This window comes from Moschus berezovskii, chromosome 15 (genome assembly GCF_049115385.1).
Source record: "Moschus berezovskii isolate FMDL1 chromosome 15, NW_MosBer_1.0, whole genome shotgun sequence".
In the NCBI taxonomy this organism is placed as follows: domain Eukaryota; kingdom Metazoa; phylum Chordata; class Mammalia; order Artiodactyla; family Moschidae; genus Moschus; species Moschus berezovskii.
This window is the reverse complement of record NC_142474.1, coordinates 22808558-22913005: the sequence shown is the minus strand read 5'-3', so window position 1 is coordinate 22913005 and position 104448 is coordinate 22808558. Positions and strand designations below refer to the sequence as shown.

Below are 104448 nucleotides of genomic sequence, written 5' to 3'. Positions count from 1 at the left end.
AGCGGCTAAACCAGCTCTGCTCCTCCAGCAGTCTCCTGCCCCTCTCCCTCTACAGTAGTAAGGTGACTGCAGGAGGAAGGTGGGAACAGAGTCCACGGAACCTGTTTGAAATACAGTGACTGGAGGGAAATAGAAGTGTTTCTTTGGTATTTCTTTTTCTTCTTCAAATTCGCAGTGTACATAGAACTGCCTGTCTCAGCTGTGTGTCCAGGGTTCTCATAAAAACTAAAGTATCCAACAGATACTTAGTACCCTCTATATGGTAGTGACACAGAGGTAGGTAAGGTGGTGGTGGGTCCTACCTTTTTGGCTAATGGCCTAGACCGGCATTGCCCAGTATGAATACAATGCAAGCCACATGGGTTATCATAAATTCTCTAGCAGCCACATTAAAAATGTAGAAAGAAGCAGGTTGTTACTAATGGTTTTATTTGTCCCAGGATAGCAAAAATATAATCATTTCAATGTGCAGTCAATAGTTAAACATAATTAATGACATGTTTTACATTCTTTTAATTGTATTCAGTCTTCAAAATCCAGTGTGTATTTTACACTTGGAGCACATCTCAGTTCAGATTAGCCACATGTCAAGTGCTTAATGCCATATGTGGCTGGTAGCTCCATATTGGACATCAGGGCTAAGAAGGAAGGCAAACAACACAAGCAAATAGACAAAACATTTGCAAACAATGGAAATTTGCTATGGAAGAAACAAAATGGGGGACAGGAAGAACTCTAAACAGGTGACATTTGAGATAAGACCTGACGTGTAAGAAGGACATGGGTGTTTAAAGAGTGGTTTCCAGCAGGAGGAACAGCACAAGCAAAGGCTCTTTGGTGGGAAAGCTTGGCCTTTGGGAAGAGTCAGTAGGACCGGAGGGGAGGAGGCCTGAGGGAAGTATGAGGCTAAGGAGGAGAGAGGGAAAGAACATGTGTGGCCATGATTGGGTGTTTATAGTTTCCTTCTCAGCATGATGGAAAGCCTGACAGTAAAATTTTAACCCGAGAGGCCATGTCATCTGATTTACACGGATCATCCTGGCCCCTAACTGGAGTGTAGATTAGAGAGTTTGGGCAAAGAAGGGAGGTTTTCAGGAGAGATAGTGAGAGATACAGTACCCTGGGAGAAGTGGGAGCTGAGAAGCTGGCAAGTGTTGAGGCAGTCAAAGCACGATTTGGAAAAGAATTTTCAGACACAGGGCATTTCAGAATGGAGTGAGTTTGTTAAGAACAAACAGCAGAGATAACGTGGGCACTGCGAGCTCAGTGGCGTGACCTGCTGACAGACCAGGGAAAGTCGACAGTTTTCATGGGTTAATAGCCAATTTTTATAATCTCAAGACAGAAAATTCCTACTGGACGGTTGGTGTTAGGTGATTGGTTGAGGTGCAATAGGGTATTTACTGGAGTGGGCATCTTTGCTTAATTGGGAGTCAGGAAGCTTTTTAGTGACTATCGGGGGCTTTTGGCAAGGTCACAAAGGGGCTCAGTCAGCTTCGGAGGTGATCTTGATTCTGGGCTCTGTTTCTGTAGCCTTGGGGAAGGACTCAACAGAAAGAAGGGGACAGATGCAGCACATATTGGTATTTTGGCAGCATAGCTGACTTGCACATAGACTAGATATGGGGAAGAGGAAGGAATTCTAGGATGACCCCCAGTTTTCCTGCCTTGAAAATCACTATCTGTGCCTCAGAAGTAAAAGCATGGCTGTTTATCCATTCAACAAATATTATTTATTGGGCCCTAGGTTACACATGAAATATTGCGCCAAAGATGTATGATTTGAGTTTCCCAGAATGTCCCACCCCACAGATAGTTAAAGAAATGCCTAAAAGGGGGCCTGCAGGGCAGTTTCTCTTCATGACCTGGCCTTAACAGCTGTGTGAGCCTGGGCAGGTGACCAAATGCCCCAGGGTCTGTTTTCTCATTCATATGGGATCAATTACCACATAGCCCTCTGTTCCTCTACTTGACTTTTTCAAACCACATGTAGGAAAGAACTCTATCACGTTAAAAACACTGGGAAAATGTAGTTATTAGAGTTAACACATTTAATATCTATGTACTGTTCAGCCTTTGAAAGTGTTAGTTGTTACAAAGCCTAATTTGCCTTAAATGAGTCACGAAGTGACAGTTTTTGAAAACCAATAATAATGTGAAAATGCTAAAATGCAGTTCTCACCTTGTCTTTCTTTGCTTAGAACCATTCGGTGGTTCACCATGGTAGGCAAATTAATGGACAAAAATGTCCATTCTCTAATTCCTGAAAATTGGGAACGTGTTATGAGGGAATTAAGGCCACAGATGGAACTGAATTTGCTATCAGCTGACTTTGAGATGGGGAGATTAGCCTGGATTGTTTGGGTGGGTCCAATGGAGCCACCTTGGATTCACATAAGTGAACCTTGTAAGTGAAAGAGGGGGGCAGGAGTATAAGAGTCAGAGGGGATGTGACGACAGTAGCAGAGGTCACAGTGGTGTGATTTCTGGCTTCAAATATGGAAGGGGGCCATGAGCCAAGGAAGACAAAACAAAGAAATAGACTCTCTCCTAGAGCTTCCAGAAGGAATTCAAGCCTGCCAACGCCTTCATTTTAGCTTCCGTTCCGTTCCGTCGCTCAGTCGTGTCCGACTCTATGCGACCCCGTGGACTGTAGCCTACCAGGCTTCTCCGTCCATGGGATTTTCCAGGCAAGAATACTGGAGTGGGTTACCGTTTCCTTCTCCAGGGGATCTTCCCAGCCCAGGGATTGAACCCGGGTCTCCCGCATTGGAGGCAGACGCTTTAACCTCTGAGCCACCAGGTGAGACCCATTTCAGACTTCTGACCTCAAGAACTATATGCTAATACATTTGTATTGTTTTAAGTCACTCAATTTACGGTAATTACAGCAGCAATAGGAACCTAATACATTCAATGTCCTTGGGAAAAAGTCCAACCTGCTTAGCATGGCACACAAAGCCTTGTGGGATCAGGCTTCTGCCACTGTGACTTGGAGCAAATTTCTGAACTTCTACAGGCCTCTGATTTACTATCTATAAAACGAGGAGGGAAAAAGCCCCTCTAGGTCTGTAGCAAGATTAAAAGCGAGGACGTATTTAAAGTACCTACTAGAGAGACTGCACACAGCACACCATCACCATTATTATCATCATTGTTGTTGTTATTATTATCACAGAACAACTGACAGGGTGTTAGGAGGCCTGGGTTCTACTGCCCTCACTAGGGCTCTGTTTCCACATCTGTGAAAAAGGAAACAAAAACATACAGGTTTCGCCGGCTCATCATTCCTCTCGTCGCTCTTTTCTGGTCACTGATCTGCGTTCACTTCCTCACACGTGTTTCTCTCTGTCTTCTGGTTTTGTACATGCTGTTCCCTCTTCCTGGAATGCCCTTCCCGTTTCCTTTACCAGAGGAACTCCCATTTCCTCCTGAAAGTCTCTACTGACTCCAGTTAGAGTTGGTTAGACCCCACCATTGTGCATTCCCAAAGTATCCTAAATGTCATCTCTCATAGTACTGATTTTCTGTTATTGCTATGGCTTGTTTTTCATTTAGAAAAAAACCTGAAAAACAAATTCAGATAAGAATATTGTGACATATTTGCTTCAACTGGGTTATTAAAAAATTCCAAATAAACTTGACATAGTTGAAATTTCTTCTTCTCTTTCCTCATCTTTAATTCTTTCCCCACAGGCAATTCTGTCATGAATTGGGTGTACAGCTTTCCAGTCTGTGTTTTTAAACTTGTAATACCTATATACCTGAAGTATATAGAATATACTTTTGTATGTGTTTGTATTTAACACAAATCATAGCCTTTAAAAATATTTATCCTTCTACAGCTTTATTTTATTGACCCCCAAATAGGTTTGGAGGATATTTTTATGTTGATATAGAGCTGGGTCATTAATTTTTATCACTTTATAGTATCTTATTATTAAACTCTATCACATTTGATTCATCCATCACCATACTAGTGGACATTTAAATCATTTCTAATATTTTCCACTAATACAAAGAATGTTTTATATTATACGCAAAGAACATCTTTATACATACAACCCTTGCACAAATGTAAGAACTTCTTTAAGGAAAGTTGTCACCTTGCACATTAGCTGCAAAATGAAAGGTAGTTCATAGGTCTTGTGGCTGTATTCAAAGAGCGTGTGTTCAGTAGTTGAATTGATGGGTTGTGAGGTGTGTGCCTTTTCAATTTATAAGATATTGCCAAGTTGCCTTCCAAAGTGTGAATGTACCAGCAGCATATAAAGATTCCTGTTTCCCAACATGCTCACAAACACTTGGCGTTGATAAATGTTTTAAAATTTTTCTGGTTGATGTAGTTAAAACCATATCTTATAATTATTTTTTATGTATATATCTCAATTGCTTATTAGTGATTTCAGTTTCTTCTACTGAAAGTCCCCAGTTGTGTATTTTATTCACTTTTCTTTTGCAGGTTGTGGGAGAGAGTCTTTTTCTTAATAGTTTGCAAGAGTTCTTTGAATACTATCCCTTTGTTATACAGGTTGAAGAATTTAACTTCTAATCTGTAGCTTGTCTTTTAGTTTGGTTTATAATGTCTTGTGTTCTATGGCGGAGAAGACAATGGCAACCCCCTCCATGGATTGCCTGGAAAAACCCCCCATGGATTGAGGAGCCTGGTAGGCTGCAGTCCATGGGGTCACTAAGAGTCGGACACGACTGAGCGACTTCACTTTCACTTTTCACTTCCCTGCACTGGAAAAGAAAATGGCAACCCACTCCAGTGTTCTTGCCTGGAGAGTCCCAGGGATGGGGGAGCCTGGTGGGCTGCCGTCTATGGGGTCGCACAGAGTCGGACACAACTGAAGCGACTTAGCAGCAACAGCAGTGCTATATGGCAGTTTAAATTTTGAGAAAGTCACAGATCAGTTTTTCCCTTATGAGTTGTGATTGATTAAAAAAAATCATACTCCACAGTTGATCTTTGAATAACGTGAATTTGAACTGGGCATGTCCACTTATTTGCAGATATTTTTCAATAAAAGCATAATACAGTACTATACAATCAGAGATTGGTTGAATCCAAGGTTGTAGAACCGTCTACAAGAAGGGCCAAGTGTCATGTTATAGGTGGCTTTTCAACTGCTTAGGGGTTGGTGCCCCTAACTTCTGCATCATTCAAGGGTCAGTTGTAGTCTGAAATATTTGCTTGCCATATTTATTCTTTAATCTACTTGAATCAGGCATCAATTTTTTACTCCTATGGAAAGCCAGTTTCTCAGTGCCATTTATTGAGTTCTCCACCTTTTTCCTACGGATTTATGATTCTACCTCTATTGTACATCAGTGCAGAAAAACCTGTGTCTGTTTCTAGGATCCCTATTGTATTCCATTAATATTTGCCTCTTTGTACCATATGTGACTTGATAAGCAGAGAAATATCTCCCTTCCCCAACATAAACTTTGTTGTTTGGGTCTGACAATGGCTCTCAAAAATTCTGATTAGATTTGGGAAAATACATGTCTTTATGATATTGAGTCTTCCCATCCACGTACATGGTATATCCCTCCACGTATTCAGGCCTTCTTTAATGTCCTTCAATAACGTTTTGTAATTTTCTCTATGAGAATATTAACTCCACAGTCTTTGTTAGTTTTGTTCACTGTTGTATCCTCAGATTCAAGGATGAGCCAGGACACACAGTAGATGTTTAATAAAAATTTGTTGTTTGATGAGATGTCTTTCATATACTTTGCTAGATATATTCCTACATATTTTTATTGCTATAAAATAACAACAACAAAAATTTTTAAATAGTTTCTAATCAGCTATACAGATATAGAGATCCCAGGGCAGTGGGAAGTAAGGCAGGGAAGGACATGGAGCCAGTACAGGGTGCAGTGAGGAATAAATGGCCCGGTTATAGGCAGCAGAGAGACAAGATCAGGTTTATGTTTTAAAGAGCTCTTTGCCAGCAGTGCGAAGAATGAACTGGAATGGATAGGGCAAATTGGGCACTCCTAGAGGGTCAGGAGGCTAACTGCAGACGTTGAGGTGAGTCCTGGAATTGAGTTGGTCCTAAGAATTAGAGTGACTGAGAGAGATCAAGAGTGACTGATTGGCCACGTGAGCACCTGACCAGGTGCCTTTGTGAGGGACCGAAGTTTCCTTTGTAAGGAAACTTAGAACCATCGCATTGACCAAAAGCTGACAACTTCTCAGATGCAGGGCTATAAGGTCAACCGAAGTGAAGCTGGAGGAGACACGAGGCGTGAGTGCCCTCGGCTGGCAGCCAGTCTCCGGCTAGGTCGCAGAGGCATAGGGCTGGGGGAGAAAGTTTTAAGGATTAAAGGGGTCTGGGCCGCCTTGGCACGCAAAGGCTTCTGAGCTGGGGTCTGTGAGTAGCGCGGAAAGGAGTTTCCTAACCTCATCCAATCAGAACGGCAGAGCCCTCCTTCCGTCGCCTTGGCAACGGGACGCTAAGGCGCTAGGCAGACAAAGTGGCGGTTTGGATCGCGCCCTGGGGAATCTTATCATGTCACGACCGAAGGTAGGCTAGCCCCTCGATCCAGATGGTTCATCGTCCCTAGAGAGGGAGAGAAATAGCAGAGGGGTTCAGAAGTTGAGGAGTCCTCGTGGAGGGATTCCCGTTAGCAAGGAAGAAAATTACGCGTTCAGAGAAAAAACTACAAGTCCCGGCATTCTGGGCAACGCCGGAGTTTCAGCGCGAGTTTGAGAAACCTGGTTTGCAAGCCAGAAATTTATGAAACTCTAGGATTCTAAACTGGAGAAGGAAATGGCAACCCACTCCAGTATTCTCGCCTGGAGAATCCCAGCGATGGGGGAGCCTGGTGGGCTGCCGTCTATGGGATCGCAGAGAGTCGGACACGACTGAAGCGACTTAGCAGCAGCAGGATTCTAAACTATAGTCAGCGAATTCTGTGACTCCGTGGAAAGCTCAGAATTACGGATTTCCTGGCTTGGAAAAGCTCTTTAGAGATCTATTTACCTCGTCGGCTGCTTGCAACTCTCTCGTCTATCCATCCCCCAAATGCTCATTAGTGTTTTTTTCCGAGGCCAGGAGAAGGAAATGGCAACCCACTCCAGTGTTCTTGCCTGGAGAATCCTAGGGACGGGGGAAGCCTGGTGGGCTTCAGTCTATGGTTTCGCACAGATTCGGACACGACTGAAGCGGCTTAGCAGCAGCAGCAGCCCAGAACTAGCCAATGGAGAGGTGAAACGGACAAGCCCCTGCCCTCTAGTAGTGCACAGACCAACGCCCCCATTTCAAAAGTGGTTCAGTTCAGTTCAGTTCAGTCGCTCAGTCGTGTCCGACTCTCTGCGACCCCATGAATCACAACACGCCAGGCCTCCCTGTCCATCACCAACTCCTGGAGTTCACTCAAACTCATGTCCATCGAGTCGGTGATGCCATCCAGACATCTCATTCTCTGTCGTCCCCGTCTCCTCCCACCCCCAGTCCCTCCCAGCATCAGACTCTTTTCCAGTGAGTCAACTCGTCGCATGAGGTGGCCAAAGTATTGGAGTTTCAGCTTTAGCATCAGTCCTTCCAATGAACACCCAGGATTGATCTCCTTTGCAATGGACTGGTTGGATCTCCTGGCAGTCCAAGGGACTCTCAAGAGTCTTCTCCAGCACCACAGTTCAGAAGCATCAATTCTTCACTGCTCAGTTTTCTTCACAGTCCAACTCTCATATCCATACATGACCACGGGAAAAACCATAGCCTTGACTAGAGGGACCTTGGTTGGCAAAGTAATGTCTCTGCTTTTTAATATGCTGTCTAGGTTGGTCATAACTTTCCTTCCAAGGAGTAAGCATCTTTTAATTTCCTGGCTGCAATCAGCATCTGCAATGATTTTGGAGCCCCCAAAAATAAAGTCTGACACTGTTTCCACTGTTTTTCCATGTATTTCCTATGAAGTGATGGGACTAGATGCCATGATCTTCGTTTTCTGAATGTTGAGCTTCAAGCCAACTTTTTCACTCTCCTCTTTCACTTTCATCAAGAGGCTTTTGAGTTCCTCTTCATTTTCTGCCATAAGGGTGGTGTCATCTGCATATCTGAGGTTATTGATATTTCTCCCAGCAATCTTGATTCCAGCTTGTGCTTCTTCCAGCCCAGCATTCCTCATGATGTACTCTGCATTTAAGTTAAATAAGCAGAGTGACAATATACAGCCTTGACGTACTCCTTTTCCTATTTGGAACCAGTCTGTTTTTCCATGTACAGTTCTGACTGTTGCTTCATGCTTCCTGCATACATGTTTCTCAAGAGGCAGGTCAGGTGGTCTGGTATTCCCATCTCTTTCAGAATGTTCCAGTTTATTGTGATCCACACAGTCAAAGGCTTTGGCATAGTCAATGAAGCAGAAATAGTTGTTTTTCTGGAACTCTCTTGCTTTCTCCATGGTCCAGCGGATGTTGGCGATTTGATCTCTGGTGCCTCTGCCTTTTCTAAAACCTGCTTGAACATCAAAAGTGGTAGCGATTTCTAATCTGGGCAAGATTAGACCCAGAGAAAAGAATGAATTACTCTAGAATTCAGCTGTCCCACCCCGGCCTGCTCCTTACCCTGTGTTCCACCTCCGAAGAATGGCACTTTCATTTCCTTATTTCGATCCCTGGGTTGGGAAGATGCCCTGGAGAAGGGAATGGCTACCCACGGACTGGAGAATTCCAAGGACTGTAAGAGTCGGACACGACTGAGTCACTTTCACTTTCAGAGCAAAAAAATAAGTGATTATCTTGGGCCCACCCAAATAATCCAGGATAGTCTCTATTTTCAAGTCAGTTGATTCCAAACCGTAATTCCACCTGAAACCTTAATTTCCCTTTGCATGCAATCCCAAGTGGCACAGTGGTAAAGAATCCCACCTGCCAATGCAGGAGACGTTGGAGAAATGGGTTCCATCCCTGGGTCAGGAAGATTCCCTGGAGTAGGAAATGGTTACCCACTCCAGTATTCTTGCCTGGAAAGCTCCGTAGACAGAGGAGCCTGGCTGGCTACAGTCCCTGGGGTCCCAAAGAATTGGTCATCACTGAACATACACACACCTAACATATTTACAGGTTCTGGGGATTAGGACATGGACACATTTTGAGGGAGCTTTATTCTGTTTACCATCAAATAATTGGAAAGTGAAAATTTACAATGCATCACAAAATCAAATGTCTAAAAATAAATGTAATTAAACATGTTCAAGACTTCTATACTGAAAACTAGAAAACAGTGGAAAGAAAGTGAAAACTTAGATCAATAGAGATAGACCATATTCTTGGAATAATGCACTCAATCATTTATGATGTCACTTCTTCCAAAAATGATCTGTACATTCATTATAATCCCAATAAAAATACCAATATACTCTTTTGATAGAAGTTAGCAAGCGGATCCTAAAATTAATACTGAAGTCCAGAGGACCTCAATTTGTAAAGACAATCTTGAAAAAATTGGACTTGCTCGACTTGATTTCAAGATTTACTAGAAAACTATGGTAGTTAAGGCAGTGTGGTAGGGACATAAGAATAGACAAATAAGTCAATAAAACAAAGTAGAATCCAGAGATAGACCCACATATACATAGCCAATTGAATTTTGACAGAAGAGGCAAGACAATTCAGTGAGAAATGGGAAATTTTTTTCAAGCAGACTCTGGAGCAACTGTGTAAACATACATAAACATGTGAAAATATAAAAGATATTATGAAAAAAAGATTAGAACACTTGACTAGAGGAATTAGAGGGGCTTGATTGAAACAGGATAAAATTACCCTTGCTTTTGTGGGGGGCTTACTTCTGCAGGTTTTGTAAAACAGTAACCTCTAGCCCTTTCTACTGGCTTTTTGAGGGGTAGCATTGTGTAGTAGGGGCTTCCCTGATAGCTTAGCTGGTAAAGAATTCACCTGCAGTGGAGGAGACCCAGTTTGATTCCTGGGTCAGGAAGATGCTCTGGAGAAGGGATAAGCTACCCACTCCAGTATTCTTGGGTTTCCCTGGTGGCTCATATGGTAAACAATCTGCCTGCAATGCAGGAGAACTGGGTTCGATCCCTGAGTTGGAAAGATCCCCTGGAGGAGGGCATGGCAACTCACTCCAGTATTCTTTCCTGAAGAATCTCCATGGAGAGAGGAGCCTGGTGGGCTACAGGCCATGGGGTCACAAAGAGTCGGACATGACTGAGCAACTAAGCACAGCACAGCACACCATTGTGTGGTAGGCAGAATTCTAAAATGGCCCCCAAGATTCCCACCTTGGGTGTACACACCTTGTATAATGCCCTCCCCTTGAGTATCGATGGAGCCTGTGGCTTTGATGGGATAGTTATTACCATGTTATATGAGCCTCCATCATAGCCAACGTGGAGTGGGAGAAGGGTTGGAATCAAAGGGATATGCTTTTGTTGGCTGGAAGAAAGCAAACATCCATGTCTTGAACTGCCTAAGGGGGCCTCTAGGAGCTGAAAGCAGTCCCAACCAAGGACTAGCAAATAAACAGGGACCTCAGTTTTACAACCCCAAATAACAGTTCTGCCAACAATCTGGATGATCTTGGAAGAGCACCCGAAGCCCTAGAGGAGAAACATAACCACAGTCATCACCTTGATGGTAGCCTTTGCAAGACCCGAGCAGAAGATCCAGCTAAGATGTGCCCAGACTGACTCCAGGTCCAAGGAAGCTGTGGGACATAGATCTGCACTGCTTTAAGCTACCATGTTTGTGGTAATTTCTTATGCGGCAATAGAAAACTAACACAGATGGCGCATCTATCCAAGGTACATAGGTCATCTTGCATAAGACCAACTTCTGATTCTCCTTTAGGGATCAGTCATACCAGGACTGAGGATCAAACTGTTTTGGACACAGCTGTAGGGGAATAACACCTCAAATACCCTTTGAGGATTTTGAAGGTCCATTTTGAGTCAAAGCAATTAACATTGCTCTGAGTCATTAACCCAGCTCCTCCTGAATCATGGGTCTAATCAAACATTCAATGTTACAGAAGGTCCAGATCCTACAGAGTTCAGCCCTCATACTGGGGTTCATAGTTGGACATTTGAAACACTGAAAACTGGGTATTCACTATATGGTCATATCTGTTGTAAGCCTAGAGTGACGTAGACCCTTGGATCCTTGGGGATTCATTCCAAGGACCAAGTTTCTGGGTACATGCTAACATGAGAACTTTGCCAGGCCAAACATTCCTGTCATAGCATCTGTGCAGTGCTGAGTCTGATAGTTTGAACATTTTAATATCTGCAGTAAGTTGAGCTGGAAAAACAGGATGGAAATGCATAAAATTATATCACTTTCATTTTCTCATTGCAGAATCAAAATTACAAGGGCCATGGATTGCCAAAAGGAAAAGAACGGTGAGTGGTCCCACCCAGTCCAATAAACCCAGAACTAATTGCTGCCTTCCTTCCTTCCTTCCCTTTGTCCATCTCTCCTTTCCCCCTTCTTTACTTTGATAATGATAAGGATAATGATAATAAACAATTAGCAAGCACTTGCTAGGCCCTGGGCTTCTTGCTTCACTTGCTTATCTCAATGAATCCTGACCACAACTCTATGAAGTAGATACTACTGTTCTGTCCATTTTACAGAGGGGGAGACTGAAACTTGGAGAAGCTGTTACTTGCTCAAGATTGTAGGATCTGTTAGTGGCAGAGCTTGTTGGACTCCACAGACCATGTTGTATCTGTGTTCCCTTGCCTCATTCAACAACCATGTGAAGTGGACTTGATAACTCAAATGACAAATCCATTCTAAACTTCTGCACCACTCTGCAATAGTAACGTGGGTGCAGAACTCAGCACCTTTTTGGATTTCTTAAACAGAATCCACATGCACAAACAGGAGTGAGCAATGCAGACTTTACTGAAGGTTTTTGTGGGGAGTTAAGGAGGTAGTTACATTGCACACACCATGGCAATTCTTTTAGAATTTTCTCATTTCATTTAGATATTTCTATTTTTTGTAAAGTCCTTCCTGACTACACCATTACTGGGGAGGGCACGCATGGTCTCTGAACTTTCTCTCATGCAGCGCCCATCTTCTTTGCTTTCTGTCTATATGTACTGACTCCTTTCCACCAATTTTAAACCTTTCACTCTTGCACACAGAGTGATTCCACTGTGTTTCAGATCCTGGCCCCAAACTTACACGTCTGCTCCCATCTCAACAAAACAAAGAGCACTTCTGATAACAGAACCCATCCATCTGTTTTATTCAGCTCAGTTCAGTTCAGTCACTCAGTTGTGTCTGACTCTTTCTGACCCCATGGACAGCAGCATGCCAGGCTTCCCTGTCTATCAACAACAACTGTTGGTGATATATGTTGCTATGGATTTCATATATGTTATATTGTTTGATATTATCCTGTAAGGTGCTGAGATCTGTTCTTCTAAATTTTTTCTTTCTCTAATTCAGATTGAATAATTTCTATTGTCCTGTCTTCAAATTTACTATCTTAATTGTTTTCTAGCTTTACTGAGATGTAATTGACATATAGTATTGTATGAATTTAAAGTGTATAATGTGATGATTTGGTACACATATATATTGTAAAATGTGTACCACAAAAAGGTTAATCAACACACCCTTCACCTCACATAGTTACCATTTTGTTGTTGTTGTTATGGTGAGAACACTTAAGATCTACTGTTAACAGTATAGTTACCATGCTATTCATTAGATCCTCAGAATTCATTTCTCTTATAACTGGAAATTTGTACCCTTTGACTAACATTACTGTCCTTTCTTCGATAATGTTCAATCCCCTGTTAAAGTTATCCTATGAATTTTTAATTTCAGATACTGTAATTTTCAGTTTTAGATTTTTCCATCTTGGTTCCTTTTTAGATTTTCAATATCTTTTCTGCAATAACTCATATATTTACTTATTATATCCATCTTTTCATATAAATTCTTTAACATATTTATAGTATCTGTATAAAGTCTTAATCTAATAACTCCAGTAATTGGGTCATTTATGAGTTTATCTCAATTGACTGTTTTTCCTCTTGATTATGCATAACATTTTTCTGCTTTATTATTGCATGTCTTGTATTTTTTGTAGTCCATTCTGCACATTATGTGTAAAAAATAGTGAAGACAAAAAAATTACACACACCCACTTATATTTGTGTACATGTGTTTGTGTACAAGCACACATCCTTTTATTATACTTTGCTTTGTTGCACTTTACAGATACTATGCTTTTTTTTTTACAAATTGAAGGCTTGTGGCAACCCTACAGGGACCAAGTCTATTTGTGCTGTTTTCCAGCAGAATTTTCTGCCTTTGTGTCTGTGTAATGCTTTGGTAATTTATGAGAATCTATGATCATTGATCTTTGATGTTACTATTACACCCCACTGAAGACTCAAATGACAGCATTTTTTAAAACAAATTAAGTATTTTTAAAATTTTTTATTTACATATTTATTTCTTCATTTCATTTTTTGTTGTGCTAGGTCTTCGTTGCTGCACATGGGCTTTCTCTAGTTGTGGCCAGTGGGGACGACTCTTCGTTGTGATGCTCGGGCTTCTCTTGCTGCTGAGCACAGGCTCTAGGCATGTGGGCTTCAGTGTTGTGGATCAAGGGCTTAGTTGCTCCAAAGCATGTGGGATCTTCTGAGACCAGGGGTCGAAATCGTGTACCCTGCATTGGTAGGCAGATTCTTAACCACTGGACCACCAGGGAAGTCCCAGCAATAAAATGTTTTTAAATTAAGATATGTCCATTTTTAAAGAGACACAGTGCTATTGCACACTTAACAGACTACAGTATAAACATAACTTGTTAAATGCACTGGGAGCATGGGTTGGATCAAAGCTTTAATACACTGACTTCATCCCGAGCCTAGCCTCCTGTACTGCCATTTTGAGCTTGTTAGTATCTGACCTGGGAGAAGATTGGACTGCAGTTTTTTGTTTGTTTGTTTGATTGTTTTTGTTTACTTTGGGATTCAACTCTGGCAGGGCTGCTGGAATGCAAGCACCATGTACAGAAGTCTGGGTTTTCTCTCGGCTTTACTGTTTTCTATAGTTAGTGCTCCTTTCTTAAGCAAATTTGCCAGAATCTGGCATTATTTCATTTGGTTTTGGAAAGGACTCTTCCAGATTTTTATCCACCCTACATGTTGTCTGGGCTGTGCCGTGCTTAGTCACTCAGTCTGACTCTACGCGACCTCCATGGACTGTAGCCTGCCAGTCTCCTCTGTCCATGGGGATTCTCTAGGTAAGAATACTGGAGTGGGTTGCCATACCCTCCTCCAGGGGATCTTCCTGACCCAGGGATAGAACCCAGGTCTCCTGCATTGCAGGTGGATTCTTTATACTGTCTGAGCCACCAGGGAAACCCAAGAATACTGGAGTGGGTAGCCTGTCCCTTCTCCAGGGGATTTTCTCGACCCAGGAATTGAACTGGGGTCTCCTGCATTGCAGACAGATTCTTTACCAGCTGAGCTACCAGGGAAGCCCACATGTTGTCTGCTGCTGCTGGTAAGTCGCTTCAGTCGTGTCTGACTCTGTGCGACCTCATAGACTGCAGCCCACCAGGCTCCGCCATCCCAGGGATTCTCCAGGCAAGAACACTGGAGTGGGTTGCCATTTCCTTCTCCAATGTGTGAAAGTGAAAGTGAAGTCGCTCAGTCGTGTCCGACCCTTAGCAACCCCATGGACTGCAGCCTACCAGGCTCTTCTGTCCATGGGATTCTCCAGGCAAGAGTACTGGAGTGGGTTGCCATTGCCTTCTCCGCACATGTTGTCTAAGCTCAGCTAATTTCTCCTGGCACCGCAAAGTTTATCTTCCACCGCTGGCATTGTTCCCTCACTTGTCCAACCCAGACCCAGATCTGGAAACTGCTGCATCTTTTCTGTTCCTCCACGAAGGCCTTGTTTCTCTCTGGAATTAGTTTGTCAAGTTTTCTTTTGTCTATTGCTCTCCACCATGAACGAGGACACTTATTCTATGCATTGTTTTCTCATTGTTACTATAGTATTGAAACTCTTTCACATCATTTTATATCATAACTAAAAGCAGAAGTCCTTTTTATCATAATTTGCATTTCTTGGTTATTGATAAGGTTGAGTATATTTTAACATGTTTGTTAGTCATTTAAGTTTCCTGTGCTATTAATTTGGGCTTCCCTGGTGGCTCAGCAGTAGAGAATCCGTCTGCAATGCAGGAGATGCAGGTGCTATCCCTGGGTCAGGAAAATCCTTTGGAGAAGGAAATGGCAACCCACTTCTGTATTTTTGCCTGGGAAATCCCATGGACAGAGGAGCCTAGGGGGGCTATAGTTAAGTTTTAAATAAACTATGAGGTCTAAGGGACTTCTCTGGTGATCCAGTGGTTAAGAATTTGCCTGCCAATGCAGGGGACACAGGTTCAATCCCTGGTCTAGAAAGAGCCTGTATGCCAAGGAGCAACTAAGTCAAAGCTCTACAACAAGAGAAACCTCTGCAAGGAGAAACCTGTGCTCCACAATGAAGAGTAGCCTGCACACAGCATCAAAGACCTAGCACAGCCAAAAATAAATAAATTATTTAATTAAATAAAATTAATTTTTAAAACTAGTTCACACAATAAAGTATGAGGTATAAGTCTACATTCATATTTTGCATATGCATATCAAATTGCTCCAGCACCATTTATTGAAAAGGCTATTCTTCCTCCATTTAATTGATTTTGTTCATTTGTCAAAATGTAGTTGGGCATATTTGTGTGGGTCTATTTCCTTGTTCTTTTTTCTCTTCTCTAGGTCTCTGTATCTCTTTTTCTGTGAATACCACACAGTCTTGATTATTGTAGCTACATAATGTTTTAAAATTGATTAGACTGATTTACCCCACAGATTGATTATATTCTTTGCAGCCGAAGATGGAGAAGCTCTATACAGTCAGCAAAAACAAGACCAGGAGCTGACTGTGGCTCAGATCATGAACTCCTTATTGCAAAATTCAGACTTAAATTGAAGAAAGTAGGGAAACCACTAGATCATTCAGGTATGACCTAAATCAAATCCCTTATGATTATACAGTGGAAGTGACAAATAGATTCAAGGGATTAGATTTGATAGAGTGCCTGAAGAACTATGAACGGAGTTCAGGAGGCAGTGATCAAGACCATGCCCAAGGAAAAGAATTGCAAAAAGGCAAAATGGTTGCCTTTCATCACTACAAACAAAGCTAGTGGAGGTGATGGAATTACAGCTGAGCTATTTCAAATCCTAAAAATATGATGTTGTTAAAGTGCTGCACTCAATATGCCAGCAAATTTGGAAATCTCAGCAGTGGCCACAGGACTGGAAAAGATCAGTTTTCATTCCCGTCCCAAAGAAAGGCAATGCCAAAGAAAGTTCAAATTACTGCACAATTGTACTCATCTCACACGCTAGCAAAACAATGCTCAAAATTCTCCAAGCGGGGCTTCAACAGTATGTGAACCGAGAACTTCCAGAAGTTCAAGCTGGATTTAGAAAAGGCAGAGGAACCAACGATCAAATTGCCAACATCCATTGGATCATAGAAAAAGCAAGAGAGTTCCAGAAAAACATCTACTTCTGCTTTATTGACTATGCCAGAGCCTTTGACTGTGTGGATCACAACAAACTATGAAAAATTCTTAAAGTGATGGGAGTACCAGACCATCTTACCTGCCTCCTGAGAAATCTGTACTCAGGTCAAGAAGCAACAGTTAGAACCGGACATGGAACAACAGACTGGTTCCAAATCAGGAAAGGAGTTCATCAAGGCTGTATATTATCACCCTGCTTATTTAATTTCTATGCAGAATACATCATGCGAAATGCTGGGCTGGATGAAGCACAAGCTGGAATCAAGATTGCCAGGAGAAATATCAATAACCTCAGATACACAGATGACACCACTCTTATGGGGGAAAGTGAATTAGAGCTAAAAAAACCTCTTGATGAAAGTGAAAGAGCAGAGTGAAAAAGCTGGCTTAAAACTCAACATTCAAAAAACTAAGATCATGGCATCGGGTCCCATCACTTCATGGGAAGTAGATGGGAAAACAATGGAAAAAGTGACAGACTTTATTTTCCTGGGTTCCAAAATCACTGTAGATGATGACTGCAGCCATGGAATTAAAAGACACTTGTTCCTTGGAAGAAAAGCTATGACCAACCTAGACAGCATATTTAAAAGCACAGACATTACTTTGCCAACCAAGGTCTGTCTAGTCAAGGCTATGGTTTTTCCAGTAATCATGTGTGGATGAGAGAGTTGGACTATAAAGAAAGCTGAGTGCCAAAGAATTGATGCTTTTGAACTGTGGTGTTGGTGAAGACTCTTGAGAGTCCCTTGGACTGCAAGGAGATCCAACCAGTCCATCCTAAAGGAAATCAGTCCTGATATTCATTGGAAGGACTGATGCTGGAGCTGAAGTTCCAATACTTTGGCTTCCTGATGAGAAGAATGGACTCACTGGAAAAGACCCTGATTCTGGAAAGGTTGAAGCCATGAGGAGAAGGGGACGATAGAGGATGAGATGGTTGGAAGGCATCACCAACTCGATGGACGTGAGTTTGAGCAAGCTCCGGGACTTGGTGATGAACAGGAAGCCTGGTGTGCTGCAGTCCATGGGGTCGCAAAGAGTTGGACATGACTGAGCAACTGAACTGAACTGTACTGAAGTGACCCCACTTTATTCTTCTTTTCAAATTTGTTTTAGATATTCTAGTTCTAATATCTTTGTGTGTTTGTGTGTGCTCAGTTGCTTAGTCATGTCTGACTCTCTGCAACCCCATGGACTGTAGCCCGCCAGGCCCCTCTGTCCATGGAATTTTTCAGACAGGAATACTGGAGTGGTTTGCTATTTCTTTCTCCAAGGGTCTTCCCAAACTACAGATCAAACCTGAATCTCTTGTGTCTCCTGCATTGGCAGGCAAATTCCTTACCATTGAACCACCAGGGAAGCCATTCTAATATTTTTGCCTTTCCACATATATTTTAGAATTATCCTGCAAAAAAATCTCATTAGGATTTTGATCCCAGGAATCACATTAAATCTGCACACCAATTTGGGAAGAATTGACACCTTTACTGAGTCTTCCAATCTATGTACATGGTACAGTTCTCTATTTATTTAGATCTTTGAATTTTTGCTTTTGTAGTTTTCAGTACATAAGTTCTGCACATGTTTTGTTAGATTTGCAAATATGCCTTTTTAAAAAGAAATTGTAAATTGTATTTTCAATTTCAGTGTTCATGTGCTGATTGATAATATATAGAAGCATAACTGATTTTTGAATATACATTTTATATCCTGTGATCTCACTAATCTCACCTATTAGTTCATGAATTGTTTCTTAGATTCCTTGGGAAGTTTTACATAGTCATCTACAAAAAGGGACAATTTCTTTCTTCCTTCCTGATGTACATCACTTTTCTTGCCTTCTTGAACTGTCTAGAACTTCTGGTGCTATGTTGAATAAGAGTAGTGAAAGTATACATCTTTGATTTTTTTCCTGGGTTCCTCATATGCTCTTCAAATGTGTCCTTAGCCACTCATTGAAACATTTTTCTGATAGTTGCTTTAGAAAATTTGTCACATAACTCTAACGCATCTGCCATTTTGGCATGGGTATTAGCCACATTGAGATTTTCTTGATTCTTGGTGTGACAATTGATTTCCAATTGAATCTTGAACATTTGGGGTATTATGCTGTAGAACTCTGGATCTTGTTTAAACCTTTTTTAGGTGACATTTTCTGACCCTGCTCTGGCCAGGGAAGGGGGTATGGTTCAGTTCAGTTCAGTTCAGTCGCTCAGTCGTGTTCGACTCTGCGACCCCATGAATCACAGCACACCAGGCCTCCCTGTCCCTCACCAACTCCTAGAGTTCACTCAAACTCATGTCCATCAAGTCGGTGATGCCATCCAGCCATCTCATTCTCTGTTGTCCCCGTCTCCTCCCACCCCCAATTCTTCCTAGCATCAGACTCTTTTCCAGTGAGTCAACTCGACGCACGAGGTGGCCAAAGTATTGGAGTTTCAGCTTTAGCAGGGGGTATGGTACCACCTCATTATTGTCATATAGGGTAGTCTAGTTTCCCCACTTGGCCTCCACTAACCCTTGAGGGTAGACGGGGCTCCTTCTTACTGCGGGGTGGAGTGGGAGTTCTGGCTCCACTCGGCCTCTTGCTGATTTCACCCTGGCTGGAAGTGCCTTGTTCCTGCTCCCCACCTGACCTACTCGAACATTACAGGAGGTGTAGCCTCATTACCACTGGGTGGTAGTGAAAGTCCTGACTCTTCACCAGGCCTCTGTTGACAGTCAACCCAAGGGAGAGGGGTGCCTCCTTACTGCCAGGTGGGGATGGAAGTCCAGGCACATGGTCTGGAAGGTGTGGGCATCTTACTACCACCTGCTAGTGATGAAAGTCTCGGCTCCATCTTTGACCTTCTCTGACACCAACCTATCCAGGTGTCTTGGGGGATGTTGGATGCCTTGTTCCAACCTGGTGGGAAGTCTAAGTTCCCCATTCAGCCTTTGCTAAGCCACAGAGTTGGCCAGAGTACAGAAGTTATTGTCTATGTCTTTCTTTCGTGGTTGGAGAGGGGGCTTTTATTGGAGCTTTTTTGTCTGTGCCCATTGGTGTTTCAGACTTGCCTGCTTCTTTCTCTCCACCTCTGGGACCTATGAGGCAAAAAGGAATTTACCACATGCAATTCTTTGGGTCCTGAGATCCTTAGCCAGTCAGTCTGCCTTCTTCTGTCCGCCTTTCAGTGTCTTCTTATGTTTGTTTTATATCTAATGCCCTAGGGTTGTAGTTTTCCTGGTAGGAGGAAGAGGGAAAATTATACCCATTGCATATTCTCAGATGAGTAACAGGGGGATTTGCAAATACTTATCACTTAATATGCTTCCCAAGTGGCACAGTGGCAAAGAATCCGCCTGCCAATGCAAAAGACATAGGAGGCACTGGTTCAGTCCCTGCATTGGGAAGATCCTTTGGAGAAGGAAATGGCCACCCACTCCAGTATTCTTGCCTGGAGGATTCCATGGACAGAGGAGCCTGGCGGACTGTAGTCAGTGGGTCTCGAAGAGTCGGACATGACTGAGCGACTGAGCACACACATAGCACACACCATTCAATATAAGAATTAGCAGTGGCATATGTAAAGCCACCAAACCATAGAAAGCACTGAAGAAAGTGGCTGCTATTGTTTTTCAATGATTCAAAGATTATGTAATTCTCAATTTGATTTTTTTTAAGTTTCATGCTATGATGCTAAATTCTGAAATTTGGTAATTCTGTTTTGGCATTACCAGGTATGGAATTAACATTTCTTCCTTTTCCTTTTTTCCTATCCCTGGCCCACCCTAGGGAAAGAGTTGATTCTGAGCAAATGTTCTGTTGCCTTTTCTTGCAGAGAGCAGAGAGCCTCAATCCGGTTCAAGACCACTCTTATGAATACTCTCATGGACGTCCTTCGCCACAGGCCAGGATGGGTGGAAGTCAAGGAGTAAGATCCCCCCTCCACCAGCCTCATCTCTCCTTCCCTTTGTCTCTCAGGTCCTTGTCTCCCTTTGTTTTTCTCCCAGTTCCCCTGGGTGGCCTCTGGGATTTGTTCCAATTTGGTTATGACAGGGGCCAATATTTATTTAGCATCCACAGTGTGTCAAGTGCATTACTGATGCCACCTCTGTCTTATTTAAGTCTCATAACCATCCAGAAAGAAGTGATTATGTTCAGAGATATTAAGCTAGTTGATTAAGATCACACAGAAAGTAAGTGTCAGTGTGGGGTTCAAAGCCAGTGCAATTTGACTATTCCACAGCCAGTGTCCTATTGATCTCTATGCATCCGTCGCAGACCCACAGGGTGAATTCTCCTGTGATAGCAGATCCTGGCATCTTACTAATTCTGTGACCCTGAACAAGTGTTTTGACCCCTAAACCTACATTTCTTCTTCTATATGGAGCCCTCTGGATACTGAGATGAATAAGCATAGAACCCCTGTCACCTAGTAGGTGCTAAAGTTAGTGAGGGTTAAGGTTTGGATGCATATAGCAGAGACACAAAGTAAAAGAGGCTTTGACTGACTAGAATTTATTTATCCCTCCCACTGAAGTCCAGACGTAGGAGGTTCAGAGATGGTATGGAAATGTGGGACCCATCTGCTTCCGTCTTTCCACTCTGCTATTTTTTGAATGAGGCCTTCAGTCTCATGGTCTGAGGTGAGGCTCCTGCACTTTCCAAGCAGCAGGAAGTAAGAAGGAGACAAGAAAAGGCTTGTCCTACTCTTGAAGGATGCAACTCAGAAGCCTCTCCCATTTCACTGGCCAGAACTTAGTCATGTGGCCACAACTAGCACAAGGGAATCTGGAAGATGTAAGCTTGCATTTTCCCAAGTAAATGTTGAGAATCCTATGACTGTAGGAAAAGGAGAGAATACCAATGAGGGCTGAGGGCAACCAGCTGCCTTGCCAAGGTCCTCAATAAATATTTGTTGTATAACAGTAGCTAACTGAGCGACTGAACTGAACTGAACTGAACTGAAGCCTGCTGGACACTCTTCAGCACTTAACATGCACGACCTCTTTGAATAATCCCAGCAAATCTTCCAGTAGATGCTATTATTATCCCTGTTTTCTTGAGGAGAAAAATTAGACAAAAAGAATTAAAAAAAAACAAACCATGAGGTCATTCATCTTGTAAGGGCTTGAGCTAAGGTTTGCATCTAGTCTAACTGTCTGTAGAATCCCAGGCTCATCCTCCCTGTTCTAGAAGCCTCTCGGTAAATGAAGAAACAAATGAGTGAATAGGTGAATCTATGGTTCCTATTTCCTGGTGCTGGAGTTTAGTAGGGGAGACAGATTTTGACTAAATCACCCCACAAAAAATTTAGAAATTGGCTATTGGTGGTAAGCTGTGGTGTGGATAATCCAAGATGGCAGAGTCCTCTCTTTGGTGCTTTGGGTGAATATTACAGTGGTGATGGTGGTGGTGATGGTGTCTTGATAGTGATGGTGGTGATGGTGGTGAAGATGGTGATGGTGGTGATGATGGTGTCATGATAGTGATGGTGGTAATGATGGTGATGATGGTGGTGATAGTGATGATGGTGATGGTGGTGATGATGGTGATGGTGGTGGTGATGGTGATGATGGTGATGGTGGTGATGATGGTGTCATGATAGTGATGGTGGTAATGATGGTGATGCTGGTGATAATAGTGATGCTGATGATGGTGTCATGATGGTGATGGTGGTGATGATGGTGATGGTGGTGATGGTGGTGATGGTGGTGATAGTGATGGTGGTGATGATGGTGATGGTGGTGATGATAGTGATGGTGGTGGGGACGGTGATGGTGGTGATGGTGGTGATGGTGATGACAGTGATGGTGGTGATGATAATGATGGTGATGATGGTGATGACAGTGATGGTGGTGATGCTGGTGATAATAGTGATGGTGATGATGGTGTCATGATAGTGATGGTGGTGGGGATGGTGATGGTGGTGATGGTGATGATAGTGATGGTGGTGATGATGATGATAATAGTGATGTGGTAATGGTGATAATAGTGATAGTGGTGATGATGGTGATGATGCTGGAGATGATAATGATGGTGGTGGGGACGATAATGGTGGTGATGGTGATGATGGTGATGACAGTGATGGTGGTGATGCTGGTGATAATAGTGATGGTGATGATGGTGTCATGATGGTGATGGTGGTGATGGTGGTGATGGTGGTGATGGTGGTGATGGTGGTGGGGATGGTGATGGTGATGATGGTGATGACAGTGATGGTGGTGATGCTGGTGATAATAGTGATGGTGATGATGGTGTCATGATAGTGATGGTGGTGATGATGGTGATGGTGGTGATGGTGGTGATGGTGGTGGGGATGGTGATGGTGGTGATGGTGATGGTGGTGATGGTGATGACAGTGATGGTGGTGATGATAGTGATGGTGGTGATGATAGTGATGGTGGTGATGATGGAGATGATGGTGATAATAGTGATGGTGGTGATGATGGTGGTTATGATGGCAACTACAGGGATTTTCCAGCTGTGGATTTTCTTTCTTGGTTCTCTCATGTAGCACACTTATCTTGGAATGAACTTTCCTTACCTGGATCCTGAAGGACTGGAGGTAGTGGAGAATGAGGCAAGGGGAGTGTATAGGAAAAGGCACTGTCCTGACCTTCCATGTAACCTCAGGCTGCTCCCCGTCCCTCCTCAGCCTTGTTGCATGGTCAAGTGGGAAAAGGTCTGAGGGTTTGTCTGATGCTGATGCTGTGTGAGTCCATGAAATGGGTTGTTTCCTGGCTGATCCCAAGTAGCCTCAAGAGTCCTCAAATCAAGGGCCAGAGGCCAGGGTGTTTACACCAGACATGGTTCAGTGAATGTGAAGCCTTGCCCTTAGGACCTAAGCTGGAGTCTGGTATTTCTGGACAGAATGAGGCCCAAGTTCAGACCACAAGCCTGTTAGGTCAGAGTTTGGAACAAATGTGGCCAGAGCTGTCCCTTCCCGTGCTTCCCACAAAAAAAGTGGCCATGATTCCTGGAATAGCAGCAACCATCTTGTGACCCTAAGATGATGAACATGAAGACATGTTGAGGATGGTAGAATGGGAAGGCAGAAGGAACCTCAATCCCTCTTGGCCTTGTTGAGCAGTTTAATGACTTCCTGGGGAATTGAAGAACAACTTGATTATGATAAACATGAAGATGGTATACAAATGAACAAACTTTTAGGATTAGAAACAAATCTAAAATCCACACCACGGTATACAAGGCCCTGCTTGTTAGGCCCTATTCCACTTACAGTGTCATTCCTGACCTTTGTCCCTCCACTCTGGCTTTTCTTCATATCCTTGAATGAGCCCTTTCCAATGTCAGGACCTCAGTCCTGCTCTTCTATATCCTGGAACCCTCTCCCCACTGCCCTTGATCTGGCTGTCCCTCCTTACTCTTCAGATATAAGTTGACATATCAGCTCCACAGGGTGGCCTCCACCTAACATAGGTTCCTCAACTGCCCTGCCTCATGGCCTCCAACTGGATTACTCGTGGCATGTTTCATAATTCCTCATTAGAGAGTTGTTCATTTATCTTCCCCATAGGACTGTATGCACCACCTGGCCAGGTGTTTTTGTTCCCCCTATATCCTTGCACCCAACATTGTCTCTGACACCAAGACAACCTCAACATTTGTCTGTTAGATGAATGAATGATGAATTATTTATTCATTCATCCATTATTCATTCACCCAAAACAAAAGATTGGTAAGAAAAAAAGGGAAGCAAGTTGTCAAAGGAAATAAACAAGAGTGGTTCTATCCACAGAGTTTGGACTCTGGAGCATGATGGCCTGAGTTCCAATCCTGCTCTGCCACTTAATAGCTTAGTTTCTTAACCTCTCTGTGCCTCAGCTTCTTCATCTTTAAAATGGACATAATAACAGAACCTAATGTGTATATATACATTTACTGTGTATATATTTGTGTATTCATACATGGCATGTGCCAACAATGCCATGTGCCATATATGAATACACACATATATCCATAGTAAAACTATAAAGACACTCATAGATATGATTCCAAGTTCAGGCTAATGGCTTTCTTTGAGACAAGAGAATAAGAGGTACAATCAAGCAGGGATATACATGGGGCATTGGTTATATCTAATTTTTTACTAAAAGAATTGAAAGTAATCATGGTGTTTTATTTCTTGTCACTCATGCCTTTTTCAGGCATCTCCTCTGTGTACCCCACTCTGCTATGTGAATTCGGTAGCTCCGTCTAGTTTCCTATCCCCCTCTCTGGCACGGTGGTGAGGAATGGATCAGAATTTGGAGGCAGGCAGGCTTGAGTGTGAATCCTGAGGCTGCCGTGTCCTCAGTGAGCAAGTCCTCAGCCTGTCCCCATCTTAGGGCTCCAGGCACGATCACAGCACTTTGGGGGCTGCTTTGAGAAGTCAGTGAGAGGAAAGCTTTTTGAACAGGGAAGGGCTTACAGATATGATCTAATTCCACTGCTGGGTAATGTGGATTCAGAGGTGGCTATGTGGATGCTTCTAGGACCCCGGCAGTTAACACGAGCAGGTGAGGTTTGCAGGTTGTCGTGGGCCATGTAACATAGTGGGGACTGTGATCTGGAGAGGGTGTGCCCTGTCTGTGGTGATGAGTGCTGGGGGAGAGAGGCATCTGGGCTCAGTATGGCCAGATCTGAGATCTGCTGATTGTCCAAAGGAAGCCAGCAGCCTGGATTTTTGTAGGAACATTTCTGTAGTTTTCTCTCTCACAGGCCTGTAGTTTTCACAGGCCTCACCAGGTACATTGTGGGCAGTGGCGGCCCAAAGCCACCTCCTTGAGACTCCTGAAGGGCACACAGCTGCTCACTCCTCAGCTGCGCCTCCCCGGGCCCCAGATCCCACCCCAGACCCCCTGCAGTGCTGAGGTCCTCAGTCCTAACTTCCGTCCCACCCCTGCCTCCAGCGAAGGGGAGTGGGATTTCTACTGGTGTGATGTCAGCTGGCTTCGGGAGAACTTTGACCATACCTACATGGGCGAGCACGTGCGGATCAGTCACTTCCGAAACCACTATGAGGTGAGCTGGGTGGGCTCAGAGACTGGGCATGGCAGTGAGCAACAGCTGGCTGGGGACACAGGGATGAGAATGGAGAAGTATAAGGGAATTTGGAGCTACATGCCAGGTGTGGGGTATGTGTACTATTTCCATGATGAGCTAGTGTGAGGCAGCAGGGATCTCAGACCTGAGGAACAGACCGCCTGGGGGAGGGGCTTGAGGTCATGGGCTAGCTGGCCTCCGGTGCAAAGGAGGAGCAAGCAGGATGCTTGAGGGATTGTGTGATTTCAGGATGAGCAAGTTGAGCTGCTTGGAGTTTAGAGATGGGAAGGAAGAATTGGGAGGAACAGGACCATAAAGATGGGACGGGAGGGAGCAGGGGAACAAAGGTGGGAGATTTGAAAAGGTTAGTGCAGCTTAGCAGTTAGAACAAGAACTTTGGAGTCAGACAGGCCCAGGTCAAACCCTGCCTGTGCTGCCTGTTATCTGGATAGCTCTGGGCAACTGACAACCTTTCTGAGCCTCAGTTTCCCTGACTGCCCAGTCAGGATCATTATAGACTGGCAGACTCTCAGTCAAAGTAGCTCTTATTGTTATTCTTACCTTGCAGAGAATGGGCCTGCTGAGGGCCGCATTTGGTGGGATGTTGGGGTTGGGAGGTGGCCAGGGCAGTGAGCATGAGCACCAGTGACCTGCTTGCCTATCTTGCTGCCCAGCTCACCCGCAAGAACTACATGGTGAAGAACCTAAAGCGATTCCGGAAACAACTGGAGCGTGAGGCAGGAAAACTGGAGGCAGCCAAGTGCGACTTCTTCCCCAAAACCTTTGAGATGCCCTGCGAGTATCACCTGTTTGTGGAGGAGTTTCGCAAGAACCCAGGCATCACCTGGATCATGAAGCCTGTGAGTGCCCAGTGCCGAGGCCTGGGGGTCGGGGCATCCTAGGCACTAGAGCAGGGCTCCTTCCCTGGAGCATGTCTGGACAGGACTATGCCTGGGAACTCAGCCTTGGATGCACCATCTGATTTTCCCTAAAGGGCTGACTACATCTCCTCTCTGCAGTGTGTGGACTCGGCACCTGTGACTGCTGGTATGCAGTATGTGCTCAGTAAATGTATAGTAGATGCTCAGCAAATGTTCACTAGATAAACAAGTGAGCCTTAGGACCCCAAGGCAGGGAACCCAGAGAAATCGCTTTCTTCTTTGAATGAAAACAATGGCCAGGCCATGAGAAGGGCTTTGCTTGCGTTGTTAGAATTCTCATAATGGCCCTTGGGAGGAGGTATTATCTGCCCTGTTTTAAGATGAGGAGCCTGAGACCTATTTATTCAGGCATCCCACACATGCTCCTTGAGCACCTGCCATGTGCCAGGCACAGAACTGGATGGTGGGGAGATAGCTCTCAGCCCGAGGATACATGTGAGGTTACAGCCGTGGCAAGCGTTGATCGGGAGAATGGCGCCAGCAGAGAAAACAGCAGGAGGACTTCCTCCAGTCCTTCAGCAGGCTTCTCTGAAGAAGTGAGAGATTGGGCTCCGGGGCCAAACCCTTTGGTTCAAATATTAGCTGTGCCACCTACTAGCTGTGTGACCTCAGGCAGATTACTTAACCTCTCCGTGTCCCGGTTTCCCCATCTGGAAAGTGAGAATCACTATAGCACCTATCGATTGCATAATGTTGTTGTGGGACTAAATGGGTTAACAAAAGTACAGCATATCTTAGGTCCTCACTGAATGATAGTTGTTGTTGTTGTAAGAATTAGTATTCAAAAACAAAAGAAAACAAATTTAAAAGAAAAAGAATTGAGCTTTGATTTGAAGGATACAGAGGAGTCAGCCTGGAGAAGGGCAGAGGTAGGAGCAGTCCAAGAGGAGGGAACTGCAAGCACAAAGGCCTTGCATCTGGAGGGAGTTCTTGGGGGGATCAGGAAACTGAGAGGAGGGCAAGGGTGCCAGAGCTCCTGTCAGCCCCTCAGCCTTTCCTCATGCCAAGGCTGGACTCTCAAAACAATTCCACCATAGCCTTGAATGGTATTATCAGAGCCCCCCAATATTTTCTGAATTTGGGAACATGCTGGGCCCTAGGAAGGGAGCTGGGAGTAGGGTAGGGAGGGGGCAGTCCTTCTTGTGGCTGAGGACAGGCTAGTGTTGGCTGATAGAGATTTAGCTAATATCACAGTTATGTGGCACTAGTGGTAAAGAACCCGCCCGCCAGTGCAGGAGACACAGATTCAATCCCTGGGTTGGGAAGATCCCCTGGAGGAGGGCATGGCAACTCACTCCAGTACTCTTGCCTGGAGCATCCCCATGGACAGAGGAGCCTGGAGGGCTACAGTCCATGGGGTCACAAAGAGCCGGACACGACTGAAGCGACACAGGTACACACACGGGAATGGAGGGGGAAACTGACAAAAAACAATGGATGTCAGTCCCAAAGGGGACTGAGCCAGGTTTTACTCAGGCCTCTTGATATGTGGCTGGAAGGCTCAGCCCCCTCCCTGGGAGAAGGGAAGGCCAGCGAGAAGGGCTTGGAAGGATGTTAAGCAGAGGAACACTGCAACCCACTGGGGCGGATCCCAGTTCCCAATATTATCTTCTCAGACACATGGTAATTTGTGCTAATTGGGAACAAGCAACTGCACATTAAGTTGATTCCTTTCCCAGCCCCCGGCCTTTGTTAGCAGCAGACACAACGACAGCTGTAATTAAGAGGAGGAATCTTGGCTTCATGTTTGTGTGTGCGTGTATGTGTTTGTTTGTGTGTGTGTGTGTGTCTCCTCTCTCCTGAATCACTGAGGCTCCCCATCTAGGGTGTGGGGCGTGAAGAGTGGGTGCGTCTAGTCAGAAGCCTGGGTTCTAATTCTGAGCCACCACTTATGAGCTGTGTGACTGTGAGCAGGTTACTCAACCTCTCTCAGTCCATTTCCTCATCTGTAAAATGTCCTTAATGGACACACCTGTCTTACAGGGTTATGAGATAATTCATTGAAGTTACATGGGTTGTATACATGAATCGTATAAGCTGTATAAAGTGCTTGGCACTTAGATGCTCAATAATTGACCATTTTTATTGTTATTTCACAGAGTCCAGGCAACACCAATTCTTCCCCCTGCCCCTGGGGAGCACTGGGTCCATGCTTCCCAAATTTGGACGTGCTCACAAATCCTTGCGGATCTGATTAAAGTGCAGAGTCCCTCTCAGCCGGTCTGGATGAGACTTCAGAATCTGCATCATTAACCATTCATGGTGATGCCACTGGGGCTGGTTCACAGACACTTTGCATAATGAGACTGTAGAGAAGTAATTCTCACAAGTGCGGATCCTCTGGCGAGCTGATTGAAGCACCCACTCTACTGGATTCAGTTAGGCCTGGTGTGGGGCCTGAGAATCCGCATTCCTAACAAATTCCAAAATGGGGCAGTTAGGACTCTCCAAGGAGATAGAACCATTAGGGGGTGTGTGTGTGTATATGTGTGTGTGTGTGTAAGGAATTAGTTCGTGCAATATTGTGGGGGCTGGTAAGTCTAAACTGTGGCAACAGAAAGCTCAGGCAGGATTTCTCTGTTACAGTTTTGCAGCAAAATTGTTCTTTTTCCAGAACCCTTGGGTTTTGCTCTTAAGTTTTCATCTGAATGAGTGAAGCTCACCCACATCATCCAGAATGATATTCTTTACTTAAAGTCTACTGATTGTAGATATTCAGTTCAGTTCAGTTCAGTTCAGTCGCTCAGTCGTGTCCGACTGTTTGCGACCTCATGAATCACAGCACGCCAGGCCTCCCTGTCCATCACCAACTCCCGGAGTTCACTCAAACTCATGTCCATCGAGTCAGTGATGCCATCCAGACATCTCATTCTCTGTCGTCCCCGTCTCCTCCCACCCCCAATCCCTCCTAGCATCAGACTCTTTTCCAGTGAGTCAACTCATCACATGAGGTGGCCAAAGTATTGGAGTTTCAGCTTTAGCATCAGTCCTTCCAATGAACACCCAGGATTGATCTCCTTTAGAATGGACTGGCTGGATCTCCTTGCAGTCCAAGGGACTCCCAAGAGTCTTCTCCAGCACCACAGTTCAAAAGCATCAATTCTTCTGTGATCAGCTTTCTTCACAGTCCAACTCTCACATGACCACGGTAAAAACCATAGCCTTGACTAGAGGGACCTTGGTTGGCAAAGTAATGTCTCTGCTTTTTAATATGCTATCTAGGCTGGTCATAACTTTCCTTCCAAGGAGTAAGCGTCTTTTAATTTCCTGGCTGCAATCAGGATCTGCAGTGATTTTGGAGCCCCCAAAAATAAAAGTCTGACACTGTTTCCACTGTTTCCCCATCTATTTCCCATGAAGTGATGGGACCAGATGCCATGATCTTCATTTTCTGAATGTTGAGCTTCAAGCCAACCTTTTCACTCTCCTCTTTCACGTTCATCAAGAGGCCTTTGAGTTCCTCTTCACTTTCTGCCATAAGGGTGGTGTCATCTGCATATCTGAGGTTCTTGATATTTCTCCCAGCAATCTTGATTCCAGCTTGTGCTTCTTCCAGCCCAGCATTCCACATGATGTACTCTGCATATAAGTTAAATAAGCAGGGTGACAATATACAGCCTTGACGTACTCCTTTTCCTATCTGGAACCAGTCTGTTCTTCCATGTCCAGTTCTAACTGTTGCTTCCTGACCTGCATACAGGTTTCTCAAGAGGCAGGTCAGGTGGTCTGGTATTCCCATCTCTTTCAGAATGTTCCACAGTTTATTGTGATCCACACATCAAGGGAACATTTCATGCAAAGATAGGCTCAATAAAGGACAGAAATGGTATGGACCTAACAGAAGCAGAAGATATTAAGAAGGGGTGGCAAGAATACACAGAAGAACTGTCCAAAAAAAAAAGATTGTAGATATTAATCACATCTAAAAAATGTCTTCTTAGCAGCATCTAGACAAACATTTGACCAAACAACTGGGCAGCATTGCCCAGCCAAGTTGACACATGAAATTAACCATCACACTGGGTTATAAGGGTGCTACTGGTCTGGGTGCCACACTCTGAGAACCAGTGGGCCAGATCATTAATTCTGGGATCCTGTTGTTTGGATCCCTTTGGTGTGGAGAAATGTTAAAAAATAGGACATTGCCCTAAATTTGGAAATTAGATGGAGAAAGCCCCTGGAATCCCTCTATTCTCACAAGGCCTGCCACAGGATTTTTCACATTGTTGCTGTGGCCAGGCCAGTTGGGGCAGCAGCGACCAGCCTGCCTTTCCCTCCAGTGTCTCCTGTGCACAGTTCCCTGGGGCCTGTGAGCCTTCATCTTCCTCTTCAGTGGGGGCAGGGCAGTCTTGGAAGGAGAGGGCTGAACTGAGTCAAAAGGGAGCAGACAGTGTCACCCGCTTCATGTCACCCTACTACATCCGGCTGCCAATGCAGGAGACACAGAGAAGTGGGTTTGATCCCTGGGTTGGGAAGATCACCTGGAGGAGGGCATGGCAACCCACTCCAGTGTTCTTACCTGGAGAATCCCATGGACAAAGGAGGCTGGTGGGCTACAGTCCATGGAGTTGCAAAGAATTAGACCCGACTTAGTGCACACATACAGGGATCTGTTTTCCCATCCCATCAGTCTAGTGTATAAATCAACTCAATCCAAACTTTTTTCCACCTAGACGCACTCTCTCTCCCACCAGCCCAGGCCCACTGGATTGACAAGGAAATGAACTGGACCCAGCTCATGGGGACCATGCTTGCTCCTTCAGCCTCCCTTGTGTAGCTGGAAGAGCAGGTGCTAGGCACTCAGGGCCCTGACTGTCAGTCTCTCAGTGTATCCACAGAGCTGGTCTGACACTTCACTAAGGGCTGTGAGCATCTGGGGTGACCACTGGGCTGTTCTGGGCTTTGGGGGCCTCTGTCCAAACTACAGGATAGTAAAAATCAAGTTTTAGCATTTTCTTATGGGGGTTTACCCCAACCAGCGCTTCTCACACTTTTTCACTGAACTCTCTCAAGAGTTGGGATGTTTGGGATGGCAGGTAACAGAAAACCCCAACTCACAGCAGCTCAAACAAGAAGGCAAGGGTTCTGAACTGTTTTCATGCCTGTGTCTCTTTGGCATCTGGTGAAATGTGTGGACCCCATCACAGAACAGGGTTTTTAGAAGAGTATGTCTGACTGTAAAACAGTTGTAAAACTGTTGTAAAACAGTTTTGTAAAACAGTTACCAACTGTGTTAGTCTGGGTCCTCTGAGAAATAGATGCCAAGACAAGATTCAACAGGCCAGAGTGTGGCCTGTGGGACAAGGGGGAGGGAGCCGGGAGAGGCTAGGGGTGCTGATACACCACTACGCCTGACCCCAATGAGGGAGAGAGTGAAGGAAGGTGACCTGAGGGGAGCTCAGCAAGGCCCAATGAGGCCTCAAGCCCAATTTATTGTCAGAAGTCCCCTGTGTCCCAGGAGTGGGCCAGCCTTCGTGTCCCTGCATCCTTATCGCTGGCCTGGCCAGCAGGGCTGGGCTTTACCACAGCACTGCAGTCAGAATCCTGTGGGCACTTCTCACCAGGCAGCCACAAACTATTAGCACATTCCTTATGCTGCAGGAGTACATGTGCTGTCCATTAATAATTAAAGAGAGTCTAGCAGCTGGCCCAATCATTACCATAATTTTGAGGTTGTAACGAGTATAAACAGTATTTGGAGACAGATATATCAGTAACAGTTGTAATGCGATATGAAAATAGCTGTGATTTCTTTTGAGACCCAAGTCACAGGCCTGGCTAACACTGTTAGGATTTCATGCCTGCATTTATAAGGAAAGGAAACATGAAAATCAGGTCATGGGTTAATGAAAATAAAGATGAAAATTTTTCCTCATTCAAATTTACAGACCCCAGGGAATTTTCTTTGATGATGGAAGGTCGAATCCAGGGGTGGTTCGTTAGGCTGTTCTGCATTATCATCTACTCCCAGTTCAGTGGGCTGACTGCTCCTCTCAGTCACAACAAGGCTGCTGCAGCCCTAATTCACCCCCTCACATCTCCACCTGCCATGGGAATAAGGGAATACCCTGGTTTTGTGGCCTTTAGAGGAAGACACAAATTCCCAGAAGTCGCCACGGCAGCCTTCCCCTGGCATCCTGCCAGCTCATACCTGAACCAATCACATGGCAGGGGTGTGGAACCACTCTGAGAGCTCAGACCTCCCCAGAGGGTGAGGCCATAGGGAAGAGGAGACCCAAATGGGGTTCCATTGGCAAGGAAAGAGAATGGTTGCTGGGGAGACCACCAACCCATCTGCAGCACCCACTGAATATGACCCATGATGAATGGCCCTGAGGGGCATGGCAAGGGGAGGGAGGGGGTGAAGGGCTGTGAGTGGCTACAGGTGATACAAAATCAAACTGGGTTCATTTTAATAATCCACTTGTATTGTTTTCCAATCAATAACATGAAAGTGAAAGTCATTCAGTCGTGTCCAACTCTTTGTGACCCCCATGGATTCTAGAGTTCATGGAATTCTCCAGGCCAGAATACTGGAGTGGGTAGCCTTTCCCTTCTCCAGGGGATCTTCCCAACCCAGGGATTGGACCCAGGTCTCCCACATTGCAGGTGGATTTTTTACCAACTGAGCCACAAGGGAAGCCCAATCAATAACATATCTTTAAATAAAAATACTATAAAAGTATTTTCTTCCCGATTCATCAAGTAACACTGATGCTCCCAGAAGTGACACCATGTTTATCACCTAATTCTGCACACTCCCTCACATTTTGCAGGATCTGAGTGAGCCCTAGGCTTGTGAAACACAGATTTAACCAGCATGAATTTGTCACCTACAAGCTAGGTAACTTTAAGCAGAGGGCTTGGCCTCTCTGTTCCTTGGTTTCTTTGGCTGCAAAATGGGGATATTAATGCCTACATACAAGTTTTTTGAAACGCTTTAATGAGGACATGAGTGTGAAATCTGTATGCCTGTTTCATCGCTGAGAAATAGGATTAGCTGCTAACATTATCATTGTTAGGAACTGTTCCCCAAAATTTCGGTTTCCGTTGCTTCATTCCAAAACTCAGAGGCTTGAAACAACAGTCATCTCTGATGTAGCTCACAAGTCTCCAAACTGGGCTTATGGCTGCTCCAGCATTTATCAAGGCAGCTTTACTGAGGGCTGGAGAATTTACTGCCAAGCTGGCTTGCTAGCTCAGCTGGCAAGTTGGTACTGGCTGCTGGCCGGGAGCTCAGCCAGGGTTGAGGGCTGGAAGACTCAGTTGCCCTTCACATGGGCCTCTCCATGTGCCCTGAGCTTCCTCACAGCATGGTGGCTGGGTTCCCAGGGTGACCATCCTCCAAGAGAAAGCGTGTGGAAGCTGTGCTGCGTTTTATGACCCAGTATTGGAACTCATAGGATTGCTTCTGCTGTACACAAACATAGCTGAGGCAGTCCTATAGGCTCACACAGATTCAAGGAGAAGGGACAGCTATTTCTGCCCTTGATGGAAGGTGGAGGGGAATAAGGTTGTGGAAGACATATGGGACTGGGAATATCATGATTGCTTTTGGAAATGACAGTCCGGCAGGCTAGATACTAGGTGATTTCCAGTCTCAACCACCCTGACAAATCACCATTCAGGAAGTTTATTCTCCACTCTTTAGGATTCTTCCCTTAGGAGGACATGTCAGTGACAGCTCTGTCCATCTCACATTGTATAAAGAGCTTCTCTTTAACCAGCTGGGCCATGCACCAAGAAGATGAGAGCGAAATGATAATTTGCACAGGCTGGGTGCATTTATGCTGGAGAAAAACGACTCTGGGTCACCTGCTCAATGGCTGCAAATAATTAAAAAGGGCTATTCTGGAGTCTAGGAGTCAGATTTGTTCTAGAAGGCCCTTGAGGCCAGTACCTGGCAGGCAGATTTTAGCCCAACACAGATTAAGCTGTGAAAGTCCATGAGGTCTAGGTTATTGCTCTAGAATAAAGCCAAGGACACCTAGTATGTGCCTTTCGGGTGACTGCTTAATAGAGCTAGCCTGCATGGAATAGGCTATCTAGGGGTGGGGGAGATGGTGAGCTCCCTGACTTTGTGAATGTGCAAGGTCAGGCAGGTGACCTGTAGAGGGATGTCACAGAGGGAGCAATGTCTTTGGTGCCTCCTGCTCTGCATGATGTTAAAGATGCTCCCAACCCTGGGACTCTGAAGCTTTGAATTATCTATGCTGGGATTCAGTAAAGGCAGACTGACTTCAGTATTAGCTGAAGCAAAATCTAATTAGGAAGGCAAATTGATTTCCAAAAAAAGAATTGGATGATATGTTCCCAGGACTGTTAGAAATGGCTTTTTAATTGTCTGCTCCTTTGTATTATTCATGCAATTTTGTGCCTTTGTGAACCAAGTCTCTCACTTTCCTCCCTACTTCCCTCCCTCCCTCCCGCCGGGCTTAACACCGTCTCTGTCCCAACCCCTTCAAGGCTGCGCTGGGCCAATCCTTGAGGACAGCTGGGAGGCCCACAAGGGAGTTGGAGACAGAGAAATGCTGGGGAAGGGCCCCAGGTGCAGGGGCCCACAGGGAAGGAGCTGAGAGCCAATCTTTCTGCCCTCACCCCCACCTCAGGTAGCCCGCTCACAGGGGAAGGGCATCTTCCTCTTCCGGAGGCTGAAGGACATCATGGACTGGAAGAAGGTGAGCTTGCCTCTCCCCCTTCCTCCCCACAGCCTCCTTTGCCCCCTTGCAGGGATCAGGGGCCCCTCCTCCTCACCCTCAATGCTCGGAGGGCTGGCAAAGGAGCTCTGCCCACAGGTGCAGGGTCTCTGGAGCCAAATTGCCTGGGTTCAAATCCTGACCTTACCACTTCCTAGCTGTGTGAGCTTGGGCAAGTTATTTCACTTCTTGGTGCCCCCAATAAATCAAGATAGTAATAGTACCTGCTGAAGATACGATGAGTTAGTGTGTCTAAGAGAACAGTACACTCTTTTCCTGGGCCTCTGACTCATCTGGCTGGGGGAGTTTGGCTAATTCTTCCTCCAGCTCCTGGACTAAGCCTGAAGCAGCCCTCTCCCTGCCCCCCAACCCAAGCCTGTCTTGGTGCAGGAATCTGTGTAATAGAAATGCTGATCCCAACCCTGTCTCCACTGTTCAGCAGCTCTGTGGTCTTGGGGAAAGTGCTGAACCCTTCTGAACTTGAAAGATGGTAATGGTGCAGGCTGGGTGACAGGAGCAGGCTGTCAGAACCCGCACCTACTGCGCCAGCAGGCTCGCAGCAGGGGCACAATAAATGAATTGCCCCTCCTCACTGTGTATCCTTGGTCCTCCCATGAAACTGTCAGGGCACCGCTGGGAAGAAGCTTACCAGCCTGGAGGCCCAACTGGCCCGAAACACTGTCAACCCCTCTGGCAGCCATGTGAGTATAGGTGGGGGTGGCCCAGGACCCCAGAAAGAGAAGAACTGGCTGCTTTGATGGAGAAGCAAATCATCAGGGTGGGGGTGATGGTAGGTGTAGACAATTCTGCCCTTGAGCCCAGATGACCTCACCAAGCATGTGACATTTGCCCTGGGGCCTCGGTTTTCTCACAAGGCGACCATGAAGGAGACAATGGATGGGAAAGGGCTTTGCAGATGGTGAGGTGAAAAGGCCTGAACTGGGCTGACTGCAAAGAAGCCACAGGAAGAGAAGGGAGAGGACTGTCCTTGGAGGCCCGGGTGGTGCTACAGCCATGCCACCAGTGGGACTTTCTCCAGTGGGGGGATGGCGCACACTTGTGCTTGCTGATGTCCTGACCACTAGAGACATGTTAATATCTGGACACTGGAAATGAGGCTAGGGCAACTTGAAAGGCTGGACTTTTTATTTCCTCTTTGACTATGGTAAAATATACATTAAATTTTTCAGTTTAACCTTGTTTAAGTGTGCAATTCAATGGCATTAAGTACATTCATAGTTTTGTGCAAACTATGTTCCATTTCTGGAACTTTTTCATCATCCCTAGCTAAAGCTTGTACCCATTAAACACTAACTCCCTTCTGCCCCGCCGCCCCCAACCCCTGACAGCCACCTTCCTACTTTCTGTCTCTAAGAATTTCACTACTCTCACCTCGTGTAAGTGGAATCAGACAAGATTTGTCCTTTTAGGTCTGGCTTATTCCACTTAGCAGGATGTCTCCAAGTTTCATCCGTACTGTCACATGTAATATCATTTCCTTTTAATCAGTTTAGATATAAAAGTACATAGCCACATGTGACTGGTAGCTGCTCTATTGGACAATACAGATTTGGATGTTAAGTACCCAGGCTCCGGGCCCAGCCTGTGAGAGACCACTTCTCCCTGCACCACCCAGCAGCTGTGTGACCTTGGGCAAGCCACTCCCCACTCTCTGCTTCAGTTTCTCGTCTGTAAAATGATGATAATGTTAGCACTTTCCTGACAGGGCTGATTTAAGGGTCAGATCATATACCCAAAAGTAGAGTGCCTAACACAATGCCTCTTATACAGGAAATGCTGCCCCCCAAAAATGTTGATAACAATTATTATTACAACTAGGACACCAGAAGTTCTGATGACCAGAAAGATGAAATTCCTGTGGAGAACTATGTAGCTCAGCGTTACATCGAAAATCCCTACTTGATAGGAGGTGAGATGGCTGTCTCTGCTTCCTGCCCTTCTACAGGATTGTCGGTTGGTTAGTCAGTCAACAAGCCTGGATTAGCAGCCAGTCATGGGCTCAGCCTGCGGCCAGGCATGATAGGATGCAAAGATGGAGCCTTGTCCTGCAGGGTCTCGACCAAGAGAGGCCAGTGCTCTGAAGGGGCCCCATGGAGTAGCATTAATATCACTTGCCTCCTCTCACTTCCTCAGGCATTGTCCTTCTTTGGGGATATCTGTGGGTCCCTCCTCCGCCCCCTCCCTCTCCCAGTGACCCCATCCTCTCTTATGACTTTAATCACCACCCAGATCCCGTGACCACCAGATTTCTGTCTCTGGCTAAGACCTTGCCCCACACCACAGAGCCCTGATGTCCCACAGTTTGTGACATCCCCTTGCGAGCATCTCTCAGCAGTTCGAAGCCAACAAGACTAAAATCCAGCCTTGTCCTCCCCTTACCATCTGGCTCACCCCTCAGTCTCCCTACCTGGGGACAGAACTGTCCTCCCCCCGCAAGCCAGAAGGTGGAGACTATTCTGGAACGTCCCGCTCTTCTCCTCCCACATCCGGTTCTTCATCAAGCCTCCACAGCAGCTCTTGAGCCTGGCTGGCCACCTCCATACCCAGTTCTGGCCACTGCCCTCTCCCTCCTCACTGATGCCCATGGCTCTGGTCCCCTTTGCTCTACTCCACACACAGTCACCAGACGGGTCAGACACCGCTCAGTGGCTTCCCATTGTTGCTGGAACAAGACCCAAAAACTGCACATGACCTGGCCCCTGCTGACCTCACTGACCTCGTCTCCTTGCACTCTGCCCTTGGACCAAGCCCCTTTGTCCCCTCTGGGCCTCTGTTCAGGCAGTGCCTCCCCCAGGAAAGCCCACCCACTCTGGGCTAGGCAGCCACCTGGCACCTCCTGTGGTTTTATTGGGATTCACATCAGCCTGTCCACTGCCATCTCCCCCAAACCTAGCTCGGTGCTGGACACACCATCGGTATTCGTTACGCCAATTCATTCTCCCCTTGCTTGACAGGCCGCAAGTTTGACCTGCGTGTCTACGTGCTGGTGATGTCGGTGAGTGACCGAGACAAGTGCTGTCCTCCAGGGGCGGGGGAGGGGCAGCTGCCCCAGGGGACAGGGCAGCCATTCTGGGGACACCTGTGTGAGCTGTCTGGTTTTACCTGCTTGGGAGAGCCCAGGGGGTGGTCAACGGATCCAAGCTTTGCCATCTCAGAGGCCCCAGTAGCTGGATCGTCTCTGCCTTCCTTCTCTGTTTGTTCAGTCATCCGTGGTAACCACAGCCAACATTTATCGAGTACTTACTAAGTACTAGGCCCAGTATTTAGCAGATTTTCTTTCTTTCGGTCCTTCTAATTAACCAGAGAGGTAGGTTCTTTCGTTTGTTTCATTATACAGATAAGGAGATAGATCAGACAGGTTGAGCGATTTACTTGAGGTCACACAGCTGTGAGCGGCAGAGCAGGGATTCAGATCCTGACATCCGACTCTCTTAACCAAACAGCTGCTGTACGCCCTCCACCCATGCATTCAACAAACACTTAAACCTTCATGGTACAATATGCTGGGCACAGGATATCGGAGTGTCTAAGACAGGCTCGGCCCCTGCCCTCCTGGAGCTGTCCGTCTGGTGGGTGTCACGTGTGGTGGTGGAGCAGAGGAAAGGTCCATGAATTTTGTCCCCTTCTGCATCTCTCCATCCCCACTCCTACCCCCAGGAAGGAGGGGATTGAATGAGAGAAGGCTGATGTTTGAGCAGATTCTTGCAGGATAATGTGGGAAAGGAGGCAGAGCATTTCAGGTGGAGGAAACAGCAGGTGCAAAGCCAGGAGGCGTGAAAGTGCTGGAATTGATCCTCCTTCCCTTTTCTCTCTCTCCATTCCCACCTCCCCCGTAGTACATCCCGCTGCGGGCCTGGCTGTACCGGGATGGCTTTGCCCGATTCTCCAACACCCGCTTCACACTGAACAGCATTGATGACCAGTGTATCCTAGGATTCCCCCACCCGCCCCCAGCATCCTCCAGGCACCCTGCCCTTCCCGTCCTCTGGCTGGCCCTGAGATAAATCATTCATTCCACAGATGTCAAACTCCGATCAGGGCATAGGAGATACAGCAGTGAACAAAACAGCCCTGGTCCCTTCCCTCAGGGAACTTACAGTCTTGAGGGGGTGGGGGATCCCCCAGTGACCTGAGGGAAACAGTCCTGCTATGCTCATGGCAACTCACCCCAAGCTTCCCTGCTTGATCGTCATTTCACATTGATTTGATTCGTAGGATTGGACCTGTTGAGCCCCTTTGGAAAATGTTCACATCCCTTTATGTGCCTAGTCACTGACTGACTCATTCACTCGAATACAGTGCCTTTTTCACCAAATTGGCAGATATGAAAATTTTGATAACACGCTGTATTGGCAAGACTAGGGGAGTATATACATTGCTGGTGAAGTGTCAACTGTACAACTGCTTAGGCGGCAATCTGGCAAATCTCTACCAAAAAACATGCACAGACCCAGCAATTCCCTTCTGGGAATTTATCCTACACATACACTCACAATATAGGATAGGAAAAGAGTGGTTTAAACGTTATCCACTGCATAGCCTTGTTGTGAGAGCAAAAAATAATAATAGTAAATAACTGCATGAATGGCTCATTTATACAACAGAATACTATCCGGCTGGTAAAAAGGAACCAGGGGAGGTGCTTTACGTACCGATAAAATAATCTCCAAGATGTACTGTTAATTGGAAAAAAACTAAGTGTAGAACTCTGTGGAAAGGATGCTCCCATTCATGTTAAAATGTATATCTCTGTATATATATTTATCTGTGCATAGACATCTCTGAAAGGATAGACAAGAAACTAGAAACAGAATTTGACTTGGAAGAGAAGTGAATGGGAGGGGACAGGGTTGGGGTTAGGAGAAGGAGATATTCCTTATATACATTTTTATACTTTTGATGTTTGAACTATGTGAGTGTATTATCTGGTCAAAAAAACAGAGCAAACATTGTTTTTAAGACTTTTAGACACGAGCATCAGAGGAAAAGGGGTAAATGATCTAGAAATAAATATTTAGGAGATAAACCAGCAGGACTATATTACCTTCATATGGGAGAGGTGGAAGTAGCAAGTGATGCTGCCAAGCTTCTGGCTTGGGCAATCCAGCTAATGCTTTTAGCCAGTTCACATGCTCTGCCTTAATCTCATCATTCAATTAAGTGTCTGTCCAAGGTAGTACATTTGCTTTCCCTGAATGTCAGAATGGCTTTGGCCTTCCTGAGTATTTTCTTCAATTTGTTTCTTTCTGTTTAGCCAACTTCAGCATTTCCAGTATATCTTATTTTGTGATTCTAACAAGAATTTATCATATGCAACTCATCGGATTTATTTTAGTTTCATTTTTTGCCACCTCATTTCTTATTAAGGTTAGATGAAGGACTTCCCTGGGTAGTCCAATGGTTAAGACTCCATGCTTCCACTGTGGAGGGCGCGGGTTTGATTCCAGGGAACTAAGATCACACATGCCATGTGGCCAAGGAGAAAAACCGAAAAATAAAGTTAAACATGTAAAGCACTTAGACAGTGCCTAACCCAGAGTGACTACTCAGTATGTGTTATTGGTCCTCCTGCCCTCATTTTAAAATGTTTGTTTATCTCTAGGCACCATAGAGCCTTATTAAATTGAGGACTCTCCCATGGCTAGTTTCTGTTTAACGAGGCTTTGCTGTTTTCACAGTGAGTGAATACACACAATTTTCATCCCTTGGTTTAACTGTTTTTAATTTTTAAATATTGAAATATTTAAATTATATAGAAAACTGCAGGAAAGGCTGTAACAGAAATCTATGCATCTACCATCCAGATTTAGCAGTTATTAATATTTTGCCTTATTTGCTTCAGATATTACACACCAACTTTTAAAATAATAAAGCAACTTTAGATTGCAAAATAATAATATTAATATATAAAATTATTTAGCTGACTTTAAATAAATATACACATTATATATATAACTTACACACAATTATTCAAATACATAAATCAGATACATATACTCAAAATGAAAAAATACTCACCTCAACACTCTAATAGTAAACAAGCAGAAACAGCTTAATTCACCATAGAAGGATGGTGAAATGAATGATAAAGCATTTCCATGATCCCGTGTAGCTGTTGAATACAGTGAGGTGATTGAAATGTTATGGAAAAGTAACCACAGGAATCCCCTAGTGGTCCAGTGTTTAAGACTCAGTGCTTTCACTGCTGATGACCAGAGTTCGATCCCTGGTTGGGGAACTAATATCCCACAAGCATCCCACAAGTCATGCAGTGCGGCCAGGTGAAAAAAAAGGTGTCTATGATAGAATGTGAGGTGGAAACAACATGTGCATGTAGAACTGGGATGTGTTTACAATCCCATTTTTCGCTTTTACGTTTCTGTTTAGAAGAAAATATGAATGGAGGTTCACGAATCTATTAACTTAAAATCAGGCCAAGAAACATTTATTTTTAACTTTAACATTTCGTTATATTGTGAACTATTCTTGCAACCGATATGCATTACTTTAATAATAAAGATAATAAAATTAAAGGATATAGCCTTCATAATAAAAGAATAGCTCTTTGAAGACAAATCGGAAAATCTAGGAGAAATGTACAAAAAGGAGGAGGGAGGAAGAGAAACCTTCTCTAGTCACACTAGAAATAACCTTTTTGATGTATTTCCTCTGAAATGTTTGTCGTTGCTTACCCTTTGATATATGAGTGATCCTGTTAGGGGAAGCACACTGACTGAAACTGCCCATCCTGGCTAGGCACCATAGTAACCATTTGCATTTTACGACAGGAGGTCCTGGGAAGGAACACAGAACTTATAAGCCACCCCCAACCGGAAGAGTTCAGGAAAGGTCAAAAGGAAACACCACATGTCCAACCACCTCCCCGCATCCATCTTAGCTGAACAAGGTGTTCACCACCAGGAAGGACTCTGAGTCAGAATGATTGGATAAAGACAACCCATCACCATAAAACCCGAGATTGGGATCCACGTGGCAGAGCAGTTCTCCTGGGTTCCCTTACCCTACTGCTCTCCGCCCCGGTGCCCTTTCCCAATAAAATCTCTTGCCTTATTAGCACATGTGTCTCCTCGGACAATTCATTTCCGAGTGTTAGACAAGACCTCAGTTTTGGGCCCTGGAAGGGGTCCCCCTTCCTGCAACAATCCCCCTAGATAAGTATAACCTTTTTTTAATTGAACATTATTTAAGTATTTTTCTAGACATTTTTTATTAGTTACAAAATATTCCACTGAGTAGACTCACTGGTTTACTAATCCTGTTGTACTTGCTGCAGACATTTGGGAAGTAGTCAGTTTCTTCTCCGAGAAGGCAATGGCACCCCACACCAGTACTCTTGCCTGGAAAATCCCATGGACAGAGGAGCCTGGTAGGCTGCAGTCCATGGGGTCGCTAAGGTGGACACGACTGACTTCACTTTCACTTTTCACTTTCATGCATTGGAGAAGGAAATGGCAACCCACTCCAGTGTTCTTGCCTGGAGAATCCCAGGGACGGGGGAGCCTAGTGGGCTGCCGTCTATGGGGTCACACAGAGTCGGACATGACTGAAGCGACTTAGCAGCAGCAGCAGTTTTTTCCTATTATGACAGACAATGCTGTAAAGAAACATTTTTTTTCATAAATCTTTTACTATATTAAAATTTTTTTCCTTTATATGGCCTCACAGAGGTGTAACTACCGGGTCAAGGGAATCAGCCAGATTGTTTTCCAGATTTCCTCATATTTTTACCCTCCCATTGTCAGGGCCCATTTAGCGCCAGCTCCCCAGCACTGGGGACAATTAAACCGATTCCAAAACACATTTCCTAAACAATTGTCACATCTAAGTGAAGCATATATGGGCATTCATTATACCATTCTTGCGAGTACCCTGTGGGTTTTGAGTTTTTCCGAATAAAAAGGTTTTAAAAAAAATGTAACTGATTTGCTGGGGAAGCAGATTTCTGCCTTAGAATTTGCATCTCATCCAATTTGCATTTTCCCCCATTTACATTCCTTTAAAATTGTGCATCGTTTACTACTAGAAACTTTGGGCACTTTCCCAGATGGCCTTTTACCAGTTTTATTTATTTATTTTGTTTTAATATCCTTTATCTAGTTATCTATGAGGGTCATAAAATTTTTGTTAACAATTTATGTGTGATTTTCACGCAGAAAAACATTAGCCTGTCATCTTTGTTACAAATCTTTTCTCTAGTCGTGTTTGCTTGTCATTTTTGCCTTTTCAGTCTGATTGATTTCCTTTTCACATAGTTGATTGTGTTCACTGATTTCCTCTGTGATTTCTATTGTTGTTTCTAAGCTAAGAAAAGATTTTCCCCTTGAAAGGTTTCACAGCTACTCACTCAGCTCTGCTTCTTTATGAATTGGTTCAGTTGTTTGCTTGTTCTTCACCATTTAGCTCATTGTTCATTAGAACCCCGTTTCAGGTCCATCGTGGAGAGAGGAGGCTGGGAAATCAGCTGACCCACACTCCTCCTGTAGCCTCTGCTCCAAGAAACTAGGAAAGTCCCTGATTTTTCCTTCCTGAGGGTAGGAGCAGTGTCCCAAGAAATGTGAGTGCTTCTTCCAACAAAAGGGAGCAATTTTCCCCCTCTTAAACCCAGTAACTCACTTTGCCCGAACATCCTCTTTTTCTGTTTTTTAAGTAATAACTTTATTTCGGTATGTTCACATACCACACAGTTCACCCAGTTAAATCATACAACTCAGTACTTCTTACCTTTTTCACACAAGCATCACCACTGTCAATTTTAGAACAGTTTCACCATCCCGCAAATGAACTTTTCTAGGGCTTCCCTGATATAGCTCAGCTGATAGAGAATCTGCCTGCAATGCGGGAGGCCTGGGTTCAATCCCTGGGTTGGGACAATCCCCTGGAGAAGGGATAGGCTACCCACTCCAGTATTCTTGGGCTTCCCTTGTGGCTCAGCTGGTAAAGAATCAATGAGGGAGGCCTGGTTTGATCCCTGGGTTGGGACGATCCCCTGGAGAAGGGAAAGGCTACCCACTCCATTATTCTGGCCTGGAGAATTCCATGGACTATATAGTCCATGGATCGCAAAGAGTCAGACAATACTGAGTGACTTACACTCATTCCAAAAGGAACCCAGTACTCATCATCTGTCATTTCCCACTTCCCTACAATCCCCTTCCCAGCCCTATGCAACCACTTTCTCTCTACGTATTTGTCTTTTCCAGACATTTCATGTAAACAGATTCATAAAATATGTAGCCTTTTGTATCTTACTTTTTTTTGGCTGTGTTGCATGAATTGTGGGATCTTACTTCCCTGACCAGGGATTGAACCAAGCACCAGGCAGTGGAAGCACGGAGTCCTAACTGCTGGACCTCGACGGAAGTCCTCTTAACTTCTTGTATTAAGCTTAATGTTTTCAAGGTTCATCATGTTGTACTATGTATCAGTAGTTTTTTTTTTTGTCTTTTTTGTCTCCACATTTTGGCTATTGTTAATAATACTTCTGGGAACATTTCTGCACAAGTTTTTGTTTGGACATATGTTTTTATTTCTCTTGGGTATATACTAGGTGTTGAGTTGCTAGTCACATGGTAATTCTGTATTTAACCTTTTGAACAACTATTAGACTATTTTCCAAAACATTGCACAATTTTACATTCCCACCAGCATGGTAGGAGGGTACCAATTGCTCCATATCCTCGCCAACACTTGTTATTATCTGTCCTTTTTAATTATAACCACCCTAGTGGATGTGAAGTGGTTTTGATGTGCATTTCTTTGACGACTAACACTGTTATTCATGAGCTTCTGGGCCATTTGCAAATCTTTGCAGAAATTTCTACTCAGTCTTTGAGCAGTTTCTCATTGGATTGTCTCTGTTATTGTTGAGCTGTAAGTTTCTAGATGTATTTTCAATACGGCTCCCTTATCAGATACATGATTTACAAATATTTTCCCCCATTCTGTGGGTTGTCATTTTTCTTTTAAGGACTATTTTTTAGAGCAGTTTTAGGCTCACAGCAAAATTGAGAGGAAGATAGAGATTCCCCATATACTGCCTGCCCCGACACGTGCACAGCCTCCCCATTATCAACACAACTCATCAGAGTGCTCCGTTTGCTACAAATGATGACCCTGTGTCGACACACCACAATGACCCCAAGTCCAAAGTTTATATTAAGGTTGTACATCCTGCGGGTTTGGACAGATGTATAATGGCGTGTGTCCATCATTATTGCATCATACAGAGTATCTTCACTGCCCTGAAAATCCTCTGTGCACTTCCTTTTCATTTTCTTTATAGTGTCCTTTGAAACATAAAATTTTCTAATTTTGATAAAGTCCAATTTATCTGCTTTTTGTCATCTGTGTTTTTGCTGTCCCATCTAAGACGCTCTGCCTAACCCAAAGTCACAGTGACTTATTCTTAAATTTTACTCTGAGAGTTTTATAATTTTGGTTCTTATATTTAGGTCTGTGGTCTGTTTGGAGTTAATTTTTGCCTGTGGTAAGGTAACTTCATTCTTTCACACACTGATATCCAGGCATCCTCACCCCATTTGTTGGAAAGATGATGGCTGAAGTGAAGTGAAGTGAAAGTTGCTCAGTCATGTCTGACTCTTTGCAACCCCATGGACTATACAGTCCATGGAATCTTCTAGGCCAGAATACTGAAGTGGGTAGCCTTTCCCTTCTCCAGGGGATCGTCCCAACCCAGGGATCGAACCCAGGTCTCCCACATTGCAGGCAGATTCTTTACCAGCTGAGCCACAAGAGAAGCCCAAGAATACTGGAGTGGGTAGCCTATCTCTTCTCCAGGGAATCTTCCCAACCCAGGAATCGAACTGGGGTCTCCTGCATTGCAGGAGGATTCTTTACCGATTGAGCTACTAGGGAAGCCCAAGATGATGCTTGCCCTCACTTAATTGCCTTGGTGCCCTTTTCGAAAGTCAATTGACCAAAAATGTAAGGGTTCTCTTCTTATTTAGTGGTTTGTTATGTGCTTATTCTTTTGAAATTAAGGCAGAAAAACTCTCAGAGTAGTATGACCAAAAAGTCTTTGAAGAGCTATAAAGAAGACATTGTAGGAAAATGGTGCTAGAGAGGATACCCACCTCCTCTGGAGAGGCTGCAATCCTGCCGGATGTGCCACAAACGTGGAGAAACATACGTGTTAGGGGAGTCAGACTTGGATCAGTGACCTGAGGCTCTACCTCCCTATCTGTAAACAGTCCAATGTTACTGACCAGGGTTCTCAGCCACCTCAATCAATAGAAATTGATCAGAGGCCAGAAATACAGGAAGGTTTTATTGGGGTCCCTGCTGCAGCAGAGGGGAACAAGAACAAACAACAGGTTCTCTTGCTAGCTGGGCTCACCGAGTTGTGAGGAGTTGGTTATTTATATGGAGTGAGGGTAGGGGTGTGTCCAGGGGTCGAGCTGGAAGCTTGGCTTAGGTGGTTTGCCCACCCCTTTGGTGGTGCTGTGTGCAGTACTCTGCTTTTGCGCCGGACTTCCTGCTTTTGCTCCCCACCCTTCAGAAGTGGAAGTCGGGCTCTTTGGTCTCTTTGTCTCTTGTTGTCCATGGTTTTCCCCAGTTGCACATGCACGCAGTTCTTTTTAGTCCCTTGTAGTTTCTTTGTATTTTTGCTTGAGGAGGAGATGTTTGTCCAGGTGCAAGCACTGCAGCAAAGGGTCCTCGTCCTAGGACTCCGCCTGTTTTACCAAGTCCAGGAGAAAGTTGTGTCTTGCCTCTTCATGAGGTTTTGGGTTCCATCCTACTTAGCTATTTCGGGGAGGATGGGGTATGCTGAGTGGCTGTCTCTCTGAGCCTTTCTGTGAGATGGGGGTGATTTGGGGAAAAGAGACGATGTGTGTGAACATGCTCTATAAGCTTTGAAATGTTGCTGATGTTACCGGTGGTGACGATACCGGTGATGGTGACGATACCAAAAGGCAGACTCTCAGGGTTGGGACTTCAAAGGCGGCCGTCTTGACCCCACCCCAATGCTGGGTCATTTCTCCAATATTCCTACAAAGTAGCCAGCCAGTCTGAACCTCTCTAGTGACAGAGAGCTCAGAACGTCCTGAGAAGGTTGTTCTGTATTTGGTGTGTCTACTTGTTAGAAAGGGTTCTCTCCTCTAGAGTGAGACAATCCTAATCTAATAATATCAGCCATGCCAGCACTGTAAGAGGTGCTTCTACACAGCATTTTATCTGATCTTTCAGATAACCCTGGGAGGTCAACATACTATACTAGGCACTGGCATTTAATAAGGGGGGAAACAGGCTCAGAGAGGTTAAGTGACTTGCTCAGGAGCCCACAGCCAGTAAAGGTAGATGCAGGCATGATTTGGACCCAAGTCCATCTGACTCCAAAACCCACACACCTGAGCTCTGGGCTGTTTGGTAGCCTTCCCTCAGAGATTCCCAAGCAAGGGTCTCAGTTTGGTCCCTGGAGGCTCCCCTTCTTATCCGCACTGGCCCTTGACCACTAACCTCTGCCAGACGTTCACCTCACCAATGTCGCTGTGCAAAAGACGTCTCCCGACTACCACCCAAAGAAGGTGAGGAAGCTGGGCTTCTGCCCTCGGATATGGCCTCTGGGACTGGGCTGGGGTGGTGAGGAGGGATAGCCCAGGAGAGTTCTCCAGAGAGGTCAGGTCACTGCCTGTTTTCAGGGCCCAGGGTAAGCGTGTACATGGAGGCCCACAGATCACATGTTTAAATATTTAAGAGTTACAGATCAAACCAGTACACCCTTTAACGACATGTGCTGTGTCATCCTACCTTGACAGATACATTATCTATCTATCTACTACCTACCTACCTAATAACCTGCCAGAAGACCAGGCTCATATTTAGCACACTCAGACTTCTCAGAGTTAAGAGCCAGAACAGAAGACTACAGGAAGAGCTGGTCCCCAGCTCTCCACCGCCCTGTGGGGGCCTCCTGCAAACACATACACACCCAGAACAGCAAGCTGTGGGTGACTCCCTGGGTCTTGGGATACCCACATAGTGCAGTCTGTCCTCAAAGGGCAGGCCCAGGAAGAGGCCAGTGCAGGGCATTTGGGCAGAGACTTCTGGGGTGGTGGATAGCAGGCGATGCTCTAGAAAGACAGGCTCAGGCTCAGGGTGGGCCACACCTCCTTGGGAGTGCAGATTCTCCACCCTATAAGGGTTCTGCTCATCACAGGACTCAGGGCTGGGCTCCCCTTGTCCAAGACTAGGGTCTGTGCTGATGACGAATGGCCATCCCGGCTGGCCAGGTCTGGGCTGATTGAGGTTTCCTCTCCCAACCTGGTGGCGCGGCCCAGGGCTGCAAGTGGATGCTTCAGCGTTTCCGGCAGTACCTGGCGTCCAAGCACGGGCCCGAGGCAGTAGAGACGCTTTTCAGCGACATGGACAACATCTTCATCAGAAGCTTGCAGAGCGTGCAGAAGGTGATCATCAGCGACAAGCACTGCTTTGAGCTGTACGGCTATGACATCCTCATAGACCAGGACCTCAAGCCGTAAGTGGATAGGCTGGTGGCCCAGTGGGTGTGGGGGTTGCGGGGGAGGAGGGATGTTTAACACACTCTGCACCAAGACTGCCTGGGTTTGAGCTCAGCTCTGCCACTTCCTAGCTGGGCATTCTTCCCTTCTCTGAGCCTTGGCTTGCCTGTCTGTAAAATGGTCACTGTGCATAGAGGAATGTTGAGGAAGAAATGAGCCCCATGCCCGACACTGTGGCCTTTCCCAAGCATCTGCTGAGTCAGTGATCCTCCCCTCCCATCAGGCAAGAAACTCCCCCTCTGTGAATCCTGGTGCTTTGGGGATGCAAAGGGCCAGGCAAGGGACTACTGTTACCATGTCAATTCCCATGGTGTGCCTTCCTGCAGTGCCCGTGAGGAGGTTGGACATACCCGAGCTGTCAGGGAACACACTGACGGCACTTGGGTGATACAAACAGGGCACAGAAGCCCAGTGGGGTTGTCCAGGCAGCTTGAGGTCATGCAGTAAGTCCAGGGCTGAGCTGGGCCCGGAGTCCATGTTCCTGGGCTGAGCAGATTCCACCAGCTCTATGGCTCCTGGACTCAGTCCCCTCCCAAGGGTCGCTGTATTGCTCTTGGGGGCCTTTCTGAGCCAGGAGTAGAAGCCCTAGAGCAAGACCTAAGTCAGGCTCAAGTTCAAGAGAAACCAGGGCCAGGCACCAGCAGGTCTCTCTCCTTTGCCCTCTGGGATGCAAGCTTGCTACAGGCATTAACGTGGACACCAATGGGGGAAATGAGCTTGGGAGGAGGCAGTAGATAGGAAAAGGGGGCCCCAGTCTCTCACTGACCTGCTGGGTGAGCCCTCTTCTCTCTGTGCCCCAGGTAGGATCCTGTCTGTCAACTAACAGGGTTGCAGAAAACCAGAGGTCACAGGCTGGAAGCCCTTGGGTTGCTTTTGGCCTGTAGACACTTTGAGTTTGACCTTCAGAATGTTTTTTTTCATTGGGTTGATTTTCATTGACATCTTCCATAACTGGAAGACGTTTGCATAAACATCAGGATGTTTTGGAAGAGTCAGAGGGTCTTAGAATTCTGAGTTCATATGCTCACAGGGCAACACTCTGTTTGAGCTGCCACAGCCACCCCTTCAGAGGTGGAATGCTCTTCCCAGCCCACCACAGGCCTACCCCTCCCTGCCACTCCCCACCCCCTGACCTGGCAAGCTGGTTACCATCTTTTAAAAACCATCTTTTATTTAATACCTTTATTGATTTATTTGGCTGCATCTGCGCTTCACTGCCGGAGAAGGCAATGGCAAGCCACTCCAGTACTCTTGCCTGGAAAATCCCATGGATGGAGGAGCCTGGTAGGCTGCAGTCCATGGGGTCGCTAAGGGTCGGACACGACTGAGCGACTTCACTTTCACTTTTCACTTTCACACATTGGAGAAGGAAATGGCAACCCACTCCAGTGTTCTTGCCTGGAGAATCCCAGGGATGGGGGAGCCTGGTGGGCTTCCATCTATGGGGTCGCACAGAGTCGGACACGACTGAAGTGACTTAGCAGCAGCAGCGCTTCACTGCAGCGTATGGCCTAGTTGCCTCCATGCATGTAGGATCTTGTTTTTTTTAACTGGCCAGTAACGTTTTAACATACTTTTCAACATCAAGTTTTTACAGATAATACACATTTTAAAACTTTTAGTACTAGACAAAAATACCTAGTTCCAAAATTTGAAAAGTCCAAATATCAGTGTTTGAAAAAGGTATTAAGAATGCATGTGGGATCTTAATTCCCCGACTAGGGATTGAGCCCATGTCCCTTGCATTAGAAGGTGGATTCTTAACCACTGGACCACGAGGGAAGTCCCCTGGTTACCATTTATAGACAAATGTTCACTAGGAAAGTTTCTCTCATACTCCAGCTCTTTTGAAAGAAGCCAAAGGAGTAATAAGCACGAGGGCACAAAATTGTTCTTACCCCCACCAGCTTGCTTCATTTAAGTCACCACCTGGACCCTGTGGGGGTTTTAGTGTGTGACAGTTGTTTTCAAAAGTTTTAGTCCCTGAAACCTTTCTTCAGATGGAACTGTAGAGACAGCAACAGCAGCCCTGGTTGAATTGAGGGTGGGGCCCAGGCACCACATCTAGTCTCTTGTGAAATTCCAGGGACCAGGCAACTTTAAGATTTTCTATACCCTTCCCTCCCCAGGTGGCTCCTGGAGGTCAATGCATCCCCATCACTGACAGCCAGCAGCCAGGAGGACTATGAGCTCAAGACCTGCCTCCTGGAAGACACCCTGCACATTGTGGACATGGAGGCCAGGTGAGAGGGCGGCCTCGCTCACTCACCCCTGCACCTCACCATCAGGGCTCCCACCGAGGACAGAGAACTTGGAACCCTGGAACTTGAGAGGACCTCAGAGATGTCTGTGGCCCCTCCACCCTCCCCCGCCCCACCACTCCACAGATGGGGAAACTGTGATGTTCACACAGGATCAGGTCCTGGCCCAAGGACTTGGCCCTGACCCAGCAGAGCAGGGCCAACTACAGCTTTCTGAGATTCAGTCCCGCAGGATTTCCTCAACCTTTCCTGACTGTGGGACCCTGACCCAGTCACTTCTCCTCGCTGAACCTCAGTGTCCTCATCTGTAAAGTGGGAGATTTCATGTCTAACTCTCAGGGTTGTTAGATTAATTTACAAAGGTAATTTATTTTAACATGTCTAACTCACAGTAAGTACTCAGTAACAGGCTATTTATTGATATGATGATGTATATGTAATGGAAAGATCCAGGGTTTGACCTCAGGAATGGCTCAGACAGTGTTGGCTGGTTTGTCTGTTCTCACTTTCCTCTGTGTTAGTTTCTCCCCAGTTATTCCAGCAAAAGTTTGAGGGCTGACTCTCATTGCTCCCTGGTGGGACTGAATCACATGCCCATCCCTGAATCAGTCACTGGGACTCTGATTGACCAAGCCTAGGTCTTGTGCCCACTCCCAGGGGTTGGGGTCAACCCCACTTGAACCATGAGAGTGAGGCCTGGTTTTCAAAAAGGAAAACCCAGGTACCCAAAGGCTAAAAGAAGTTAAATAGATGCTGAGCAGGGAGAACCTCAGGTGTCCACCACCCTTATCCACCATCACTTATTCCTTCAACAAACATTTGAGGCCCTCCTATGTGCCAGGCCTTGTGCTAAACACTGGGGACTCAGTAAATAAAGGACGTGACAGGCCTAGTCCCTGCCTTCACAGCGTCTGATCTGGGAAGGACAGCAGACTTTAAACCAGAAGTCACGTTACGGGGGCCAAGCGTGGAAGCCTGGGGACAAATGGGGGATGACCCCAAGGTCATCCCCGACTTTGGATGGACAAAAGAAGGTACTCTGACAGGGTTGGCACCAGTAGGGTGCTGGGAGGGTTCAGGGCCCTGGCTTGAGGGCCCCACCAGGTGCACCTTCATTAACCCTTTGTATCTCCTGCTTGTCCAGGCTCACAGGAAGGGAGAAGCGAGTAGGAGGCTTTGACCTCATGTGGAACGATGGCCCTGTCAGCAGAGAAGAGGGGGCTCCTGACCTATCTGGGATGGGGAACTTTGTGACCAACACACATCTCGGTATGTGTGGCCAGGTGGGGAGTGGGTACATTGGAGGTGGCAAGTAGTCTAAGAGGCAACTTGCCATGGTGGTTAGAATGTTTTAATTTGGCCTCAAATTTACCAGCTGTGTGACCTTGAGCAAGGGACTTAACCTCTCTGTTCCTCATCTGTAAAACAGAGATTCTTCTACCTCAATATATGCCTAGAATACTGCGCAGCATGTGGTGAAAGGTATTATTAATCTGTTATGAGGCAGATTTCAAAAAGCTTAGGTGGCACATAAAGAAAAAACACGATATGTTGTAAGAGAAATTAAGGACTTCAGGGCCTGACCTTAAACTTGGCTTTTAAAAAGTGAAAAATTTCCCTGACTATAAAAATTATTCACACTCATTGTAGAATATTTGAAAACTAAAGAAAGAAACGAAAAAAGTCATCCAAACATAACCATCTTTAACAATCTGGTGTATTTCCTTCCAATTTTACAAAAATGCATATATTCATATTTTTTCCTTACAAAATTGGCATTGGGCTGAAGCTTTGAGTCTAACTTTTCCACATAGCGTTTTCCAGCTCATTCAATAACATTAGTAAGAGCCTCTCTTTTGGGCTTCCCTGGTGGCTCAGCTGGTAAAGAATCCACCTGCAACATGGGAGACCTGGGTTTGATCCCTGGGTTGGGAAGATCTCCTGGAGAAGGGAAAGGCTACCCACTCTAGTATTCTGGCCTGAAGATTCCATGGACTAAAGTCAGACACGACTGAGCAACCTTCGCTCACTCTCTTTTGGAAACACACTATGGCCAGGTCCAGACTATTTTACATACATTATCTCATTTCACTTTTAGGCAGCCTTGATTAATTTACAGATGTGGAAAGGGTCTCCAGATGTTAGATCACTCGCCAACGGTCTTGGTCATAAGTGGTGAGAGAGGCCTTGAACCCAATCTATCCAACTTCAAAACCCGAAAGCTAGGCTGCTAGCACTTGTCCCTTGGCAAAATTAGAAACAAAATTACCATACAGCTTCAAAACATCCCCAAATTTATGAAACCAATTTCACATAATTGAGCATTTGGCATGACTCCAGTTTTTCACTTTTATAAATAATGCTGTGAGGACATCCTCTCAAATAAAGTTCAACTGAAACTGGCTATTTTTTTAGGACAGATTCCTAGGAATAGAACTACTGGGTTAAAAAGATGGACTTATTACAGTCAAATTGCTTTCTTAGAAAGATTACACAAATTTGCGAGCTCTGAATTTAAAAGGACAGCAACAGCAGCAACAAAAAAACCTTTGCCAACTTCATAGGTAAAAATATTTACTTGTTTTCTGTGCATTCCATTGATTATGTGTGAGGCTTCAGCTTTAAAATTTGCAGTTGTTCTTTTGTAAGCTGTCCATACTAATTTTTTTCCCCCAGTGGGCTTCCATTTTTCTCAATTTGTAAAGGCCTTGGATATTAAAATATTGAAGATATTTTCCCTCTGTCAAACTTCCTGTAAATATTTTCCTTTTGTTTGAATATTTATTTCCATTCAAACAAAATGAGTTTGTCATTTACCTTTTTGTTTGTGGCATTTTTCTTCCTTTTTTGATGAAAAGTTTTGAATATCTTTTAGGGTTTGGTATGATTTAGGATTGGGTTTGGCTGCAAACAACTAACAAACTAATAGTTATCCAGAGAGGAACTGCTTTGTCTTGAGTCACCAGAAGTCATGGGGCAGGCCATAAGTGACAGCTGCACAGTGCCACCAAGGACCCAGATCTTTCCTTTCTTACAGCCTGTGAGCCTTGCTGCTCATGCTTGTTGCCTCCTGGCTGCTCCAACTCCAGACACTGTGTCCTTATCCCAGGCAGGCCCAAGGGCCAAAGCCTTTCCTTCAAGGTTTGACTATTCCAAAAGGAAAGCAGGTAACTCTAATGACATCTCACCCACTAGAGCTGGGTCACATGGCACCTCGGCTGCAAGGAAGCCCAGGAAGTCAAGTACTAAGTAGTTTGCTTTGAGGAAGGCAAAGGAGAGGCAGTTTGTGAATGGTTCTCCCATGGCAGACCCCTAGTGCCTGCCACATGGCATTGTGGGAGGATGACTATACAATGCTTTCAAGCTGTACAATCACCTGGGAATCTTGTTAAAATGCTGTTCTGATTCAATAGGTCTGGAAGAAGAGGGCTAAGAGTCTGCATACCTAAAAGCCCCCTAATAGTTAACTATTGTTGTGTAACAAATTCTCTTGAAGCTTTGCAGCTTGAAACAACTATCTTATTTGCTTATGATTCTTTAGGTGTGGCTTGGGGTCTCTCACAGGGGTGCAGGCACCTAGCAGATTTGCTGAAACATGGTGGCCTAGGATAGCTTCATTCACATGTGTGGTGTTTGAGACGGGCTGTCAGCTCCCTCTTTTTCCAGGCAGCCACTCGTTCACATGGTAGTCTCAGGGTTCCAAGAAGGCGAGAGAAGACAGTGAAGCCTCTTGAGGCCTAGGCTCAGAAATCCCATGTGTCATTCTGCCACAGTCCGTTAGCCAAAGCCTGTCCAGCCCAGATTCAGGGGGCAAGGAAATAGACTCCATCTCTTGATGGGAGGAGCGGCAGAGTTACTTTGCAGAGAAGCCCACAGAGGACTAAGAGGATTGTCGCAGCCAGCTTTGCTGACAATCCACCTTAGACATCAGTGCCAATGGTCCCTGCCCCATGTTTAAGCAGCAAAGTCTCAGAATAGTGGTTCTCCAGTTGAGTATCTGGCTGGGTGGTTTTGAATATAAGAGGAAGAGTATTGATGAAATGAATTAGGGATGTGTTGGAGATCTTGTGAAAAGATCAACAGATAACTCAGAGATGAGCCTAGAACTCCAAGAGATTTGCATTGGACACGAAGGTTTGTGAATTATGAATGAATTATGAACCTCAGTTAAGGCTAAGTTTCCACAGAACTCACTTTGGAAAACCCCGGGAATTGGCATTTAGTGGACTTTCAGCTCAGAGAAGCTTTGATTGCTGGTGAGTGCCTAGGAGGCGGAGGTGGGGCTCTGGGGAGCTGAGAAACATGGCAGACGCCTCCAGGTCAGTAGTTGTGCCCATGGGCCTTCAGTCATTCAACCACCGTTGGTGAGGTGCCATCAGTGTGCCTGGCACAAGATCATATGACCGTGGAGTTGCCTCAAGGATTATCTCTGAGCACAAAAGAAAGGAAACACTGTGAATGCACTCAGAGAGGATGTGAAGTCAGCCTGAACTGCCTGGGACACTCTCCCACGAGAGTAGGAGCCACTTGTTGGGGAGATCCACCTCTTAGCTGAATGTGCCTGACACACGAGATTTAGGTACCAGGCACTGTGCCAGCTTTAAGTGCATTCTCACGGAGCAAAGCCAGAAGGCAGGGCAATATGGGGGAGTGGTTAAGAGCTTGGCCTCTGGAGCTAGGCAGCCTGGGTTCAAGCCTCAGTCCTGCTACTAATTGTGCGATTTGGAGCAAACTACTTAACCTCTCCGAGCCTCTTCTTCTCTTGCACATATTATTCCTGTGAAAGCTCAAGTCAAATCTACATCCTTACTTGAAGTAGCCCCTGATTTGGGGTAGGCCCCCAGTGAATATTACCTGATCCTTGCATTTACCTCATAAAGCAGGTATCCTGATGTTCAGATGAGAAAACTGATGCTCAAAGAGGTAAGTGACCTGTCTAAGGGTCACGACAGTTGGGAGGGGAGGCGTGCTAGGTTGCGTCAGTCGTGCCCAACTCTGCAACCCTTACGGACTATAACCCACCAGGCTCCTCTGTCCATGGGATTCTGCAGGCACGAGTACTGGAGTGGGTTGCCTTGCCCGCCTCCTGGGGATCTTCCTGACCCAGGGATTGAACCCATGTCTCTTACATCTCCTGCATTGGCAGGTGGGTTCTTTACCACTAGCGCCACCTGGGAAACTCACCAGGATGCAAACCACAGGCCATCCGTGGTTGCATGGCTTCTGCTGGCCCCTCCTTCTGCAGGTAGTAGGAGCACTGGCCCCTTCTACTCCCCTAAGACCCCTCTACCAAGGACAGCCCATCCGTCAACTCTACACTTCCCTTCCAGGCTGTGTCAATGATCGGAAGAAACAGCTGAGGCAGCTGTTCCTCTCTCTTCAAGGCCAGAAGAAAACTCCCAACTAATCCCCAGCATGGAGAACCACTGGGACCACACTGGTCCTCTCTGCTCCGTTTTTCAGCACAGCAGCACTCAGTCACCCTCCCTCCCTCTTTCCAGCCTGGCAGCTGCTCTGCTGTCCCAGCACCCCACCCTAACCTGGACATCTTTGCACCATGAGCTAGCCAATCTCTGGGACTGGATGGATTTCAACTTTGATGAATTGGTTAGCCTGGTGAAGAGGAGAAATGTAGCAAGTTATAGCCAGGAGAGATCACATCTAATAAAGGATTACAGCCCTTATTTGGAGAGTCTTTGGGCTCCAGGCTTGGCTCAGGGAATGCTGTTGCCGCAAGCATATCTTCCTGCTTTTGACCCTTTGATGTCTCTCAGGGGATGGGTTGATAGGTTTAGTTCTTAAGTTGTGTTTGCAAAGCAAGCAGTTTGTTAGATTGTGTGTTTACTGGACGTCTGAGTAAGGGCTGAGCCTTAAATACATCTTGCCCTCCTTACAATACCCTGACTGCATGTCAGGGGACCCATGGAGCTTCCTGACCATCTGAAAACCAGTGGGCCAGAGCATCCCCATTTCTCAAGTAGAGAAGGCAAGCATCAGGAAGGCAGAGCTGCTTAGTGACTGAGTCTCCACGAAGGTGCACTTATTAAGTTAGCTAGGTGACCGAGGTCCCTCTCTGGGCTTTCCTATTTGAGGTTGAGAGCTGAGCTTTTTAGATTAGAAAGCCCTGGACTATCAGGCAGAGATGGCTTGGGGTGTTGGACACAAGTAAGAATGTCTGCATTTTCCACATTCCAACGCCTCTTGGTTGAAGAGGAGTTGAACCAAGAGTGGGCTGGTGGCTAACTGCTTCAGGACAAACTTTCAAGGGACCCCAGGCAGCTCCTCTATCACTCCACCTGCTCCAGGACAGTTCTTTTAACTGCGAACAGCAGAATCTGACTGTGGGGGAAGGGAAGGGCTTTTCAAAGAAAAATACTGGCAAATCTAAGTGAATCAGCCAGCCTTGGGAAGGCCAGAAGCCAGGCCATTCTGGGACTCCTGCTCCAGAATGTGGGGGCTTCCTTCATCCCTGTGACTGGGTAAACCACAGACAACCCTAGGAATGGGGTCCATGTCTCCAGGAGAAAGAATCTGATTGGCTCTTCTTTGGCCTAGCATCCACCTGGCCAGACAGGCAGGGTCAACATTCAGAGAAAACAACTTTGAGTCAAGCAGTCATTCAGACAGTATCTACCAGTGAATGCCAGAACTCCCCATTTTCTTACATTTTTATTTTAAAATATACAATACAACAGCAACGTGTCCTTCCCTTGCACCCTAACCATATAGTTTCTATTCTGAGGGAACCACATAACTGTTTGCACACAAATTATGAGCCTATTAGACACCTGTCTTTGCTTCTCACTTTAATGTATCTTGAAGCTTGTTCCAAATCAGTGTTCAGCTTTATTCTTGATTACAGCTGTATAATATTCCACTATTTGGAGTTATCAAATCCTTTCATCAACTCTGGACATTTAGTTTCCGATTCCACCTCCCTACTTCCTAGGGCCATCTTGCAGAAACCCCAGCAATTTCTACTGAAATAAAAAAACTCAAAAAGATGCAAAATCAGAGGTTTGGGACAAATGTGGCTTATATAAAGTGTTTTGTTTGGCCAACATTCAAGCTTTTTTAAATTTTCTGAATTAGTCAGCAGTATTTAAAAAGCAGAGGATTCAACTTAAAAAAATCTAAATTTCTAGGTTCTCAAAGAAAACACAAGATCTGGCCATGGCAGCCTGTGTCCCCGTATTTAACTATCGGCTGGAACCAAACAGAGTGCCCTCTCCACCCTGCCCTGACGTCATTTCAAGGAGGAACCACTGACCCTTCATAGACGGTACTCCAAAGGGAGTGGCATACCTTCCATTAAGGACCAAATGAGGTAAAGACTAGAAGCTACTATTCATTCATTTAGGTAACATGTATTGAGCCCTTGAGGGACAGGGAAGACATCCCTCATGGCACATTCACATTAGGACTGCAGACCCTGAAGGCAGCCTCCTGTAAGCCAGGAGTTTATTGCTTTATTCCAATTCCGTTACACACACTGCTTGAGAATACGTCTCTCTCTTTCTGAGAGGAATGCTGGAATGAAGCTCCCACTCTTCTCCCTCCAGGGCCCATTTCAACAGCAGGCCATTGTTGAGAAGTGCCTGCTGCAGTCCTTCTCACACCCCCATTGGCGCTGCCCCCACCCACCTCCTGGTGGCTGACAGGGCCTGTCAATGGGCCTTGTGTCCATAGAGCCCCAGTGGTCAGGCCAGCAGATGCTGGTGAAGGCTGAGGGTTCCCTCCTGCTGTCACAAAGTAGCCAAGTGCTACAGACAAAGAAGCTTCGTACATGGCTAAGGCTGCATTTCTCACACCTGTCCCCTTGCAGGGTAGATCCTGTCCTTTCAGGTTTCAAGGCTGGAGAGTTCTGGGTCCTCCATGACCCCAGGGGAGGATGCTGGTCTTGGTCCCCCATCTGGGTTCTTAGGTTTCATCCTTTCAAGATGACCTTGAGAGCTTTAAGCTCATCCTGGTTGAGGGGGGTCAGGTTAAAACCCTTCAGCTCCGGTTTCCCTAGGGGAAGAATTCATCAGTGAGTCAGAGCTCCTGCTGTCCAATCTACTGGCCCTGGAGTCTAGCCTGGGAAAGGGGCTTACATTGCATTCATGCTGCCAAAAACTTGGCCTTGGGGTCTGCCAGAGAGGGGCCTCAAATTCTGCAAAGCACAGAACGAGGAACATCAACACCTGCTCCTGAGTCACCAAGAACCTGCAGAGTCATGACTGCTGTGCAGAAGCTTCCTGATTTGTGCCAGACTGACCAATCTGGAGTGGTTAGGTTTACCTAGAAATTCAGCTCTAACCTGGACCACCTGACTGAGGCCTTCAGACCCTTAGTCAGAGCTATCTTGGCCCCCACAGTCACACCCTGGCATAAAATGTGAGACACTCCATGCCATTCCTGTGCCAGAGAAGAATTTGTAACAGAAGTAAGATCCCACAAACTTCCTGTCCACTTCATCTCTGATCGGCTCAAGACAACCCTGTCCACTTCCCACAGCTTCAATGCCGCTCACCAGCTGCCCACCCCAGCCTGCAAAGTCTGTGCTGACACTGTCTCCCCTCCTGGTTTCCAACCCCACACTTAGCCCCCAGGCCAATACCTTGGGCCTCAAAGAGCTGATTGACCTTCATTTTAAGTTGTTTCCGGAGTCTTTCTATTTCTTTATCCAGATGTTCCTGATCTGAAAAAATGAGACAAGTAAACAAGATGAGGTTACACTACAGACAGACCCAAGGATACCAGCCTCTGCCCAGCCCCACTGAAGGCAGGGGTCTGAGCATGTGGGGATGAAAATGGGACTTGGGAGACTGGTTGAGAAAGAAACTAAAGTCTAAAGAAGGGACATGGCCTACCCCGACCAAAGAGTGAGCCCAGAACAGGGTTGAGCACACTAGTTTCCCAACTCATAGTTTATCAACCTGTTTTCATTATGCAAAGTACCCTGGGCAGTAGATGGGGAAGGCAATACCAGGATTTTAGGTCACCCTCTCACAATGAAATTATGGAAAATTCAAATTTAAGAATAAAAAGACCCAGCCTATCTTAAGATGGATGGAAAATAGGTGGTTGACGAAGTTTACAAACCCACATCCATCCAGGTGAGGAGTTTTCACAACAGCAGGATTGTGGTAACTGTGACCTGAACAGTCAATCTGTCTCATGCTCACACTTAACCAAATTCATGACAGGGAAGAGAAGGCTGTCTTACAGAATGGACTGTGCCCAAAGGCAGATGCATCGTGAGAAGTGCAACCAACTGATGACACCCAACCAACTCCATCCACTGTTTTCACCCACTCATGAGTGACATTTTTGTCTTTCCTACAGACCTTCATTCTTTCTGATGGTGATAAGCCCTGACCAGCTAAGCATTCTGGCTTGGGCAGTCGCTCTAGTTCTCATTGTAAATGAGTAACCACCATCTCGCATGACCTTGTTTAGCCTTTGTCCATCCCTGAGAACCAGAGATGCTGTCCTGGAACCCCTCTAGGTCAGTGACAAGACCACACTCATGGGCCAAGAGAGCCGGGGTCCTGATCCTCAACCCAGGCAGGCGAGGCCCTCCAGAAGCTTACTCTCAGCAGCCTCCAGTCCCTCTGCAAGTGCAGTGACAATTCAATTTTATAACCATGATATTAGTGTACGTTTTACTTTCTTTTTTTAAAAAAATGTTTATTTATTTAACTGTGTTAGGTCTTAGCTGCAATGCATAAGCTTAGCTGTCCTTTGGTATGTGGGATCTTAGGTCCCCACGAGGGACTAAACCTGAGTCCCCTGCACTGGAATGTGGACTCTCAACCACTGGACCACCAAGGAAGTCTCTAGTTTTTTAATGGAAGTTTCTCCTCAAAGCTGACCTACTTTCCTTTGATAGAATTTCAGCTTCAACAGGGATAGAGTTACCCTGTTTTCAGCGACAGAGGCAACCGTGCTGCTGGCTCTCTTGGCCCACCTGTTTTCAGGGGTGAGGAAGAGAAAACATGTGTAACCTGCCCGTATCCCAGCCGAGGACCCATCTGCAGCCTGACCTTTTGCTTTCATGACATTTCTCCAAACAGCCCCTAGGATCATGGTTGTGAGATCCGTTCTGTACCCCAGTGTGGCAAACCTGAGAGCTTCACCCTCCTCAAGCCTCCACCTCCAACCTGATGCTTCTACAGGGGATGTGAAAATATGAGCATGTGCCTTAGATCTGACCAATGAGCTATCAGCAGAAGTCCCTGAGGCGGATAGCCTTACTTCCAAAACAGAAGGCAAGGCCATATATGGAGAAAGCCCTCCTACTTTCCTCTAGCCTGGCTCTCAGACACGAGGCCTGCAATCATCACGCAACAACCAAGAGAATGCAGTGACTCTGTTGAGCAGCTGTGCCAGTGCTGGACTGCCCATCTCTGGACAACTTCTTACATGAGATGAACAGAACTACATTTCCTTAAGTCCTACTAACTACCAGATTTCTGTTATTTGCAGTCCAGCTCATTCTTCAGTGACAGACAAGCACTGTGCTAGGTACATATATTATTTTATCTCTACTTTTACAACAGCGTGCTATGTAGATGTATCCGCCTTTAGAGATGAAGCAAAGGTTCAGCGGCACAGCAAAGGTTAAAATGCACGGCCACCTCTCATCAGAAGCTAGAGTGGGGGTGGGGAGGGTGTGCCATGGTGGGGAGGGGGGATGCTGTTCCTGACCCCTGCCCAGGAGGCTTACCTTTCTCAATCATTTCCTTTGTCTCAGGGTGAGGCATCCTGATAAACATGTTCCCAAAGCAAACCATCACGTCTTCTGAAATGGCAAACAGTCATTCCTTCAACAAATATTTTGATGCCAGGCATTGCTTTAGATGCCGAAAACACAGCAAAACAGGACGAAATTCCTGCCTTCCTAGCTTATGTTAGAGTGGAGGAGAGAGAATATACAAAAACGTCAAGATAATAAAGATATGATTCATATCTTTATGAAAGGTATCTGAAAGGTATCTTAGAGAAAACTAAAGCAGGGAAAGAGAGATGGGGAATGCCAAAGGGAGAAGCTTGTCATTTATACCAGGCAGTCTGGGAAGGTCTTACAAATTATGTGCCATTCCGGCAGAGACCTGAAGAAAGTGAAGAGTTTGTAAGCCCTGCAGACACACATCTAGGGAATGAGTGAGCCAGGCAGAGGAACCAGGAACAGCGATGATCAATAATGTGCTGGTGTGCTAGGAACAGCAAGGAGGGCAGTGAGGGTACAGTTGATGACTGAGCACAAGAGCAGAGACAAGGTGGGAGAGTTCAAGGAAATCAGTTTACACGGAGTCCTGCAGGACTCCGGATTTTACTCTGCTGAGACACGAAACTGGAAGGTTTCAGGCTTTCTAGTGCACTTTAAGTGCTTGGTTCCCGAGGCCCTTCATCATGGCCTGGCCTCTGCCCATCTCTCCAGCATGATCACATGCCCCTCCCTTATTGCTTCCTCTATCGCTACCACTTAGCTTCATCTAAAGAGCCACCATCCCATTCTCCAAGACCAACCCTGTGTTCACTTCCTTCTTCAGCTTTCTCACAATTTTCAATTCTGTATTTATGCTGTTGACTCACCTGGAGAGCACAAGGGCAGGAATTGTATTGTTTTTATACCCCCAGCACTTTCCCAGTGTCATCAATTGATAAGCTAGCAGCTAACAACCTGTCACTGAGGTAAGAAACTGAAACCCTGAGCCACAGTCTATGTCAGACCTGCAATACCGTCTCTCCCATCTCCACAGGCTCTGCCACACACCTGTGGCCTCCTGCCTGGTCTCTAACAGGAATAAGTCAAAGGCATTAGAAGGTAAACTGAATAGGCCTCCTGGGCTGCAGCAACAAAGCTAGGCTTACCAGTGAGGCTGAGATCCTTCTGCAGAGCCCTCAGGCCCTCCCGGTTCCGATTCCGTTTCGTATCCAGGTCCACAATCTGAAAACACAGGGGCAGGAGGGAACTCAGTTACCTCCTACCCCGGTCTGTACTCCCAAAAGACCGGGGCTGTTAAAACCTAACAAAGACGGTTAATTCTAATGTCCTGCCTAAAGTGGAGAGATGTGTGAAGGTACTTCCTCCCCCACTCAGCTTCTAGCTCCTTAAGCACGATGCTTCATCCAGGTGTCTTTCCCGGCCAGAGGAGGTGCTGGGGAAATGTCTAATGATTAAATGGGTAATTTTTTATTATCATCCACGGGAGCACTAGTTCTCAAGCTTCAAGGCATTTCAGAATCAACAGAGGAGTGGAAACCACTTCCTGAACAAGCTCCTCCAGCTGATTCTGACCGAGTATCCTGAGAAACCCAACAATATTATATCAGAAAGGCATGGGTTGGCACTGAGACGGTGGTCACAGCACGGCTACTAAGGAAGTGAGGGGGCAGTGGAGTACTACTGCCTGGCAGTGGCAGCTCTGAGCGGAACACCCAGGTGTGAATCCTGCAGCTTGCTAGGAGCTGTGTGACTTCACCTCTCTGAAAAACAGGGACAGGAAGAGGACCCACCACCTAGGTTATTAACCTAGGAACTAAGTTGGCACAGTACTTGATACACAGTAAGTGCTCAGTCAACTTTAACCGCTATTTGTCAGCCAGCACACCTTGATGCAGTGTTTACTAGGCTCTCCCTTAATACCCAACTGACCAAGCATCCAATCATTCTAACTGGAGACGAGGAGTCTGAATCATTCTTGATCCCTCCTTCTCCCTCACCCCTATACTTCAGCATCATGGAGGCCATCTCCAAATGGAGATGACCCATCACCACCACCTAGGCCCAAACCCATCCCTTACCTGGCCCCTCATTTACCCTTGCCCCTTTATACTCTGTGCTCGACAGAGCAGCTAGAGGGATCTTTCAAAGCCTCAATCCATTATATCACACTCTCTTCCTACCACAAGCTCCCTTAAACTCCCTATGCAGGTCTCCACGGCCCTCCAGTGGCCTGGGCCCCACACTTCTCCCACGTCCCGACTCCTGCGCGATTACTAGACCACTCAGACTTCTTTCCTGCTCCTATTCTGGTCTGGATTGGAGCGGTGCAGCCGCTGCAGGTCGGTGTGGGGGCCCAGAAACTGCATTTTGAAAAAGCGGTTCAGGTAAACTAAAGGCCTAAAGAGGTCGGGATCCGGAAAGCTGGGTAAAGGGCAGAGGAAGGATGGCGAGAGAGGAAAGGCCTGGCACAGACGGGCTTAATATATGCCAAATACAGGAGTCAAGCGCGGCGCTGTGCCACGCATTCGACATTTGGCCCACATGATCTCACAACCCCCCAGTCTGTCGTCACAGCCCTTGGCCCACAAGACTAGGTCAATTCACAGCGAGCCCAAGCTGGAGCCAAATTCCGGACCCTGCGCGCTGCCCTAGGAGCTCGCAGGCCCAACCGCAAAACCCGGGCCCCAGCACCGCAGACAGGCCTCCTACCTGCCGTTTGTCCGCCAGCACCTCCTCGGCGAGCTCCTCCACCTCCACCAGGTACCGCAGCACCCGCTCCGCCTCGGGCGACAGCATGATGCCTGCCAGTCACGACTCCGCTACACCGCGATCCTCCGTCCGCGCACGCGCCGCTCTCACAGGGCTTCAGGCACGCATGCGCAGTTAAAAGAAGAACGGAGGCGCGCAGGTTCCAAAGCTCGCGCGAAAGCAGACGCGAGAGGCGGGGCGTAGCTTGGGGGCGGGGCTGGAGCGCCCCCTGCAGGTCCAAACCTCCTAACCTCGCCCTCCCTTAGGATAGTTCTTAGGCGCTGAGGATGCGGAAGTGAACAAAACGAACTCCCTGCCCCTCGCGCAGCTTCATCTAGTGGGTAACATAAACAATTGATTACAAAACAAATAATTATATACTATGGCAGGCAGTGATAGGTCTTTGGAAAAATCAAATAATTCTTCCCCTGCCTGAGGAGCACCAAGGAAGCAAGTGTAGCAGTTTCTGATTTATAAAATGAGAGTGAATAAAAATCCTTCTCATTGTGTTTCTGCAGGATTGGAAGGAGGCAGGAGTCTTAAAATTCAGTTTGACCTCTACTTTCATTGAGCCCCTGTGTTGGACCCACTGTCAGGAATAGCTGACCTAGACCCAAGGAAGGGCAGTGAGTGATGAAGTGCCAGCTCAGAAGAGAGTTGTATGAATGCTGGAAAGTGAATCATTGTGGGCTGTAGGAGCTGGGAAGATCTCCAAGAAGAAGTAGGCAGGTGGAAAGTGGCTGCCCTTCCGAATCAGAAGATTCCCTAGAGATCTTCACACCCAAACCCCTCATTGTACAGCTGGAAAAGCCAAGGTTCAGAGGGTGGTGAGGGTTTTAAAAAGTCAACAGCAGACCCAGTACTAGAGCTCTGACCTCTTGTCTCCCTGAGTCCAGCTTGTATTTCTCTCCTTTTGGCCACTGTAACCAAGCCCTTTCACACCCCTTGCCTTCCTTGAATTTCACAACCATCTTTGTATGGGTGGGTTATTACACATCTCGCAGCTGCACACTGAGGCTTGCTCCTTGTCCCACATCAAGTCAGGAGCAAACATGGCCCAGGAGTGCTCAAGCTTCCAGACCACAGCTGTTTCTGGATCCTGAAAAAAAAAAAAGGCCCTCCACCAAGTTGTGGCCCCAAAAGTCCTTGAGGCACCCTGTCTTCGCCTGGCCTTTGGCTTCCTTCAACTGATGAGGCAGCTAGTTTTCCCTGCAACCACCTGGCATGGGGAAAGAAGGAGATTCATTAAGGATTCCTCATTAAGGGTGAATTTGTCGCCAAACCCAGGATGTTTTGTGTAAATACCTTCTGGTTCAGAAACGCAGACACAGGCCCTGTGAAGGAAGGAGGAACATGTGCCAAAGGAGAAACAGGGCTCACCAGGCATCCCTGAGGCCTGGACCCTAGGATTATCTCCCCTCCATCTTGGGGCTTAAAGGGGCCTGGGCCAGGCTGACCCCTGACCCCTGCCAGATGAGCCTGGATGGGAAAGGGTTGAAGGAGGCTCCCAAATTGGCAGCTTCTTGGCTGTGACTGGCCCTCAGAGGGCACCCCTGGCCACTAGCATTGTAGGGGAGGGACATAAGCCTTTGAGACAGTCATACCTGGAAGGACTCCTATTTTAGAACCACTTATGTTTCAGAACCATCAATTTCACAAATATTTATTGACTGCCTTGGCCCTGTTATAAGAATTCACCATGAGCAGAACCAGATTTGGTCCTTGCCCAAAGCTTTCAGTCTGGTGGGATAGACACATAATAAATGCTTGAACAATAAAATACTTCTTATGTCAGGTGGTGGGTGGTAAGCACTATGGAGAAAAGAACAGGGCAAGGTTGTTTTATAGTTGCTAAATTGTGTCTGACTTTTTGCAACCCTGTGCCTGCGGTACACCAGACTTTCCTGTCCTTCACTATCTCCTGGAGTTTGCTCATACTCATGTCCATGTCAAGGTAGAGAGGGAACGAACAAGGGGTGATTTGAGATAAGGTGGTCGGGGGTGGGGTGGCTTCTCTGAAGAGGTGGCGTTTATGCAGAGGTGTGGAGGAGATGAGAGGCTGAGCCATGTGGATATCTAGGGGACAAGCATTCTATCCAGGGAGAACAAAGGCCCAGAGGTGAGCCTTCGTTCTGGCGAGTTGCAAAGCCAGTGTAGGTGGAACAGAATGAGCAAGGAGGGAAAAACAGGAAGTGGGGCCGATAAGGGGAAGGAGGCACTGAAACTGTGGAGCTCCAGGAGGGGCTCTCGGTGCCCTGCTCACACGGCAAGGCCCTCCCTTGGGGTGGCCGGCAGGTACTGCAGCAGGGGCCTGTGGCTTCCAGCTTCTCTCTGCTCATGGATACAGATGGAGCATGGAATGTGGGTGAGTTAACGCACATAGGCATGGCCCTCAGCCAAGAAGAGGGAAGAGCCAGTGGCTGCGTACCCCAGCTTCTTTGCCTTTCTGTGGGAGACCCATGAAGAGGCCATTACAGTCATCCACGTAGGAGAGGATAGTTGCTGGACAGAGGGTAGCCACGGTGATAGCACTGGTAGGATCCTCAGGGCCTTTGCACACACCCTTCTATCAACCTGGATTCATTTTCTCCCACACCTCTAAATGTATAACTACTACACAACCCCCACTTAGCAGCTTGGCGACTCCTCCCAAAGATCAAGAGTCCTCCCTGAGCCCCCAGAGCTTCCTGGGGTACCCCTCTCTCTACTTATCACACTATTTTTTTCTCTAATTATCTCCCTCTCCAGCTGAGAGCTCCTTGTGGCAGGGATCTTGTCTCTCTTGCTTACTGCTGGGTCCCAGAACCTAGGATATTGCCTGGCATACAGTAAGCACTCAGTCTTGGGCTCAGCTTGAGGCTGCTGCTGCTGCTGCTAAGTCACTTCAGTCGTGTCCGACTCTGTGTGACCCCATAGACGGAAGCCCACCAGGCTTCCCCATCTCTGGGATTCTCCAGGCAAGAACACTGGAGTGGGTTGCCATTTCCTTCTCCAATGTGTGAAAGTGAAAGTGAGGTCGCTCAGTCGTGTCCGACCCTTAGCGACCCCACGGATTGCAGCCTACCAGGCTCCTCCATCCATGGGATTTTCTAGGCAACAGTACTGGAGTGGCTTGCCATTGCCTTCTCCGCAGCTTGAGGCAGAACTTTCTAAAACCCGAAGTATCCAAAGGTGAACAGAGCTAACTCAAGGGTAACTAGCTTCCCATGCCAGAAGGTGTATCAGGCTGGGCTGCCATATGGTCAGGTTATTACAGACCATGAATCCTTTTGCAATTCAGGTGGGGGTGATATCCCTAAGTCTTTCCTAACCAGAAAATTCTACTTGGTCACACTGTGGTGTGCCTCATCTTTAGCAAGCCCTTCCTTCCAGGACAAAAGGACTGTAATGACTGGGGCTTTCGTGTTTGGAGGCAATAAGAAAGACGCTACACCCCTTCACTTTGGAGACCCTTTACTGTTTCTGTGCGCCCTTCTTGGCTAAGGGTTCAGTGACCAGCACCCACTTCTCTCCTGAGGGAGGACCACTCTCAGGCTGCTGGGGCCTCCTGGGAGGGTCTTATCTTCCCTTTAAGCTGTGGCTCATCATTTCAGGAATATGGAAACCCACCTTCCTTGCATGGAATGCTGACAGGAGTGGGGGTGGATAACTCTGAGGTATAGCTTAACGCCCTGGGGTTCTCCCTTAGGATCAGGCTGAAGCAGCCGCCCACATGATGTCCACAAGCCCTCCTGGGCTTCCTCTTCTTCTCTGTCCTGCCTCCCCTGCCCCCAGTTCTTTACGGTCAGAACCCTTCAGTATTGCCATCTCACCAGTAAAAGCTAAGCTTCTCCCTGAGGCCCACCAGGCCCTCCCTGACCTGCCTTACCCCTCTGAGCATCTCCCATCTCTCTCCCCACCTCCTTGCTGCTCCTGAAACCAACCAGGTGTGGTCCCAGGGTCTTTGGATTGGATGCTCCCTCTGCACTTTCCCTCTGAGTCCTCTTGTCTCCCTCCCTCGGCTCCTATAGGTCTTCGCTTAAATTTCACCTTCTCAACAAGGCCTATCCTGAACATTCTATTTAAAAATGCCTCCTCCCCTGGTACCCTTGATCAACTTCCTCTGCTCTATTTTTTCCCCACAGCGTTTGTCACTTTTCCAGCATGCTATTGAATGTACTTATATTTATTGTTAATCTCTCGCTGTTAGAAAGGAAGTTCTGTGAGGGCAGGAATCTTTGTCTCATTTGCTACTGATGGATCCCCAATATCTAGAACATTACCTGACCCACAGTAGGTGCTCAATAAACATTTCTGAATGAATGAATGAGGAAAAGAGCCAGAATTCTAAGCAAGGCAGATTCTCACTGAGGCCAGGCTCTTAACCCCTATGCTGGAGGTGGTGGAATGGGAGCAGCAGGTCATGCCAGGCCTGTCACTAAGGCAAGGGGATTGACTTTTGTTCTTAGATCAATATGAAGCTACTGGAGGGTTTTGAGCAAGCATGGGACATGATTGGGTTTCCTTTGTGAAACCTCTCTGGCTGTAGCGATAGGATGGGATTAAAATGATGAGTATGGTGCGGTCCTGTGTGTGTGTGTGTGTGTGTGTGTGTGTTGGGGATGGGAGGATAATGACGGGGCTTGGAGAGGTGACAGGGCTGTGACTGTACTGGTGTTAGGAGCAGCAGGAAGTTGGCTCAATATCCCAGTTTTTCAGGCAGCCTGGGTGGTTGGCCCACAGGCTCTGGTCTGTGAGTGGTCCAGGCCCAGCCTCCCAGCTGCTGACAATGTGCCCCTGTCCCACAGATGTGTTTGCTCTTCCGGGTGGTCCCCAGCTCCTCCCTCCACTTCCTTTGTGCCTCATGGGCTTGGCAGGTGGAGGGGAGGCCGCCACTCCCTCTCCTCTGACCCAGAGAATAATCCCTTATATTCATGTGACTCTCCTCCTGCCCTCACTCCATCCTCCCATCTCCCCAGGGAATGAAGAAATCTGACTCCCATTGGGCAGTTGAGGACACTGAGGCCCGAAAAGGGCATGGGACCCTCCCAAGGTCGTGCAGCCAGATGGGGACGCCAGGTGGGGACCTGCGTCCTAAATCCACACGCCCTGATTTCATCAGGCAACAGATGGTCCCAAGGCTTGACTTGAAAAATCTTAAATGACCTCAAAGAGAATGCAAGCCCAGAACATTCCAGGCCTCCCTGAGCTGGTCTTTACTACTACCTTTAATACAAAATCCATTCATTTAAAATTCCATGAATAGATTCTTTTTATTGAAAATGAAAACATGACAGAGAAGACTAAAGTTCGATTTTGACATCCCCCACCCCTCCGGCCCCGCCATCTCAGTTCCCTCTGGAGTCCCAGTTTGGGTGTGTGATGATGTTCATTTAGAGACATAGTTAGGAACCCAGAGAACATATGTAAGACTATCACATGCGTGGCAGGGCAGGAAGGTGGGAAGGAGGGCATCGCACACAAATGATCACTCTGCAGCCCGTGTGCTCTTGGACATCTTTGATGGGTATATTTAGATCTCTCCTATTCCCTGACAGCTGCAGAGTATTCTACAGTGTATAAGCACCAGAGTTCCTTTGTTTATCTGGTTTTCTAAATTAAATTTTACATTTACTTTTCACGCACGAAAGCGCAGATGGTTGACTTAATCTCACCACTCAGCTCTTAGCACATGGTCATGAGTTAGTCGTCAAAGACCATCTCTTGTTTATATGATTTTCTCTTTTCTTCCCCACCCCAACTCAATTCTGAGCCCACCCTCTCTACTATGTTTGATATATGGCCTAAAATATTTGTGATTTCTCGAAAAATACACAGTAGTTTTGTTAAATGTTTATGTGTTTTAAAAATTCTTATTAAGGTATAACACATACAGGAGCGCACACATCTTAAGTATTTTATAGTTTATGAATGTTCAAAAACTGAACACACCGTTGTACCCAGCACTCAGATCAAGCAACAGAACAACAGCAGCCCCCTCCCAGGAGATCCTCCAAGTCCTCCCATCCACCTTGACTTCTAACACTGCACATGGGTTTTGCTGGGTTTTGGACTTTATACACATGGAATCACACTGGGTGTGCTCTTTTGTGCCTGACTTCTTTCACTCAACATTTGGTTTATCTCTGTCGTTGGGTGTAGTTGTGTATGGTGTACACGCAATGCTGTAGCATATTCCATCAGAGGACTATAAGCAATTAAATTCTGCTTTTGGACCTGCAGTGGTTTGCAGCGTGGGGCTGTTACAAAGAGTGCAGATATGAACAGTCGTGTGTGTGCCTTTGGGTACATACACATATGTATCTTTCCTGTGGCATGAGTACCGAGGATTGGGTTGCTGGTACGTTTAGTTTCAGTAGATAGTAGACACAGATAATCCCCATAATGTGATTGTGCTGTTGTGTTAATTTTCCACTTTTTTCTTCTCATCTCAACGTTCCTTCCATCTGTCCACATCCTCCGTGCGTGTCTCGTTCCTGAGAACCCCAGACTTCTTCCATGACATTTCATATGTCTTCTCCCTCGGCTGTGGGTGCTTGTGATCCCTTTTTCTCTGCACCAGCCACACGCTGCCACAACAAACACCCTAGTGTGCTGTTGCCTTGATGGGGAGCATGCACACGCTTCTTTTTCCTAAACAATGCCACATTCTCTTCCAGAATGGCTGTGCCCATCTACACTCTTACCAGTGATGCACACCCTTCCCAACATTCGGGACTAAAGAACTTCCTAAGGCCTGCTAGTGTGGCGGTTGTAAGTATCACGTTTACTGACCCTTTCTTTTCTGGATAAACACTTAGTTGTTTTCCATCTTTGGGGTTTAGAAGAAGTGCTGTACTGTTCGGAGAAGGCAATGGTTTTCTTGCCTGGAAAACCCCATGGTTGGAGGAGCCTGGTGGGCTGCAGTCCGTGGGGTCGCTAAGGGTCGGATACGACTGAGCGACTTCACTTTCACTTTTCACTTTCACACATTGGAGAAGGAAATGGCAACCCACTCCAGTGTTCTTGCCTGGAGAATCCCAGGGACGGGGGAGCCTGGTGGGCTGCCGTCAGTGGGGTCACACAGAGTCGGACACGACTGAAGTGACTTAGCAGCAGCAGCTGTACTGTTGGTGGGAATGTAAATTGATAGAGCCACTGTGGATAACAGTATGGAGGCTCCTTAAAAAAAAAACTAGGAATAAAACTACCACATGACCCAGCAATCCTACTACTGGGTATATACCCTGAGGAAGCCATAACTGGCAAAGACACATGTATCCCACTATTCGGACTTCCCTGGTGGTTCAGCAGTAAAGAAGCTGCCTGCAATACAGCAGACACTAATTCGATCCTTCAGTTGGGAAGATCCCCTGGAGGAGGGCATGGCAACCCAGTCCAGTATTCTTGCCTGGAGAATCCCATGGACAGAGGAATCTGGTGGGCTATAGTCCATGGGGTTGCAAAGAGTCGGACACGACTGAAGTGACTTAGCACATGCATGCACCCCAATATTCACTGCAGCACTATTTTACAATAGCTAAGATATGGGACCATTCATCAACAAATGAATGGATAAAGAAGTGTGGTACATATATACCACAGAATATTAGCCATAAAAAGGAACACATTTGAGTCACTGCTAGTGAGGTGGATGAACCTAGAGCTTGTTATACAGAGTGATGTAAGTCAGAAAGAGGAAAACAAAGCACCATAAATTAACACATATATGGAATCTAGAAAAATGGTACTGATGAATCTGTTTGCAGGGCAGTGATACAGACACAGACGTAGAAAACAGACTTTGGACACAGTGGGTGCAGGAGAGGACGGGCCAAATTGAGAGAGTAGCATTGAAACGTGTACATTACCATATGTAAAATGGGAAGTTGCTGTGTAACACAGGAAGCTGAACGTGGTACTCTGTGCCAACCCAGAGGGGTGGGATGGGGTTGGAGGTGGGAGGGACGTTCAAGAGGGAGGGGACATATGTATACTTAAGTCTGATTCATGTTGTTGTATGGCAGAAGCGAACACAATACTGTAAAGCAACTAACCTTCAGTCAAAAAAAATAGAAACTGTAGAAAAAAACATAAAAACTAAAGACATTTTCAAATAAAAAAAGTGCTGCAGTGACCGTTCAGAGACACATCTCCTGGTACTTGTCTGTGAGTTCAATTTTTGTCTCATCTTCCTCTACTCTCCTTGAACCCAAGTTCCCAAATACTCCCTGACTTGCCCACAGCCTTTGCTCAGGCTGTGCTTTCTGCCTGGAATATCCTTTGCTTTCTTTCTCCACTTGTTGAGGCTTACTCTTGTCTTCAGGCCCCTCTTCCTAGAAGACCCCATCCCGTCCCTGACCTGTTGCCTCAGGAGGGTGGCTCTCCCTTAGGTCTTCTAGGACTCTGGTCCTCCTCTTCTTACCGAGGTTAGGGGCTCTGCGGGCTTCCCCTGCCCAGGATCCTCAGAGGATGCCTCAGGAGAGGTCTGCTGAATGAGTGAGACCATGGTTTCATCATGCTTTGGGGGTAATCTCTCTCTTCTTTACCAACCAGAACCTTACGAAAGTTGCTCTTTCCACTGGAAAGAGAGTGGAACTTGGAATCCAGACTTCCCTTGTCTTGCATGGGGATGCGTGGCTCAACCCCTCTGTAAAATGGGTGTTGGCCCTCTTTCCTTCAAGTTCATGGTTTTTGAGTGCCTACACTGTGCAAGGCCCTATGGATCCAACTCTTAAGAGGACAGGCCTAGTCCTGAGTCTCATGGACTTTCAGTCACAAAGATAAGATTGACATTCATGCAGGTACCATTCCTAATTGTGATGAGTCTCAGATGAAAAGCTCAGAGTCCACTGAGATTGTATAGAGAGTCTCTCAACCTAAATCAGGGAATAGAGGTAGAGGAAGCTTTCCTAAAAAAGTAACATTTGACCTGGGCCTAAGGATGAGTAGAAATAAACTAAGCAAATGGAGAGATTGTGGTGGGGGGTGTGGGATAGATAAATTGAAGCAGGGGAAACAGCAAGTGCAAAGGCACTGTGGCAGGAGGGAACCTGGAGGAGGCAATGTGGATGGATCCCAAGGATAAGGGGAGAAAGGGATAGGGAATGAGTTTGAATAGATAGGCAGGAGCTAGGTCATAACAGGGCCTCGTGGGCAACGCAAAGTTGGAAATTGGACTTATTTACTTAATTAATAATTATTTGGACAGCTTCCATTTGCCAGGGCTGTGCTATAACAGCAAACAAAACAGACAAGTTTCTTGTTCCCACAGAGCTCACAGACTAGGGGCAGATAGCATCCAGCAGAAGAGGAATGCTACCCTTCAAAGAGGTCCTACTATGTGCCAAGAACTATGCTAAGGACTTTCCCTGCACTACCTCATTGATCTTCACCACCACATTTTATCGATGAGGAAACAGGCTTAGCAAGTCTGAACCATTTATCCATCTACAAGGAGTCTTGAGGACTTATTGAAGTCCGTTTTAAAAGGTCTTTTATGAGCACTTTTACTCAATGCTGATGTGTGTGGGATAAATTGGTATAGTCCCTACAGGGGGCATCTATCAAAATCACAAACACACCTACCACTGAATCAGCAAGGCCATTTATTCTACAGATATCCAAAATGGTGTGTCCAAAAAGTCCTTCACCGACGTATTGCCACAAGCTGTTGACAACCTAATTGCCCACCACGTAGGGGATTGGTGAAGTGGATTATGGTACATCAAAGCAATGGAACACTGGGATGCCACAAAAAAGAACAGGAGTGCTCTCTATGCACTGAAATAAACCAGCCTTCCAAATTACTGTCATGTGAAAAAAAGGCATAATACAGAACTGTGTATAATTAAGCTATGATCTGCTTCAAAATGGTGAAGGACAATATAAAGATAAACAAAGTGGTGGTGGGGTGGAATAAGGAAGGAAGGAAGGAAGGGGAAACTTGTGTGCATCCAGGAAGAATCTTGGAACACAAGATAGGAGAGAGACACGTGTTCCTTTGTACCTTTGGATGTTGAGTCATGTGAATGTATTAACTATTCGATAAAGGAATAAACACGATTACCTTTGTTTAAAGGACTTCCAGGTTCCTTTGGAGGAGAAAGTGACGTTGGGACAGATTGTTGAACTGACGGTGTCTTTTAGTGACTGATTGAGGAAACTGAGGCCCAGAGAAGCGCGGTGAGCTGCTTAAGGTCACGACGCAGGTAATGGCAGAGCCGGGGGGGCCGTCACCTGAATTGTTGGACTGCGCCCTTTCATGTCACAGCTGGTTCAGGATCACTAAGCGCCTATGTGCCACACTCTGCTAAGTGCTGAGGATATAGAGGTGAACAGTACGGGTGCGACTGCGGCCTCCACAGGTCCTATACTCTAGACAAGAAACAAACAGGTGTTGTGTAGTGATAAGTGCTGTGAATGAAAAATAAGGCAGGCGAGGGGACAGAGTGTTGGGGGAAATGATGAGGAAAACCCCTCTGAAGAGGCAGCATTTTAGAAAAGAGAGAGATAGAGACTTGTGAACACCTAGGGGAGCAGCAGGAACAGAAGCTGGGTGGGAACGAGAGGGTGGATGTTAAAGGAATCGCAAAGAGCGTGGCTGGAACCGAATGTGAGTGGGAAACACGGAAAGAGGTGAGGCTGGGGAGGAGAGCCTGAGAAGCACCGTGGGCGGGGCTGAGGGCCCAGACTGTGGGCGGGGCTGAGGGCCCAGACTCAGAGTGAGGTTGGAAGTGGCCAGAAAGTTCTAAGCAGAATGGGGCTGATGAAATTTCCCTTTTCTAAAGCCCCCTTTCCCCACTCCCACCGGAGACTTTCCTGATGGTCAAGTGGTTAGGATTCCACCCTCTCAATGCAAGGGGCTAGAGTTTGATCCCTGGTCAGGGAACTAGATCCTGCTTGCCACAACAAGACCTGACACACTCAAATAAATAAATTAAATATATATATATACACACACATACATGTATACATCTGTTAAAAAATAAAACAGAAAGGCCCCTCTGGCTAATGGTGAAAATTGATCAATAGGTGGAGGAAGAAGGGCTGTGGGGTACCCAGTGAAGGCTGCTGTGGTCCAGGTGTCCAGGAGAGAGGTGAGAAGGCTAAGGTCTCGGGTGGGGCGTTGGGGAGCAGAAGGCAGTCTTTGCAGCTGTACGAGCAGGTTGGATGAGATGGTCCCCTTAGGGCCTTTTCAGCGCTGACATTTTGTGATTTGGTCAAATTACCTCAGCACACACTGACTAGGTGCAGGGAAGCCCCTGTTTTTCTTTTCTTTCAATCTCTTGGATGCTGAGTCTAGACAGAGTCCGGTGATCTGAGGCTCAGAGCAGAGACTTCTGCCCGCCCCCATCACTGCCAGTCCCACTCCTGTCCCCACCTCTCAGGGACAGATGGGTGGGCAGCAGGAGGCAGCTGGGCCTCGATGCCTGCAGGGCCCCAGGGGAGGGATTTATCTGAGCGTTCATAACCCCTCTCTGCCTTCCAGATCTTGAGTTAAAAGCCCCAAATGTCACAGCCCCAAGGGACAAAGGTTGGAGGGTGCCAGAAAAGGGGAAGGACAAGACGCTTTCCAAGACGTTTCTGTCTGTAGTTACCCACGTGGGGGCAGGGACCTCGGGTGCTGAGAACTCCCAGCTCTGGGAGCCAGAAGCCATTAGAGCTGAGGCTGAAAACTGGTGGCTTTCAGGCCGTGTCTGACCCACTGACCTATTTATTTGGCCTGAAAAGTGTTTGAGAAAAAATGGAGCGAAGGTTTAAAAATCAAGACATTTCACAATAAAATCTGGATTTCTGGCTTCTCTTGAATAATTGGAAAATGTGACCATACTGGGCACCTATTCCCATATGACAACACTTAGCAGAAGCTGACTAGCAGCTGTCCCCATTATTATTTCATTTTATTAATAGGTAAATACATTCACATGATTCAAGAAATTATAAATAGTTATATAATAAAATCTCCCTCCCATCCTTGTTTCCCTTCTGCCCAGTGCTCCCCAGTAATCTCATTTCCTTACATAGACTTCCAAATTTCCTTACGCATATGCAAACAACTACAAATATAAATTATTAGTCCCACTTTTCACCTGTTCTGTCCATTGCTTTTCCTTATGAACACCTCTCTATATTAGGAGACAGAGTGCTTAAAAAGCCCCTTTACTGCCATATGCCTTTCCGTTGTCAGGAAGTCCACGATTTATTTAGTCAGTCACCTACTGGTGGGCAAGTGGGTCATTCTCAATTTTTCTTGTTATAAACAATGTTGTGTCAATTATCTTGTGCATAATTTGCACAGGAACTAAGGAGTGGTATTAGAAACTGGTCCAAGCAGAGGGTGTGGTTGACACAAACTGAGCTCTTGGCTAATTGAGGAAATGTGATAAAAGCTGTTCCCAAGAGTGATTCCCAACAAAACCCAGAGTCCATATCCTTGGGCACAAAGGAAAAGTTCTCAAATTTGCTTCTGCCACTTGTTATATGTACTTCTCTCTGTGTTTACAGTGTCCTCGTAAAATGAAAGAACTCAGGGAACTGGATGAGACATCAAAGGACCTGCCCACTTCTGACCAGCTCTGGTCCACCTTCTGCCTCCACGTCAGCCAGACCCAGCCTCCTTGTAGCCCTTGAATGAGCCTGGCTCAGTCGCACTGGAGAGCCTTTGCCTTAGCTGTTCTGCCTCAGCCCCCAGTGGAACACCACCCCTGTACTTCCTTATTGGTCTCAGTCTGAATCCCTGATCTCTGATCTCAGGCCACTCAGAACACACCGGTCCAAACTTGCTCAGGGTAGAGTCCCCACTATAGCGCCACTGACAGGTGAGTCTCTCCCATCTGACCCACACTCTAGGCACCCCACCTGTTCCTTCCCCTATGCCACTCCAGGTACTTGAACTAGATTTCTTGAATGCCAACTCTGCTACTTCCTAATTAATGGTCTTGGATAAATGACAGGACCTCCCTGAGTCCCAGTTTCCTCACCTCCTCCAAAATGGATGGTCTGAAGATAACATGTGGTAATTTTGGTAGATTTTTTAACACAGCTTCTGACATACAGAAGGGTTTATAGTCACACAGGTCACTGCCCTTTTCTGAATCATTACTTTGTTTATAAAATAGAATAGCAGAACCTATTTCATAGGGCTGATCATTCATTCTTTCATTCAGTAATTTTTACAGAATATCTGTTGAATGCCAAGAACAGTGATTTGTTAGTGAAGGAAATAGATGAATTATTCCAACTCTGGTGGGACTCCCAGGCAATTCCAAACAGGCAGACATAAAAAGATAAATTTCCAGTGTACTGATGTTAAGAAGGAAAAGACTAAGGTGTCATGGAAGTTCATAACAAGGGAGGGTCAGGGCTATTTCTCTGAGGGATAGGGACCAGGACACAACTGGGTGGGAGATCCAGGAGGGCTTCCAGAGGGAGGCAACACCCCAGCTAATGATTAGCATTAATTATCTTCACCACAGCCCTAGGAGGAAGGCATTGGTTATCCCCCATGCCTATCATGTTACTTTCTTTTCTGAAGCTAAGAGAAATTGAGTGACTTGCCCAAGGTCACAAAACCAGGAAGGAGTGAGGAGGTTTGGAACCAAGGTTTCCTGACTCTAGAGTCTCAGATGCAGTGTGTCTTCTATTGCTTGTTTTAACAGGCTGATCCTGGGATGTGGAGAAGCATGGGAGGTAGAGGGGCTGTCTTCATTGGGTGGGGCCAAGAACCTGACTCTGTCAGGCCCCATCAGACACATGTAGAACTGGCCCAGGGCCACAGGTGGGTCTGGGGTCAGATCTTCTCTCTGCTCTTGGTTCTGTGCACCCCATGAATCTCCCTACCTAGGGTCGTAGAGGAGAAAGGAAGGAAGAGACACTGCTCTTGTTTAATCACATTGGGATTCTGACTCCCCTCCAGCCCAACCCATCAAAACTCCCACTAGTCTACACAGGCCCATGGGGAGACTGTCAGTTTTGTATCCAGCTTGGAAAACTCCCTTAATCCCTAACTTTTCCTCCTCCACATTCAGCCTTGGACAACAGCTGCCACTCCAACCTCCTGAACATCGCTGAGACCAAAACAGTCCCTGGACGTGAAAGGGATGCTGGGCTGAAGGGCTGCAGATGGCTGCTGCTTCCCAGCCCAAGGCAGCTGTCTTCCCTTCATCTTTCTTTTCTTGCCACTCTGAGGCAGGGTGATCCTCAAACCTCCTTTCCTCCCCTCCTCTCTCCTCCGCTTCTCACCTAATTCTTACCGTCCCCTTGGAAGGTAGAAAGGTTCTTATTCTGGAACTGGATGATGGCTTTGAATTTGACTTGGTGTTCACTAACTGTAAGCACTTTGTGTGATGTACACACACAAACAACTTTCTCTGTGAGTCAGTTTCTTCATCTGTATAATGGAAGGTAAACAAACACTACCTCACAAATTGGAAGGTTAGAGTTAGTAAATGTACAGTGTTTGGAATGATTCTGAGCAAAGAGAAACAGCTACATGAGTCTTTGTATTATAGATACCCTGGTACATCCAATCTGAGCAAAGCAGGGTGAGATGGGGTGGTGAGCTAGGGATACCCAGGACATGTGAGGGACCCTACTTCTCTCCTGGATTACTGTTACCTCTCTGTTACCTCTCTCTCTGTCTCTGGTCTCTCCATCCCCAGGCTGCTTCCCTCTAAGCAATTCTCTCCTCTGGCTGCAAAATGTTTTTTTCCAAATACTGATTTGATCATATTTCTTCCCTGCTTAAATTCTGCAATGGTTGCCCATTGCTTCAGCCTTTTAGGATTGCATCCCTTGGAATTCTCTAGTCCCATCTTTCTTAGCTTTCCATCTCCTTGGATCTGTGATCCAGACTTCCTTGAAAACATGCCCTCCAGTCTCATGCCTCTAGGCCTTTGCATTTGCTCTTTCCTCCACCTGGCGTTTCCTCCCATCCCTTTCCCTCTGATTTTGCCCCCTTCCCAGCCTCTATTCAACTAGGGCTGTGGCCAGATGAAGGCAGTCCCTGAGGGAGAGACAGAGGAGAATGGGAAGAGAGCAACTCTCAGAGCTGCAGTTTACTCAGCTTCAAAGCAGTAAGAAAAAGACAATAAGAAAAGAGACCTCTCAAGATCAAAGGAAGGGATGGAACAATATGTGAACACTTTGGAAACTAGGAAGTGGTGTGTGAGCACGGAGTGATTACTAATGGGTTATCGGGGTGCCCGCCTAAAACGCCCCTTGTTTTCAAAGTCCCTGATCCCCTACCCTCTTCAGACCCAGACCACGAAAGGTAAACAGAGGAGATGAAGAGCAAAGGATGGAAAAAGGAACGGTGAAGAAAAGAGGAAAGAAGGAAGTGGAGTGGGGAGGGGGGCCGAGAGGCAGAAAGCATGTGGCTGGAGCCCCACGCCCCTGAGGAAGGAAGGAGAGGGTGACCTGGGATGCTCTCCCCACCCCTCCCCCTCTTCTTTCCCCGGAGGTCTGCCCCCATCCAGCCACAGCCCAGGAGGCGTGGGGGAAGGCAGGGGCGGCGCCGAGGGGAATGAATAATTGAAGAATTAGGGAGGAGGAAGAAGAAGAGGAAGAAGAAGAGGAGGCGGGAGCCGCCTGCACAGGGTCCTCCCCACTCCGCACCCCACCCCCCTCCGCCGCCCGGAAGTCGCTCCCCGCCTCCTGCTCCGCCAACATGGCCGCGAAGTCGGATGGAGCGGTGGCCGCGGCCGGCCCGGGGCCGGAGGGGGCGGCCGGAGGAACCCGGGGCAGTACAGGAGGGCGCGGGGAGGCGGCAGAGGTAGCCGGGGGGCCCGGGGTGACGGGGGTAGGGGGCCCGGGGCCGCGCTACGAGCTGCGGGACTGTTGCTGGGTGCTGTGCGCGCTGCTCGTGTTCTTCTCCGACGGCGCCACGGACCTGTGGCTGGCGGCCTCCTATTACCTGGAGGGTCAGCACACCTACTTCGGCCTCACGTTGCTGTTTGTGCTCCTGCCCTCGCTTGTCGTGCAACTGCTCAGCTTCCGCTGGTTCGTCTACGACAATACGGAGCCCGCGGGGGCCCCGGGACCCGCTGTCAGCACCAAGGACAGCGGTACCGGCGGGCCGGTCATCAGCACCAAGGACAGCGCCGTCGCCTTCCGGACCAAAGAAGGCAGTCCTGAGCTGGGCTCCCGACCCGCGCCCTCCTCGGCCAGCACCTACCGCCGCCGTTGCTGCCGCCTCTGCGTCTGGCTGCTGCAGACCCTCGTCCACCTCCTGCAGCTCGGCCAGGTCTGGAGGTAGGAGAAGCTCAGGTGGAGAGAACCGAGTTGAAGGAGTGGGGGTGGTAAGGGGCTGCCCACCGCCCCAGTCCTTCTATGACCCTCCACGCCCCCTTATGTCCTGACCTCCGCCCCGCCCCACCCTATTACAGTTCTGATTCCTTCTCTGCCGGCTCTGCACTGACCTCTGCCCTCTAACTCTGACCAGCTTCAGTTCCATTCCACCCTCTCTGATCTGGCTACTAAAGATAGGGAATGGGGCAAGAAGAATGAGAAAGAGATCATCAGGGGTGTGTGAATGAGGAGGGCCCAGAGCCAACGGAGATGAATATGAAGCTTGGAACAGGGCCCCAGGGCTCCATCCAGCCCTGTCCTACTCCACTCTGCCTGAGTGCTGAGTCTGAGCCTGGGCTTAGGAAAGATCCCAGAAGTCCTTCTCTGTTCTCAAAGATTCTCAGTTTGGAATTGCAGTCCATTCCCAACCTCCCATGAGAAACAGAATTTGAGGCAACTAAATGAACAGCCTCCCCAAACTTTTTGGACTTTTGGGAAAGGGTGTGCTGGACCAGCTGAGAAGGTGTCTAGCTCTTTCTGCTTCCTAAGATTTCTTCAGTGTCTCTACCCTTACCCTCAAAAGAAACAGGGCCATGGGGATATGGGATCTTACATCTGAGGTTAGATAGCCACTAGCTGTTCTTTCATCTTAGGACAGTAAGACAAAACTGAGGCTTTGTACAGCAGCCTAATTCTAGGGTTCTTCCTCTGCCAGGACTGAGGGTGCCTGCTGAGCTGAGCTGAATTAATTGGAGACAGGGGGAATTCTGAACTTAGGGTTTCCTTTGAGTCTATATTTCTCTAGTAAGTTGGGCTCTACTGTGTACTGACAGAATGAACTTGCCTACTATTTGAACTTAGGCAAACCCCTCCTCCCTCCAAGCCTCAGTTTCCTTACCTGTGAAATGAGGGAGATTCCCTCTTTTTCTCATCTCATTGACTTACCATTACATTTTGTTACCTCTTTGGGTTGGTCAGGTGAGGGAAGGTCTTTGTAAAAGAGCCCTGCAGACTAAACATATTTTAGGAATGCAATAGATTATCATGATTATCACAGATGTGGGGAAAACATGGAAAAAGTTAATACTACTGCAGAGTAAAGGGTGATTATTGCTGTTGTTAAGTTTATTCTACTACTTGTTAACATGTTCTGCTTAACTCAGTAGATTCAGTTCTGGGCTGAGGGTTGGAAACAGGACTCCCAGGGTTTGTCCCAGCTGCTCACTTGCTGTGTCACCCTTGTTATGTTGCCAAATCTCTCTCTGCCTTGGTTTCCCCATCTATGCTTTGCCTAGATGTTCTGTGTATTCCATTTAGTTTGCCCTGGGGGAAGAGGTGGGTGGAACTCTATCCACACAAGGTGGTGTTATTATTATTAGCTTGACACATAAAAATATTCATGTCTACATCCAGGAACTAATCTGCATTTATCATTCTGTGCCCGAGTGGACAGATGGTGAAAGATATTTTTAGATTCTGAAATGGTAACTTCCTATTCTTGGTAGCCAAAGCTTCATCCCCCTTTCCCTTCAGCCTAAAGTGGGCCAACTGCCCCTTGACTCACTGGCTACCTCAAAACCTCCTTCTCCCTATGCTCAGAATCTACTTACAAGGAATGAATACTTTTTTCTCTTGAACATAAAACTGAATTTCCCTCAAACAGAGCAAAAAATGACAACGGGGTGGGGGTGGGGGTCTCAGGAGAGTGGCCGCAGATGGCTGAGAGTCCATTGAACTCCATGGTTTCTTAGATAAAAGGGCTAGCAATTTCCACTCAACCCTATTTATAAAGTGAGGGGGTTGGGGTGAGGTGATTTTGCAGGGATGACAAACTAATAGCTCTTGGCTTGAACCTGGGCTACAGTAGTGTTTTGTCTAGCCTGTATAGTATTTCAAAAATTTAAAGTCCTCACACTCCCTTGAAAAAAAAGGCATCTACAGTTCCAGGCCTAGAACAATTTAGACAGGATATTTGTGCTTCAGTTTGTCCAGTTCCATTCTCTTTGATCACATCTGGACATGAGACCCCTAATTTACAGTTCTGTAACAATTGTTTTATTAAGCACTCACTTTGCACCAGCCTATTGGTTGCCTTTTTACCTGCTTCATCTCCTGTATCCCTCCTAGGAATCCTGTAACATGGTTGTATTATCATTCCTACTTAACAGATGATGGAATGGAGGCTCAGAAAGGGGACATCCTTGCCCAAGGTCACACGACTAGAGAGTAGAAGCTTTGGGACTCAAGAATCTCTGCCTTCAAAGCCCAAGTTCAATTTATTTACCCTGCAATTCTGCCACTAAAGTGTCCCCCAAGCTCAAAGAATTATGAGTCTGAGATCCCAAGATTCCAGGATGATAGAAAGTCAAGGGTTCTGCTAGACTGAGATAAGAATGGGAAAGGAGGGGGAGGGAGTTGAACTATGTGGATAAGGATGGGGAGACAGTGCATATTGTCAGAAAAGTGCTGTGTTGGGGTTAGTGTGGGGATCAGGAGACTTTATGTGGGTTTGTAACTAGCTTGCTAGGTGACCTTGGGTGAGGGCTCTTCCCACCGCTGGGCCTCAGTTTCCCTGTACGTAAAATGAGAATAATAGATTTGATGACCTTAAGAGCCTTCCCTTTTCTGGAATTCTGACTCTGGGTCTAGTTATCAGGGCTGAAGCCTCTGGGCCTCTGTCCCCAAAGCTTTGGATTCTAAGATGACTGAGGATATGGCTAAATGGAGGCAAATGCAGACGAGAAGCCACCAGGGTTGGTATTCCTAGAAACTAAGCAATGTGGGCACAATGTGTTTGCTTACCATGTGAAAGGTTCCCACAAAGAACAGCTTCACTGTTCAGTGGGACTTGGTGCAGATGTTCTCACGGGTGGAACCTGGGGTAATGAGGAAGGAGATGTGTGTGTGTGACCTGCAGAATCAAAGCTGGGGGATTAGCCAGTCATTTACTTCCTGAAATTTTGAATATATTAATCCAAATAAATTAATTTGAAACCTAAAGATATTTTTCAACTCCTCATGCTTGTACTGATACAATGCTGAATCAAAATTTGAATAATTTAAGGGGCTAGATAACAGAGACCTGTGTCAGTACATGGGTTTCAGTTAAGGGGACAGTATGAAGCAAGCCTAGAGAAGATGACGCTACTACCCAGCTCCAGCTGATGGTGCCATGTGAAATCATGGACCAGGTGTTGTCTTGATTTCTCTTGAGAAATCAGAAATTGTTTTTTTTTGGGGGGTGTGAATTCTGCCAGTATTTAACTACTAATTAAGGTTTTTAAAAATAAGGTCAACTACATGAAATAAACTTGGGCCCCATCCTCCTTGTACCTTCTGGCCAGCTCCTCGCAGTTGACTGAAGTCCTTTGTTTTTCTGTTCTCAGACAATGGGTATTATTATTTTAAATGCAAAATGGGGCTCTGAGGTGGGAGAGGAAGGGAAGGAATTCACAGGCACTGTTCACCCTCCATGCCTCAGCAGGCCCCATGCGAGGTGCTCGAGGAGTGTGATCCTTTTTTTGCCCTGAAACCTTCCCTCTGGTGGCAGTTGATTTACCCATTTATAAGACAAGAAAGTGAGACTTGGAGAAGTCAAGTAACTTGCCCAAGGTTACCCATCAAGGTAGTAAGGGAGAGGTGAGATGTCCACCTACCTTTGTCCAGTTCCCAAGCCCAAGCTCTATCCCTGGTACCTTCACACTGGCTGCATTAGAAGATTCCAGAGCAATGGCCCAGCACAGAAACAGATTGATCCCTGAGAGAACACACAGATCCTCTGGTCAGACACGAAGCTGGCTGTGGGCTGGACACCAACCTGTGTATTCATCCCTTTCTGCCCAGCACTCCTCCCCACCCCGCACAACCCTCTGAGCTGTTAAGCCACTCAGCACTGTTAAGCCAATTAAAGTCCTAACCCTGTCCCCTCTGACCCCATGGGCAGCAGAGCAGTAAGCCATGAATCCTGCTTTCCCTAATCTTAAACTCACTGGGCCCCAGCTTTACCCAGATAAGCATAGTTTGTTAAGCCAATTAGTGGGAGATGATCTGGCATGGGATTCCTCCCAGGCTGTCGGGATCTGGGGACCCCAAACAGGAGGGAGAAGAAGGAAGGAGGCAAACTGGACATTGAAGGCCCTCCCTCTAATACCCCCTCTATGTTTGGGCCCCAGTATTGCTCCCTCTGCCTCCTCACAAGCTCTGCACTCAAGAAAAGTTTGGAAATGAATTAGTGACCTCCCTGGTGTGACACCAGGCTCTGGGTTTCCTCTCTGGGAAACTATTCTTCACATAATGGTTAAGAGCATGAACTCTGGATTCAAATGGGCTCGATTCAAATCATGACTGTACCACATTATATATGTGATCCTGACAAGACACATAATCTCTCTGTGCCTGAGTTTCATCCTTTATAAACGAGACCATAATGGTGTCACCTCTTGGGTTGTTTCAAGGTCTCATGAGATAATATACCAAGGGTTTAGCAAAGAACCGGCCCATCATTAAGTATTCAAAACCGCTGGCAGTGGTTCATGCCATCAGCCTGAGCTTTATTCCCTGTGGAAAGAGGTTTGTTCACTGAGTAAGTGGTCTGGGAGTGGGCAGGAAGGTAAGAGGGCCTAGAAGGCCCCTGAAGCCATAGGGACATGGCAGCTGTGCATTTAATCTGTAACCATTCATTTCACAAATACATGGAGCACCAGATGTCTACCAGGCACTGCTGTAAATACTGGAAACAGAGTGGTGAACAAGACAAAGTCTTGGCCCTCTTGGAGCTCAAAACTCTAGTGAGAGAAACCAACAAACAAACATAATATAATATAAATTACCTAACATAAACATAATATTTAATAAAAATATAACACAGAATATAAAATATAATGGGTCAAGAAAGTGGTAAGCCCTAGGGAAAAAGTGAAATGGGTGAGAGTGTAGTCCTTCAAGATAAGGTGGTCAGGGCAGCCTCTGTGAGGGGTGGGCACATGTGCAGAGGACTGAACAGAGTGAGGGGGAGCTGTGTGGACATCTTGGGATGGGTGTTCCAGGCACAGGAAAGGAGCAGAGCAAGAAGTCTCTAGGGCAGAGGAGAGAGCTGAGGGGAGAGTGCAAGAAATGATTGTGGACAGGTTGGCTGGGGTTGGACAATGCAGGGTCAAGGGGAGGTTTGGGGTTTTCACTCTGCACAAAGTGGGGAGCCCAAGAGGACTTGAGCAGAGGAGGAACAGGATCTGGACTTAGGCTTTACAACGATCACTCTGGCGGCTGGATGCAAAAAGGATGGGAGGGAAGCCAGGGTAAGTCCGGAGATCCATAGAGAGGCTGCTTAATGATTCAGGTGAGAGAAGATGGGGGCTGGACCAGGGCAGTAGCAAAGCAGGGAGGGACCTGTTTCAAGTATAGCAGACAGGACAGCTTTTCTTCTTTGGTCAGTTACCCCACTGGGGCCAGTTAAGGGTTAACAACTCATACTCTGGAATCAGCCTTATTACCTGTGACTGCCACTTTCTGTCATTTTGGGGAAATGGTATAACTTGTCTGTGCCTTAACTTTCTCATCTGCAAACTGGACAGTCTTCCTAACAATATCTATCATGTGTGATCTGGAGGAGTAGTGAATTAAAGAATGTATGTGTCACACAGGACCTGGAACACAGGAAGTGCTCAATTCTCAGTAACCATTACTATTTGTATTGTTACTTATGAAACAGGTCAGGAGTTGGATTCCACAGTGGTTTTCAAACTGTGTTTCACCTCTTGCCCTCATTTCAGCCTGAGCATCTCAAGTTTCTCTTTTCTTGATATGATGACTGCATTTCTAAGATTTTGTTTTGACAGCCCTACAATTGAAACATGTTTTACAACCCCTTGAACTCTGTGACTATCCGCAAGGTCCCTCCCTGCTCTGACCTTGCAGGGTTGTTGCAGTCCAGCGTCACCACCCACCTCCTGGGAGACCCCTCTCCAGGATGCTCTCCACCCCACCGTCCTCCCCTCTCTGCCCAGCTGGCAGCAACAGGCCATTAGAGCAGCCCCTAACAGACACAGCGGCGGCAGTTGGGCCCAGTGTCCCCTGTTTGATCTATAAAGACCACACAGGAGAAGCCCTGGGGGAGGAGGGAGGGCTGCCAGGAAATGGCTTTGAACCCCCCGGCAGCTGGGGCGAAGATCCCTAGGGAGAGGAAGGAAGATGGGCTGGGATTACTCTGGCCTCTCCATTCACCACTCAGCCTTTGTAAGGGCCTCGGAATTCTTCCCTTGGGAAATCCTATGAGCCTCCAGTCCCTCCCCTCCCCAACCTAGCCCTCCCCATCCTGCCTCCACCTGCAGCTGGAATGATAGTTCTAAAGCTCAGAGCTGACCCTGCCATTCTGTAGCCAGAGGGCCAGCCCTGGCTCCCCTCTGTCCATCGAGCGAGTCTTATAGCTGTAACCTGGTGTCAAGCCCCTTACCTCCTGCCCTTTCATCTTCTCACCACTCTCCCACCCCCGATCCCCGCCCCGCCCCCATAAGCCACACGCTCTTTTCCTTCGCTCTTTTCCTTCGTGCCTTGAGCAACTGCCTGCTGTCCTTCCTTCAGCAACACCTCCCTCGCCCTTCAACTTCCACCCAGTGAAACTCTGCACTCCCTTCAAGGCCAAGCTCAAATGCTACCTCTGGGAATTCCCTGGCAGTCCAGTGGTTAGGGCCCTACACTTCTACTGCAGAGGGCACAGTTTCCATCCCTATTTGGGGAACAAAGATTCTGCATTCTGCAAGGTGCAACAACAACAACAAAAAAGAGCCATCTCTTCGGAGTAGCTTTCCCTGAACAAACCCAACACGTGCCACCTTCTACCCCTCAGACCCCAACTCCCACCCCCTCAATGAGACAGACTGTTGTTTGTTCTTTCATCTAAAGTGGAAATTGCTTGCTTGTTTGTCTGTTTAAAAAGGAACTGTATGCGCTCGTTGAAACCTCAGGCAGCACAGGAGAGGTCCAAAGAAGACTGTCCTCACTCATGATCTCCGGGGGCTTTGAGGTGGGGTTAGGAGAGCCTTTTCCCTTATTAACTAGGTATTTCTTATATCACTTGAAGATTTTACTCTGGTTTTTAATTAACCGAGAAATACATATATACATTTTACCCATACACATTTTAAAAACCTGTTTGTAAAAAATCAGATGTTATTAAAAATTATAACTATAATTTTAGAGACTTAGATTAGATCATTCCTCTTCAATCCTGTCAGGTTGGGAGTGCGATAATGTAGAATAAGGACTGTTGAGCCCAAACTCTGACCCTGCCACTTATAAGCTGTGTGACCTTGAGCAAGTCACTTAACCTCCCTGGGCCTGTTTCCTTATCTGTGAAGTGGAATAATAACCAAATGTCCCTTGTGAGGGCTATTGAATTAATATATGGAATTTGCTTTGCACAGTACTCAAAACATCATACGTTCTAGATTAGTGTTAGCTAGAGTTATTGGTTTATTGTTACAGATGTGGAAATTGAGACACAGAGAGGAAACAGCCTCTCAATACATAAGTAGCAAAGCCAGTGCATGGGAAGCCATGCAGTCGGGCTCCCAAGCCCACATGTGTAACTACCAAAACATAATGCCTTCTGCTAGTTAAGTGTATTCTTAGAAAATAATCATGTATTGCTTTGGAAAGAGAAAAAGTCAGAAAAGTATTTTTTAAATTTTATTTTGTATAAAATACCTACTGTTAACACATTCTGGGTTCTTCCTCTTAGATTTCCCCCCAGGCACAATTACTCATTCCTCTTAGCCTCACTGTCCTGATCAGATTCTGTTGTGATCCTTGCCCACCTGGTTGGTTTTCTTACCAGATTACAAGCCCCTGGGGAGTTGAAGCCTCGTTCGTTCTTCTCTCTGTCCCCCATGGTGAGTGACTCCAAGCAGACCCTCTGTTGCTGTTGGTGGCCTGGTACCCAGCCAGCTTTGATGAGGTCCATAGGAGATTCTTGGGGCTTCCCTAGTGGCTCAGTGGTACAGAATCCTCCTGCAATGCAGAAGCGAGTTCAATTCCTGGGTCAGGAAGATCCCTGGAAGAGGGCATGGCATCCCACTCCAGGATTCTTACTGGGAAAATCCGATGGACAGAGGAGCCTGGCAGGCTATGGCCCATGGGGCCACAAAAGGTCAGACACAACTGAAACAACCGAGCCTGCATTGGAGATTCTCAGAACATGAAGTCTGTTGAAGCAGGGTTTGCATCCGTGGCTGAAGTGGGGAGCGCTGAGGCCATGTGGGAGCACTTCACTGTGTAGACATGACACTGGGGTCTGCTTAGGCCTTCATCTGCAGTTGCAGCCTTCCAAACTGTCAGTGAAGAAATGCAGGCTCAAGGCAATACATATGTATTAGTACAAGATATAGTAGGAGCAACCCTGGGACTGAGTTCCCAGGAGGATGCACCAGTGGCTGACTTGGGAGACAGAGGAAGTAAAGTTCCTTGTATGCAGTAAGTGCTCAATAAATTTTCATATGAACTGAATAGAATCTTGAAAATCAGAACTTCTTCCCCACTGTTAATATTCTGGGTTCTTCCTCTCTGACTAAAAGTTACTATTAGTAATGTGACTTTAAAAAAGTTTTATTTTACATTGGAGTATAGCTGATTATTAATGTTGTGTTAGTTTCAGGAGTATAGCAAAGTGATTCAGTTATACATACATATGTATCTATTCTTTTTTCAAGTTCTTTTCCCATTTAGGGTATTACAGAATATTGAGGAGAGGTCCCTGACTTATACAGTAGGGCCTTGTGATGATCTAGTTTAAATATAGCAGTGTGTACTTGTCGATTTCACACTCCCAATCTATCCGTCTCCTCATCTTTACCCCCTGGTAACCAAAAGTTCATTCTCGAAGTCTGTGAGTCTGTTTCTAAAATCAGAATCTTGAGCAAGACATTTCACTGCCTGGGATTCAGCTACCCCATCTGTAAAGTTCAGCGGGGGCCTTGGGAATCCTGGATGAGTTTTCCCAGGACTCAGACAAGACAGCAAAGTAGCTGAGAGCTTGGAGCTGTGGTACAGCTCATGGCACCATGGCTTCCTCGCTAGGTGACCTTGGGCAAGTTGCCCCACCAGCTGGAGCTCTAGTTGTATTGTGAAATGGGATGATAGAACCCACCCCTTAAGGTTCTTGTGAAGATGTTTTGAGGGACTTCCCTGGTGGTCCAGTGGTTAAGACTCCACGCTTCCAAAGCAGAGGACACAGGTTTGATGCCTGGTCAGGGAGCTAAGATCCCACATGCTATGCATCCAAATAAATAAATAATTTTTTTTTAAGGAACCATCATTACCTTAAATGACCATATTCACTTATTTTAAAAAAAGATGTCTTGAAATAATATAAATGCATGGGCCTTCACATACTATATTCTCAGAAAATATTTACCACCAATTATTATTGGCCCAAGTAGCAGCCCATCCTACTTACTTAGTAACAATTCAGGGGTTGGGAGAAGGGCATCAAGGGACCTGACCTCACCCCTGGACCCCTCTTTCAGGGAAGAAGACTTATCTGTGACTCAGAGACAGTGTGAGGATAGGTGACAAAAGGTTAAAGGGAGGCAGAAGCTGTTTGATAAGAAGGAAGATCACCTTGACAATCAAGCTGCCCCTAAGAAAGAGGGTTGCCCCAAGGGTGTGAGCTCCACAGTCACCAGACATGGATGCAGACAAAAGTGGCTTTGGCAGAGGAGCTGAGCAGGGCCTCCTGCCTTCAGTTTGGAGGATAAACCAGTCATCCCTACAGCCCCTCACAGTTCTGAGTCTGTGGATCTGACTTGAGGGCTTTGTGACACTTATCTGCCAGACCACAGGTTGCAAATCAGTGGCCCAAGAGCAAGTTCAGCCTAAGAATGTGTTCATTTGGCCCACATGGTATTTTTTCCCCTCCTGTTTAATGAAACTTTAATATGGAGATAATTTAAGTATATAAAAGCAGAGGGAACAGGATAATGATTCCTCCATGTACCACCAGCCTGTTCCAAGTATGATCAACTCCTGGCCAGCACCATCTGAAAGAACTTTCTGCAGTGATAGAAATTTCATGTGTGTGTGTATAGAAGTGCATCCATAAATATTTCAGTACATCTAAAAAATATACTTTAAAAAAATTTAACTAAAGTATGTAATATTGTCACCATACCTAAAAAAGAAATAATTTCTTTTAAATTCATATGGTAGCTTTAAAATTAGTTGCCAACATTTCCAAATTGAATTTTGTTTCATTTTTTGTTTTTTTGCATAAATATCCTAATTCCCAGCTCTTCTTGAAAAATTGAAATTCCAGCCATACTGGCCTCACACTCTCCCTTCCCATGGCAGCAATCACTTGGAGCTGAGGGACAGCTGCCTTTTTAGACAGGACACCACTCTATCACTCCCCAGAGTCCCTAATAATATCAGCTCGGCCCCTCTACGATCTAGGATCCCTCAAACTAGAGACAAACAAAATGTGCTTTTTTCCCTGCCTTGATCCTTAAGCACCTTCAGATGTCACCAGGAGACCAGGATCTAACTCCCTCTCCCACACAGGCTCACATCATCCCAATGTTGCCCAAGGATTTCAGGAAAAGGGGGAACAAAGAGCCTTGGGCTAGAATGTGGAGTCCTGGGTTTTGGTCTCTGCTGTGTGTCCATTTCACAGATGGGGAAAGTGAGGCCCCAGGAAGGAAGGAGATCTGGCTGTGCTCAAACAGTGACGGACATGAGGCAGGAACCTGGTCCCAAACACTTTGCTGGAGAAGAGCTACCTGCTTCTCTGCCAGGCAAAGAGAGAAGTACTGGTTGGGAGCTGACTGCAGTGGGTGGGTTGAGAGAGGGTCTCAGCTCTTCAGCCGGAGCCTAAAATTAGTGGCAGGGAGATGTTTGGCCTTAGCCCAGAAAAAAAAAGTGCTGTGTCTCTGCATGGGGCGGCTAAGGAGGAAGGAGACAGCCTAGCTCCCAGCACCACACGAAACGGGAGCCAAACGTGTGAGATTGCATCCTTTACTGACATTTATGACTCATTTGGCTGCCAACCCCAGGAAGGTCCCATTTTGCATCCTTGCAGGAGCACACAGCATTGACGGGTGGACAGATGGGGAGGGAGCCGCAAGGCCATTCCCCTCAGGAGCATACTTGGCTACAGTACAGGTGAGGTAGCTGTATAATTGGAGGCCCAGTGTTTCCCAGGGAACATACAGATCACATCTAGGTCCTCAGCTTGATCCATGTCCTGCAGTGAAATGGGGGAGTTGTCCATCCCTAACCTGAGGTGCAATTCTGATGCTTTTGGCTATTGACCTTGGGCAAGTCACTTCTCCAAGTGCCTGCTAAACATCTCTGAGGTTCATCCCTTCTGTCTGGGCCATCCTCACCTCTTACCTGGTACCTGGTCTCCCACCCTCCACCCTTGCCTCCCTCCAAGCTGTTCCCTACAGCCAAGGTACTCCCTCTAAAATGCAGAAGATCATGTGCTATCTCACGTGATCTTCATCCTCTTGTTTAAAACCTCTCTTTGGCTTCAGATAAAGACTAAATGCTTCACCATGGACCCCTCATCCCTTGCTTCCTCGTCTCCTTTGTGGGAGCTATAGCCATTCTGACTACTTACTTCTCCCTCCCAACTCAGGACCTCTGCCCATGTTGTTCTTCTGCCAGAAACCCCCTTTCTTCCCTTTACCTGGTTAACTCCTGTGCCTGCTTCAGATCATGGCTCAGTAGCCACCTCTTTCAGAAAGCCTTCCCTGACTACCACATTCTTCCCCAGCTGGGCCCTTCCCTAACAGCACTGCCTTCCTCAGCGCTGGAGCACAGAAGCTGGCTGGAGCATGTGGAGAAGCCACAGAATGTCTGTTGTTTCAGGTTTGCATGATGATTTCATTAACATCCAGGTCCCCTGCTAGACAGCACCCAGTGGATCAGGTCTGTCTTGCTTCTGAGAGTGCTTAGTACAGCTCCTGGCATACAGTAGGTACTCAAAAATGCTGGGGGAATTAATGTCAGTGAACCTCCTCTTTTCTGAGGCTCAGTTTCCTCACCTGGAAAATGGGGATCATGCCCACAAAATGTCATAAGCTGCACTGAGGCTGTTAGCAAAGTACCTACAGAAGGTCTTCGGTGAGTGATTGTTATTTTCTGGAGGAGGGCAAACACCCCGAAGAATACCTTGTCCTGAAGGAAATTCCCTGGCCCTCTGTCTTCTGAGGACAGATTCCGTCACCACCAGGGAAAGTCAGCGAGGAATAGGTTTCAGCCCCACCAGAAACTACAAGACCTCCTCTTCTTGCTGGAGCCTCTGAGTCTGTCAGCTTCTTAAAACTTCTTATTGGTTGAGTGCTCTGCACTGGGCTGGGCATTTTATACAAATCACCACCTTCTTTCTTTTTTTTTTTAATGTTTTTTATTTATTTTATTTTTGGTTGCCCTGAGTCTTCATTGCTTTGTGCAGGTTTTCTCTAGTTGTGGCAAGCAGGGGCTACTCCTTGGTTGTGATGTGCGGGCTTCTCATTGTGGTGACTTCTCTTGTTGCAGAACACAGGCTCTAGGCACGCAGGCTTCAGCAGTTGTGGCACATGGGCTTAATTTCGCCAAGGCATATGGAATCTTCCCGGATCAGAGATCGAACCCATGTCCGCTGCGTTGGCAAGCAGACCCCTAGGCACTGTGCCACCAGGGAAGTCCCACCACTTTCTGATTTCATAGCTACCCAGAAAAGGTGAGCATTGAGCGGAGGCGTTCAGAGACGGACACAACTTGCCCAAAACTACACAGACAATAAATGACAGCATCAGGATCTGAACCCAGGGCTCCCTGACTCTCAAGATTGACTCTTTCCCTCTGCGCTTGACAGCCTTCAATTGGGGGCTTATAAAATACATTCATACTCCTTATTCACCCACTCAAGAATTCAACAAATATATACTGAACATTAACAATGTGCCAGGCATTAGTGGCATAGCAGAGGACAAGCATGGTCCCCACACTCATGGAGAGACAGACAAGAAATATGCAAGCAAGTAAATTAGATCATCTCCAGCTGTGATGTATATTATTTCAGTTGTGATGTATGTTATTAAGAAAATAGGGTAACTTGATAGAAAGTGGCCAGAGGGGCAGAAGTGCTTTGGAAGGCGGGGCAGGGAGGATCTGGAAGGGCTCTCTGAGGAGGCGACACTGAGCTGAGATGGAAAGAATGAGAATCTGCCAGGTGTTGTTAAAGCCCTTTTTAGGCAGAGGCCCTGAGGCTAGAAAGAACTTGGGGTGTTCACAAAGAAGCAAGATCAGTGTAGCTGTCGATGGGGGAGATGGGGAGGGTAGAGGGAGATGAGGTCTTAGAGGTGGGCAGGGGCTGGATCACACTGGGCCCCAAAGGTGAGGATTTTCTTCTAAGGGGAGTAGGGAGTGACATGACCTGATGGAGGATTTTACAGAACCCCTCAGGCTGCTGTGTGAAGTATATGGTCTAAGAGGGCAAGGATCGAGGGAAGGAGATCAAGGGGGACAGAGGCTACCGCTGCGTGGGGTTGGCTGGCTTGGACCAGAGAAATAACACAGAAATGGAGAGAAATGCTTGGGTTCAGGACACAGCAGTAGGGTCTTAATGTTATCGGAACTAGATTGGTGGGGAGATGGGCCTAAGGAAAACTCCCTGGGGCAAGCAAGAATCAGGTTACTGGGACCTATTTTATAGGAAGACTAAAGCCCACTGACTCACTGGAAAAGACTCTGATGCTGGGAGCGATTGGGGGTAGGAGGAGATGGGGAAGACAGAGAATGAGATGGCTGGATGGCATCACCGACTCGATGGACATGAGTTTGAGTGAACTCCGGGAGTTGGTGATGGACAGGGAGGCCTGGCGTGCTGTGGTTCATGGGGTCGCTAAGAGTCGGATACGACTGAGTGACTGAACTGAACTGAAAGCCCACAGAGGGGCTGGACTTTCCCAGAAAGACCCAGTCTTGGACCTGGATCTCCTGACTCTCCAACCAAAATTGTTTCTTCCCCCCCAGGTTTCTCTAAGCCCACATAATTCCAGACAAAGCTTTTAGGTCCAGCCCCGTCTGACATGGGTCCTTCTGGACAGCACTCTGCATGCCCTCCAAGCAACCGAAGCACCTTCCCTGGAGCAAGGGCCCATGGAGAGCCAAGTCTGAGTCCTCGGTCTGGTGCAAACTTGCTGGGTGACTTTATACAAGTCGCTGTCCCTTTCTGGGTCTCAGCTTCTTCATAAGGATAGTAATAGGGATACTATCAAATAAGGATAGTAATAGTGTTTACTCCAAAGATTTGCTGTGAGGAATGGACGCTATGTATAAAAAGCAGAGCCTGTCATACAGTTGGTGCTCAATAAGTGTGAGCTATTATTGTTATTAATACCTGCACACTATCCCCATACAGACTGCCAGAGTGGCAGTGGGCTCAGTTGGTCCAGTGTTCCGGCAGCCTTGCCTGGTCGCCCTCCAGAGCCTGCAAGCCGGACCCACACTGGAGACCAGCAGAGCTGGCTGTGGTGCAGGGCTGTTCCTGGATGGAGCAGGAGTGGGGGAGCCACTGGAAGCTGCTGTGTTTTTTGGCCCAGAGCTGTGAGGGGGTGTGGAGAGGGACAAGAACACACACTCGGAAACGCCGAGATCGACAGATGGAGGCGCCGAGGATGTGAGAGACGCAGACAGACAGAGAGAGCCCTGGAGTCGGGAGAGGGGGAGCAGGCAGAGAGGGCGGCCGGAAAACTGGCAGTCACGCGAGCCACGAGCTGAGCAACAGACCAGCAGACGGACCAAGCCACGGAGAGACCGAAAGACAGACAGACCGACAGGCAGTATCCACGAAACAGCCAGAAAGACAGAAGAACAGACCTGGTATCCAAGGGGACAGACAGGCTATCCTGACATCCAAGGGACAGAGAGACAGGTAGGCTGACTTAGGACCCCAGGGTCAAGCTGACTAATAGATGGACATAGTATCTGAAAGACTGAGTGACCTATAGTCCTAGGACAGACAACAGGACTGACCCAAGGTCCCAGGGTGACACTGACAGACAGACAAGTAGATTGATGGACAGTAATGGAAGAACAGACACATACATAGGTTGACCCTGCATTCACAGGACAGACACAGCGACAGGCTGATCTGAGCCAGAGACGGAGACGATGACCCACAAAGAAGTGGGACGGAGGACCACAGAGCGACGGGTCCAGGCTGACCATCTGCACAGAGACTGAGGCCAATGCCAGCAACCCTGACTAGTGCCAGAGGCTCGGGGTGACCCAGGAGCACAGGAGACAGACAGGGTGACCCTGACATTGGGCCCAGAAGCTTCCGGGCTTCTCAGGGATGTGGGATCCCTCATCCTTCTCCCTTCTGCCTCTTAGAGAGAAGCCCTCAGTGCTGGGGGATGCTGGGCCTGGGGAGAAGGGAATGAGCTCTGTCCATCTCCTGCCCAGCTGCCTGCCCGTGGCAGGGGACGGTATTGAGGAGACAGCCTTTTGGATCCTTGAGTGGAGGGATGTCACACCTCCACTGCTGATTTCTCTTTTCTCCAGCCTTGCTTGTTTTGCTCCCAACCCCAGCCTTAACTATAAACACTTACTGTTCCAATTTCCTCCCAGACAGTCTTCTCTGAGCCCAAGACTGGGAGTCAGCAAATTAGATCTAAAATAAGACTTCTGAGCACCTGTTTCCTCACCGGTAAAATGGGGGTGGTAGAAACTGTCTGTTAGGTTCGTCACACACCAGCCTCAGGCAGTTTAAGGCTGCGGGGTGGCGGGGGGGATGTCAGAGTTAGCGAGGAACATCAGGGAAGGCTTCTTGGTAGAGGAAGGACAGATATTCCAGCTCTATGCAGACTCAGGCAAAGAAGCTCCAGGGCTGCCAAGATCAGGAGGGAGATGCTTGCAAACACTCATGTACATGTATTCATTCAACAAATACTTATCGAGTTCCTACTACAGGTACTGATGCTGAGGATATAGTGGGGACCAAGATGGATGAGGTCCCAACCCTCAGTGAACCACAGTAGTGTAAATTGATAAATAAGATTGTTTTATAAGGTATATTAAGAGAAAATGACATAGTGACATGAGACGAGAGGGATTCAGTGAGAGCAGAGGGGCTGACATGGGATGGGTGGCCTGGGGAGCCTCTCTGAAAAGGTAACCTGGGAGCTGAGGAGGAGACCTGGGAGTCACAGGAGGATCTGGGGAAAGGGGGCTCCAGGCAGAGCAGGCAGCAAGTGCAAAGATTGGAAGTCGGGAACAAATTGGGCTGGGTTCCAGGAACCTCTAGGGCGTGAATGAAACAGTGGTTTGAGATGAGGTAAGAGAAAACAGGCAGGACCAGATGGTTTAGGGCCTGCAAGCCAAGGGGAGATGCTTGGATTTTACTCCAAGTGGGAGGGAGGCCCTTGGAAAGGTTTGAGATGGGGAATGACATGATCTGACATGATTAGTTTTTAAAATATTCCATTGGTTGCCATGTGGATAATGGATTACGGGAACAGGGTTGGGGCAGGAGGCGGAGGTGGGGGGCAGGAGTGAATATAGGTCTGAGAAAGCAGAGGATAATATTGACCTGGACCAGGGTGGTGGCAGCAAATAGACAGACTGAGGATGTGTTTTGCAGGAGAGCAGAGGCACTGCCCCCAAGGCTGGATTCTTTTCCCTGAGACAGGATGTCCTGTGTGGATGGCATCAGTCCCATTTGTGGTGAAAATCAACTTCTTCCACATAGAATGGAATTGGGTGGGCTTCCTGGAGGAGGTTTTAAGGGAGGCTGCTAGTACGTCAACCACATTTCAGTGAAAAGAGAGGCTGCTTGGTGATCAGGAGGAGCCAGAGGCCTCCACCCAGCACATGCTCCCCCTCTGTATGTGCACATCCCCCTACAGTTTACAAATGTTCACAACAAAGGGTGACATGAGGCTTAGAGAGGTAGAATAGCCAAGGCCGCACAGCACCCAGGGCAAGGGCAAACCCCCACACCCAGCATATCCACCTTGTCTCCTGATCCTCGCCCCAGTGGCTATGATGTAGACAGGAGAGCAAGTGCTGGCCCCTTTCTAGAGAAGGTAAAACTGAGGCCCAGGGAAATTAGGTTACGTGTCCTGGGCTGGGCTGTTTTAAGACCTTTATGGGCCCTACATCTATCTATCAAGCATATTAAAATGCAGCCATATCAAACATCGAGTGTAAATTATATATAATCAGATGAAAGCCAAATTGCAGTTGACTGGCTGATATGATGTTCTATTTTGCAGACATTTAATTAAACATTTATTAATTTTGATTCTACAGTTTTTCCCTGTGTTTTAGAGCCAATTTTCCTCCCTGGCTTCAGACGTTTTCCCAGGCCCATGAAAACGTTGCAGGCCTTTGGCAATGAGTGTTTAGTGCAGACTGGAAGGGACAGCCACGATTTTTGGTCCTGTTGCCAAAAGGGGCAGAATGAGGCTAAACGGAGACCCTTTTACCCCCAGACTGTAGCATGATCTTTCCGTGCTCCCTGCTGACCCAGTGTTCTTGGGTCTCAGAAGTCTTTCTCTTCCCCTCCTGCTTCCTTGCTCCAGCCCACAGCAGCCCTGGGCTGGGTGAGCCCTTTGTCTGCAGTTCGCTGGGGCATGGGTGTTGGGAGCTGGCATGGGAGGGGGCAGGAGTGGGCGGGGAATTGGGCAGGCAGCCTGTCAGTTGGTGATGGATGCTGGCAGGGCCGGGGCCTCCCTCATGCTGACCTAGGCCAGGAAACAGATGGTCTTCCAGCCTGAGGGAAACTTCCAGGGTGTTGCCCTCCCCCAACTCCCCAGGCCCCTTCACATTGGACCAGCTGGTCTCTCCTTCCTGTCCAAAGCCAGAGCCACAGGACTGGGAGAGGGAATGGGGAGCAGGGAGACAGAGGCTGGGACACCTGGTGTGCATTTGGGGGCCTCAGAAGCTCTGGGGGTCATCTTGGTCTCTCTCTTAGTTGCCCCCACTTCTGGCATCTCCAGCTCTGTGCTTAGCCCCTTCCTCTGTGGCCTGCCTTAACTCAGCCCTGTCAACTCATGCCTGGACCAACCCCAGCCTCACCTGGCCTTCCTCCAAGCCAACCTTCCAGAGTGAGCTTTCTAAGCCACCGAGCTGATCATATCACCCCTGATTCTGGGACCAAATTCAGATTTAGAATGAAGTATGAACTCTTCGTTCCAAAAATTCGATGCCCTTCACAATTCTAGTCTTCCAAAGGCCCAGGAAAACCCTTACTTCCAGGCCTGGCAAAACACGGCCATTCCCCTAAAAAGCCATGTTCTCTTGTGCCTCTATACCTTCACTTCAGTTGGATCTTCCACATGGAATACCCTTCTGTGCTCCCCGTACACCTTCCCACGCTTGCTTTAAAACAGATCAAATGTTTCTTCCTCCAGGACATCTTTCCTGACCCCTTTCTCCAGCTAAACTTATCCATCTCCTCTCTGAGTTCCACAGCATCTTAGAGCATCTGTTTCAGCTCTTAGCTTATCTCTCTCTCTCATGTGACTATGAGATACTTAAGGGCACAGGGCCTAGCACACAGCAAGAGGTCAAGATACCCTTGCTATGTAAGTGAATATTCTAGTTGCAGAGATCCTTGCAGGGGGCGGGTGGTGGTAGGCAGGGGTCCAAAGAATAGTAATCAGAGGGAGGCGAATTTCTGCTCAATCAGAAGAAACACAATTTGGCTTTTGAGCTGCTCAGAACTGAAGGCTCTGCCTCAGGTGGTAGAGTATCCCTGTTCAGGCTGGGAACTTCCAGAGGGATTCCAGTGCTGGATGGGAAAGTTAGACTGCGGGGCCTTTGCAGTTCTTGAGTCAGCTTCTGAGGGAACAGCCCTCTTCCCTGTCCTTGATGTCATCCCATAGTGTGTCACACTTGAGGGTGCGTCTACCCCACCCATTGGTCCTGAGAAGACTCAGGGATTAGAAGGAGAGCCCTAAATGGGTGTTTCTGGCCATGTTTTTTGGGGACACTTTGGGTCCCAGAACATTAGCTCTGAAAGGATCTTCAGCGTCATCAACCCCATCCTTCTTGTCGGCAGATGGCAATGCTGAGGCCCAAAGAGGGCCACGCCATTGCTCAGACCAGGATACTATTTGGGGAAACTCTGGGTTTTAGCTGAGCACAAATTCCAGGGAGCACTGTGCGTGCTTCCTTCCTCCCTTTGGCTGGTGACACACAGTTGACCCTAGAACATCCTGGAAATGCCAGCACTTCACATGTGGGAATAGACCCCCCAGATCCCTGACTCCCTGATTCTAGATTCAGGTGATATGGCCTTTGAATCTGGTGGGACTTTCTCCCCTGATCTGGGGGAATATGACTCCTAGGGGAGCCCTCGCTGGTTTCAGCAGAGGGCACACTGGTCCTGTGCTTCAGAATTAGGGAGTTGAGTTTGCCAGGAGTGAAGCTGCTAGGCAAGGAACCAGGGCCAGGATCTGTGTGGACAGTTCCTTTGTCACCCTAATGGGCATTGCACTTTATAGTTGGAAAGTCTCTCATCCATTTAATCCTCACAGCCACTTTAGATGGGATCAGCTAGGATTCAGAGAAGATCTTCTTCAAAATCATCCAGTAAATTAGAAACAAAGTCAGGAACTGAAGTCAAGTCTTCAGGCGACCTTCCATATCTTCTACAGGGTCACCAGAGTTCCATTCAGTTAAGCAAGTTTGCAATCCTGCAGTCAACATGGATTGGCATCTACCAAAGAACCGAGGGTGTAGCAGTTAGCAAGCCAACCAATCATCCTTATGGAGGTCAGTCTGGGGGAGATGGATGCATAACCAGGCAGTTACAACTCACTGTGACAAGTGCAATGTTGGAGGGATGCTAGAGAAATCCCCTTACCTCAGATGCGGGTGGTCAGCAGAGGCTGCCTGAAAGAAGTCATGTCTAATAGCTTAGCCTTCGATGAAAAGCAAGACTTGTCCAGGTTTAGGGCTAGGATGGGGATTGAAGGGCAAGGCAAGGTGTTCCATGAAGATGAACGTGAGCATCGTGAGCATCTGTGATGCATGCAAAGCAGGTGGAGCTGTCAGGTTTGTTGTGAGCATTTGGCACCAGAGGAAGCAGCCAAGTTTCAAATGCCAGGGGATCTCTGAGCAGCTTCCCTATGGGGAGAACTGGGCACTCAGAGGTGGGGTTGGGGGAAAGGCCAGGAAGCTGGCAACAGAACTGAAGGCTAGTACCCAAACGGTGCCTGAACCTGTATGTGGGCAACTCTTTAGGGCTTACAGTGAGAGGCAGTGTTGTTTAATGGTTAGATTTGAATCCTGGTTCCACTGCTTCCTAGTTGTGTGACCTTGGACAAGGGATATAACTCTCTGGACCTCAGTTTCCTCGTCTATAAAATGGGGAAAATAATAGGGCTAGTGTAAGCTCAGGGTAGAGCGTCAGGAATCCTGCAAAGAAAGCAGGACCTAACTCGTCACAGCAATAATGTGATGTTGATAATGCTGTATGAAAGGCTTGCTGTGTGCCAGTGCTTCAAGCTAGTGAACCCATTGGGAACAGCTCTATGAGGAGATCCTTTTGCTATGTCAGTTTCACAGCCTAGGAAACAAGCTGAGAGCTGTAAGTGACTTGCCCAGGGCTACACTCACTACGTCCCGGCCCTTTGCACTTGCTGGCGAGGGCTAGGGGGCCGAGCGCGCGCGAGCCCGAGGTCCTGAGCACCGGGTCCTCCCACAGGTACCTGCGCACAGTGTACCTGGGGCTGCAGAGCCGCTGGCGCGGGGAGCGGCTGCGGCGCCACTTCTACTGGCGGATGCTGTTCGAGAGCGCCGACGTGAGCATGCTGCGCCTGCTGGAGACCTTCCTGCGCAGCGCGCCGCAGCTCGTGCTGCAGCTCAGCCTGGTGGTGCACGAAGGCGGCGCGCCCAAACTGCTGCCCGGTGAGCCCCGCCCCGCGCCTGCGCGCCCCGGAGCCCCGCCCCCGGCGGCTCACCTGTCTCCAGGATTCAGAGGACAGCGCCGCTGGTCCGCTGCCCGGGCTTAAGGCCCCTTGCGGAGGCCCTGTCCACTCCCGCACCCTTGGCCCACTCGCTATCCGGGTTTTAGAGGCCCCGCCCCTTCTCCTCTCCCCATCTTCCAGGCCTCTGGAGACCCCCCACGTCCCCGCCAATGGCCCACTTACTCTCAATGTTAGGAGACAGCTACGCCCCGCCACCTCACCTCCTTGCCTCCTCTCAGGCCCCCTGCCGTTCTCCCTTCCCCATTGCCAGGGCAGACGAGACCCCACTTCTGCCAAGTCCAGAGAGGCCCCTGACCCCATCACCACACTGCAGGCTCTCGGGGAAGTTCCCTGTCCGTTTCTTTCCCTAGACTGTCCCCATCCCAGCCTGCATCTCCTGGGGACCGCTCTGCCTCAGACCCTCTCAGTCACCACCCGTTTCCAGAGAGCCTTTCCGTCCCACCCTTGGCTGCTCTTCAGCCCCCTTGGAGACTCCTCCCAGCTTTTGTTCTGGTCCCCATGTAGTCACCCCACACAGCCACCTTGCTGTGCTGTGCTAGTCTCTCAGTCGTGTCTGACCCTTTGCGACTTCATGGACTGTAGCCCGTCAGGCTCCTCTGTCCATGGCATTTTCCAGGCGAGAATACCGGAATGGGTTGCCATTTCCTTCTCCAGAGGATCTTCCCAATCCAGGGATTGAACTGGCATCTCCCACATCTCCTGCATTAGCAGGAGGATTCTGTACCACTGCGTCACCTGTGTCAGAGGAAAAAACCACATTCCCTGTCTCCCTGGGGCTCCCCACTCTCCTCCCACCTGGACTTTTCCTGATACACCCTCAGTGTTTCAAAAGACTATCACCATCTCTCAGGTGCCCTGGATATCCCTTGCCCAGGGTCCCAGGCCCCCGTCAAAACTTCCCACCCGGCATTTTCTTCCCATGCGCTCAGCTGTGCTCAGCTTGGATATTCCTTTCCACGCCCCAGCCTCATCCTGGTGGCCTATAGCTTCTAACAGTCCCCTCTGGCTCTCCATTCCCTAATCATGACCCTGCCTCTTCACCTCCTTTTCACTCCCAGAGTCCTGGACCCTATTTTCCCACCCCCCCACCAAGACCCCTGAACCCTAACAGCCCCCTACTAGAGACCTGCACTGACCCTTTCAGAGATCAAAATCACCCACCTCCCCTCTCCCTTGATGTCCCCACCCCTGTGGAAGCACCTAACCCTACCACTCTCAGCCCTACATCCGTGTTCTGGAAGACCACCTACCCAGACCCTCCCTACACCCCTCTTGATTTAGAGATCCTGCCCCCCATACCTCCTCAGAACCCTGCTCCTGACCCAGACCCCTCCCCCTTTCCCCAGACCCCAACCCAGACCCATCCCTAACCCAGCCCCCCCCCGCCCCCACCCTGTCTCCACAGCCCTCTCCATCTCCGCCTCACTCGTGTCCCTGGCCTGGACACTGGCCTCCTACCAGAAGGTGCTGCGGGACTCACGGGACGACAAGCGGCAGCTGTCCTACAAGGGCGCCGTGGCCCAGGTTCTGTGGCACCTGTTTGCCATCGCGGCCCGCAGTCTGGCCTTTGCACTTTTCGCCAGTGTCTACAAGCTCTACTTTGGCATTTTCATCGTGGCCCACTGGTGTGTCATGACCTTCTGGGTCATCCAGGGTGAGACGGACTTCTGCATGTCCAAGTGGGAAGAGATCATCTACAACATGGTAGTGGGCATCATCTACATCTTCTGCTGGTTCAATGTCAAGGAAGGCCGCAGCCGCCGCCGCGTGACCCTCTACTACTGCATCGTTCTGCTGGAGAACGCCGCACTCACCGGCTTCTGGTACTCCAGCCGCAACTTCTCCACCGACTTCCACTCGCTCATTCTGGTCTGTGTGGTGGCCTCCAGCTTTGCGCTGGGTGTATTCTTCATGTGTGTCTACTATTGCCTCCTGCACCCCAACGGGCCCATGCTGAGTCCCCAGGCCCCCGGCTGCATCTTCCCTAAGGCCCCAGGGCCCTGTGGCCCACCAGCCGACGCTGTCACAAGTCCCCCAAGGTCCCTGCCCAGGACTACAGGCCCTGAGCGGGATGGGGTCTCCGTGGGAGGCGAGCGTGCGGGGACCCCCACGCCACCTGTCTTCCAGGTGCGGCCTGGCATGCCTCCCACACCTGTGGCCCGCACCTTGCGGACAGAGGGGCCTGTCATTCGGATTGACTTGCCTCGGAAGAAGTACCCCGCCTGGGATGCTCATTTTATTGACCGCCGGCTCCGGAAGACCATCCTGGCGCTGGAGTACTCCTCTCCCACAACGCCCCGCCTGCAGTACCGGAGCATCGGGGCCTCCCAGGAGCTGCTGGAGTATGAAACCTCGGTGTAGGCCAGAGTTGCCCCATGAAAAGGGATGAACTTTGGCTAATCCCACATCGACCACAGTGTTGAGCCCAGAATTGCAGGGCCACCAGGCTGAGGGCGAGTGGATCTGTTGGTCCAAGGGTAGAGTGGCCCCCATCATTGGGTTCTTTCTTGGGAGGGGACAGCCTTGTGGAGCCCCAGCCCTCGGCCCTGTTTTCAACCCTGCGGCCCATTTCCTAAACTCTTTGGAACCAGGGCCCAGGGAACCAACTGGTGCTACGCTCCTCGTGAGCTGC

General features: G+C 47.3%; 3 protein-coding genes across 5 annotated transcripts; 2 read left to right on the top strand and 1 right to left on the bottom strand.

The window, feature by feature from the left end:
* Nucleotides 1–6489: 6489 nt before the first annotated feature.
* Nucleotides 6490–56782, top strand: TTLL9 (tubulin tyrosine ligase like 9). Of its 3 annotated transcripts, XM_055435166.2 has the most exons (15): nt 6490–6539; nt 11339–11382; nt 20420–20512; nt 25497–25608; nt 26304–26489; nt 35180–35248; nt 35893–35967; nt 37106–37196; nt 38242–38282; nt 39124–39211; nt 47795–47853; nt 48607–48803; nt 50976–51089; nt 52252–52376; nt 56438–56782. In XM_055435166.2, the coding sequence occupies exons 1-15, from the start codon at nt 6525–6527 to the stop codon at nt 56512–56514; spliced, it is 1386 nt and encodes a 461-aa protein (XP_055291141.1). In that variant the 5' UTR covers nt 6490–6524; the 3' UTR covers nt 56515–56782. The 3 variants fall into 3 exon arrangements, with proteins under 3 accessions (XP_055291141.1, XP_055291157.1, XP_055291165.1); XM_055435182.2 differs by lacking the exon at nt 35893–35967; XM_055435190.2 differs by lacking the exons at nt 35180–35248; nt 35893–35967.
* A 977-nt stretch (nt 56783–57759) lies between these two features.
* PDRG1 (p53 and DNA damage regulated 1) lies at nt 57760–64682 on the bottom strand. Its single transcript, XM_055435262.2, has 5 exons — nt 64531–64682; nt 62967–63042; nt 61819–61893; nt 59707–59787; nt 57760–59117 (listed from the first exon to the last, which is right to left on the bottom strand). The coding sequence occupies exons 1-5, from the start codon at nt 64615–64617 to the stop codon at nt 59035–59037; spliced, it is 402 nt and encodes a 133-aa protein (XP_055291237.2). The 5' UTR covers nt 64618–64682; the 3' UTR covers nt 57760–59034.
* Nucleotides 64683–80218: 15536 nt separating this feature from the next.
* XKR7 (XK related 7) lies at nt 80219–104177 on the top strand. The gene is made up of 3 exons (XM_055425396.2): nt 80219–80802; nt 101534–101736; nt 103222–104177. The coding sequence occupies exons 1-3, from the start codon at nt 80219–80221 to the stop codon at nt 104175–104177; spliced, it is 1743 nt and encodes a 580-aa protein (XP_055281371.1).
* The last annotated feature ends 271 nt before the right edge of the window (nt 104178–104448 follow it).

Excerpts from the sequence above, each read along its gene's own strand:
- PDRG1 (XM_055435262.2), bottom strand. The coding sequence starts at position 64,617 with ATGCTGTCGCCCGAGGCGGAGCGGGTGCTGCGGTACCTGGTGGAGGTG. Across the intron at positions 61,894-62,966 it reads GAAGGATCTCAGCCTCACTG|AAGACGTGATGGTTTGCTTT; the intron begins GTAAGCCTAGCT and ends TTGCCATTTCAG. Across the intron at positions 59,788-61,818 it reads AAAGGAAATGATTGAGAAAG|ATCAGGAACATCTGGATAAA; the intron begins GTAAGCCTCCTG and ends TCATTTTTTCAG.
- XKR7 (XM_055425396.2), top strand. The coding sequence starts at position 80,219 with ATGGCCGCGAAGTCGGATGGAGCGGTGGCCGCGGCCGGCCCGGGGCCG. Across the intron at positions 80,803-101,533 it reads CAGCTCGGCCAGGTCTGGAG|GTACCTGCGCACAGTGTACC; the intron begins GTAGGAGAAGCT and ends GTCCTCCCACAG. Across the intron at positions 101,737-103,221 it reads CGCGCCCAAACTGCTGCCCG|CCCTCTCCATCTCCGCCTCA; the intron begins GTGAGCCCCGCC and ends CTGTCTCCACAG.
- TTLL9 (XM_055435166.2), top strand. Across the intron at positions 25,609-26,303 it reads ACTTCCGAAACCACTATGAG|CTCACCCGCAAGAACTACAT; the intron begins GTGAGCTGGGTG and ends CTTGCTGCCCAG. Across the intron at positions 35,968-37,105 it reads TCAACCCCTCTGGCAGCCAT|GACACCAGAAGTTCTGATGA; the intron begins GTGAGTATAGGT and ends TATTACAACTAG.